The sequence below is a fragment of the Pipistrellus hanaki genome (assembly GCF_964339955.1).
Source record: "Pipistrellus hanaki genome assembly, chromosome: 1".
In the NCBI taxonomy this organism is placed as follows: domain Eukaryota; kingdom Metazoa; phylum Chordata; class Mammalia; order Chiroptera; family Vespertilionidae; genus Pipistrellus; species Pipistrellus hanaki.
Window position 1 is genome coordinate 142,128,531 of NC_140503.1, and position 111,655 is coordinate 142,240,185.

At 43.3% G+C, this 111,655-nt stretch overlaps 2 protein-coding genes and 1 long non-coding RNA gene across 3 annotated transcripts; 1 reads left to right on the plus strand and 2 right to left on the minus strand.

The window, feature by feature from the left end:
* Positions 1-1,607: 1,607 nt before the first annotated feature.
* Positions 1,608-46,194, minus strand: HADH (hydroxyacyl-CoA dehydrogenase). Its single transcript, XM_084872893.1, has 8 exons — positions 45,951-46,194; positions 24,280-24,408; positions 20,840-20,997; positions 16,368-16,494; positions 13,349-13,438; positions 9,328-9,400; positions 3,363-3,479; positions 1,608-2,440 (listed from the first exon to the last, which is right to left on the minus strand). Exons 1-8 carry the CDS (start codon positions 46,080-46,082, stop codon positions 2,322-2,324), a joined length of 945 nt encoding a protein of 314 aa, XP_084729019.1. The 5' UTR covers positions 46,083-46,194; the 3' UTR covers positions 1,608-2,321.
* Positions 46,195-46,297: 103 nt separating this feature from the next.
* Positions 46,298-85,744, plus strand: LOC311617061. The gene is made up of 3 exons (XR_014794044.1): positions 46,298-46,458; positions 58,627-58,714; positions 84,099-85,744. It is a non-coding gene; the product is annotated as an uncharacterized lncRNA (long non-coding RNA).
* On the minus strand, positions 61,933-89,113 carry CYP2U1 (cytochrome P450 family 2 subfamily U member 1). The gene is made up of 5 exons (XM_084872668.1): positions 88,536-89,113; positions 72,807-73,442; positions 70,658-70,819; positions 64,994-65,161; positions 61,933-64,230 (listed from the first exon to the last, which is right to left on the minus strand). The coding sequence occupies exons 1-5, from the start codon at positions 89,017-89,019 to the stop codon at positions 64,052-64,054; spliced, it is 1,629 nt and encodes a 542-aa protein (XP_084728794.1). The 5' UTR covers positions 89,020-89,113; the 3' UTR covers positions 61,933-64,051.
* Between the last annotated feature and the right edge of the window lie 22,542 nt (positions 89,114-111,655).

The window sequence follows — 111,655 nt, forward strand, 5'->3', positions numbered from 1 at the left end:
GAACAGCAAAGGGCCACAGTTTTTATTTTACAAAGACATCTTCATAAGCATTAAAACGATTCTTCAGAGAACGCCATCTTGCTAAGCCTAACTTCAACTGGGTGATGGCTATGCCCAGAGGCTCCCAGAAATTTTTTCACAAGCCATGTCATCAATTGTGTGGTTCTTCCTAATATCGAGGTTTCATTCTATTACAGGAACATAATCACATAGAAGGGAGAACAGGGGACCCAGGAAGAGGGGCAGCAGGAGTACCCTCTTTCCAGACCTGACGGAAGAGCCTGGTGGCTGTTGGGAGGAGAGTTTGGGGAGGTGAGAAGCCGGGTGAAGTCAGACTCGCAGATCCGCCTGGACAAGCCGCTGAGTGCAGGGGAAGCCAGCCTGGCCCTCTATTCCTCCTCAGTCCAGTTTGCAGCGTGGACCTCAGCAAAAGGCAGCAGCTCTCGGTGGGACTGAGGACCCCACCATCAATGCCTCTTTGTACAAGAATGTTCGACATTCCTTCCTGGGCCCAAACATGAGGCATGAAAAATTTTTTGAAAATGATAAAAATGCTCAGAGGCCACCTTTTTGACTTGCTGAAAGTGCATATAAAAACCTCAGCCAGAAAAGGATCGCTGTGGCCCTACCCTCACATCTTGGCAGACGGATGGTCCAATTGCCGTCTTCTCTCTTCCCTGACTTGAGGGGTCAAGAAAGAGCCTGCCATTTTCAGGACAAAGGCCCACATCCTGTAGGCACTCCAGTCAGTGGGAGGAAATGAAGCCCCGCCGGAGGCCAGACGCCGGTCAAAGGCCAAGAGCCAGCCCAGAGCACAGGGCTCAGGCACCAGGGTGACCCTTAGAGATGGAAACGTGGTGGCACCACAGGTGCTTCCTTTTTCGCATTAGGAAATGTTTTATAAGAATAACCTAAAAGCTTCCTAAACCGGGGTCTCTGTGTGGTAGAAAGGCACGTACCTATTTATGTTCCTATGATGCTATTGTTAGATTCAAGAAAAAAAAAAATTACTAAGCCCCCTTTTGTCATGAAGTGGGGGGTGGGGTGGCAATCTCTCAACCATTAGACTTATGCCCCAGGACACTAAACAGGGATGCCCATTTTGGGGACAGTCCTGTTTGAAAGTCTGGATATGAAATTCCCAAATGTGCTAGTTTGTATTTATTTTATCATCAAAACTAGTTCTAATCCTGGCTCTGCTACAAAACTGCTGGTGACCTTGGGCACATGACTCAGGGTCTTTGTGAATGAGGTCAATGGACCTCAGGGTTTCTGATGTCCTTCAAGCCTCAAAATTCTGTCTTAGAAGACACTTTCTCAAGCCAATGATTAAAGAAGCTTATGTTACATTATTTCCCTTTGCTGGCAAAGCAGCAAATGTTCCTTAAAAATTTTTTTTTCTGTGCCCTTTGCATACTTAACCACCATAGTTTTATTGGCAAGAAACCTGGAGCGATGGCTACAGTCAGCACCCCACACACACTTCCACACGAACACCTCCTCCTTACCTCTGCCGCTTTAAAACAGCAATGGACCGAAAGAGGTGGGACACAGCTCTCGGCTCAATTACCAACCTTTGCTTTTGTAATCATTTAAGCATGTTACCATTTAAAGTTATACATGTTTATTTCAATTCGATTTTTTTACAGGTTACAAGACTGTATTTTATTAGATCAATTTGTAGGCAGTTTGCAGTAACGATTTTTCATGAAAAAGAGAGAGAGACTATACTCATCCAGATTTCAGATGTGAACGAAACATCTTCCTGCAAACCAAGAGCGTAGCGACGTTCCTGCCGGTCCAGCAGATGATGAGGGGGACGGACAGGACACTATGTCGTACCCAGGATGTGGGGAGAGGCTCACAGCTGCAGGCGGACCTCTGACAAAGGTGAGATGCAGCGCTGCTCCCTACAGCGCTTCACAGACACAGCGCGGTCGCACCAACGCCCAGGACCCCCCCGTGTGGCAGTGACGAGCCCTGCACGCTCTCAGGGGAAGTGCTTTCCCTCCATCAGGGCGTGAATTCAGGCGATGCTTTATCAAAGTGACGAGGTTCAAAAGAAATGTTTGCTCCAAGGCACCGAGGGTGTAAAGCTTTTTAGAAAATACACAGACATGAACAGACTAAAAAAGGGAATTCATTCTCAGTAGAGAACCCTGCTACAGGTAAATAATTATTTCAGACAGATTACAATCAATTGCACGCCGCAGAGACTGTGCTGGGTGGGAGCAGGTCGACCCCAGGGCACTCCCGCGGGCACTTGGGGCGGCTGCTAGTGGAGCTTGCAGGTCTCTTCCCGGAGCCGGAGCAGCTGCGCATCATTTGTATTTGTAGAACCCTTCTCCAGTCTTCTTGCCGAGCTTTTTCTCCGCTACCATCTTGTTCACGGACGGGCTGGGCTGAAACAGGGGGTTCTGTGTATCCATCTCATGCCACCCTATTGAGAGGAGGGGAGAGGGCTCAGATGAAGTGCTGGGTTTATTTTCACATCTCAGCATTCCCAGGCAAGACTGGAGGTCCCACTCTGATGTGGGAGAGCCCCTTGGGCGTGGTGCCCCCCAAGCCAACACGGCAGAGAAAGGCTGAGCGGGTGCAGCCCCGGGGCCCCAACGGAGGTGAGCTGCCTGCCTTCCCCCCACCCCTGGCTCCTGTTTATCCAAACCCTTCCTGAAATCACCGGTTCAACGGTGAACCCTTCACAGTCAAACAACTTTCAGAACATGTGAAAAATCCGAATTTGCTGCTGCTAGTATGTTACATCCTCTTAAAATTCCGGAATTCATGCTTCAAGTAGAACCTTCATCACTCAAACACCTACGTATTCTTTGTGAATGGTAGGAGCTGATAGTATGAGCTACATTCAACCTCAATAGTTTTAATAATGATTTTTGCCCCGTTTCAGAGCCTTCACAGGCAAGGGGACACATTACAGAAAATGGCTGGTATCTGATTGCAGTGCAGGCATACAAATCAGAGTGTGTGCGAGAAGGCACAGTGCGTCAGTGCTGGTTTCCTGGCTTCACACTGTGCTGTGGTTTGTGATGGAACTGAGGGGTGATGCTGGGAAAGGGGTGAAGAGGGCTGTCTGTCTTATATTTGAAACTTCCTGTGAATCTATAATTATCTCAAAGTGAAAAGTTAAAAATAAAAAAGGTGCCCTGTGCAGCAGAGATGCTAGGCAGCCGCATTTTTCCTTCCTCTACCACCTGGTAACTTGAGTTGTTAGGCTGTGTGGGCAGGACTTCGGGAAGTCTCCTAAGACCCCTTAGAATTTCAGTTTTAAACAGGCCTGTCAGGCACAATTGAGAGAGACTAGCTCCACTCAATGAAGAAAGACAACAGAGAATCCCAAGTCGTACCGTCCATGATGAACTTCGTTGTGTCCAGCCCAACGTAATCGAGAAGCTCAAACGGGCCCATGGGGTACCCAGCTCCCAGCTTCATGGCGACGTCGATGTCTTCCTTGGATGCGTCACCTAAGGAGAAGGGGAGCCCTGAGTTACTGTCTTCCCACAGTTCTCCTTGGCAGTTGCTAGTTCCGGAATTGCTATGGTTTTGCATATTTGCACATTCAAAAAATATCGGGAGTCAGGATTTCTAGCTTAAGATTTTGTGTCAAGAGGGACATGCCAAACAGGTCACAAGACTTTCAAAGCTGTTTTGTAGGTGAATTCTGCCCATGGAGAGAGAAAAGCCCCTGATTCCGACATTAGTTCCTTTCTAACGGGTTGGAAATTTCCAAATCTGGAATAATATATTAAAATATCATTTAGATATTTTAAAATCTAAAACAGATTTTTAAAAAATATATTTTATTGATTTTTTTACAGAAAGGATAGTCAGAAACATCGATGAGAGAGAAACATCAATCACCGCCTCATGCACATTCCCCGCTGGGGGTGTGCCTGCAACCAAGGTACATGCCCTTGATTGGAATTGAACCTAGGACCCTTCAGTCCATAGGCCGATGCTCTATCCACTGAGCCAAACTGGTTAGGGCTCTAAAGCAGATTTTTGATTGACTTTTTTATATTAAAAAAATGGGCTCTTTTATATAAAAAGAACTAAGTTTTCCCTGACGGGTTTGGCTCGGTGGATACAGTGTCGGCCTGCAGACTGAAGGGTCCCAGGTTCGATTCCAGTCAAGGGCATGTACTTTGGTTGTGGGCACATCCCCGGTGGGGGGTGTGCAGGAGGCAGCTGATCGATGTTTCTCTCTCATCGATGTTTCTAACTCTCTATCCTTCTCTCTTCCTCTCTGTAAAAAAACTAATAAAATATATTTTTTTAAAAAGAACTAAGTTTTATACTTTTGTATTTTTTATTTATTTATATATATATATATATATATATATATATATATATATATATATATATATCTTTTTCAGCTTTCTTGGTTTTGCAAGTAATGAGTAGAATCACAGTCACATAAACACTTCAGTCAAAATAACATTTGAAGAAAAGCCCAAACCTGCTTTAGAACTGCCATGAAACCTTGAAAATGTGCTGAGAAGACTAAGACAAGGGTCAATGTGCTTCTTCCTAGGAATTTCATCCTGAGCATACTATCCTTGGGCCACAGGACGCCTTTCCAGAGAACAGCCTGTCCCTTTCTCCGAAATCGGGAATGGGAAGTCTGTAGTAAGTGGCTATCTAAAATTTTGTTCCAAAGCATAAAGGGACAATTATACCAAAATGTTACAAATACTCAGAGAAGATTTCATACCTAAGTATTTTGGATTTTGGGGTATGAGAAACAGGAACTATTTAAAGATTTATAAAGGAAATTTTTAAAAGCAAATTAAGTACTGCCAAAGGATTTCAAGGCGATTAAAATATCAGCCAATTATCTCATAAGGGTGACATTATTAGTACTCCACTAATTAGTTAACCAGAGGGTCCTGAGAATCACGGTTTGAATTTCCAGTCATAAGAAAGCAAAGAGAGCAAAATGAGCATACACACTAGCCTTATCAGGCGTCCTCATTCACTCATTCAACCTGCATTCATATCTGCCAGGTACCAGGCACCCGGACTTAGAATGAGACAAAGAAAATCAAGAAGAACACTTAAGTGTGAGTACTCAAGATATAATGGGAGAAGTCGGATGTGTACACCAAAAATTTCACCATTAACAAGAGCTGAAGACTCATGCAGCTGTGTGGGCAAAGATGGAGAGGTTTACTCACTCCCATGACTTCACCAAAACCACCACCAGCCCCAGGTCCTAAGTATCCTGATGAGAACCCCAAAGGAAGAGCAGGCAGCGAAGGGCATTCCAGGCAGCGGGAACAGCATGTGCAAAGCCAGGAATGACAAAGAACATGGCAGCTGAAAGGCGGATTCTGCTCAAGGAATTCCATTAAACCCCAAGGCTTCTGTGCTGTCAGAGCCAGAATGCTGGAATGACAGCCTCGCACATTCCTCTGGCTCAGCACCTGCCGTTCCCCTGCCAGGTGCCCAGTGTCCTCAGACTTCTGACATCTGTGGGCCTCTGCTCACTGCCACCCCTCTCCATGCATGCAAACTAAGGGCTCGAGGCTGGCACTCCTGCCATCCTCTTTGTCTTTCTCAGAGGTTACCGGTCACAGCCTAGCATGTTGGTTATTTACTGAGGGCTCTCTCATCTCATAAGAATATAAGCTTCCTGGGGACAGAAATCTCCTGGCATAATGGTTTCAACTCACCTCATGCATTTAATCAAATCTATATTCAAGGACAGGCAATGAACCCTAGAGGCAAGACTGTGATTCCAGATTCAAAGACTCATTTAAAAAAGTAATATGAAGACAGAATATTACAAAACAAAACAAAACCCAAAGTTTTACAGCACAACTCTAAAAGTTCTATTCTGAGTTAATACAGAGCCAAAGAGGTAAAAAGAGAGAGAGAGAGAGAGAGAGAGAGAGAGAGAGAGAGAGAGAGAGAGGGAGAGAGAGCGCTAAATAAAACACACATATAGATTGGTGTGCCATGTGGGAGTTAAATGTGGTGGGGTGTTTCAGATTAATAATTCCTAACTTACTTTATAGCGGAGAAGCTGATGCCTCTACAAAGAAAATGTACATACATGCAAAATTCTGCATTAACCTTAGGAGGTTCTTGGAACCCTCCTCCCCAGATAAGAGTCCTCAACTCTAGACAAGGAAAAGCCTCCTCAGTGAACTCCCAGATCTCCTGTAGCCTGCGAACCTGGGATCGCCCCCACAGGGCTCTTGCTGGCTCATCAGCACCACCTACCAGCCACGCTTGGAATTAACAACACCCCGGGTCACAGCCACAAGGAGCAGAACCTCTGCGAGCCACCATTCCTTTATTCAGCAACAGGGATCTCAATGCCTGTCCTGTACCGCACACTGAGGCTATGAAGATAAGACCCAGATACCGCTACAAAAGAGTAGGGAAGGAGAAAGACACCTGTCCTGCCTCAGGAACTGAGTGGCAGCAGTCCCACGGACAGCCAGAGCGTAAAGACACTGGCAACACAGATCAGGTCCAGCCTGCAGTCCTGAGGACACATGGTGGCGTTGTGAGAAAGGTAGGGCAAGATATGTGATGACAAGACAGGGACAGAGGGTGAGGAAAAAGGCCCCTGGAACGGACACTGTCCTTGATGACGACAGGACTCTGCATATGTCCTGAGCAAGGAGTGACAGTGTGAGCAGGACATCACAGTGACTGGAGGCCAGGCTCATGGCACTCCCAGGTGTCACCTGTGGCCCCATGACCCTGCCAGAGCCTACCATGGCCTGTCAGAGGGCCACCTGTCTGCTCCTGGGCACCAGCCTGCTCAAAGGTGTGGAGAGTGACTCTGACCCACAGGGGTGAGGGTGACTGACTCTACCAATCAGGCCTTAACAGCAATGGGAATGAATTAGAGCGACAGAAAGAGGACAGAAGCTGAAGGACACAGAGACACCGAGGCTCAGAGGCAGAGAGAGCGGTGGAGTGCCCGGATACCATGGGGAGTTGGTACAAGCTCTGGTGCAGCCTGTGGCTTTCTGCAATGTGTTCAGGTGCCAGGAGGCCTGAGTGGATGATGACTGGCATGACCCCCTGCTGTAATGCCCAGCCCCCTCCTGCTGAGCCTGCACCTCAAAGTAGCAGTGTGCCAGCCCATGTGCGTGGAGCACTCACACCAAAGGTGTATCCCCAGTGTCTGTGTGGACTGAATGTTTGTGTCCCCCAATTCGTATGTTGAAACCCTCCCGCCAATGAAACGGTATAAAAAGGCGGGGCATGTGGGAAGTGATCAGGATCAGATGAGGTCATGAGGGTAGAGCCCCCATGAGTGGGATTAGAGCCCCTCGAAGAGCCTGTTTTCTCTCTGCAATCTCCACGTGAGGACACAGTGTGAGGACACAGCGAGAAGTCAGCAGCCTGCAGCAGGCCCTCACCAGAACGCAACCCTGCCATCACGTTGGCCTCGGACTTCCAGCCTCCAGAACTGTGAGATACAAACTTGTTACAGGCTACCCAGTCTGTGGTATTCTCGTTACAGCAGCCTGAGCTGCCCAAGGCAGTGTTGTACTGAGTTTTCTTCAAGAGTCCAGAAAAGGCCCGGCGAAAGAGTCAGTGTACATCTTCACTGTTCAACTCTGCTGCTGGGCCCTGGGCTGCCCCCCGCATGGGGCAGACACAGCACGCACTGTGTCCGCACCCCCAGGACAGCATGAGACCGTCTGCAAACATGGCAGAGACCAGTTAGGAAAAGATGCGAGGCGGCGACGTGTCTGCTGCCTGAAGGAGCCCCGCTGAGGCAGGCTGACTAGCACAGGGGAGCTGGGATGACGGGGAGGAATCGACAGTGACAAATGAACAGATGTGACAGGCAACAGAGGATCCAAATTGGGTTCAGGTTTCCAAATAGAATGGATGCAGGCAGGTGAGCACAGACAATGGAAACGGGTGGCAGGGTGCGTCTCGCACACCTCTGTGTTGGCTGAAGGAGGCAGCATCAGGGACGTGTAAGGAGCCTGAGGTGTGACATGAGGAGTCCAGGCCACAGTGGGCTTGCTGGGAGAAAGCCGCGCCCCCGACATGATCCCCAGCTGTTCTAGAAGAATGGGCTCCGGCCCCCAGGTCCTGGGAAGCAGCTGGTGGAGGCAAAGGGACAGCAATGACAGGTGCTGAGGGAAGCGTCACAGGCAAACTAAGGGCACCTCCCCCAGAGGTCAGCCCCCCCTTCCAGCTTCCCCTCACCAGCCCCTGGCGATGGTGAGGCTCAAAGGGAATGCATCTGTTCAGAAAGAGTCCACTGCCGGGGACTGGGGACAGAAGGCAGGAAAATGACTTTTGACTTACAATCACATACACAGTCCTTGTGCAAATATGTCAGTGACAGTACGTCGCAGTGAGAAAAACACCATCAGGAGGTGAATCACCCACATGCACTAGTCTAACAAAAACCAACCCTGTCTTGCAAGGCTGGGCAAAATATTTCGAGCTTCCTCTGAGGTGTAATTAGGCGTGTTTGTTGATAGATAAACACAGAAGTGTTGGTTTGATCTTGGAGCAAAAGTGAGACAAATGCTCTCCTGAAACACAGAGAAAAGTTTTAATATTTAAAGCAGATTTTGAGGAAGCAAATGTGCTTTCATCTCTCTGGAAGAGCTGGTAGAAACGTTTTGTTTCGAAATGACATACTCAGGAGCAAGCATTTGTGAAGTAATTGAAAACAATTACACTTGCTTTTTATCCATCCTATTAAGGCTCTTTGCCTTTGAAGCTGACATGATAGTTACCTTTCCAGAAATGTGGTGGGGAAGGCAGGCAGGAGGATACATGACATTTTATAATCTGGACCGGGTCCCAGGTCTTATATGTCTATCAACAAGTACTGAGGAGACATTTTAGACTATTCTTAAGGTTAAAAACCCAAGCTGCACCGTGGCATCATCAGCAAGGCCGGACAGGGCTGTCAGAGGTGCTCCTCAGCGCAGGCCAGCCTTGTTACTTACTTCCGATCACCGTCACAATTTAGAGCTTTAAGGAAAACTGACGGTTTCCTAGCCCAGTGATTTTCACATTACTACTATTTTAATCAATAACCCTTTAACCGAAAGCAGAGATCCAGGATAGTATAAAGCCGTGCTGGGCGTGCAATTGCTCTGGCCAGGACTAGGGAGGAAGGTCCCAGAGCCACCTCAGAGGCGTCACAGGGAACCCACTGGCAGAGGTCCAGGGCCCAGGGTGAGGCCAACTCCCCGGGCTAGAAATGGATGCTCCTTCCCTGCTCTGTAAGGCCAGCCCTCCTGCAGCCCCTGCCTGCCGACATCCAGCCTGCGGCTCCCACCTGGCCCAGGGCAGCTACCTCGTTCGTACCTCGCTCGTACAGCCGGACTGCCTCCATGAGGTAGGGCACCAGCAGGCGGTTCACAATAAACCCAGGCGTGTCCTGTTTTACGAGACAGAAAAAGAAAAGACGTGAATTTTCATTGAACTTTATCTTTTGTGAAGTCACCAGGCTGCCCCTTCTCACCCTTATGTTACCACATTTATGAAGCTATACATTTCCAAAACTTGTACTATAGTAGCAGCACAGCCTTACTTCCACTTTACATGACAATTTATCCAACAACTATGGTACTTAACAAAACCCCAGATGCCCCCACTGCATGATCCTGAAATAAAGGAAGGTTAAGGAAGGGGGCATCAGAAGGGCACAGTTTGGGGGCAGACAGGTTGGGCTCAAATTCTAACACTCTCTGACCTGCCTCATTCTGAAGTCCAGTTTTATAATCTGTGAAATGGAGTCATCGTTCCTATGTGACAAGTTGTGCAGAAAACAGTTTTGCTGTGCACACTGCCTGCGCTCAACGGCAGCCCCTCTGCTCCTCTCCTATGTGACTTTCAGGGATCTAGAAAAAGCAACACTCCAACTCAAACCCCCACAGGAGCACTTCTCCTGGGCTCCTCAGAGCCATTCCTGGGCCACTCGGGACTTTCTCCTGCCTTCCTGCTACAACAGCAGGATCCGAGCTGGGGACAGGTTCCAGAACAATCGACCCGAGGCCGACCGCTGGCCTTTCACACACACCACTTAGGACCCACCACTCTGGACAACTCCTTCCACTCTTTCCCTCGCATCGAAACTTTCGTCTGCCCTGGAGACCTCGTATGGGATGTGGGATCACCTACTGATCTCTTTTGGGGGCTAGCAGTGCAGTAATTTTTGGTGGTATTCATGTGAAGCTGATTCTGTTAATAGCCCCCTTCTTTAAAAAAAGGCTGTGATCTCCCTGCAGGCAGAATTCTCACCCTGCCTTGGGTTCCATTTCTAAGCAATCTGTACACACTGAATTAAAGATGACCCAGCTGCACTACTCTTACACCTGCCTGACTGCATGGTGCACACTGGGCAGCCAAGCCGCAGGGCTTATACCTCCTTCCAAACGTCCCATACCCCTAACTCCCAGGAATACAGACATGCACACGAGGTCTGTATCCATTTAACCAAAATTGTATTAATGAAATGATGATGACTTTATGATCAGGGAGAAAATGCTTTTCAAATTTAAAAGGTTTATTAAAGAAACTCAAATGAGGCACACCATATACAAGGTTAGAACTCAGAAAGCAACCGGGAAAAATATCTGCTCTACTTAGAATATACAGCGTTCTAAAGTAGATAGAGTTTACATCGTCTACATACAGAGCCTGAAAAGAGGCTAAAACTCACAAAATACTTAAACAAGCTACTAATAAAAAAACTTTTCATTGGAACAAAATTGGCATTTGCCAGTAAGATTACTGGGAACAGGTTTTTCCCCATTAAAATATTCAGTGTTGTTGAGGATACTGAGACAGATACTCTCATAATGTTAGTGGGAAGTAAAGAGACATTGTCCTTGAATAAAGCAATTTATTTTTATGAAATCGTACAACTTACATTGTTCATGCTTATCAATTTATTAAATATACTTGTGCCTGGTAGTGTTCTAAGTACTTTACAAACATTAATTTATGCCCTGGCCGGGTGGCTCAGTTAGATGAAGCACTGTCCCATACACCAAAAAAGGTTGTGGGTTCCATTCCTGATCAGAGCACATACCTAGATCATGAGTTTGATCATGACCTCTTTACTGTATAATACATTCTGGGCAGCCAAGCCAGTGTACAGGAGGCAGCCAATTGATGTTTCTCTCACACATCAATGTTTACCTCACCCCCCTTTCTGAAAATCAATAAAAACATATCCTCAGCCGAAGCCAGTTTGGCTCAATGGTAGAGCGTCAGTCTGTGGACTGAGAGGTCCCAGGTTCGATTCCGGTCAAGGGCATGTACATTGGTTGTAGGCACGTCCCCGGTGGGGGGTGTGCAGGAAGCAGCTGGTTGATGTTTCTCTCTCATCGACGTTTCTAGCTCTCTATCTCTTTCCCTTCCTTTCTGTAATAAAAAAATCAATATATTTTTTTTTAAATTGGGGAAAACAAACAAACAAAAAAAAGCACATATAATCAGTTGAGGATTACAAATATATGTATATAGATAGGTTATATATAACTTATTATATATAATTTATTCCTCATTTAACCTTGTGAGATAAGTATTATTACCTCTTTGTAAGGTAAATGACACTGAGGCACAGAAAGTTAAGTGACTTGCCCAAGGTTACACAGCTAATAAGTGCCAGAGGCAAGAGGTAAACCCAGTCTGGCTGGCTCCAGAGTTCATGGCCTTAACCTTTTTACCTCACTCTCTCCTGCCCTGTGAGGTCTCACTATGAAAAGACACACTGCAGGCACATGAACGCCACTCTTCTATGTCAGGTGCTGGCAATTACCAATACAATCCTGTAGTCCAAATCCAGCCCCCAGCCTGTTTTTAAAGTTTACTGCCACACGGCCACATGCATCTCAGCATATGCTGTCTCTGCTGCCTTCCCGCTACAACAGCAGGATTGAGAAGCTGCAGCAGAAACCACGTGCCCTAAAACACTCAGGCCCTTTCCAGGAGAGCGTGCAGATCCCTGTTCTATGTGGGGCCTGATATCGTCAGGATGCCTCTCCAAGAGCCTGAATAACTGACCCAGAAGGACTCCCAGGAAGCGCTATGGCCTAGTCTGGACAAAGTGTTCTGTATAATATCACAGGTACTTTTATGAGACCAAGAGTTCCCATCCCCCGTGGAAGAACAGACCCTTGCTCTCAGAAAGTATTGATGACGCTGTGAGCTTGACCACTGGCTCGGCCTGGCACCCCCACTTTTACGGCCAGCCTCTGATTTGCTACACCCTGTTCTTTCTAGCCTATTACTACTACCTGCCACTAACACAACATAAACTGGTAAGGAAGTCCAATCATAACATCTGGTTAGAAACGTGATTTTTAAGAAGCCCAGACAATTTAAAACCACAAAACTAAACAAATAAAGAATTAGTGTTAGCAAAGTGAGACTCCCTAATAGCCTCCATCCTGGGCTGGGGGGCTGGCACACACCGCTCTGCTCTCTCTGGTGCACAGGGTCCACAGTGAAAGGCGACTGACTCGGCTGATTCATGAACAACCTGAGTCTTCATGGGCTAATACAACACTGTGAGTTCAAACTCAAGAATCTTTTAGAAAGCAAAAATAGGCTATGAAAAGAACAACGATATAGAAAATTAAGGTTAAAAAAAAAAAAAGGTGAGATAGTTATTAGTTATAAAAATTCGTAACAGTGTTCTGTGACACAACAGCCCCTTTGAAAAGCTGCCACGTCATGCAGAAGTGTTGCCCTTAAATTTTGGGAGAACTAAGGAGTAACTAAACATATGGGGAGACTGGGGTAACCAACATGAGCCGTGGGGAGCCAGGGGTGACTTTACAGCTCATAACTGGGGATCCTAAGGGGAAAGGTCGAGGCATGCTTTCCATTTGACCACACTTCTCACTGAAAACAAAACACACAAACCACAACGCAGCACTCCACGGAGAAGCAGCTTTCCTAGCATGACCTGGGGCAGGGCGGGCTGCTCTCCTCTCATCACCTCCTGACCATGCGTGCTGCTCCTGCCAACAGCGACGCCCAGTGTTCTGTTTGGGATGCACGTGTCCATCAGGCTGTGCCGGACACACAGCGTGGTTCTGGCTCCTAAGACCCAGAAGCTAAAGCTGATGGTTAACAAAATCCATTTATGGAAACACAGCCACTCATCAACAGTCTGCTGGGCCCATCTGGATCTCAGACTCCCCATGATGGCCCTGGCGAGTTAAAAAGGAGGTGTGGCTCACTCTACCCAACCCGTGGACAGGCCGCAGTGTAAGTGCTCCATCTCCCGCATCACTCTCCTATGCAAGAATCCCACCTGGAGCAAGCCAGGTTCCCGGGAAAATCACCCCTTCCCATGCTACTCAGACTCCACCTTGCAAGTAACAGGATGCTTTCCCAGGGCTTTGCTGAAGTCCAGCAGAGATTCAAACGTCTTCTGGCTGGTCATTGGAGTTTTAATGACCTGGAAATGCAAAGTGGAAAAGAATTATGACCAAGAGTCAGCACATAATTTTAACAGAAAAGATCAAGAAACATTGGCCAAAAGCACTCATACAGGCAGCAAAAATAGCTTTTGTTTCAGAATAGAAGGATCCCAGCCAGAAACAAAATGTTTACCAAAATGCACACTTTAAGACCGTGAAGTACTGCAGAATACACAAAATCAAGGCCTAAAATGTAAAGGTGAGGGTTCGTGTAGGAGAGTTTTACAGACTTTGTTGTGAGACAGACCTGGGCTCAATCCCAATTGTACCACCTCCTGAGACTGAAAGGACACTGAAATCACTCTACCTGTCTTAAGGAATGGAGGCAAGACTGTGAGGTAAGGCAGGATCGCAGCCCCAGCAGACAGGAACTGCTCCCTCAGTGACGGCTTTGGCTGATGTTTTACCTGCTCCTGTTCACTATGTCAGGGAGGTAACTAGAGGAGCCTAAAGGCTCTCTTTGCTTCTGAAGAGGCCAATCACAGAGGAAGGCTTTCATTTCCTGCAAACTGGGGCCCAGGGCTGGGGCTGGCCTGCCAGGCACCTTGGGAAGGCCCCCCAGTCCTCGCATGAGGACTAGTGCAAGGGTCTGTGGGCCACTGGGATCCACAGGCAATGGCACAAGCACCACGCCTGGCAGGCAGCCCTAAGGAAACATTGACTGTACCTGTCAAGAGTTAGATTCTGGCAAATGGAGAGAGAGCCAACTGAATTCATACTGAAAAATAAAAAAACACACACAAAAGGACACACACACACACACACACACACACACACACACACAAAATGTATATTCCACTTAAGAAACTTCACTGAAAGTCAAAGCAAAGAGTCTGGTCTTCTCCATCAGACCCTGTCTATGAGCTTAGGCAGGCCAGACCAACCCTGTGAGCCCCTCTTGTGAAATGGGATGAGGACACCTGATACTTCAGCCCTACTTGAGAGTGCCATGAGCCTTAATGAGCTAGTACCTGTGCAAGATAAAAGGTGCATCTAAGTGAAGAGGTTCTCATTCGTGCTTTAATGTGAGCACAGCTTGGGGTGTGGTGGGGTGCCAGGACTCTGAGGGAAGTCAGTAAGTGGAAGCAGGAAGAAGTGCCAGGGAGATGGGGACGAGGCTGGGAAAAACCCAGCCAGACACCGCTCTGTAGCATCACTCCTCGAAGAGCAACCTGAGAGCTGATCTAAGAAGGTGCCGCATGTCCCACCAGAGCTGCAAAGATGGAGTAGGGCACAGGCTGCTCGGTATGGAGTCTTAAAAATAACGTGTTAAAGAAGTCAACGGTAAAGGCTTTTAATGGAGGGCTGCATATTCATTCACTCAACAAATAGCTACATGCTACAGATAACCTGCTTACAGCTCCAGCAGATCCGAAAAGAAAAAAAAAATATATATATATATATATTGTGTGTATCTATCTATCTATCTATCTATCTATATATATATATCTCCAGCTCCAAGTAAAAGGCAAGAGCCATTCAGACACATGTGAGAGCTAAAGAATAAATGGTGAATAGAGAAGAGCTCTTTATTAGAACACAGATTTTCTAGAGAATGGTAACATTTGCTAATAAGTATTAGCTGTTAACAACCAATGTGCAACTTTTTCAAAGACACAGATGGACACTATCTGAGAAATGCAATTGAAGACAACATTATTAGATTTTGAAGTAAATCTTAAAATATGTCTTTATCTCCAAAACACAGATGCACATGATATGCGTTTTACATAAGAAAGTAATTAGTTGCTAAGTACAGAAATGTTAAAAATTCCATTCCACTTCTTTTGCTCTTTTCTGCATAAAAGAGGGTAAATGTGGTTTTCTCTATCCCCTCTCCACTTAACTTCTTCAAAAACCGCCTTAGGGAATGGGGTAAATTAGAAGAAGCTGAGCAATGTTAGTAGAACAGACAGATTCCTATCGCAAGCTGGTCAGAGCTGTCACTCGACAGAAAACTACAGGAAAACACAGTCCTCCTTAACCTAACGCTCACGCTGCTGCGGGTGGGGTGGGGAGGGCAGGGATAAAGGAAGGAACGAGGCCTGGAGAAGGCAACAGTGGGGAAAACAGATCCCGAAACACTCTGGCTCCACGTCCCCCACACTTCGCACGGCAATAAATCTCCAACCTCACAGCAAATGCTACTTTAATAGCGGCTGCTCCTCACACCCCGTAATTAGTCCACTGTAAAAGGCAAGCTGCCACATTTCAGGTACCAACTGTCTAGTGTGGCTCCATCTTCCTCATCCCCACGTCTCCAAGCACATAGAAGCAGCAACCAGGAAGGCTGGGGCATCCACCCAGGCCACTCCCTTCCAGCTGTGGGTTTGTGGTCAGGAAGTTCAAGGTTATCAGGAGCTCTTTAAAGAGCTCTGATCACAGCACCCAAAAGATGTGCCTCAACCTGGGGACCATACTGAGGCCCTATTACATGAGGTCAAATTCGCCCCAGGAGCAGTGGTGATAGTGGCTCTTGTGTAAAACCAGGCTGTCTAATAAGAATTCCACCGACAGCCTGGAGCAAACTGGCCTCAACAAGACCAACTGAACACGTGTGGCTCTCCGCTGAGTTACATCAAGCCAGTGATCTTTAGTGCTGCCTCCCAGTCAGATGCCTCTCTCTGCACTGCCCACCAGCTAGGAACAAACAAGTAACTAACATTCCACGAAGTTAACTGCCCTCCTGGACATCACGGGTCAGAACACAGGGCTGTGGAGAAACGAAGCACAGGGGCCTCCCTTTGGCTCTGAAAGGATAGACTCTGGCCAAAAAAACACAGCACAAGGACAAGCTACCCCCCGCTAGAATCCTTCCAGTGCAATGCCCCATGGCAGCGCGGGTGCGATCGGAGAAGCAGGACGGAGCTGCAAAGCAAGCAGACGCGCACAGCAGGGGCCACTGACCTCCACGAGCTTCATCATGGGCACTGGGTTGAAGAAGTGGAGCCCGGCGAAGCGGTCCTGCCTGGTGGTGGCATTGGCTATGTCCGTGATCTGCAAAGAGGAAGTGTTGCTGGCAAAGATTGTGTGTCTGTGGAGAGAAAGTTGTAGATTATCGGAATGAATCCCATCTTTGGGAACAGTCAGGACTACTCTCAGATGCGATGCACGCCTGCCCAGATCTATCGTTCTGACCCCTACAGGAAGTCAGAGAAAAGACTTCTTCATATAAGAAGCTAAAATCAAGTGACCTGGTTCACTTAATTTTTTTAAAAATATATTTTATTGATTTTGTACAGAGAGGAAGGGAGAGAGAGAGAGAGTTAGAAACCTCGATGAGAGAGTCATCGATCAGCTGCCTCTTGCACACCCCCTACTGGGGATATGCCCGCAACCAAGGTACATGCCCTTGACCGGAATCGAACCCAGGACCTTTTAGTCCCCAAGCTGACGCTCTATCCATTGAGCCAAACCGGTTTCGGCTAATTTTAAAATTTTATATTAATTTAAAAATTATCTGTTCCAAAGGCGTAATCTTTGCCAATCGTTCCTTAATTTTAGGGAGCAAAATTTCTTCTCTCTACTTGTGTTAATTTTCATGGCATGAGGGGGGAAAAGGAAGCAGCTATTTAACCAACCTCAACCACAAAATAAAACTCTAAGTAATCAAAGACCAATGTGAGAAAGGATGCATCTAGACACTCAAACAAAAAATTATAAAGAAACACCTGGATTCTCAACTAGAACCATCAGCTAAGAAACATGACCGAAGACCTTTTCCCTCAGTGAAAAGCTCTGCTTCTCCACTGAACGGGAATTCACATGAAAAGAGAAGAAAAGCCCCTGGTCCAAAAGCAGTTTAAGGTTCCACATGGGAAAGAAGATACCCGGATATATATAAATGATAAATGCAGTTCAAGGTACTTTGTTCCTAAAAAGGCAGTACCATCTTCTTTTGTGCATATACAATATTGTTAAATTTAAAAAAAAATACCGACTTAAATTAAAAAAAAAAAATTAAGACCACAATAAAGTGTGGTGCCAAATGAACAACAGGCAAATCTTTAACTAGGCAAGCCTTCCAAGCTTTCCTATGGCACCACCTTGTGGATGAGTAGATACAAAACAGCCTAATGCTAACTAAACCACCAAGGCCTGGTCACAATACAACAGGAAGGACAGCAGCCCTTTACTGACCGGATCGGGGGTTCCTGCTTACCAAAAAATCAGGGGCAAGTGGGAGGAGGGGCAGAGGCCCAGAGGAGAAACAAGTGGGTCTAGAAAGGAGAGACGATGAGGTGAAAGGAGAAGCCAGTGTGGCTGGTGGCTGGTGAGGCGCCTCAGGGAAAATCCTCTGGGTCTTCTCAGGAGAGCGCTCCCTTTTAAAGAGCCACAGCACCCAGCTTTCTCAACAACTTCCAACTTAGCCAATTTAAAAGCCAGGTAGAGGGGCGTTTGACTTTTTTTTTTTTTTTTTTTTAAATTGTAGTTTTCAGCCGAACCGGTTTGGCTCAGTGGATAGAGCATCGGTCTGTGAACTGAAAGGTCTCGGGTTTGATTCCGGTGAAGGGCATGTACATTGGTTGCGGGCACACCCCCAGTAGGGGGTGTGCGAGAGGCAGCTGGTCGATATTTCTCTCTCATTGACATTTCTAGCTCTCTATCTCTCTCCTTTCCTCTCTGTGGAAAATCAATTAAAAAAAAAAATGTAGTTTTCAAAGCTGCTTGCTTTTTGATCAATGGAGGAAATAAGATGAACCTCTGTCCATTCTAGAAGGTAATGAGAAAAGATCCTCTGTAATAACCACAAGTGTGGTTGCCACAAACCACACACCCTGAGCCACAGCTGCAGGGGCATTTGAAGGGCATTTGCAGGGCATCTGAAGGGCAACCCACTTGCAAAAAGGGGAAATGACGGTGCGCTGATTGCAGGACACATTTTGTGAAAGGATGAAGTCACAACAGAGCCCAGGCCCAACTGTCCCTAACTTAGGGCACTCCCAGCACACGTTTTACCAGAAGGGGGAATGTCTCCTTCCACTGCTCCTACCAGCACCTCTCGTCTTCTTCCAACACAAACACAATGTGCTGCACAATAAATACATTCAGAGGGTTGTCTCATCTTCCACAAAAGTACGCCTTCACATGTTCCCTTTCTTGGACCATCTTTTGTTTTTCCCTTTCTGACAGCCAGGTAAAAAAAAAAAACAAAACTATTTTCCTCCTAAATGTAGTGAGAAAAATTCGACAGTGCCAGCCTAATGATCGGTGGCAATGTCTGCAGGCCAGAGTGTGGAGAAGACAAGAGGGGGCGGTGGGGACTGCGGTGGGTCAGAGTCCATGAGTGTCGACAGGGAGAGCCAGGACTCAGCTGACTAGGGGCCTTAGCCAAGCTTTCGTCTGCAGTTCTTACACACGGGAAGCCGTGTCCTCCTGCAGGGCTTCCATCTGGAATGCTATCACTGAAACATATTTTCATCTCCTGTTATAGGATCTAACTGTAAAGCACTGCAGTGCAGTATATCTCAATCAAGCTACTTAAAATGAAAACAAGTGTGTAGAGAAGGACACCTGATGGCCAGAAGCAAAGTCACATCTGCGGTAGGCACCACTTCCCCTATCTTACAGATTACTAAGTTAGTCTTAGAGTTGGAACTGGGATGGACTTGGAAATTATTTATCCTTAACCCAACTCAAATTACAGATGATACAACTGAGAGCCAGAAAGGTTTGCAGGCAGTCCACAACCAGAGGGAAGTGATGGGGCTGGCCCCAAAACCCCTCACTTTCCCTACCGTCCTCCCATTACTGGATGCTGACATAGAGGGCAGTCAGACCTATTACTGTCACTAGGGAATGACCAACATTGAAATACTAGAGTCCTGGTGCACAAAATTCGTTCACTCAGGGGGGTCCCTCGACCTGGCCTGCACCTTCTCAGGGGATGTCCAACTGACGGCTTAGGAGTGGGCCTAAGATGGCAGTCTGACATCCTTCCGCCACCGCTGCTGCACTTGCCAGCCGCGAGCCCAGCTTCTGGCTGAGTGGCACTTCCCCTGCGGGAGCACATTGATCACCGGGGTGTTGAGCTCCTGCCCCCTGGTGCTCAGTGTGTGTCATATCAACCATTCGTTTAGCCATTTGGTCAATTTGTATATTAACCTTTTATTATATAGGATAGGCCAAACTACTCGGTTACACTCCCTTTCCTGGGGCAAGTGCCTGCTTATCGTAGAGGGCTTCCTGCCCACTTTGGAGCCAACACCCTTACCAAGAGAGTCGTCGGTTTCTGCAGCCCCTACATGCCAGCGTACAGAGCATGAGCATGCAGACTGGCAGTGATAGACAGGTGACAGAAAAATAAGTCTCTTTTCTTTGCTGGGGCAGGGCCTCTCCTGACCCCAGGCCAAAGAGCTCTATGGCTGGTATGCAAGGGTCTCTCTGTAGCCACTGCTCCCTTGTGGCTAAGAATTACTTGTGTCAGATAATCTTATTCTGACCAAGACAAGTGAGTGCAGCCAACAAAACAAAAGGAAAGCATGAATGAGTCAGTCAGGTGTCACTGTCACCAAAGCCAGAGTCAAGCACAATAGAAGGCCCCAGGCTCTGAGAACATGAGCTGCACTTGCACAAGCGTGCTGACCGTGTGCAGCCCTGAGTCCCAGGCACCTGCATGCCTGACCTTCATGGGGCTGGCTGTCCTCTCCACCCTTTGCCAGAGCCTGGTCAGAACTTAATGCTCCTTTAATGCTCACAAGACTGTTATGATTTAATACAGATAAAGCTCAGAACAGGAGAGTCCTGGGAAAACATTATGTAGACAGAGGCACCGCTTTCTCTTACACCATCCTGTTAATTCCACCCAAATAAGGAAACATAAGAAACTGCTCTGAGAATTGCCGAAACCGGTTTGGCTCAGTGGATAGAGCGTCGGCCTGCGGACTAAAAGGCCCTGGGTTCAATTCCGGTCAAGGCATGTACCTTGGTTGCGGGCATATCCTCAGTGGGAGGTGTGCAAGAGGCAGCTAATCGATGTTTCTCTCTCATCGATGTTTCTAACTCTCTCTTCCTCTCTGTAAAAATTCAGTAAAATATATTAAAAAAGAAAGAAAGAAAGAAACTGCTCTGAAGGTCCTCAGCAGACATCGAAGGACATGCCCAAGCCTCCTCCGTCCTCTGGCCTGCGAGGGCCTATGACCCAGATGCTGCGAGAGGCAGCGGCCTGGCCCAGATGGTCCCTCCTGGGAAATTCCACCCTTGTTTGGGGACCAGGATCAGATCAGGGCAACTGGATCCTTAGGAAGCAAACTGGGAATAGTGAATGGAGAGCACGGGAACGAGCTGTGGGCTACAGAAGGGCAAGTGGGCTTACAGCCAGAAGCCACATTCCTGGGAGGAAGCCCTCAGACCCAATGAAGACGTCAGGGTCCACGTACTCGGAAGCAAACTTGTCCAGCCTCTTGAAGAGCTCGTTCTTCACCTTCAGGTTCTCCACGATGGCCTCCACCACCAGGTCCATGCTGTGGACTACAGACGCCGCGTCCGTGTTGGTCGATACGTTGCTCAGGGTCTTCTCCACAAACTCACTGCCTGCCTATTGCCAGGAAAGGAAGGAGACATTCACTGAGCTCACTGGAAAACGGGGTGTGATTGACTGCTAAGGAAGGAAAGAGGAGGGTGAGCCTAGACCCACACACCTGACACAACTTGAATGTACCCTGGGATTCTGAGAAATGAAACTCCCTATATTCCTGCTTAGGGACAGCGGCATCTCCATGTATGTTAGATACCAAGGCAAGAATTCGGCCTGTGAACAAGCCCTACTGCTGGTCAACTATCACTGTCAGCTAGAGGTTATAATCTTCCAAGCTCCTGGCCAGCTCTGCTCTGGTTACTAAACTGTCCATTTACAGCGCCTGTACTGGCCTGCTGATATCTGTTCCCAGAGTGACAGGCTGCCAGGTTCTCATCCTGGAAGCCTATAATTTGTCCTTCCAGGGAAGGGTGAAAGCTTAGCTCAGGACCATCCATCAGTGTGGGAGGTGGTGCTGACTATTGCCCTCTCACAGGAGGTAGGGAAGAGCTGAGTAAGGGCAACAGAGAGGGTAAGAAAGCCAAACTCAGCATTCACCAGATAATAATCGCCCAGCACAGGCCCGCAACTGGTGTTTCACAAACATGCCAGGCACGGCCTCTGCTCTCAAGAGCTTCAAGTCCCATCTTCCTCATCGTGACTCCAGGTCTCCACAAACAGACCTCAGGGCAGGAACAGACAGTTCCACCATTTGGTTTTCAAGATGGAATTTGTCCAGGGACATCAAAATGGTCAGAATTAGCCAAGGCTCCCAACTCATCACTGAACAGCCAACTATCAGAGCTGTTCTAAAGAAGCATGAAGTGAGAGGACAGGTCAATTTTAAATTTCTATTGGCTGCATGTTATAAAGTGAAAAGTTAAAATTTTTATTGAACCCAATAAATCAAAGATATCATTTCAAAATTAATCAATTTATTAATTTTGGATGCTTGATATTCTTTTCTTCTATTGAGTCTTTGAAATCTGGTATCTGTTTTACACTTCCAGCATAACTCAGCCACATGTCAATTGAGCTAGTGCTACTGTACGGGTCAGCACAGAGCTAGGTTAATACAGTACGTCAACCAGACAGGCTGAAGATGACCCGTCCCTCTCAGAGGATGTCTCTGGCAGAGGTGAGAAATGTCAGGAGAATGGATTCCTAAGGAGTGACTCTTTGGGAGCTCAGCTCCCTGGGCAAAGGGGCATTTATTTACACGCAGGACGGGGCTGAGTCTCTGCCCACTGGGGACAGTCTGCAGAGTAAACAAGTAAAAAATGCAGGTTATCTGGGTTCAAACTCACTCTGAAAACTAGATCCACCCTGCCCTTCTGATTTTTAAAGGGTGATTAGATATTAAGAAAATGCATGAGATACCCAAAACATGAGATACTACTTTCACACCTCCTATGATGGCTTTTATGAGGAAGGGAGGGAGGGAAATAACAAGTGTTGGCCAGAATATAGAATATCTGACATTTTTGTACATGGTTGGTGAGAATGTAAAAACAGTGCAGCCACTATGGAAACCAGATTGGTGATTCCTCAAAAAAAAAAAACAAAAAAACAAAAAAAAACAACAAGATTACCATATAACACAGCAATTCCATTTCTAGGTACATAACTGAAAGAACTAAAAGAGAAACTTGAACAGATGGTATACTGATGTTTAGTGTAGCATTATTCATAATAGCCAAAAGGTAAAAAAAAAAAAAAAAAACAATAAAGTGTCTACTCACAAGTGAATGGATAAACAAAATATGGTATACACACACAATGGAATATTATTCAGTCATAAAAAGGAATGAAATTCATGGAAGGGCCTTGAAGAATTATACTAAACAAAAAACAAATACAGTATGATTTCACTTATTGAAGTTTTTATAATAGGCAAATTCAGACAGACAGAAAGAATGGAGGTTAAGAGAGACTAGGGAAGAAGGGAATGGAGAATTATTGTTTAATGGGTACAGTTTGGAGAGATGAAAAAGTTTTACAAACTGTGGTAATGGTTGTATAACAGTGTGAATTAATTAAAGTCACTGAGTTAAAATGGCAAATTTTTTATATGTATTTTATCAAAATAATTTTTTTTCTTTTAATGCTCACCCAAAGATGTTTTTTTTATTGACTTGAGACAGAGAAAGAGAGAGAAAAAAATGGGCGTGAGACATAAACATTTATCAGTTGCCTCCCAACCAAGGATCGAGCCTGAAACGTAGGTATGTGCCCTGACTAGAAATCAAACTTAACCACCTCTTTTGGAGTATGTATGGGGTGACGCTCCAACCAACTGACCCACCTGGCCAGCGTGATAAAAAGACTTTTAAAGGGACCCATTCACATCCTCATGGATTCCTCAGATGAAAAAGAACAAAATCCCCACCTGCACTCTTCTCTGCCTGTATACGGAGAATTTTCATTCAAGCCTCAAGGAAATCGATCCTAAGCAAATTTAACAAAGTGACAAAGATAAGCAAAGATGCACCAGGATGACTTTTGTAGTACTTCTAATTATTTGTGAAGGAGTCAGTGAAACAGGGTCCCGGCCGTCCAGGCCTTTCTCAAGTTCCTGCACCTCTGGCCCTGCTGAAAGTGACAATGACTGTATTTTCCTCTCTCACAAGTATATCAATAACAGGCATACCTAAGCAACTGAAAGTTGCTATTGAAACACAGTATTTATAGTCTCGTTCTCTTGTTAACTTACAAGTACGAGAATTATCTTCCTGTTTTTCTCTCGTGCATCCTTATAACACAATAGGTGTCATTCAATCCTAAACTCTCAGTGGACAGAATGAGTTCACCACCTGCAGAACTTTCTCCTCAACCTCAGATCCCACCCAACAATGTGGTTATTTACTTCTCCTGTTTTTTAGTGATTATGTATATATTGGTCTAAAGTTATGTTTAGTGATTATGCTATTATATTGGTCTAAAGTTATGGAGAAATGTTTTACATAAACAAACTGAAAAAGTAAGCAAGGGCCAGCACTTTACCCTTCCTTCAAAAATGTGAAACGGCCGAGGCCGGTTTGGCTCAATGGATAGAGAGTCGGCTTGGGGACTGAAGGGTCCCGGGTTCGATTCCGGTCAAGGGCATGTACCTTGGTTGCGGGCATATCCCCAGTAGGGGGTGTGCAAGAGGCAGCTGATCGATGACTCTCTCTCATCGATGTTTCTAACTCTCTATCTCTCTCCCTTCCTCTCTGTACAAAATCAATAAAATATATATTTTTTTTTTTAAAAAGTGAAATGGTCAGAGAACTGATCTTGAAGATGCTGAGAACAAGAAATTACCTGGGGATTGTCTGCAAACTTCTTCTTGGCTATTTTCTTAAGGCTTTCCTCAATTCCCTTTTTGGATTTTGCCAGGATGTCATCTGCCTGGTCCACCAACACTACTGTGTGGCCAGTAGCTGCAGCAACCTAAAGCAAAAGAATAATAATAATTTTATTTAGAAAAGAAAATATAAAAGCTAAATAAAGAGTTTCATATTCCTCATGAACTCTACCACTATTCTAGTCAAAATACTAAGTCAGCATAATAAGGCCAACAATATCTTAGACACAGAGTTTTTGCTAAAAACACAGCTCTCACCAGGCACTGTTCTAAACCCTTTATGTCAGTGGTTCTCAACCTTTTTAATGCCACGACCCTTTAATACAGTTGCTCATGTTGTGGTGACCCCCAAACATAAAATTATTTTCTTTGCTACTTCAGTAATTTTGCTACTGTTAATGAATCGTAATATAAATATCTGTGTTTTCTGATGGTCTAAGGCGACCCTGCTAGGGGTACGCAACCCACGGGTTGAGAACCGCTGCTATAAAGCCTAATACCATCGGAAAACACAGATACTTACATTACAGTTCATTAACAGTAGCAAAATTACAGTTATGAAGTAGCAATAAAAATTATTTTATGGTTGGAGGTCACCACAACACGAGGAGCTGTATTAAAGGGTCGCGGCATTAAAAAGGTTGAGATCCACTGCTTTATGTGAATGATGACAAATTCTCAAAACCTGAGGTTTAAATTAAAGGCCCCATTACAATTACCTCCTGTACAACACCAAAGCCACAAGTGATGTGTAGCTACTGAAATTAATTGAAATTAAGTAAATTAAAAATATAATTCTTCTGTAAAGTATATGATTGTCCAACTACTATGCTATACATATGAAACTAATACAAAATAATGAATGTAAACTGTAATTGAAAAAAATGTATTTTAATTTCAGTTCCTCAGCTGCACTAGCCATATTCTAACGCTCCATGGTCCCCCACATCCGTCCTCAGAGCTGGCACGTCTGCATGGCTCTACGCCTCTGTTCTGCTCTTCCGCAGTCCTTACATCACCAAGAGGTAAGATTTAAACTCTAGTAATGGTACAAACAGACTCTTGTCCCCAAGGGTTATGTAGTAACAAGACTCCTATTTAGGAGGGCAATTCCCCTCCCTTCCCCATGCCCACTGCAGCCGAATCCCGAAGGTACTTTAGTGAAACTGCCACAACTTTGAAAGCAACAGTTTAGTTTAGCCACAGTCCCTATGTCATCACAGTTTGCCCATAGCTTTGGCCAAGGCTGTGGAATGGTTGATGTGACTAAAAATAGATCTGGTAACATTAGAGGCAGATGTTGTAAGTGAATGAGTTCAAGCCATAGGTAACTGGGCACATGCGACCTGATGCAAACATACATGACACAAGAGGCCAGACACTGAGATGCCTCTCTGGGTGTGAGAAGCCTTGCAGAGCCATTGCTTGGGAGTTTCTGAGGCGCCAAAGCTGCATAGGAGAGGGGCAGATCAGCGAGAATGAACCTGCCCGGAGATGACAGAAAAGAGAACAGTTGACTCTTGAACAACATGGGTTTAAAACTTCACTGGTCCACTTATGTGTGGATTTTGTCCCATAAATACTGCAAATGTATTTTCTCTTCCTTATGGTTTGCTTAATAACATTTTCTTTTCTCTATTTATTGCAAGACCACATATAACATACAAAATATGTGTTAAGCGACTGTTTACGTTATTGGTAAGGCTGCAGGTGGGCTATTAAGTTTAGTTAAGATTTGGGGAGTCAAAAGTTATATGTGTATCTTTGACTGCACTTCTAACCTCCACATTTACTAGGGTCAACTGTATATGATTCTAAACCACTGTCAGGAGATTTGTGAAACCAGGCAGCTAAAACTCAAAGAAAAAGGAAGGGGGGAAAAAAAAGAAAGAAAGGAAGGAAGGAAGGAAGGAAGGAAGGAAGGAAGGAAGGAAGGAAGGAAGGAAGGAAGGAAGGAAGGAAGGAAGGAAGGAAAAAAAGAAAGAAAGAAAGAGCGAGTGAGCAAACTCAAAGGCAAAGAGGTGCAAATCCCAAAGAAAGATTTCCAAAGAATAAATACTTTTAAAAATGGTAAGATAGGTTTCAAATGGAGGTTAATTACAATTTTCCCCCACCCACGCTTCTCCCCTGAAAGCTGCAAGTCTGTGCCTGTGGAGCCTGGAGACGGTATCCAAGCCCACCCAGGGACCAAGGAAAGGAAGTCTGCCAGGACCAGACAGTCTGATAAGCCCAGCAGGGCAAAGGGGTGAAGGAGGAATGAGTCATCTTGATAAAAGGGCACAGGCAGTCAGGCAACTTGCCCTCTGGGCAGAAGCCCAGGCTGCAAGCCAGCAGGCAGCACCGTCAAAGTAAAACCATGTCCAGAAAGCAAAACACCCACTGACCCAGACAAGAGTCCCCCCTAAGCAATGACAGACCAAGGCCCATCTAGCCAGCACCTCAATCACTGGACACAAATGTGGAAGTCCAATTCAATAAATTCAAAGAAAAAAGTAAGAGCAACTTTAGAAACTGTATAAAGACCATGTAGCAGGCCTGAGACTGTTTTCACCCTGGGCTGGCATCAGGGAACTCAGACTTGGGGAGGGCTCTCACCATTCCCTGGTAAGAATGGCTCGCTGCACCTGGACTCTGTGCACCATGGTTTATGATGAACACCGGCTTTCCTTCTGAGCTCGGAATTCTAGTACTTGCTAGGTAGAGGATGCCTGCGTGACCAGCCCCAATAAGAGCCCAGGGCTCTGGGTCTCTAATGAGTGTGCCTGGTAGACAGCACTTCATACGTGCTGTCACAGCTTGTTGCTGGAGGAATTAAGTATGTCCTGTGTGACTCCACTGGAAGAGGACTTTGGAAGCTTGGGAATGGTCACTCCAGACTTTACCACATTAGCCTTTCTCCTGGCTGATTTTGCTTTATATCCTCTTGCCCTAAAAAATTATAACCATGAGACTAAAGTCATACCTGGGTCTCCAGTATCCATGAGAGGATTCGTTCCAGGACCCGCTGTGGCTACCAAAATCCACAGATGCTCAAGTGCCTTATTAAAATGACATGGCATTTGCATAGAACCTATGCACACCCTTCAGTGTACTTTAAATCAGCGGTCACCAACCTTTCAGACTTCATGGATCATCTGTGGTCACTGGTTGGTGACTGCTGCGTTCATGATCTCTAGATTACTTATAAGGCTTAATGCATTGTAAATGCTATGTAAATAGTTGTTATAATGTATTGTTTAGGGATCAACTTTCTGGAATTTTTCTTTATGAGTATTTTAAATCCAAGGATACATAACCAGTAGATATGGAGGGCGGGCTGTGAGCCTTTTTAGTAAATAACCAAATCTGGAGGTGGGAGGGCAAAGGGGTTTGATGGTGGTGAACCCTGACATAGAAACTAAGAAAATAAATCTCAAATTCCAGATGGAGCTGCTGATGAAATCAACCTGCTTTGAGACAGGCACTCCCGGGGAGCAGCTGAAGGGGGGCGGGGTGACTGCCAAATGCACATCCTCTGCAAGGCTGTGGCAAGCAGGGTGCTGGCTGGCGAACCTCCTACTTTTGTTTTGGCTCCTGTGTTCTGACAGTCCCTCTGGAATGACACAAGTGACTTTCACTTCGTTCCTTTTAACCTCTAACTTAGCTAGACCAGACAATAGTTCCTTAGCTTCCCAGCTGCCTGGTCCAAGCCCCCTTTCCCCACCTCCCCTCCAGCAGGCATCACTCAGGCGTTTTTGCTCCTCAAGGTATTGGGGAATAGAGGGAATTCAAGCACATTTGGTACAAGATGAAGTCAATGCTGAAGGAAACAGAGGGGGGGAAAGAGGGCAAAGTCCTTTTATCTAGAGACATTGTGATTTCACTTAGAAAATATGAAAAACAAACTATATATGGTTCCATACATGGATTGTCAAATAAGATAAAAATTGCCATGGTGAGAATCCCATCAGGCAGCAGATGTCAGAGGCTGGCTAAGAGGAGTACACCGGGAACTGGCCAGCTCCATAAAGCACTAACCTTAAAGAGGGGGGCAGAACAAGCAAGAGAGGTGACATCGCACTGTTTTTCAAAGTCATCATCATCCTGTTTGACTGTGATAGTCACAGGGCATTTTTTTGTTGTTGCAGATGAGCCATAATGCTAGCCTTATAGTACACCTTGAAGGTGTAAGCAGAACCAAATCTGGAGAGGAAGTACCCTCAAATATTCAAGTAAACAAAGAGACGTTATAGAGACAATAACATTCAACCAGAAAAAACCATGGCCGAAAAACATTTCAGCCTAAATGCTAACTTTCCACTCCTGTCCTAAGTCCTCTGATAAACTGCCCCGCCTCCCCACGAGAAGACTGGACCATTCAGTCACTACCCGGCTTCACCCGGGGTCTGAATGAGCACACTTCAGACAACACACATAGGTAGACAGTGGCCAAAAAACAACTATTAATTCAAGGTGACCTTCAAGAGAGCCAAGTGCACATGTCAGATGACCATGTGAAAGTGACAGAGTATGTGAAACACTTGTTAATTTTCCCCTCTCACCCAGAAGAGGTGAAAGCAGGGGCCAAACCTAACAGAGAGGAGGCGGCAGGTGTTCTTTCCCCGTTTCCGCAAAACTTCCCGGAGCCGCACGCACAGTGGAAGAAGCTGCTCCCATGGAACTCGGCTCAATGCTTCTCCCTTTCTCAAATCACTGGAGCACTTTCTACAATTTTGGACTCTCCAAAATGTCTAAACTGGTATTTCTGGTCTAGTGAGAAAGCAACACTTGTATGCTCTAAATATTATCCCTGGAAGGTTTTTAAATTTTTTGTAAACCTTTCTACTTTAGCTTTTCTTTCCTTGGTTTAGGAAAATACAAAGGGAATCTTATGATGTAGTTATTCCAAGACACTGAGAAAAAGGATATCCCAGTTTCAACCCAAAGTGAATACGGATGGTCTGAATGAAGAAAATCAGGAGAAAAAGAGATATTTGGCAGGGGGAGGGGGGAAGGGGGGAAGAGAGGTATAAGAAGGTATCAGGGGATAAATGTTGATAATGTAAGGAGATGTGAATTGGGGTGATGATCAAACAATACAATATGCAGGTGATGTATTATAGAATTGCACATCTGAAACCTACATACTTTTATTAACCAATGTCACTCCAGTAAATTCAATAAAAAATAAAAAAAGAGGAAATTTAACTCTCCATCATTTTACGATAAAGCACTGTTATGCAGGCCACAATTTATTGCATAGCAATAAACTACCATAACAGCATAACGCAAAGTGATTTCAATTAGAGCAGTATTTTCATTCCATTATGGCTAATGCTCAAATCCCTTGTAATCATTTCTTGCAGTCATATCCTAGGGACACACGGTTGGCACACGGTTTGCAAGGCAACTTCGTCCTCTCAAACCCCAGTGCCAGCCCGCAGTGAGCACTCAATGCACAGTTGCTGAATGAATCAGTGATGAATGAAGCATATCTAGCTCACTGTTTGGTACACATTAGATGCTTAATAAAATATCCATAGGACTATGGGGTCCAATGTTGGGATTGGTATTCCTCTCCTACTGTGTGTCTAAATGGCCTATCACAGGATGTACTCAGGATGCAAGCAATCTGTCCCTTCCCCCCACAAGACCCATGTCAGCCCTGACAGCTGGGTGACTCTTATTTCAAACTGGCTCAAACAACTGAGGCAGCCTTAAGCATGGCTAGGCAGCCACAGGCCACTCAGAGGCCATCTCATTTCTGAAATTTTAATCAGTTTTGTTTCTCTCCAAGATCTGAGAGGGCTTATAGAGGCAATAGTCTCTACCTACCCTCAACTAGTCTTTAAAAAGAAAAAAAAAGCCAGCCCTGGCAGGCATTGCTCAGTAGTTAGATCATCGGTCCGTGCACTAAAGGGTCACAGGTTCAATCCCCAGCCTGCTGAGTATGAGAGGCAACTGACAGATGTCTCTCTCTCACAGATATTTCTCTCTCTTTCTTTCTCTCTTCCCCCAACCCTTCTGCTCTCTGAAAATCAATGGAAAAAAATATCCACAGGTGAAGATTAACACAACAAGAACAAGAAAAAAGAAAAAAAGCTAAATGAAACAAAAATAAGATGTCCTGTACTGAGGACCTACTGAGGGCTGAGCACATAGCTGTAGGTTCCAGGACAATTTCTGATCAATCCAACAACTCTGTTGAAGAAGATATCATCCTCATTTTGCAAAAGAAGAAAGAAAATTAGAGAGGTGGGGGGTCACTCGCCCAAGGTCACTCAGCTGTGAGGCTGTGTAGCCAGGTTCCAAGAACCAGGCTCCAGAACTTGTCTTCTTGTAACCTAGATTGGAGTACAAGGAATGCTGCCTGATTTGTTGAGACAACCAGATTTCAATAGACAATACTCAAATGCTATCTTATAGAAATGTCATGGAACTGATACTTGGTATTTTTCCCCCGCTTTACTTAGTAACTATGATAAACTCGATGAAATAACAATAAAATTCCTCCTAAATAACCACTTGTTAGCTCCTCCCCAAACTAAAGTCCAAACTAATACACCTTTGCAGTCCTTATGAAACTGGCATCATAGTCCATTTTATAGATGAGGAAACTGGGCCCTGAAGAGGTTAAATAACATTTCCAAAGTCCCACGGCTGGTAACACATACGCAGCCTTCGGTTCAATCAAATCACGGTCCTATCCACAGCAAAAATGACCTGACAAATAAGAACACCTATACAGACAAATGACAGTTTCCATGTGAGCATTAAAGACTCCAAAGTGCCCCTCAACACCCATGGCTCTAGGATAGGGGCACCCAGTGTGGGTCCGGGACCAGCTGCACCCCCACCTGGGAACTTATTAGAAATGCACATTCTTGCCCTGCAGGCCTGGCTCAGTGGTTGAGTGTCCACAAAGCCTTTGGGGGCGGGGGGAGGGAGGGCACTGTCACAGCAAACTGAGAGTCTGGACCTGAAGCCAGGGCTGCTTGCATCCTGAGCCCTCCCATGCGGGCTGTTCCTGGCCCCAAAAAGCAGGGCTGGGTCTAAGGGAACAGTCTGAGGCGCTTCCAAGCTGGAAAAGGGCTGGACTCGGACGGAGCCTATCTGCTGCCTGTGACAGGAAACACTCCTTAAGCTCTGTGGGCTGTCTTATCTGTAAAAATGAAGTGATAGAGCTGTTGGAGGATTAAATGAGTTAATGCATGTTAAATACCCAGAAAGGTGTTGGCTGTATCACAACAGCTGGTTATTTTTATTCTAGGCAGCCTCCTTCCTCCTGCAAGAATCTGAGGCCTAGCACTGGCTCCAGGTACAGCCTCCTAAAATAATTTATTTTGTTTTTGAGCTTACACCTTTCTGATCCCAAGACGTGTTCTCTTTCTGATTTCCACTTTCAGGTTTTCCCTTCTATGACCTTTCACTTTTACAAACAGGCTTGGCTCTCTCTTCAGTTAAAAAAGAAAGTAAGAAAAAAGGAGTGGGGGAAGCACAAACATCCTTAGCCACCTGAAGCTGGCCTCGCTTTCTGACCAAAGTCCTTCAATTCCTGAGTGGCACACAGTGTGGAGCACAAGTTCCAGAACCAGACTTCCCAGGCTTAACCAGGGGCTTAGCTACTCACTACATGACCTTGAGCAAATGATGCAGCCTCTCTATATACTACCGTATTTCCCCGAAAATAAGACATCCTCCGAAAATAAGACCTAGCGCATGGAAAGATAAGACATCCCCTGAAAATAAGACCTAGCGCAACTTTGGGAGAAAAAATTAATATAAGACACTGTCTTATTTTGGGGGAAACAGGGTAATAGAGTTTCCTGATCCCATCTTACAGGTTTGTTGTGAGGATTAAAGTGCTCAGACCAGTGCTGGGCACATGGAAGACGCACAATGCTTGTTAGCTGATGCTCTCCTCACTACATCAGGTGTTCCACTCTCTCCTGAGCCATGCAATTCACAAACTAGCAACATGGTTCCCCACCACCACCTCTGGATTGGATCACAGGTTCTTATCAATGATCTTCTGATTGCTAAAGCCAATGCCTGTTTTTGGCTCTGCCTTGTGCAGCCTGCACACTGCAACTAGGGCTTCTTTTCTGAAAAGCTCTTCAGTTTCTTATCTCTGTCTATTCATTTGAGATATATTAAGTGACTTTTCTTAATCTTCTCAGACTCTAAACAAAAGTATCTTTTAAGTTTCTGCTTTCAATATTCTTTTCATCTGGAATCATCCTCATAATTCCAACTGTGCTAAAACCAGCATTTCTGTCCTAAACTACAGTCATCATCTTGATCCTGAAACCAGTTCCTCTTGACCTTCATTAATGGTGCCACTTTTCTGAGGGGCATCATCTGACTGAACAAAAACGTTTCCTTTAATTTATCCTTACTGTCCAAAGAAACTCCATTCATTATTCAAGGCCCATTTCAAATGCTACATGCTCCATTGAAGCCTTTCTCCCCAATAAATGTACTCTTTCCTCTTTTTGAAACCTATTTTTATTGCTTTTATTATGCTACTTTATACCAAAGTAAACTGTGTCATTTGGATCTTTGTGTAACAATCTCTGCTCTTAGATTTAAAATCCTGCAATGGCAGAAATTGATTTGGTCTTTGTAGCACCTAATATGTATCACATGCCTTGCACATGATGGCTGTCTAATAAATAACTACTAACTACCTAACACTGCAGAGCAGTAACCTGAGCCTGTACTCTTCTCCAGCCATGGCAGCTCCCCTTTCCCTGCTAGTTCGTGGCTCCAGGCCCCTGCCTAAGTGACTCCCACCACCAGGAGCTGCCTGGGGGACTCCAACTCATCCTTCATAAGCCAACGCAAGCAATCTCTGCTTTAGGGAAACCTCTCTTAAACTCTAGGAGAGGCAGTCACTTCCTCTTGTGCTTCCCCTGATTTACATATATAGCAGGTCTTTCATACAAGACTTCAAATACTGAGAGAAAATAAATAACAGAGTATGAAGCTGGTGTGAGCCACTAAAGGCCACTCAGTTATGTAATAATGGTAGCCCACCACCCCCAGGACTTTAACACAAAAGCTATTTTATGAAAAATCTCACATAACTGCCCTGGCTGGTTTTCTCAGTGGTAGAGCACTGAGCCAGGGACCAAAAGGTCACAGATTCCCGGTCAAGGGCAAGTGCCTCGGTTGCAGGTTCAATCCCTGGCCCAGTCAGTGCAAGCAGAAGGCAACCAACTGATGTGTCTCTTTCACGTCAATGTTTCTCTCTCCCCCTCCTCCCTCCCTTCACTCTCTCTAGAAAGTCAATGGAAAAAAATACCCTCCGGTGAGGACTTAAAAAAATCTCACAAATCTCAGCAAAGAGGTCACTAACCAACCAGTATGTAGGAGAAATTCCAGGTATTAAAGAAGAAAGATGGAAAAGTTTACCAACATCAACTTTTGATGATGAACTCAAGATGTTACCTGGAAAGCTTTCTAAAACAGCTGCTGCATCATCCACTTCAGACTCTGAAGTTGATGTTGCCACAAACACCAAAGCAGTGTGGTTCTGGCACAACCCTACCTGCAGCCCACCAGAATTTCCAGTAATATAAATTATAAGTAATACTATTATACAATAAATGCTTTTGCCCATTTCTCTGTAAAAAAGATCAATAAATATATTTTTTAAAGAACGAATAAAATGCCTAGGAATAAACTTAACCAAGGAGGTAAAAGACCTGTACATTATAAAACATTTTATAAGAAAACTGTAAGACATTGATGAGAGAAACTGAAGAAGACACAAATAAGTGGAAAGATAGTCTCATGGACTGAAAGAATTAATACTGTTAAAATATCCATACCACCCAAAGTAATCTACAGGTTCAAGCAATCCCTATAAAAATTCCAATGGAATTTTTTACAGAAATAGAACAAACAATCCTAAAATTTGGATGGAACCATGAAAGACCTCAAAGAGCCAAATAAATCTTGAGAAAGAACAAAGCTGCAGACATCATGTGCCCTGATTTCAAACTATATTACAAAACTATAGTAATCAAAACAGTATGCTACTGGCAGAAAAACGGAGACAAAGGTCAATGGAACAGAGATAGAGCCCAAAAATAAACCCACACATACATGGTCACTTAATTTATGATAAAGCAGCCAAGAATATACAATGGGGAAAGAACAGTCTCTTCAACAAATGGTGTCCAGGAAACTAGACAGTCACATACAAAAGAATGCAACTAGACTGCTGTATTACACCGAATCCAAACGTTAACACTTGAAGTCACTAAACTCCTAGAAAAAAGACAGGAGACAAGCTCCTTGACATAGGTCTTATGATGATTTTTTGGATTTGACACCAAAAGCAAAGGTAACAAAAACTAAAACAAGTGGGACTATATCAAACTAAAACACTTCTGCACAGCCAAGGAAACCATCAACAAAATGAAAAGGTAACATACTGAATGGGAGTAAATATTTGCAAGTCATATATCTGATAAGAGGTTAATATTCAAGACATAAAAATCACTCATACAGCAAGAATAAGTAAATAAATAAATCTAATATAAAAATGGGCAGAGAAACTAAATGGTTATTTTTTCAAGTAAGACATACAGGTGGCTAAGAGGTACAAGAAAAGGTGCTCAATATCACTAATCATTAGGGAAATGCAAATCCAAACCACAATGAGATAGCACCTCACACCTGTTGAAATGGCTATTATCAAAGAGTCAAAAAGTAAGAGTCGAAGAGGATGTGGAGAAAAAGAGGACCCTTAATCACTGGTGAAAGGAATGCAGATTGGTGCAGCTACCATGAAAAACAGTTTGACAGTTTCTCAAAAAATTGAAAACAGAACTACTATATGTTCCAGCAATTCCACTTTTAAAAAAATGAGAGCACTAACTCACAAAGATACATGTATCTGTATGTTCATTGAAGCACTATTTACAATAGCCAAGATACGGAAGCTATGGAATCAACCTCAGTGTCCATTGATGGATGAGTGGATAAATGAAATGTGGTGTATATGTATGTGTACACACGAGAGAGAGAGAGAGAGAAAGATAGAGAGAGAGAAAGAGAGAGAGAGAGAGTGAGAGAGAGAGAGAGAGAGAGAGAGAGAGAGAGAGAGAGAGAGAGAAATGTTATTTAGACATTAAAGAGGAGTAAATCTTGCCATTATAACACTGATGGACCTTGACGGCTTCATTTATACTAAGTGAAATAAGTCAGATAAAGAAAGACAAAAACCATATGGTCTCCCTTATATGTGGAATCTAAAAACAAACTGAGCTTATGGATACAGAGAACAGATTGGTGGATGCCAGAGACAAGGGAGTGGGCAACGAAGAGGGTTAAAAAGTACAAACTCCCAGCTCTATAGTTAGCAATACTATATTGTATATTTGAAAGTTGCTAAGAGAGTGGATTTTGAAAGATTTCATCACAAGAAAAAGTTATAACTACGTATACATATGGTGACAGATATTAACTAGCCTTATTATGGTGATCACGTCTCAATATATACAAAAATGGAATCATTTATGTTGAACATCTATAACTAACATGCTATATTGGCAATTATATCTAAATTTTTAAAAAGGAAGGAAATTATTGACACATGCTACAACACAGATGAACCGTGAATATATATTAGGTGAAATATTTCAGTCAGAAAATACTGTATGATTCCACGTATGTGAAGTACCCAGAATAGACAAATTCAGAGACAGAGGGTGAAGCAGTTTCGCCAGGGACTGGGGAGAGGAGAGATAGGGAGTTGTTTAATGGGTATGGAGTTTTGGTTTTGCAAAATGAAGAGCGTTCTGGAGATGGATGATCATGATGGCTTTCCAAGAACGTGCATGTACTTAAATGCCACTAAACGGTATATTTTTAAGTGATTACAATGATAAATTTTATATGTATTTTTACCACAATCAAAAAACAAAGACCACTGATCTGATTTAACACAATACCTTCATTTTACTAAGGGGAAAAAACCATAAACTAAAGCAGAAAAATTATTAACCTAAGATCACATGCAGGCACTAGTGTGCCACCTAAATGTAATTCTGTAAAAGGTAGTTCTGTCTAGATTGCTTACTCCATCAAACTCTTCAAAGGATCCCTGTGTCACAGAATAAAACTCAAGTTCCTACACCTGGCATGCAAGGCCCTCCAGGATGGGGGTCCGCCTCCTCCCCAGATACAGTGTTCACTGTTGCCTGGCACTCCACCACCACGAGGCCTGTAGCTCCGTGCATCTGCTACACCTCTCACCTCCAGGCCTTTGCACTGTCCACACCTCCCCGACTTCACCTCATTAAATATGCCTGAGTATCACCCTATATACTAAGCTTCCTTACTCCAAGATCCTGTCAGGCCCAGGCTATGTGTGCCTCATGCTCCTATAATATCCCCACACCCCCTTACCACTGCACCCATCGTAATGTGTATGATCACTTGCGTAAGTGCCATCTCCCCTACTCTTTTACTGCAGGCTCCTGACTAAATGTCATTCATCTTGGTCTGCTGAGTACTTGGACCACACCTGGCGGTGATGGACCCTCAGGAAATGGAGACAACACTATATGTGGTGGAAAAGCCAAGGTGAGACTAGATCTTTTGATGGTCCAGAGCTGTTTTCATCAGGGTAACTGAGGGCCTCCCCTCACATTGTGAACATAATTATTTTCTTGAGGGTTCTTACTTAGGAATGAATTTCATGGGCCTTGGATACAAGTATTCCGTACTCATTCCTGAATTATGCAACAGTGCCACCCAATTTATTCCAACTTTCTGAGAATGAGATGGCAGTGGAAGAGAGGACCACAAAAAGTAACAGGACTCTTTTCCTGGTCCCATAAACATCTGTTATTTTTATAATAAGTAAGGAAGACTCTTGCTGGCACTTTGAGTGACCATAATTTAATCAATCCTTTGAGAACTCTTGTTCTCTATGACAGTGATCTACACACTGTAAGACTTTGAGGACAAGCAATCCTGCAATGGAAACATTTTATTTGAAGGTTATGTCCTCAGCTCCATGACTTCTCTAGCCTTGGTGGAAGACAGGCTTAGCCAGAGAGAAATATTTTTAGACAAGGGTGCTTCAGAGCTGTAAAAATAGGCCCAGTGAATAGGACACTTGTCAAAGCCAGAGTACTCTAGCCAGAGCGTCAAGTAAACATGCCCAGCAGAAGCAAACATATCACCAGATTGGAAGCATTTTCTCTAAAGCATAGCCTGAATGGTGAATTTTTATTTATTTATTTATTTATTTATTTATTTATTTATTTTTAATATATTTTATTGATTTTTTTACAGAGAGGAAGGGAGAGAGATAGAGAGTTAGAAACATCGATGAGAGAGAGTCCTTGATCAGCTGCCTCTTGCACACCTCCTACTGGGGATATGCCCGCAACCAAGGTACATGCCCTTGACCGGAATCGAACCCGGGACCCTTCAGTCCCCAAGCCGATGCTCTATCCATTGAGCCAAACCGGTTTCGGCCTGAATGGTGAATTTTTAAAAATATATATTTTTATTGATTTCAGAGAGTAAGGGAGAGGGAGAGAAAGACAGAAACATCAATGATGTCATAGAATCACTGATTAGTTGCCTCCTGCATGTCCCACACTGGGAATGGAGCCTGCAATCAAGGCATGTACCAACTAGGAATCAAACCATAACCTCCTGGGACATAGGTCAACGTTCAACCACTGAGCCACGCCGGCCAGGCTAAATGGTGAATTTGTAAGAACTATGTCCACTGTTCAGTGAGGTGTCCCATAGGCCCGAACACTATAGGAGTGCGTTTCATCAACATCACATTCTCTCGGAAAAATCGAAAATCTGCACAAACTATCTGCCACAGTGGAGTTCCAATTGCCTCCTGCTCCCCAGAATAAGTGCATGCAATCAGTGCTGCCCACGCTGACTGTGCCCGAGGCTCCCGTGCCTTGCCAACAAGGAGTGGCTTTGGGTCCTCATGATTTGATCTCAAAGAGAAGCCACAAATCAGTTATATCTCTCAGAGCTGGCAATTCTGGGTTTATAATTATCCCTGTCTGTGTAATACCATGAACTCTGCCATCATCAGGAGTTGTCTTCACCAACTTGAACAATCAGAAAAAGGCATTCCTTTGAGACTTTCAACCACCACTTACCACTAGAGTCAGCTAGCTTATTCTTAAAACAGTTGAATTCATTGGTTGGCCTATTTATAAAAACTTAGATTTTCCTATTTCACAAAGTATTTTTAAAAAGCCAAGATAATGCGCCCTGACTGACCAGGACTGGGGAATCTGCAACTCAGGAACATGTCCTTGACCAGGAATCAAACCTATGACCCTTCAATGCACAAGCTGATGCTCTAACCACTAAGCCAAACCGGCCTGGGCTAAATACATACTTTTTCAAAAAATTCAATAAGCATCTGGGTTTGGTAATGTAGAGAAAATAATTTCTCTTCCAGGACTCTCCTAAAAATTCTGGGAAAAAGGGATAACAGGACATATTGATGGCCATCAACCAAGTCTTAGTTATATTTAAGAATATCTGCCCTCAATGGATAGAGCGTCGGCTTGGGGACTGAAAGGCCCTGGGTTCGATTCCGGTCAAGGGCATGTACCTTGGTTGCGGGCATATCCCCAGTAGGGGGTGTGCAAGAGGCAGCTGATCGATGACTCTCTCTCATAGATGTTTCTAACTCTCTATCTCTCTCCCTTTCTCTCTGTACAAAATCAATAAATAAATAAATAAATAAATAAATAAATAAATAAATAAAAGAATATCTGCCAAAACCAGTTTGGCTCAGTGGATAGAGCGTCAGCCTGTGGACTGAAAGGTCCCAGGTTCGATTCCGGCCAAGGGCATGTACCTTGGTTGCGGGCACATCTCCAGTGGGGGGTGTGCAGGAGGCAGCTGATCGATGTTTCTCTCTCATCGATGTTTCTAACTCTCTATCCCTCTCTCTTCCTTTCTGTAAAAATATCAATAAAATATATTTAAAAAAATAAAAAAAGAATACTATCTGAAAGATGCTGCCATGATGGACACTTTCTGGGTAGAGAAGAGAGCTCTGAATACAAACTGCTCTCTAGGAATATTAGTATGCAATGTCTGTTAGTATGAGTGGCGTTTTAGTGGAAGGACTAATTAAGAGGCTCCCACAAGAATCCAGGTAACAATGCGTGGTTCAGGAATCACAGAGGAAAGCACAGGGGAGAACCCCTCATGGAGGAGAGACTCACAATCTTTTTCAGTGTGGGTTATAGGTCAACGCTCAACCCTATCTGACCATGACCCTACCTTCAGAGTGCATGTGGCTGGAAGAACAACAATGGTAATAATAAGAGGAGGAAACTCTCTGGAAAAGTTAGAGGGAACATGATGAATTGAATTTTGGTAACTGACTTGGAATCTATTGGCAGGAAGATGGTAGCAGAGCATCCAAATGGAGATGATCTAACTTTGAGTCTAGCTGGTATCTGTTGATTCCAAATAGCCACAAAGGACCCCCTTGTCTGTGGAGGCCACATCTCCCCAGAAGACAGCAGAGACCAGAGGTGCAGGCACAGCTATGGTTATCTCAGACTCGGGGATCTCTGGCCAGCTGAACAGGAGTTGAGAGAACAGAGTCCCAGCCCCAGCTCTGCCTCTGACCCTTGACCCCAATATCATCTCTGTAGGAGTAATTATTAAAATGGTCACATTACTTTGAATGGAATAAAATGTTACATTTGTAGAATTTTTAAAGTGCCAGGCTCTGTTGTAAATGCTTTTATGAATTCACTATAATACCCAAAAATGTCTATATGGAGCACTAAGATTTTTTTCCTCAACAATTCATATGGTCTTAAAAATCTTTAGAATTGTTTGATCTCCCCATATCTCCCTATTAAATATCTTCCAAGATAAAAGAATCTAAAATAAGAGAAGTCAACACCAGATTAGATCTGAGGGAGCTATATTGAAAGCATTAAATGAACAATTACCATTGAACACACGAGTATGACTCTAAGCACTTAGCTCATTTGCCTGTCATAACATTGTGATAGCATATATGGATTCCCAGGTAAGGGACAGAGGCAGAGAGGGTTAAATGACTTGCCCAAGGTGCCCACAGCCAGAAGAGGAAGGGCTGGGGTCCACACTCCAGCAGGCACCTCACAGCCTGCTCAGTTTCAAGCACTGAACCACCACTCACCAGAAACTATCCCACCGCATGGTTAGCATAACCCCGGGGAGACACAGAACAGAGCGCAGCAGCGTTATCTTCCAGGAGAGCTGGGCAGTGAGGGGGATGCCTAAGGCAGATATGGGGAGAGGAGAGAAGGGGGAGGAAAGATAATTAGAAACTCAAGTAGGGGACAAATAACAGTGAGGCTGTACCTACCACAGAGCAGAGAATTCCCCAAACCTGACTGAGGTGTCATTTCTGCTCTACAATGTCCAAAGGTATTCCATGGCATTCTTTTTATGCTGGTCAGCCCCTCCGAAAGTCCAAGAACTAATATGCTGACAGAAGCTGGTTTACTGTCACGAGGAGCGGAGAACCGCCCAATGAAGATGTGAGCAACAATACAGGAGGTGAGGAAGAATGTCATGACAAACATATCCCATACCCTTGAGGAGGAAGTTAACACCTGGGAATACAAAATTCCTTCCATAAGAACACTCACAAGAAGAGACTGTGTCAGTCTCCTACGATCCCCAAACCTCCCCCAGGCCACTGCACTGTTTTCAAGCAAATTTCAACAGAGGTGAACTCACTGCAAAACAGAGAGAATACAGAACAACTCTGAACCCTCTTCTATTTGGCATCAGGAAATTCAGAGCTGGGGGAGGGAAGAGAACGGTGAACAAATGCAGAGGCTGGGAGAAGCTTCTGGGTCCACCTGAGTCCTCATCAAGCATCACAAATGTCAGGAAAATGTTCCTCTGTAGGTGAGAATGTTGCCCCCTCCCTTCTTTTGTTTAACAGCCTAAGGAGTTCTCCTCAGAAGAAATGTGCACTTTTTGCTTTTTAAGAGGGACCAAAAATAAAAGCAAAGAAAAGTTTTGGGTGAGAAGAACCTGGATCCAACCCCCTTCAAGATGCAAACTTTCTCACTTCCTCCAAGAAGTGTAGAGCATTAAAAGGAAGTCTGTACTGGAGCCTTGAGAAATCCAGCCTCAGAAATTCCATGCCCAGGGAACTCACTGACTCCTCACCAGTACCTTAATGAAAGTTCTCTGGGCTGCTTGTATGAAAAAAGGCAATGCACAAGAAAACCTTATAAAGAACTCATTCTGTAAACTGCAGAAAAGCACAGCTAGTTCCTTTCTTCCCTTTTTTCCTCGTTTATACAACAAGAAACAACCTGATCCCCACTCAAGGGTCATTCGATGCTGTAAGCTTTGCCAGCCCAACTATCCAGCTGAAGACAAATTGGCAATCAGAACCAAGTCAGAAGTGTATAATGGGCAAACAAAAATAACAAGTTAACCTGACTTAAATATTAACCTGCGGCCTAAGCAAATTTTTAAAATTTAAAACAAACGAAACAAATGACAGGCAAAGTAGACATCCTTGGGGAATACATATGTACAAATGACCTGTGCACTGATCAATTGTAATTAAGCACAGACCTCACTTGTCTTAAATTGCTTAACTGTTCAAGAAATGTGTCAGGCTCCCACAAAATCTGTTTAATTTTTTCCATGCTACTCAGCATAAACTGGAATACAGCAAAAATGATAAATAAAAAAATATTATGGACACAGACAACAGTGTGGTGATTGCTGGAAGGAGGGGGATGGGGGAGGTGGAGGTTATAGAAGGGATAAATGGTGATGGAGACTTGACTTGGGGTGGTGAACACACAATACAGTGTACAGATGATCTGTTACAGAATTGTGCACCTAAAACCTGTATGATTTTGTTAACCAGTGTCACCCCAATAAATTCAATAAAAAGGAAGCAAAGATTGTAAACAGAACTACACCTTAAAATTAAAGCTACTTCAGAAAGAGTTCAGGAGAGTGAAGCTAGATGTGACTTAATAGCCTACCTTAAATGCTAGTTTGTGCTTGTGGGGGTTTTGTTTGTTTGTTTGTTTTATTAATTTTAGAGAGGAAGGGAGAGGAGAGATAGAAAGATCAATGATGAAAGAGAATCATTCAGTGTCATCCCATGCACCCAAAGGTTGCCGGTTGGAGGTCGGGGCACATATGTAAGGCAACTGATCATTGTTTTTCTCTCACACATTGGTGTGTGTCTCTCTCTCTCTTTCTCTCTCTCTCTCTCTCTCACTCTCTCTCTCTCTCTCCTTTCAACCCTTGCCCTTGCCCTTGCCCTCGCCCTCTCCCTCGCCTTCTCCCTAAGCATGTCCTCAGGTGAGAATTAGAAAGAAAAAAAAAGCTGTATGAGGATGAACAATACAACAGGGAGGACAAAAAGTGCCTTCACTCTTTTCAGAGGCCCCTGGACAACTGGCATTTACCAGTCAAGATTAAGTGAGATTCATGCCGAAACCGGTTTGGCTCAGTGGTAGAGCATCGGTCTGCGGACTGAAAGGTCCCAGGTTCGATTCCGGTCAAGGGCATGTACATTGGTTGCGTGCACATCCCCGGTAGGGGGTGTGCAAGAGGCAGCTGGTCGATGTTTCTCTCTCATCGACATTTCTAGCTCTCTATCCCTCTCTCCTCCTTTCTGTAAAAAAAAAAAAAAAATCAATAAAATATATTTTTTTAAAAAAAGAAAAGAAGAAGTTATAAAAGACTAAGTGAGATTCAAAACTCTGGGGAGGGAGGGCATGTATGGGGGGGATGGAGGGGAAGGGTATATGTACACGGATAATTTAATAAAAAATAAAATTAAAAAAAAGATTGAGATGCAACAGATTCACAACCAATATTCTCCACCTACACATTACAGACCTACCTTAGCAGCAACAATCTGAGATGGTATGAGGGGTTAAGGACAAGCAATGAAGATAATAATCATAAAGGCAGCTAACCCTTTGTGAGCTCTCACTAGGTGCCAGACACTGACTTGTGCTAATTCACTCAATCCTCTAGATTCTACTATGAGGCTAGTGCTGGTATGAGTCCTAGTTTAGAGATTAGTAGGCACAGAGGTGAAGTAACTTTCCCATGTTAAGACAGCCAACGTGAGGCAGAGCCAGCATATAGGCCATCCAATTCCCCATACTGAACTGGAGCCAATCTCCAGTCAAACACATCAACTTCTCTTTGTGGCACTTAATCGGCAGAACAGATTCACCCTCTACCAAAAGTGGTAGGTCAAGGAGCATGAAGAATGAAGCAATACTGCTTAGAACTACAAACCTGAAGGTGGAGTCCAAAATGGATCAGCTAAACTGCTGAAACCAACCAACCTACTGCTGAGAGTAGCACAGAGGTGTTCTGCAGGAAAGTGTGGTTCCCTCCACAGGATTAGAGCTTCCATCTAAACTTTAGATTCTAAAGTGACTGAGGCTCTTGTAAAACTTGTTCTGTAAGAATGGAACTACTTACCCTATGACTGTCCACTATTTCAACTTTTGGAATGGCAGTCCATTGTATTTCCAACCTGTGGATAAACAGCTCTCGCCCCCACCCCACCCTTAAATTTCAAAAGGCACTCACTCCCCTGGTCCAACTATTCACATCTGTGTTCCCATCGATGTCACCCTCCTCCCCCCTTTCTGAAATGAAAGCTCCAATACTATATCCATAATTTTAGGTGCTACCTGTGGGCATGGTTGTGCGGGATAACACCCCTTTCTGGGCAATAATGGATATAGAATTCTAAGAGCTGAACAACCTGAAACAATGCTTTCTACTTAGTTTCTAATCCGCTTCCACTGATGTCTTCAAGTCACCATTAACAAAGTTTTTTGGACCCGTTTTTTCCTATATTGGTACTAGAGGACGGGTACATGAATTTGTGCACAGGTGGAGTCCCTTGGTCTGGCCGGCGATAGGGGTGAATTGGGGGGTTTGGTTACCCAGGCCCCATTGGGGCCAATCAGGGCCAACCAGCGGTGGGGAGGGACTGCGGGAGGTTGGCTGGCTGCAGGAGATTAGCTGTGGGAGCGCACTGACCACCTGGGGGCAGTTCCTGGACTGAGTGTCTGCCCTCCGGTGGTCAATGTGTCATCATAGAGACCGGTCAACCTGTAGAGAGGTCAACAGGTCATAATGGTCACAGGCTTTTATATATATAAATGGTAGGCTTAAGGCCCTAATATTATCTTGTTTTTAAACAAATACATTATTTTATACCTTCCCACAACAAATCTCACTCTCACAGCTGTGGGAGGTTTTTGGTGGAGCAGGGGAATACAAGTGTGCTCAAGCTTGAATATCCTATGATATAGTATAATATTTGGAACGTTTAGGTTAAAGGGACTTACTCCTCACATCTCACGTAGAACGTAGATAAGGGGACACCATAACCTAGCAGCAAAGGCATCCACACAATAAAGAGGGAAATGTATGTCCAAACACATTATCTCGGAAGAGAGAAATGGAAAACTGTAAGAAGTTGGATAAAAAATTAATTAAATACATATTTTAGGAGACAATGCGATCAAATTAATATGTTGCAAAACGTGTGCAGGGAGAGGAAAATTAAGATATATAATAATAGTCAATGGTTTTTAAAAGAGCAAGCATGGAAATGTGGACTTGACTGGAAAGACACTGAAAAATAAACTCTTTCATGACTGTAGCCACTGCATTTGAATACTCCACTAAGAAAAATTGGATAATGGCCTCCACTTCAGCAATACAATGATAAATATAATCAACTAAGACACGGGAATCGAGGTTCTCCAATACCAGCAGGAATTTGCTGGGTGGAGGGGTGGAGAAGCAGCAAATATCACAGTATCCAGCTAATCAATTGCACAACTGACCTTGAGCCACAGTTAGGCTGAAACACGGCAGTCTTGAAGATGGACATTGAGACTGGAGGCCCTCGGCCCCTTTGTCTTCTCCCACCTTCTCCAAGCCCCTCAAACGTGCAGTTCTCAGCAAAGTGGGAACTAGGTCAAAGGTCAAAGTTGCCTTGCAAGGCCTCTGGCGGACTAACAGGGCCTCCCAAGCTCTTACTAGGTAACTTTTTACAAAGTGCTACAAAAGCGATGAATATTACTATTCTTTGTAACCCAGAAAGCAAAGGAAACACACGGGAGGTTGGAAAGAGATCCTTTTAGGAGAGCATTAAACTGCTCTTACAAAGACCGTATAATTCTAAAAAAGTTCCAGGTGTCTGGAAGCAATTCAGGTGTAAGCCAAGAAGCAAGCAAGCAAGTTATGTCTCAGCCTTGGACACGTACAATACTATCTTCTCTCAGCAGAACCCAGTTCCAAGTGCACTCGCTAGCACGCTCCACCCAGCCCCCCTGGGGCCCTGGGCCCGGCTGGAATTTAGAGATCAGGAAACTGAGGCTCGGCCCCAAGACACTGTATCTTTGGGGAATGACCACGCACAGGCCCAGAGGCAAGACGTTTCAACTACACGGGGGAGGAGCACGGTGAGAATTCCCGGGTGCCCCGTGCACCCCGGTCTCTCCGCGGATCACCCCGCCGAGCCGCGGGCCGCCAGCGCTCCCAGTTCCGGTGGCAGCAAAGCGAGCGGGTGCGCTGCCAGGGGGCGGCTCACCTGGGCAATGCCGGCGCCCATCAGCCCACCGCCGATGACCGCCACGTGCTTGATGACGATTTTCTTCGCCGTGGCTGAGGCTGTGGACGAAGAGGACACACTGCGCACAAACTGCCTGGTGACGAAAGCCATGGTGCTGCGGGCAAACGGAGGCGGCGGCGGCGGCGTTCGGACTGGGCTAAGAAAGCGCGACTGCAAGGCACTGACTGCCAACAGACCTCTGGGGGCGGAAACGAGGCGGCCCCGCCTCCCAGCGTTCCCCGGGCGTTCCCATGACGTCACCGGGGAAGGGGCGGGGACTCGCGGCCCGCTCACCTCATTGGCGGAGGCGGTGGGGACGGCCCTCTAGCGTCGGAGCGCGGCGCCTACGTGGGCTGGTGCGGGCCGCCGCCGCCTTCTGCCGCGGAGCTGGGGGCTCTCAGCGGCGGATCCTGGAGCTGGACCCCGGGTCGCAGCGGGGCAGGGCGGTTAGCGTGCAGGCCATTCCTCGGAAAGCCGCAGACACCTGGTAAGATGGAGGCAGACTGTGGACTAATTACATCATCGCCTCTGATGCTCCTGCAAACCTCAGCGCCGAGTTTATATGTGATCTTTGGCGGTGATGCTGAAGGGACCCAAAATGAGCAACCTTGATTCATGTCACCAAGTAACCAGCCCTAGGGGTTATTTTATTCCTGTGGATAACGAGTGTTTCCCGCTAAGTCAGAAATAAACCAGCTGCCCAACAATCGAAATAAATGTCTAACAGCCCATGATGAGTCTCAATGTAAAGATCACGCCCAGAGAGTTAGTTACTCATTTCAATGTTAGACATCTGATGGTTTAAGGTCAAAGGGAAACTTGTAGAGTAATTGATACCAACTAGGCTAATCTCCCTCGTGTAATTTTGAATTACAATAACTTAGTAATAGAGAACTTTATTCACTTATTTTTAAATATGTAATAAGAACTCACAAACTCACCATGGAATCAAAAGTAATCTCCTTCTATGGGACATATGTACCTAAGGAATTCTGTGTTCACCATTCCTTTGCTTTGATCTCATCTAATCCTGTAAAAATATGGGAGAAGCACTTTTGCTGAGGACTGTCGGTCTTGGGAGAAATACGGTCACATCCAAAGAGTAAAGTCCATTAAATGTTAGAATGTAGCAAATGCAAAAAGCCATGGGATCAGAAATGGAAAAGGAAAATTACACAGAGAAACCTGGTAATTTGAAGAATTAGTGTATTAGAAAAGAAAGGTTTCAAGCATGTTCAAAGGTAGAGACAAGAAAAATATTGCCACAGGAGAAGAGGAATTTGGTGTGAAGAGAGCAAAGATCATAAATTAGGAGGGTGCATGGATGATCCCTAGATGGATTTTAACCTTTCACTCTCAGTTACAAGTTATGTCTGATGCAAGGCCAAACATGTTCTAATGACAGTGTTGTCACTATATTTCTTAATTTCTTTTTTGTTAATCCTCACCCAAGGATATTTTTTTCATTGATTTTTAGAGAGAATGAAGTGGGGGTTGTGGGCGGGGGAGAAGGTGGGGGGGGGTGATGCGGGAGGAAGAGAAATATCAATGTGAGAGAGATACATTGATTGATTGTCTCCCACATGCGCCCTGACCTAGGAGCCTTGGATCAAGCCTGCAATCAAGGTACTCACCCTTGACCCTGAATCAAACCTGAGACCCTATGGTCCAAGGCTGACGCTATAACCAGCGAGCCAAACTGGCCAGGGCATCACAATATATATTCTCTAAATGTGTGTAGTGTCAAACAATGCCAAGAATTATGCATTTGCAGATCCATGGTTTGTTTTCCTCAGGAAAGAGAGAATGACCAGTGCTGTATTTTTGAGTGATTCTCAAGTCTGAGGCTATCTGTATTATGTAAATGTGATGTTGAGAAAGGACCACTGAGTGAGAGGAGCCCTGGCTTAGTCCCTGGTGGGCAGTATGACCATCTGCAGACACCTCCTGGGCTCCAGTGTCTTTGTCTATGAAAGAAAACATTTGGGCAGATAACTTTGCAGCTGTTTTCTACTGAGAGTCTAACTCCCATTTACAGTCTTCTGAAGCAAGGGCCACCCTGCCCCAACTCCCGCACAATCCTGGTCAGATGACAGTTAAAATAGATTCATTCTCCTTTTGCCAGGACTGCTAGTCTTTTCCCAAGTGTGGCCTTGGGCTTTCGGGTGCCCAGTAACGACTTCTATGGTCCTTGCCTTGCACAATCACCCAGTTCTTAGGGTCATGCTTCCTTTCTGCAGAATGGAGTGCTGGGAAGCATGACCTTGGTCACTGAGCCAACTCAGAGACAGCAAAGGGCTGGCTCAGAGAATGGAGTAAGTAATGACTACTTTGTTTTGTCCTATAAATGGCTAATTGTAATATTTTAAAAACTGACATCAAAAAGCATTTCATTTGTTAATATATTTTTATTGATATTTTACAGAGAGGAAGGGAGAGGGATAGAGAGAGAAACATTGATGAGAGAGAAACATTGAACAGCTGCCTCCTGTACTCCCCCTACTGGGGATGTGCCTGCAACCAAGGTACATGCCCTTGACCGGAATTGAACCTGGGACCTCTTGGTCCACCATCTGACACTTCATCCACTGAGCCAAATCGGTTAGGGCAAGAAGCATTATTTTAAAATATACATAGTGGTGGGCTCTCGGAATGGCAGAAGCAGGGAGTGCAATTGGCCCTTTCCTTCCAACAAATTAGCAGTCTATAAAAAATATCAAAGTCTTCCAGTCTTCCTGCTTTGTGAGGTAGGCAGGCAGAGTGGAGCTGACCCTGTCTTCATACTGTCGTGTGATAGATACCTAGGGACAGTGTGTTTTAATCAGGAACACTAATAGGGGAGGATTCACTGAGTATGTTGGAATTTTCCTTCTATTTGTGGGAAAGTAATGATTTCTGGCTTACTGGGGAAACAGTGTTTTGTTGAGTGCTTTTTAGATTTCTTATGGCAGAAAACCAAATTTCATGTGACTACTCAGAAAACCAAATTTCAAGAACAAAGCCCAGAAAGTTCAATCAAAAGCTAATCTACTGCAAAATTAATGAGGGTTGACATTGCCACATTTGTCAGAAGGGTTTTCAAGGAAGTTAGTCATATGATAAGCATAAAATACATATTTAGCTTGAGAAGGACGGTCATGTATTGCTGTATCCCACTGAAAGATATTCTCTTATAACACACTAAAGGCCCGGTGCACGAATTTGTGCCCCAGTGGAGTCCCTTGGCCTGGCCTGAGGGATCTGGCCGAAACTGGCTATCTATGACATCCCCTGAGGGGTCCTGGATTGCAAGAGGGTGCAAGCCAGGCCGAGGGACCCCACCAGTGCATGATCAGGGCTGGAGAGGGACAAGGGAGGTTGGCCAGCCGGGGAGGGACCGCAGGAGGGCTCCAGGGCATGTCTGGCCCATCTCTCTGAGCCACTATTGGCTGGACCCCATAGCAGTGGTTGAGCGGCCTTAGCATATCATTAGCATATTACACTTAGATTGGTTGAACAGAAGACCAGACAGCATATTAGGCTTTTATTATATAGGATAAGGCAAAATCTCTAATGACACTGAACAATTTTATAAATAAGGTTATCTTCTTTAGCTTTTAGAAAAAAAAAATTTATCCTGGCAAACTTTAAGCTTTGATTGTGTTAGCAACTGTTCTCTACTTTTTTTTCTCTACTGAGAAAATTCATTAAATCCTCACAATAACCCTATTTGATAGGTACTAAATGTACCCCTCTTTTACATGTAAGGAAACAGGTCCAGAGAGGTTCAGAAACTTGGCCAAGGTCACACAGCTAACCAATGGCACAGGCAGAATTCAAATTCAAAACAGTCTGTCTTCAGGACTTGTGTTCTTAACCGTTATGCTGTTTTGTCTCTCTTCATAACAACCCAAAGGCTACCACTTCTATTCTCCTCTGAAGGTGGAAGAATCAAGGTTCCAAAGAGTTAAATCATTTATTAGATGTAACCTAGTACCTAATATCTGGCCAGGCTCAGATTTTAACCCACTCTGACCTCAAAGCTCCCACTCATTTCATACTTTCATACTCATTAGAAAGTTGCTTGCTGTTAAGACAAAAAAAAAAAAAAATGGTGGGTGGTTTCCAGTAAATGTTATGTATGTCTGAATTTGGAACTTAATTGTTTTACTAATATTATAAAGGTGAAGCAGATTGATTTATTTAGGCATTCTTATTAAGAAACCCCAGAACTGCAACTTTCACAGAATGATTCCCAATGTTTACATCTATAGACTACAAGAGCCATGAGTGGGTTGTTGTTTTTTTAATTACAGTTGATATACAATATTAGTTTCAGGTGTACAACCCCATGGTTATACCTTTATATAACATACTAAGTAATTATGCCAATAAATCTAGCACCATATATAGTTATTATAATACTAGAGGCCCAGTACACAAAATTTGTGCACAGGTAGGGGGTTCCCTCAGCCTGGCCTGCACCCTCTCACAATCCGGGAACCCTCTGGAAGGCAGGCAGGCAGGTAGAGTGGTTAGGGACGATCAGGCAGGCAGGCAGGCTCCCTCCTCCCAATAGTGGATTCTGTGAGGAATGGGGCTCCCTCCTCCCTCTTGTCACAGTCCAGTTTGAAGGCCGGCCACACCCCCAAAAGCACGAGACCCAGAGTTCCACACACCCTGGTAGCCTGGGGCCCACAGACCCTTCTCACCTCCACGCCCCAGTGGCCCGGAGCCCACAGACCCTTCTCGCTTCCATGCCTCGATGGCCCGGGGTTAAAGACCCTTCTTGCCACCACTGCACCTTGGAGGCCCAGGGCTCACAGCATTCTTGTTGCGCCCATGCCCCAGCGGCCCAGAGCCCACAGATCTCTCCTGCCACCACACCTCAGATGCCCAGGGCTCACCCACCCTTCCCACCTGCATGCCTCGGTGGCCCAGGGCCCACAGATCTCTCCCGCCTGCCAGACCCCAGAGGCCCAAAGCCCACAGACCCTTCCCTCCTGCATGCCTCTGCAGCCCAGGGTTAAAGACCCTTTTGGCCGCTGCCACCACTGCGCCTCAGATGCCCAGGGCTCACAGACCCTTGTCGCCACCACCACGCCTTGGAGGCCCAGAGCCCACAGACCCTTCCTGCCTGCGTGCCTCAGTGGCCAGGGGCCAACTGTTTGGTCATCCGTCCTGGTCATGATGGCCCTAGGCTATTATAAGTATAGATTATTGACTATATTCCCTATTTTACGTTCTCATGAATATTCTGTAACTACTAATTTTATTTTGAAATGCCTTCATCTTTTCCACCCAACCTCCCAATCCCTCTCCCATCTGGCAACTGTCAAAATGTTATCTGAGTCTGTTTCTATTCTGCTTGTTTGTTTATTTTGTTTTTTAGATTCCACATATAAGTGAAATCATTATTGGCATTTGTCATTCTCTTATTTCACTTAACATAATACCATCTAGGTCCATCCATATTGTTGCAGATTTCTTATGGTTGAGCGATATTCCATTATATATATGCACAACTTCTTTATCGATTCATTTCTTGACAAATACAATACTTAGATTGCTTCCATATCTTAGCCATCTATATAAAGAGGCAATATGCTAATTGGCCATTATGGTATCCCAGTAACAAACGGACCAATTTGCATATTGACAGACCAGCAGGTGCGTGCGCAGCATGGGGACTTGCGTGAGGCCCCCAGCACCAGAGTCCTTTTTCTCCCAGGTGCATGCGCCTGACAAACACTCTTGCGACACTATCCAAGAGCACTCTGCCTGGGGATGCCACCAACCCTTCCCTGAAGTGGGGGGAACCGAGGGGTGACACCCGCATGGCAGACAGCCAGTTCTCAGGGCACGGTCAACAGATGCCAACTAGGGGGTGCACACACCGGCGGTGGCCCGAGGGAGGGGTCACACACGCAAATCAAGAGGGTGGGGACCCAACACCACGAAGGAAGAGCCCAGGCGTGACAACAGAGAGTGCACAGGCAACCCTCACACCACAGGGAAGCTTCCGTGGCTTTCTCCAGCCGTCCATTCATTCATCTGCCCGTCCAACTCGGAAGGAAGCTTGCATCCTGGACAGAAATCCCTCTGCCCCCAGGACAGCCGGGCCCCAACATGGCTGTGCGAGCATGCCCGTCGCCTGCAAATTCCGGAGGGGAGCAGGCACTTGAGGCGGAGGGGGGTGGGGCAAGGTGGGGGTGGCCGCGGGGAGAGTTGTGGGGGAGGCCTCTGCACACCCCACCTCCTCTTCAGCACTCAAGGGGAGAAAAGCCTCGTGCACGCACATGAATGCACACGCGCGCACATAATGCAGCAGTCCCCGTGATGGACACCTGCCTGGCCGGCTGGACCCTCCCCCAACTTGGAGGGGGGAGGCTCGGGCCATGGTAGGCAAGACACAACTGCATTGTCGCTGAGCCCCTCAAAGCCGGTGCGAGAGGGGCCCAAATGCCCAAAGAGAGGCAGCTACAGGTCCCAGAGAGGAAAGCCCATTGGTACTAAGACAGGAGGAAAAACAGAATTTTTAATTAGCCTGTAAAAAGAGTAAAAGAGTGAGGGAGGAGGGACAAGAATGGGAAAGAAGGGAAGGCTGTAGGGAATAACTTTATAAAGGAGTCAGTAGAGAACAGAGTTAAAGAAGGAAAGAGGATGTATGAATGAACTCTGGGAACTATAATGAAAATCAAGTATGGTTATGTACTGGGGACAGATTTAAAAGTAGAAGTCAGAAATGAATATAGATAAATGATAGTGAATAACTAGGCAGTTAGATATTATAGATAGATATTAAAACAGTGGAGTAAGTAGAAAAGAGTGTATGGGAAAGGCAGGATGAGAGAGAAAAGAAGGGAAGGAAAGTTTTAAAGGGGAGAAGGTAGAGCTTAAAAGGAGAATGGGAAGAAGGAAGAAATGGGGGAGGGAGCAAAGCAGGTTCAAGGGAGGAAGTGAAAAAAATTAAGGTGGGAAGGAAGGAAAGGGGAGGGAGGGAAGGGTAAAGATAAAGGAAAGAAGGAATGTGGGGAGGGAGGGAGGAGAGGAGAAAGATGGGAAGAAAAATAATGGAACAGAAGTAGGAAATAAGGAGGAAAAAAGTTTATAAATGATGAGTAAGTAGGAAACAGTTACATAAAGGAGAGATAAAAATTGTGTGAGAGGGAGAAGCCAATAAGGAAGTCAAATACAATTGTGTGTGAAAGGGATAAGATTTTTAAAAATCGCCAAAACTGCTGTGGTTCAGTGAATAGAGCGTCACCAGTAGGGAGTGTGCAAGAGGCAGCTGATTGATGATTCTCATCAATGTTTCTAACTCTCTCTATCCCTCTCCCTTCCTCTATGTAAAAAATCAATAAAATATATTGAATAAATAAATAAATAAATAAATATAAAAAATAGTTAATAGGGGTGACCAGGCCAGCAGGGGAGGGCAGATAAGGGGATCAAGCTGGCAGAGGAGAGTGGTTAGGGCAGGCAGGCAGGTGAACGGTTAGGAGCCAGAGATTCAGGATTGTGAGAGTGATGTCCAACTGCCAGTCTAAGCCCAATCCCCGTGGGCTCCCACATTGGAGAGGGTACAGGTTGGGCTGAGGTCCCCCCCCCCATGCATGAATTTTGTGCACTGGGCCTCTAGTCATATATAATAAAGGGCTAATATGCAAATTGTTCCCATGGGCAGGAGTTTAACTGACCAGGAGTTAGATGTGCACTAATTACTGGGGGGGTGGCACAGAACATGGTGGGTGTCAGCGATGCGGCACTGGCAGCGGGCAGTAGTGGAAGCACTGCCAGTCCCACTGGGGCCCCAATGAGAGCGGGACCGAGGTGGGATGGTGGAGCAGGTGAGCGGGTGGTGCCAGTTGCCCCACCGGTTACCCCACAGATTGGCCCAGATTCCCAGCCAGGCTAGGGACCCTACCTGTGCACGGATTACATGCACTGGGCCTCTAGTTGTAAATAATGCTGCAACAAACGTGGGTGTATATGTCTTTTCAATTTAATGTTCTAGGTTTCTTCAGAAGTGGCGTTACTGGGTCCTTCTTTGTCCCTTTGTTTTAAAGTCTATTTTACCTATTATGGGTATTGCTACCCTAGCTTTTTCACTTGTTTTATTTTTATTTTCATGAAATATCTTTTTCCACCCCTTTACCTTTAGTCTGTGTGTGTCTTTCAATTTGAATTGAGTTTCTTTTCTTTTTTAATATATTTTATTGAGTTTTTACAGAGAAAAAGGGAGAGGGATAGAGAGCTAGAAACGTCGATGAGAGAGAGACATTGACCAGCTGCCTCTTGCACACCCCCTGCCAGGGATGTGCCCGCAACCAATGTTCATGCCCTTGACCAGAATCGAACCTGGGACCCCTCAGTCCGCAGACCAACACTCTATCCACTGAGCCAAACCAGTTTCGGCTGAATTGAGTTTCTTATAGACAGCATATATAAAGATCTTGTTTTGTTATCCATTCAGCCACAGTATATCTCAAGTGGAGCATTTAACCCATTTGCATTTAAAGTAATTGTTGATAGATACGGATTTATTGCCAGTCTGTTTATTATTCATATTTTTTTTTATCTTTTTCTTCTCTCCTTTGTATTTTATTTATTTTTAAATATATTTTATTGATTTTTTACAGAGAGGAAGGGAGAAGGACAGAGAGCTAGAAACATCGATGAGAGAGAAATATCGATCAGCTGCCTCCTGCACACCCCCTACCAGGGATGTGCCTGCAACCCAGGTACATGCCCTTGACCAGAATCAAACCTGGGACCTTTCATTTCGCAGGCCGACGCTCTATCCACTGAGCCAAAAACGGTACCGGCTCTTCTCTCCTTTTTAAAAAAATATATGTTATTGATTTCAGAAAGGAAGGGAGAAGAAGAAAGAGACCAAAACATCAATGATGAGAGAGAATCATTTATTGATGCCTACTGCACACCCCCCTACTGGGGATTGAGCCCATGACCCTGGTTCATAGGTTGATGCTCAACTACTAAGTCTCACCAGCTGGGCTATTCTTCTTAAAGAAGACCTTTTAACATTTCTTATAATATTAAATGAACTCCTTTAGCTTTTTCTTGTCTGGAACGCTCTTTATATGTCTTTCAATTTTAAATGATGGCTTTGCTGGGTGGAGTAATTATGGTTGTATGTCCTTGCATTTCACCACTTTGAATATTTCTTGCCAATCCCTTCTGACCTGCAATATTTCTGTTGAGAAATCAGCTAACAGCCTTATGGGAGCTCCCTTGTAGATGTTTATCAGCTTTTCTTTTGCTATTTTTAAGATTATTTGTTTTTTACCTTTGGCATTTTATTTTTTTATTTTATTTATTTATTTTTTTAATAAACCTTTATTGTTCATATTATTACAAAAGTTCCTCATTTTTTTCCTCCTCCACCAAGTTCCTACCCTCTGCCCTTTCCCCACCCCCCCCATTGTCCTCATCCATAGATGCACAGTTTATGTTCAGTCTCTTCCTGCACTTACCTTTGGCATTTTAATTATGATGTGTCTTGATGTGGGCCTTTTGGGGTTCATCTTGTTTGGGACTCTGCTTCCTGGACTTGTATGTTTTTTCCCTTCACCAGGTTAAAATACTTTTCCATTGTTGATTTTGCAAATAGGTTTTCAATTTCTTGCTCTCTCACTTCTCCTTCTGACACCCCCATGAGCAAATGTTAGTTTGCATGAAGTTGTCCCAGAGGCTCCGTACAACTATCCTCATTGTTTTGGATGCTTTTTTTTTTTTTTTTTTTTTTTTCCTTTTGCTGTTCTGATTGTTTTCTGCTTATATTTTGAATTGCTGATTTGGTTCTCAACTTCATCTATTCCACTGTTGATTTCCCATCTATTCCATTTCAGTTAGTGGATCCCTTATTTCTGTCTGATTGGGTTTTTTTTGTTTGTTTGTTTGTTTGTTTGTTTGTTTTTTTAATGCTGTTGAAGTTCTCACTAAGTTTCTTGAGCATGTTTATAACCATTGTTTTCAACTCTGTATCTGGTAATTTGCTTGCTCTATTTCACTTAGTTCTTTTTTCTGTAGATTGATCTGGCTTTTATTTGAGACCTATTTCTTTGTCTCCTCATTTTGACTTCTTCTCTGTGCTTGTCTCTATGTATTAGGTAGAGCTACCACATCTCCCAGACTTGATAGAGTGGCCTTCTATAGTAGGCACAGCCTCTCTAATAACCTAAACTGGGCACTCCAGGTGCGCCTCTTTGTGAGCTGTGTGCATTGTCCTGTTGTAGTTGAGCCTTGATTGTTATTGGTATCATTAGGAAGTATTGATCCCTTGGCTGATTGGCTCCAATCAGCTGTGAGTAAAGTGGAGGAGCCTTTAGGGGACAACCTGATGGAGTAGGACTTGTGTCAGCAGGGCACTGGTGTCCACCAAATCTGCCCCTGAAGTTGTCCATTGGGTGCACTGGTTTTGGGGCCTTGCCTAGGACCATTGGCTGCTTTTGTGCCTGGCTTGGAGTTGCCTGGGAGAGGCCAAGCTGTGAATCAAGGCTGGCTGCCTCTACTGTCAGGTCTAGGGCCACTTAGCAAGAGGGATGAGGTACATAGAGACCAGATGCTGCTTGTTTGAGAGATTTTAGTAAAAGTATGAAGCATGTGCCAAGACAGTCTATTCTTATGGAAAATCCTCTAGAAACTGCTTGGGTAGGCTCTCGAATTTGGTGGGGTGGAGATCTCAGGGAATCACCAGGGCAGAGTAAACAGTGATAGATATGGCACCCTCCTGCCAGCTCTGTTGTAGGAGGGCTCATCAAAAGAACAATAGCTTCTGCCAGCACTTTTGTCTGAGAGAAAGCTGCCCCCTCTCCCCCCAGCTCTCATCCTGATTGCAGACAATTCAATTCCTCCACAAATGTCCCTGGTGCCTTTTCAGCTGCTACGCCAGTGCTGGAGCTCAGATGGAGTGAATCAAAGTAAGTCTGTGTGCAGGCCCTTCAAAAGAATTGCCTGGGACTCCAGCAGCCTCCATCTTACTCATCCTCAACCCCCACTGGTTTTTACAGCCAGCAATTACGATAACGTCTCTTTCCAGCACTGAAACTCTGGGACTGGGGGCCTGGTGTTGGGCTGATACCCCTCACTCCTCTGAAAACAAGTTATTCCTCCCAATTTTTAAAAAATATATTTTATTGATTTTTTTTTACAGAGAGGAAGGAAGAGAGATAGAGAGTTAGAAACATCGATGAGAGAGAAACATCGATCAGCTACCTCTTGCACATCCCCTACTGGAGATGTGCCCACAACCAAGGTACGTGCCCTTGACCGGAATTGAACCTGGGACCTTTTAGTCTGCAGGCTGATGCTCTATTCACTGAGCCCAACTGGTTTCAGCTCCCTTCCACTTCTTATCTGTCACACGTGGGTGTTCCCCATCTCTGCCTCTTCTACCAGTCTCGTTGTGGCTTTTTTAAATCCCTGGTTGTAGGACTTCCATTCAGCTAAATTTTAGGCAGTTTTGAATGATGGTTGTTCTGTGGTTTAGTTGTAATTTTGATATGGTTGTGAGAAGATGTGAGTGCCATGTTTATCTATGCCACCATCTTGATTGGAAGTCTCAACATTTCTTAGTAGTATAAGCAGGTCTTGTGGTGGTCAGTTCTCTCAATTTCTGTATATCTGGAAAAGTATTTCTCCCTCATATCTAAAGCATTACTTTACTGAATAGATTATTACTGGATGATGATTTCTCTCTTTCAATAATTCGAATATTTGATTCCATGGTCTCCTAGTTTGTAGGGTATCTGCTGGAAAATTTGATGATGATATAATGGGGTTTCCTTTATATGTTCTCATCTTCTATTCCTTGGCCTTAAGAATTCTTTCTTTGTTGTTAGTTTTGACAGTTTTAATATATTATGCCTTGGAGAAGGCCTTTATGGATTTAAATAATTAGGTGTTCTATTAGCTTTCTTTTGGATTTGAGGATCCAATTCTTTCCATAGATTTGGGAGGTTTCTGTTGATTATTTATTTGAATAGACTCTTTTATTCTTAGTATTTTGTTGAATTTATTTGGGATAAGATTGGTTAATAAAATTTAATAGGCTCTTAGTTCCCTTCTCCCACATTTTTCCTTCTGGTATATATTTTATTCTTATGTTGCTCTACCTAATGGAGTCAGATAGTTCTTGTAGAGTTCTTTCTTTTTATTTATTTTTTTTACTCTCAATTCTCTCTTATTCCACCTGGATCATTTCTAAATTTCTGTCTTCTATACCACTAATTCTTTCCTCCATCTAGTCTGCTCAATTTCATAAGGTCGCTAGTTCATTTTTTTGAGTTCTTTAGCTCCAGAATTTGTTTAGTTCTTTTTTTTATAGCTTTAGTCTCTTGGTGAAATACTTTTTTGTCCATTGATTTTATTTTAGAGCATGTTGAATCATTTTTCTGAGTTTTCTCGTACCTCATTGAGAGTGTTTAAAAACAAAACAAAACAAAACTTCAATCTTGAATTCTGTCACTTAAGTCACAGTATTCAATGCCTTTATTTCCTGGAGATATTTTTTTTTCTAAATTCCCTTGTTAACTTGGTTATTCATTGTGCTTTGTGGATTACTTCTCTGCCTGAGCATTTGTGGAAATGGAAACTTAAAAATTACTCACCACTTCAGTGTTTAGTAAGTAGAGGCTTTTCTTTTGTTTTCCAGTAGGTGGTGGTAAAGTACAAATTTTTATTCTGGAATCTCTGGAGTGGTGTACTTCAGCCATGAAAAATACCCCGTATTTTCTAAGGAGGTGAGCATCCCCTTTACATTGGGTTGCCTCTATCTCACTGTATCTGTCACCCCATAGATTTGGAAATGGCGGGGTATGGGTTTTCTGTATGTTCCTGATGCTGCCTTCCTGTAGCCAAAAGCCACCAGCCAGAGCTGCTCAGTCTGAGTGGACCCAGCTGTCTCTACCATGCTTTGCTGGGGAAAGGTAGGCAGGTTCACATATCTGGGACTCTGTTTCTCTTCAGTGGATTAGACACAAAGGATACAGACCATCACAGCGCCATGCTGTTCACTGACCACATAAGCTAAAAAGTTTTTTTCAGCCAACTAAGGATTTTACGGCCAGATTAGGCCACAGGTGGGTGGAGTGGGCTGGTGCCCAGCTCTGCTAAATCCTCTGTCTGGTGCTAGTGAGATAAGGAATGCTGGAACCCTTTATTCTGCTACTCTGCTTCTTGGCCCAGCCTCAATGTGTGCCAGCCACCCAGGCCCAATTACTGCCTCTGCCCCTCTAGTTTGCCTCATGGATGTTACAACCCAACTGATCACTGCTCTCTTGTCTGCTGAGGCAGAGTAGGCACCAGACTGCACATGGCTTCTGTCTCTATCTTCCCCTCACCCCGAGTCCTGTCTGTGCCACTTACTCAGATATGCCCACATTCAGGTGTCTCAATGAGTGTCAGCAGGTTATCCTTTGTAGATTTAGAGTCGTCCAATTTATAACTTCAGGAGGAGAGACCTGGAGGTCCTTCACATCACCATGCTGTTCACTATCCTACAATGATTTTTGACTTACAGAAAATATGCAGAGATGGTATAGAGAGTTCACATATCCCCCTCACCCAGCTTCCCTTGAGTTTGACATCTTACATAACCATGATACTTTTGCTAAAAAATAAGAAGTTAAAATGGTACAGTGCTATTAACTAAACTCCATACTTGATTGGGATTCACTATTGTTGTTTTTCCCCTTAATATAGTATTTTGTTCCAGGATCAAGTCTGGTATACCACTCATTTAGAAACAGATACTTTAAGAACCTTTGTGCTTATACTTAAGTGTTATCCAGAAATGTAGTTCCAGTCTATATTGCCAATATAGTATGTGAATACATCTCACTTATCAATTATTTTCCTCTGTAAAATTACCTTTAAATTCCAATGGGTAAAAAATAGTATCGTACTGTTTAGTTGCATTTTTGAATAATTTAAATATTATTTCATATATTGGTCATTTGTATTTTCAACTTTTTTTGTCTCTGCTGCTTATTTTTAAAAGTAGGATATTCTACTCATCAAATTATTAACACTTTGTACATTAAGGATATTAACGTTTTGCCAAAGATGATACAATAATTTTTTATGGTTTGCCAATTATTTTTTGGCAATAGTTTTATTTTTATATCATTATATCTATTCTGCTTTATTTTTATGATTGAGTCAAATACTTTTTTATGCTTAGGAAAGTAGCTCCTGTCTACAGCCATACCACCCTGAATGCGCCCAATCTCGTCTGATTTCGGAAGCTAAGCAGGGTTGGGCCTGGTTAGTACTTGGGAGGGAGAAAAGTAGCTCCCCATTTTTATATCAAAAGTTTCATACATATATATAGATGCATTATTATTACTTTTTAGACCTTTGGGTGTTAATTTTGATGTATGGGAAGTGGAAAAAAATGTTACTTTAATTTTATAAATAACCAGTTACTCTAGCACTGTTTTTTAAATATTGTTTTCTGTTCCTTCATAGTGTGCTGCCACATTTATACACTAGAATATATAGGTCTGTGCTTTCTATTTTATTTCATTTGTTCATTCTGCTGTTCGTACACAACAGTTTTATGATTCATTATTCTAAAAGGTAGTATTTAACAAGTTGCATGCTATATGGTAGCTCATTTTCAATAAATTACTAAGACCATTCAATGGGGAAAAGACAATCTTTTCAACAAATGGTGCTCGGAAAACTGAATCCACATGTAAAAGAATGAAGTTCGATCCTTACCTCCTGCCATGTGCAAAAATGAACTCAAAATGGATAAAATAAACTTTACATAAAAGCTAAAACTATAAATCTCTTAGAAGATAACAGATAGAAAGCTTCATGACATCACTAATCATCAAAGAAATGCAAATTAAAACTACAATGAGGTATCACCTTACACCTGTCAGAATGGCTATCGTCAATAAACAATAAACAGTGTTGGCGAGGATGTGGAGGAAAGGGAACTTTTCGTGCATTGTTGGCGTTGTACATTGGTGCAGTCACTATGAAAAACAGTATTGAAGTTCCTCTAAAAACCAAAAATATAACCACCATGTGACCCAGCAATTCTACTTCCTGATATTTATCTGAAGAAATCCAAAACACGAATTCAAAAAGATACATACAATCCTATGTTTATTGCAGCATTATTTACAGTAGCCAAGATCTAGAGGCAACTTAAGTGTCCATTGATAGATGAGTAGATAAAGAAGATGTGGTACATATATAGAATGGAATATCACTCAACTATAAAAAAGAATGAAATCTTGCCATTTGCAACTACATGGATGGACCTAAACCATATTATGCTGACTGAAATGGGTCAGACGAAGAAAGACTAATACCATGCAGTTTTATTTACATGTGAAATCTAAAGAGCAAAATAAATCAGAAACTAATTCATGAATAAAGATAAATTGATAGTCACCAGATGTGAGAGGGTTGGAGCAATTAGTGAAAAAGGTAAAAGGGTTTAAGAAGTACAATTTGCCACATAAAAATAGTCACAGGAACGTAAAATACAACTTAGGGAATGTAGTCAATAATACTGAAACTATACATAGTGTCACAGGGGTACTAGATTTATTAGAGTGATCACATTATAAGTTATATGAATGACTAAGCACTGTTGTATATCTGAAACTAGTATAATGTATATTCAACTATAATTGAAAAATAAATTAAAAAAATTTTTTTAAATACTTTGCCACAAGAGCTTGTTTAGGTTCATCCTTTCCTTAAATAATGCTGGACTTTGACTTTGAAAATAAGAAACTTGGGCTGTGATACAGTTGTGAGAATAAGTATATTACCCAACTGTCTAAATGTTTATATAATACTGTGGTTATCTCCTTCTTTTTGGAGGTTTACTCCCTCTTCCATTTCCTAACTTGACATCTGGTAAAACAGAATTTGGTTTAGCAGTTAAAAAAAAAAAAAAACAAGAAACAACAAGAAAAAACACATGAGACTATTAAAGTTAAACTGAAATGTTTAATAAAAGCATAAAAACTATGCTAAAGATGAAGACTAAAAATTAGATATTAGGCAAATTTATAAAACAAAGTGCTACAGTTTTTACATTTCAACAAATCATAAAGTATAAAATGTCAACATGAGCAAGGAAAGCATTAATAGCCTTTTTGGTGACTAGCCATATAAAGCTGTTTTTAAAGTGCTACACTGAGATATTATATTTAAGAGTTTAGTAAAGACCTGATTTCAACATAGTCACACATAAAACAGTTTTTTCCTCAAGTAAGCTATGAACTGTTTTGTTAGGAAAGTTGAAATTAAGCTTGTATAAAATTAAGGAGTAAGAAATTTGTTAATCCCAAATTACCAGTGCAATTCAAAAGCCTATGAAATTCCAGATCAGTAACAAACTGTCCTGTTCAAGGTGCACTTTAATCCACACATGTATCTTATCTAAAATCCATATCACAGCCTCTCCATTTACTTACAGTTTGTTTCAGGGCATTTAGTTTATTAGTTGTGTTTTCTTTATTAACAAAAATCCTCAAGGCACCTATAGATTAGCCTATGTTTCATTTGTCCATATTGAAAGTGCAGAGGGTAGGTAGACTGCTAGGGATCAAGTGGTGGCAGTATAGAGAAGTGGTTTAGAGAGAACTCTCCAGGCACAAAGACTGGTAAATTTGAAATGAGTCTTTTCACTAGGTACCTAAACATCTAAGTTTTAGCTTTATTGGCTACAAAATGGCATCCTCCTAATAATCTGTAAGGATTATGTATGCCTACAAGTAAAGCACTGAATATGGTACCAGCAGAAGGAAAGGCTAAAAAATCTAGTTGTTTATATTATTATCATGATTACTTCTATATAAGGAAGAAGTACTGTGGATGAATAAACGAAAAGGCTCATCTCTCTTTGGACTGTGTTCTCATTGGGAGCAATACTGCATACTGGGCAGGACAGTTCTTGTACAGAATTGCTCAGACATTTGGCATCGGGTCCTAAGGCATCAAAGGCCAGTAACACTCCCATCGTTGTGATAATCAAAAATACACCCATACATTTCCAAACACGCCCCCCTCCCCCCGAAAGAGATCGTTACCTTTATTGAGAACTGCTCTTCTAGAGGGGCCTTCTTTATTAAGAAACAATTTAGTTATTTTAATACGAATAATAATTTCTTACTGTCTTTGATTGTATTTAAGGATGCAATACATTAGGCCTGGTGGCAGGGAGAATAGGAAAGAATTCACTACAATCTGAATCCTAGTATAAAAATTCCCAGGCTCACTATTTAGGGCTCAAGCCAAAAGGTAGAGCTGTATCTTTGCAAGTAAACTCAGCAGAAAGGAATTCTGCCATGAAGCCACGTCTTCAGCTAGTCTGACTGTCATTTAGTTGAAATGGAAGGTAGACATATAAATTCATGACCTTTCCTCAACATTACTGGACCAGGGTCCACTTCCTCCCATGTCTACAAAAAGTAAAAACTAAAATTACAGAAAGATTAACAAGAACAACCCTCACACACACACACACACACCCCCCCAAACTGGCACAGGATTTGTGGCAAGGAAAGCTCTAATTCAGTCTAAACTCACATCCTTTTCTGACAAAGTATTTACGTCTGAGCACTTTAATGTTGCCACAGGTCTGAAATAGGTCGGTCTTCCTTCCATTCCTAAATGTGTTCTTCAGAACTTAACAGTGTTTTGATGATGTTAGGAAAGGTATAGGGCATTTGACCGTCTTAATGCTGAGAGAGAGAAGGCAAGTTTTGTTACCACATGAAATGACTAAGGCACTGAGATGAGAAGAAATGCTCATTGGTAGAAGCCACTGGGAATAAAATCCAGATCTCCTGCTTCCCAATCCAGTCCTCTAGCCCCATTCCCTAAACCACAGAGAGACGTTACTAAAATGGCTGAAGTAGCTCCTCCTGCTGAGGAGCCCGGAGATGAAATCTCCCATACGTTCTACCCTCTTTTTAGTGTCCAACCTGAGCCTAACCTGGATCCGCTAAGTTGCTGGATCCACTGTCAAGTGCAGAAAGAAGAATGTGTTTAGAAAGACATGTATTTACATCCTGTTCACCATCTCCTTTCAGAGATGTTCTTTATCTCTTTGAAATGATTATTTTAAATGGATTCGGGGCTAAAGTTAGACCATATTTTCCAGTCAGATTGGGCTTCTCAGAATCCTTAGGTAAAGCGAATGTGAAACTCTGCATCAGGCTCACAAACGTCAGGAACAGTTCCATCTTTGCCAGCTGCTCTCCCATACACACCCGCTTCCCTAAAATAAGAGCAGGAAAAAAATAAGCATTATAATATCATCTCTTTTCCTGTCTCTAAAAGGACACATTTATATGAAATATCTAAATTGTTCTAAATACAGATAAAGAGTTTTAAAATAAAATTGCCACATATGCCACATGACCTCCCACAATAATGCTGATTAAAATTTTTAAATAAAATTGCCACATATGCCACATGACTTCCCACAGTAATGCTGATTAGAATTTTTACATACGAAGCTCACATTTTAACTCCTCATAAAAATCTATTTTCATTCTAGACAGGAACTAGAGACAGATCTGATTCTTATCTCCTCCTAGTTATATACCTACTTATTTCTTTCCTGTGCTCTTACCTGGATGATTAGGGAAAAAATAAATCAGATTAAGACTCCAGAGTATTCCTTCTCTAGGAACCTAAAGGAGCAGCTGCTGAGAATAGAGAACTCCTCTCACCCACCAGCCATCAGACAGTCAAAAGCTGCTCTGAACTTCAGCAGTTCCTTGGCACACAATCAATCACTAGAACAGTTCAGAGATGACAATTCCTAGGCATATTTAAAGATTTAAAACCAAATTGCTTTCCCTTAGTTTTTAAAATCTGAAATGAACATAGTGGAGATCTATTATCTAAATGATTTATCTCTTATATTAGCTTGCCCGGAAAGAAACATTTTTAAAACAGTATTATGAAATAATAAAATATTCTTTTGGTTCTCATTCATTTTTAATTATGCCATTAAGAAAATAAAGTTAACTGACCTATCCCAAAAGGAATAAACGTTTCTCTTTTAATAAGTTGTCCTTGCTCATCCAGAAATCGAGTAGGGTTGAAATCATTAGGTTTCTCCCAAATGGCTGGGTCTCTGTGCACTGCCCACAGGTTGGGTAGTATCACTGTGCCTTTAGGAATAGTATAGCCTTGGAGCACTGAAACAAACAAACAAAAACAGGGTCATTCAGCATACTTTTTACTAATAGTTTTTTAAACATTGATATCTAAAAAATACCTAGTGACATACCAAGCTCTTAATTTGCTGAGACTAAACCTTGAGGTACTTGCAGGCAGGGGCAAGACCTTACCACTTGGCATCCCTTTCTCCATACTACCCCAGGATCCAGCTTGAGAGTTGTTTCAACGGATGTTGAATTAATGCATTAGATCAAACCATAACAACATAATAATGAAAAGAAAACACATAGAAATCACAGGGTATACCAGTTAAACTTTTCCCAAAGAATAGAAATTTCTAATCCTATATAATAAAAGGCTAATATGCAAATTGTCCCCTCCACCAGGAGTCTGACCTGGAGATCAGTGAGGGGGCAGAGCTGGCCCACTGACTGCCCTTAGCCCCTCCCCCCAAGCCATCCCCCCTCTAATTGCCTGCCCACCCCAATCGGGGGAGGGGTTGGCCTGCCAACCACCAGCGGCCCCTCCCCCTGCTGGGGCAGGCCAGATGGACTCCACCCATGCACGAATTCATGCACCAGACCTCTAGTACTTGTATAAAACTTTATATTTTACAGTCTTTTATGTCCACACAATAATGAGAAAGGTAACAATAATAATAAGGTAAAGGGATGTACAGGGAAGTCAGCATTGCCTCTTAATTGGCAGAAAAATTCATATGCACTTTAAGAGATGCCCCAAAGATACCGCACACACAGTAAATTTAATTTGTACCAAAGAAATTGTTAAATGCTCTAATGCCATTTATAAGTGATTGCCTCCTACAACAGTCTCATAATTAATTTAAGCTGCTACATCATGAGCTGTCTCCTGGGAAGTAAATTCCTTGTTACAAGTGAATTTGAGTGCCTATACAGGGTGGGCAAAAGCAGATTTACAGTTGAAGTTCGTGAAACACAGTTTATTCTTGTATTATTGTTTATTAATTGTATTATTTTTCATATGAGCAACTGTAAACCTACTTTTTCCCCACCGTGTATGTCAAGGGCATAACCAAAAGGACACATTTCACCATGAGAGGTTGAAACAGGTACCCTTAAAATCAAAAGGGCTCTTCCAACTCTTTAATATTTATTCTTCAGTTGCAGAATTGTAACAACTGAAGTGGGATAATTCCAAATTAACATCTTGCTGGCCATCTATTTGGAGCCAGAACTTGCTCTTGTGGCCAGCTACTTTTAGTAGTTTTGGCAACCCATGGCTCTCTCTTTTTGTTCCACAAACCAGTGTTTTGTTCTTCAATAATAGTTCAGCTAAAAACATGCTATTGTAGTACTTATCTTGGTAAATATGATGCCAAGAACCAAGAAAAGGCCATAAGACAGATAATCTGTTGTACTTTTTGCCTCCACCCATATATATCTTGAAGTTGCAAATATAGCCACTCTTACTTTCACAAAGCATCCTTACTAAAATTCCACATTTTATTTATTTTTGCTGGATAATACATCTTGAATCTGATGCATCCTCTCCATGGAATTGTTGCTTCATTGAGTGATAACTGCTGTTTTGGTACATATAAAGATTTAAGTTTCGAGATAAAGTGATGTGTAAAGATGGTCTATGTTACATGTTATTTGTAAATTATCATTCAGATGAGAGAATGTAAGTGTTTACTCAAACCTCTTTCTATAAATATAGTTTTTTGGAACTATGGGTGATTCAAGTAAAGGATTGGTTGAATAGTAATCTTTTCATTCTGGCTTTTTCGTTAGTCCCATCAATATAATTAAACCAAGAAGAATCAAGATAGCGGCATAGATAAACACCTATACTTGCTACTTCTTACCACCACATCAAAATTAGAACTAAAAGGCAGAACAACTACCACCCAGAACCGTGGGAAAGCTAGCTAAGTGGAAGTTCCACAACTAGAGAGGTGAAGAAGGTGCATTGAGACTGGTAAGAGGTGCAGAGGCACAGAAAATGCTGGCACCCGGTGTGCTGCTTTTCGAATTGGGAGGGAGATACAAGCTCTTGCCTGCTCTGAATTCCAGTTCTGTGTGACTCTGGGAGACCCAGATACATACGGGGAGAAACTGGACTGTCTGGCATTGTGACAGGAACGCAAGGGCCACTTTCTCTCAGAGGTGCTCACAGCAATCATTGTTCTTGCATGGGTTCATGGGAGGTAGAGACTCGGGGAACTCTCCAGTGCAGGGCTGACTGGAAGCCATTGCTGTTTGCTCCACCCTGGTGATTCCCAGAGACCCCACCCCTCCCAATTTACAACCCCACCCAAGCTGTGTGCAGCAGCTTTTGCACATGAATTGCATGTCCTTTCTCTGCCTAAAACCTGTCAAACTGTAGCTGGGTCAGAGAGCCCCAGAGCTTCTAAAAGAAGGCCCAAGACCCAGCAGCAGCCTGCCTTGCTTCAGAGTTGGGCCTCATCTGGGCACTTCCAAACCCCATATAAAGGAGAGGAATTTGCAGATGTCTCTGTAGCTCCTGCTAGGTGGCCCCAGACAGTGGCTGACCTTGCACCTCCTTGGAGATCCGAGAGCCAGTGTACCCAGCGGTCAGAATGAGACCATACTGGATTATAACTGTTTATATCTATAAGAGACACACTCAAGGGGCAGACTCAGCACCAAAGCCCCAAATGAAGCAAGTCCTGCCCCATAAAGGTGTCTCCTGCACAACAGATCTTCTAGTGTAGAAACAGCTGGTCATCACAGCCAGTTGGCCTAGAGGTCAATTCCTCCCAGTGATACTAACATCAATTAAAAGTTAACTACAACAAGACTGTGCACACAGCCCACAAAGGGGTGTACCAAGAGCATCCACCTCAGGTGACAGGAGGCTGAGCCACTAGGCCTAAAGGACACCTACCACACAAGGCCACTTTATCAACTCAAGGAGACTTAGCAGCTACCCAGTACATAGAAACAAACACAGGGAAGCAGCCAAAATGTGGAGACAAAGAAACATGTCACAAATGAAAGAAATGGATGAGAGCAAAATACTGGATATAGAGTTCAAAACCATGGTAATAAGGTTACTCAAGAATCTTCTAGATGCCCAAACTGGTTTGGCTAGAGTGTTGGCCTGTGGACTGAAAGGTCCCAGGTTCGATTCCAGTCAAGGGCATGTACCTTGGTTTTAGGCACATCCCTAGTAGGGGGTGTGCAGGAGGCAGCTGACCAATGTTTCTCTCTCATCGATGTTTCTAACTCTCTCTCCCTCTCCCTTCCTCTCTGTAAAAAATAATATATATATATATATATATATATATATATATATATATATATATATTTTTTTTTTTTTTTTTTTAAGTATCTTCTAGAAACCTCTGAGAAATTTAGTGAGACCCTCAAGGATATGAAAAAGGACCAATCAGAAATTAAGCATACACTGACTGAAATAAAGAATAATATACAGAGATTCAACAACAGACTAGAGGATCCCAAGAATCAAGTCAAAGATTTAAAATACAAAGTAGCAAAAAACACCCAACTAGAAAATCAAAAAGAAAAAATAATCCAAAAATATGAAGATAGTGTAAGGAACCTCTGGAAAAACTTCAAATGTACCAACATCCAAATTATGGTGGTGCCAGAAGAAGAGAGAAAGCAAGATACTGAAAACCTATTTGAAGAAATAATAACAAAAAACTTCCCTTACCTGTTAAAAGAACTAGACTTACAAGTCCAGGAAGCACAGAGAACCCCAAACAAGAGGAAATTCAAAGAGGATCACACCAAGACACATCATAATGACAAAGAGAAAATCTTAAAAGCAGCAAGAGAAAACAGTTAGTTACCCATATGACTGTCAGCTGATTTCTCAACAGAAACTATGCAGGCCAGAAGGGAGTGGCAAGAAATATCCAAAGTGATGAATAGCAAGAACCTACAAACAAGATTACTCAACCTAGCAAAGCTATCATTTAGTATTGAAGGTCAGATAGAGAGCTTCACAGACAAGAAAAAGCTAAAGGAGTTCATCCCCACCAAACCAGTATTGTATGAAATGCTGAAGGTATTCTCAAAGAAGAGGAAGAAGAAGAAAAAAGTAAAGATAAAAAATTATGAACAACAAAGTGACAACAAATACATATCTATCAACAAGTAAACCTAAAAATCAAATGAATAAAAAACCTGATGAACAGAACAGACTGGTGAATGTAATAGAATCAGGGCCATGAAAATGGAGCAGATTGACAGTTCTTGGGGGGAAGGAGTTATGGGGGCTTCCGGAAGAGATTGGACAAAGAGCTTACACCTATGAATGAGGTCAGTGGGTGGGGGAAGATGGGGGGAGGCCTGGAGTAGGGTGGGAACCGAGTGGAGGGGAGCTATGGGGGGGAGGGGGGTAGGAACATCTTTTTAAAATAAAGATTTAAAAAAATATATAATTAAACCAAGAAACTTCTTTATATCCATATAAGTAACTTTCATCTATGGTGAAGTTTTAGCAAAGGTTTTGTGGTATTTTTCCACGTGCTAATGTATAAATTGGTTTGAGAAGTAATGAGATTGAAAAAATTCTTATCAAAAAATAAATTTGTTACTTCACTTATACTTTATGGGTCTTCAGGTTGAACAGTTATGCCTGAAATGTTTGTACAATCCTCAAGGTAAAATGTCTTTTTCTGCCCATTCTTCTTCAGAATCACTTTCACTGTTGGATACTTTCCATTGCTTTTGCTTTCGTGATAGTCTAATGTCAAACTCATTACTATCTTCTGACGAGGTACTATCTTCCAGCTGACTACCAAAGTCACTCGGCCAATCAGACGCGGTGTCTGCATATAATTCACTCTAACATTCTTTTCTGCCGTGACACGTCTGTTTTAAAAACTTATGCCATAATCAAAAATGGATAGAAAGAATAGATGTATTTCTTGTCACGACTGAGGAGTTGAGAAAAAGGCAGGCATAGGAAAGAGGAAAACTAGGGACGGCTGAAATAAGTACCCAGCAGTGAAGTGGCTTGCATCTTGCAACTCTTATAATCTGAGCCTAATCAGACATAACTAAGAAAACAGTCTAGAGTGTTCTTTTAAAATTCTACATTGCTTTCAGACCTTAAAATTACTTAATGTGAGTGGAAACACCAGTTGACTCCTGACCAGTAAAAAAGGTGTTAAAGGCCTTAATTCCATATTTTGACTAGCTCTTCTGGCCCCTAAGAAGAGGATGGAGAGGTGGGTGCCTTTGTCAATACTAGAGTTTCTTCTGTCAAGGCAGCCACCGCAGATGGCAGCTTAACTTGTTTGACCATTGTGAGCATCTGTGCTCTGAAGAGCAAGCCATTTACAAAACAAGCTGTGTGGAATGCCAGTACAACAAATAATGGACAACTATCTGCTGAAGCATCCCCTGGACACCTGATTATCTATGATACAGTGCTAAAGTGTTGGAAGGATCAAGGTGGGTGATGGACACCATACCCTCACCTCAACTTCCCTGGGCTGGGCTTCCCATCAAAGGTGGAAGTTCTAGACTTGCCTGTTTTCGCCGAGGTCATATGTGGAATGGAAAGCGGCACTACCATCGTCATCCTCTGCACCTCCATGATGGTGGCTTCTGTGAAGGGCATCTGGGCCTTGTCAGTGAAGGAAGGGACTCGGTCAGCACCAATGACCCTTTCAATTTCTTCGTGAACCTTTACTATACAAAGAGAGAATAAACCAGAAGATCAGTCACTAGTAAGTTGAGACTTCCCTCCTATGCCACTTACCATTACCTTGTATGTACAACCAGCAATGTGGCAGTACAGGCCTGATTCAGCCTGAGTGAAGTGAAGCATTGATCAGATATTCCAAGTGGAGCAAGCTAGCCCCTGTATTTAGGAGTACTCTGAATTATTCTGTCGTGTGAATAATGGATGGACTATCTAAGCCAGGGGTCCTCAAACTTTTTAAAGTGGGGGCCAGATCACGGTCCCTCAGAGAGCTGGAGGGCCGGACTATATGAACTACTAATTCCTACTGTAACACCTCGGCTGCGCTCACTGCCCAAAAAACCTGGCGGGCTGGATCAGACTCCTCTGTGGGCCGCATGTGGCCCACGGGCCGTAGTTTGAAGACCCCTGATCTAAGCTTTACTGGTATATGAGATAATATATGGTAGCCCAACAAGGCTCCCAGTGATCTTCATGCCTCTTAGTTTACACATTCAATTTTAATTGATTTTTAGAGAGAGAGAAACATTGATGTGAGAGCAAAACATCTATTGGATGCCTCTTGCACATCCCCTACCGAGGATGGAGTCCACAACCTGGGCTTGTACCCTGACCTGGAATCAAACCAGCAGCCTTTTGGTGCATGGGACAATGCCCAACTAACTGAGCCACACTGGCCAAAGCTTGGTTTACACATTGTTACGCAGTCCCCTCCCACATTATACTAAGTTGGTCTGAGTGACTAACAGAGTAAGGGAGGAGTTGGCATGTCAGTTCTGAACTTAGCTTATAAAAGACACTGTGGCTCCTGTCTTGGCCATTCACTCTCTCTAGGGTCAAGTCAAGCAGCCCTACGGCAAGGTCCAAGTGGTAAGGTCTGCAACCAATAGTCAAGTGGGTGAGCCATCTTGGAAGTGGATTCCCCAGCCAGATTTGACTACTACATCATGAGAAATCTTAAGTCAGACCATCCATTCTAAGCCACTCCTGGATTCCTGATTCTCAGAAACTTTGTGAGATATTATTTTAAGATGCTAAATTTTGGGATAATGTGTTACTCAGCAATAGATTAACCATTACAGATAAGCACAATCCCATCTGTAGTAGGGAGAAAAAAAAAAAAAAAGCCCCTCAAAGATGTCCACAAGCTAATCCCCTGAAACCTGTGAACATTCTGCCTTACCTGGCAAAAGAGACTGCAGATGTGATTAAACTAAGGAGCTTATAGTGGGGAGATTATCCTGGATTTTCTGAGAATGCTCCATCTAATTACTTGAGTTTTTAATTGGAGAACTTTTCCCAGTTGAATTTAGAGGCAGAGGAAATGGGACTACAGATGAGTGGTCAGAGAGAGGCAATATTTCTGGCTTTGAAGATGGAGAAAGAGGGCCGTGAGCCAAGGAACCCAGAAATGGATTCTCCTCTAAAGCCTCCAAGAAGGAACGCAGCCCTGTCAACCTCTTGAGTTTAGCCCAGTGAGACATGTGTCAAACTTCTAACGTGCAGAACTAGAAGAGAGTTACTAAGTAGGTAGTTATTCGTTATAGGAACAACAGAAACGAATACACTTATCTTCCTGGTTCATCCACTATGCACTGCCACTGGCATCCACTGCCTATTGGGATTGATGCAGTGGAACTAGCTGTGTGAGTTTGTGAAAGTCACAGAACTTCTCTGGACCTCTGTTCTCCATTTTAAAAACAAGATGAATGGGTTTGGATGATCATTATGATTCCCACCAGCTCTAAATTGTTATTCCTCTCTCAAGTTCTTTCTTAGTCACAGTTTCTACACAGAATCAGCCCTGTACAGATTTAAAGCAGGGGCAAGTAAGTATGACACGGTCTAGAAACGTGGAGTTTCAATAGTACCTCTCCATTGCTTAGTGCCAGGAGCCACAGGATCACCAAAGTTGCTGATCCTAATTTATATAACCCAACTTTGCCATGAATAAAGGAAACACCTATTAATTACCTTGTATGTCAGGGTACAGTGACATATACAGAAGGCACCAAAGCAAAGAGTTAGTCGTGGTATCAGTCCCAGCAATGAAGAGATCACTGATGATATAAAGTAAGTAATCTTCATTAAAACTACTATCACTGTTGTTTTTCTTCTCTTCATCCACATGGAGAAGGTACATGTCTATGAAGTCCCTTGGGTTCTCAGCGTCCAGAGATTCTCGATGTTCTTTGATCATTCTTCTAAGGAAACCGAGAATATCATTTTCAATTTGCCTGAATTCCTTAAATGGTCCGAAGGGAAGATAATAAAGCCAGGAACATATGTTGACCAGTTGGAGCTGGCTGTTCAGACAGATTTCTAACCCTCGTGACATAAAAGTAAGCATTTTCATAAACTCACTATTGTTGTAATCAAAGCGCCGGCCAAAACACATAAGGCAAATGATGTTAGAGACAGCATTGTGGACAATGGGGAAAGGATTGAAGGGGTCTCCTCCATGTTTTTGCATTTCCTCCTTCACATATTTGAACTCCTTAATAATCTTGGGCTCCAAGTTAAGCTTTCCTAAGCCAAAATGACGAAGAGTTGAATGAGAGAACTTCCTCTGTTGTCTCCAGACTGGACCATAACGTGCGAAAACAACTCCTGCAAACGGACACATGAGGAAAGACGTTGAGAGATGGCAATACTTGACAATACTCACCAGGACATACCAGGAATATATTCCGTATTTCTCAAGTCACTTGTGCAAAGTTCATATACATATAAAGATTACCATCCAAGACAAATGATTAGCAAAATGTAATTAAAAAGATAGTATATGTTTCTAATAACAAAAATCATATGCAGTTTGATTAGGGAAAAAAATTTGGTATACAGCTTATCATTATAGATTCTAACTCCTGGTAAAATGAAAAGCAGTGATTTTCAATTTCTAGAGTTAGTGTGCATTTTAAGATCTTATTTTCATAAGAGTGAATCCGGGCTTTGAAAATATTTCACGCTGGATACAGCCTTTTCTAAACATTCTGAACGGAACAATTAGCATGGTAGCAGACTGCAGATGAGGGCAGGGATGGTATCTGATTGTGCTCACCATTAAAATCCCAGCTCTTGGTATAGTGCTGAGTACAAAGGAGGAGCTTGTTAAACATGAGCTGAATAAATCAATAGCACAGCTGAATTAGAACATTGGCCATTATAGTTTGAAGTCAAGTAACTGGCAAGTAATCTAAAATGTCTATTGTTGGCAACTTCCCTAATTTAAAAACATCTGAATTCAAGGTCACTCACAACTATATCTTACTTGACCTCACTTATGTTACACATCTTCCACCACCAGAGCCAACAGAATTGCTCTCAGATATTCCTTGTTTCCCGTCATCTTTTTCATCCTCCTACTTTCCATGGTGTGTTTTACTGTTTCAGCCAGTTCTCTTCCTTTCCCACTTTTAATCTATGTATTTCTGCTGCCTTCAAAGCATGCTTCATTTGCTTATCAGATAGTTCTGAATGCCTACTAGGTGCCAGGAACTGGGATGTAGAACAGTAAAAATAACTACTGTTACTTTATAATGAAGTATTAGAAACTTTATAGTTAATCTAATATCTAATGGAGAAGTTTCCCTCTCCCCCACCACCATCTTGTTTTTTGAAAATTGTTTTTCATTATGCTTGGCTCTTTACTCGTTCATAAAACTTAGTTCTATTTTTTTTTAATTGCCTTTGGGATTTTGATTGGATTTAATTTATAGATTAATTTGAACATTGACTTCTTTTTGATCACTGGACTTGCTTGCAGTCCAAGAATAAATACAACTTCAGTTATGTTTTATGCTTTTTTCAAAACAATGTTAGACTTGGTTTTCTTAATTAAAAAAAAAAAATTCTTTATTTTTGAAAGTATTATATTATGTCCCCTTTTTCCATTGACCCCCCCTCAGTTCCCATCCCCTAGCCCCAGCCTTCAGCACGCTATTGTCTGTGTCCATGGGTTATACATATATGTATACAAGTTGGTCTTGATTTTCTAATTTTTTAATTCATATTCATAAATGAAAATACCTGTAAATTTTATTTTTTTATAATGTACTTGTCTGGATATACTGGCCTCCTAAAATTAACCATCATTCTGCTACACCCACAAGCCATGCCCACCAGCCACGCCCATCAGCCAGTCAGAGCGAGTATGCAAATAAATCCAACCAAGATGGCTACAGCCAGAGAGGGCAGGAGAGAGGCTTCCGTTTCCCAGGCAACAGAGGAAGCCAAGCTTTCTACCTGCCCTAGCCGGCCTAAGCCTCCACTCAAGGCTACAAAGTTTTAATTATAGAAGGTAAACAAATCCAAACAGAAATAGTGGCAGCCACGGAACTGGAAAGAGCAGGAGGCCAGGGTTGTCCCTGGCAATGGAAGAAGCAAAGCTTTCCACACACCCTGGATGGCCTAGGCCTCCGCTCCAGGCTACAAAGTTTCAATTGTAGAAGGTAAATAAATTCCAGATACCAGGACCTCTGCTTGGGTTGCCAAGGCGTGGCCTGCCTGCAAATTACCACAGGCCCCTTGCTCAGGCCACCCCATGCCCCAAGGGAAGTGTGTCCAGGACACGCTTCAGGACAAACCAGCTGGCCCCCACCCATGCTCCAGGCCTCTATCCTATTTAATAAAAGAGTAATATGCAGATTGACCATCACTCCAACACACAATATGGTTGCCCCCATGTCAAAAATCCTGCCCCCATGTGGACACAAGATGGCCACCACAAGATGGCCAGCAGGAGAGGGAAGTTGGGAGGGACCAGGCCTGCAAGGGAGGGAAGTTGGGGGCAAACAGGCTGGCAGGGGAGCAGTTAGACATCAATCAGATTAGCAGGGGAGTGGTTAGGGATGATCAGGCTGGCAGGCAGAAGTGGTTAGGGGCAATCAGGAAGGCAGGCCGGTGAGCAGTTGGGAGCCAGCAGTCCTGGGTTGTGAGAAGACTGCCTGTTTAGGCCCAATCCCACTGGGATTGGGTTTAAATGGGCAGTTGGAGAGAGTGCAGGCTGGGCTGAGGGACACTGCCCCCCCACCCCCCCCGCCCACGAACCATGCACAAATTTCGTGCACTGGGCCTCTAGTTCTTAATAATTAAGTCTGACAAGGTATACATCAGCTTTCTTTCAGATATTTTCTTAGTATAATTGTGTCCTTTCTTTTACTTTGAATTTGAATGAACTCTTATGTTTGGGGTATGTTTCTTTTTTTGGGAGAGGATATAACTCTTTTAAACAACATTTATTTGGATGAAAAAAAAATACATTCTGGCCATCATTTAGCCTGTAAACTTAGTCCATTTACATACATTTAAATACTATTCCTGACATTATTTTGCACTTTCTACTTGTCCTACTATGTCTATCCTCCCCCTGCCCACCCTTCCTTTCTTGCCTTTTGAGTTGAGAGGACACAGGTGAGTGATCACCCTCCAGTTTTTAAAAAGCTTATTAATGTCTAGTTTAATGGCCAGCAAACTACAAACCAAAGGCCAGATCCAGCCTGCTACTTCTTTTTGTATTGCAAGAGAGCTAAGACTAGCTTTTACATTTTTACATGGTTGAAAAAAAGTGCAAATAATATTTTGTGTTATTGACCATCTATATGTCCACTTTGGTAAGTATCTATTTAGGTCCTTTGTGGAAATCATATGAAACTGAAATTTTAGGGTTTATTACTAAAGTTTAAGTAGAACACAGTCAGTTATTGAGTCACTGTAATTATTTACACAGTCCATAGCTGCTTTTGCACTAAGTTGCAGAACAGTCACAACAGAGATTGGTGGTGGGGGAGGAGATTTTCTCTGCCAGGGTCCAGGCCAAGAAAGGCAGTTTTCCTTGTTTTGCTCCTGGCCAGGTTTGTTGAGTGTGCTTTGCCTAATACACTCCGAGTTAAGCTCTTTAAGAGTTTTCTCTATCTAGAGGTAACTTTTCATCCAGTGTGGTACAAGGCCATCTCTCTCTGCCCTTGCTTCTCCAACACTGCATTCCTGATGGACCAGGAGCTCAGTAAAACCCAGTGTTCTCCAGAACATGTGTTTTCTATTTTCTGCAGGGGTGGAGCGATGGTAAGGAACTGGCCTAACAGTAATACCTTATAGGCATTTCAAGCAATCGCTCTTTTTAGCTCAGTTTCACCCCTGTACCTCCAATTCCTGAGCCCAGTTCTACAGAGTAAACTGTCTCACAGTACTCTCCTCTGTAGATACATAAAAAGGTTGTCATCCTTCACTCTATGAACTCATTTACTAATCCTGTGTCCATTTTTTGTCTTCAGACAAAGCTTTTTATTTTGATGTAGTCCAGGGCACCTGTCAGGCAGCCAGGTTGTGATGGCAGGCCCAACTGTCTGGGGGTGAGGGGGTGGGTGATGTGTCACAATGGCAGGGCCAGGTGCGTTAAGTCAAGGTGACAGGGCAGGCAGGCCAGGCAGGTCAACGTGGCAGGGCGGTTGTCCAGGGCACAGTTGTGGTGCAGGACTGTACATACATTGCATCACAGGTGGAGTGTAAGCTTCTGTTAAAAGTCCCTCTGGTTTAGAATGTGATTGTCAAGACAAGGATGGAATGGGAATGTTTCAATTATTCCCCCAAACAGAACACTGCCTTTGTTCTGTTTAATAAAGTTCCATAAACTACTTCCTAGACAAACACAGCTTAGTCACTCTTCCTGTCTTTAACCAGGGCCAAGTTTTTTGCTCAGTCAGCATTTGCTAAGTATTGTTGGGCCTCCTTTCCTTTCCTTGGAAAAATATGGTCTCTCACGCCATTTCAGGATTTGATACTATAATAATTCCAACTATCATCTCATCACGTAAGACATATGAGATTTCTACTTTGTTCTTTTACTCAAGGAATTTTATTCTTCCTTTGTTAGGTCTTCAGTCTGTATCATCTACTTACCATCTTTTAAATTACACGCCTGCCTGTTTCAGAAATACTTTATCCAGCAAAATGCCCTTTTTCTATCAGTTTTCCCATATTTATTTAGAATCTCCTAAATAAATGAGGTCCTGCATGCTTGATACTAAGAGCACAAAGATTTAGAAGATACAGTCCCTGCTCTCAAGATGCCTATAGTCCTGTGAGGAACTGGGTAACCCAACAATCCTAATATACCGTTATATGTTGGATTGTATTGAAGTTGCATCTTGTACTGAATGTTGAACACCGTATCAGCTAGGAGAAGGCAGTGCTTCTCAGAAGAAAGGTCATCTGAGCTGATATTTGTTAATAAGGATGTGCATGAAGGAACCGCTTAGAAAAATAAATAACTTTAGCAGTGTCAAAAAAAGTATTTCAGGAAGAGTTTTTGATGATGAGCTAACAGGAATGAGGTGCAAGACAGAAGTGACACCAAAGTGACAGTGCCCAAGAATGCCAGAGATGAGAGACATTGACAGAATTGATGGCCTCAGGGTTCCAAACTTTACAAAATACCCATGATGTGGAGCCAGAATGACTTAGGGTCTTAGAAGTATTTGGAAGAGATCTGGCATAGCCTATCATCTTCATTATTAGCCCTGAAAAACAATGCTGGTCATGAATCTATTGGTTGGGAATGACAAAACAAAACAACAACAAAAATACCCTCAAGCTAGTTTAACAAAAAGATCAATTAGGATGTGGAACCAAAAAACAGGAAGGGCCGAGTGTCACCACCTCATGATACAAAATGTTCCAGAACTTTTTTTTACTGCACCCAGATTACTGCACTTCCTTCTGTCTGACTGACTTTTTCCTACTGCAGACCAGCTTTTACAAGAAAATTGGTTATCTTAAGATGTCTAGTCCCCCATTTTCACCGCCAGAGAGAGAAAAGCCCTCCATTCCCCAGGTCCAACCTCAAAATTGCTGGGGAAGGATTTAAATGCTTCACGTATGCCATAGTGATACCAATTTGGGACACCTTAAGTTCATTTTGTGGCTTGAGGTTTCCAAACTATGCCACAAGTATAAATTCTTACCCCAAAACCATTTGAGGATAGGCCTCTAGTTATGAATTCTTGAGTTCTGTGCCCAGCCCAGAACTCAAGTAACCAGTCTTACAAAGAACTGAGATAATCTCATCAATCCACCTTTGATCAGGGGTCTATCCCTCAACTAGTCTTTGAGACCAGGGAAGAGAGTTCTTATAAAGATAAGTCATCACTTGGCCCAGCCACAGTTAATGTCTACAAAAGAATGGTGGGGACAGAGTTCCCCAGACAAAGGGGGTGCTCTTGTCAAAGGAATAGATTCTAGATAGTTGAAACAAAAATCCACCTCAAACCAAACAAAGGTCAGGCTAAACTGACTATAATGCATCCTCACAAAGGAATACTGTACACCACTTAAGAACTTTGCAGAAGAACATATTTTTTTAATTTCCCCTTTTTATTGAATTTATTGGGGTGACACTGATTAACAAAACTATACAGACTTCAGGTGCACAATTCTATAACAGATCATCTGTACACTGTACTGTGTGTTCACCACCCAAGTTTAGTTTCCATTCATCACCATTTACTAGTATCCCCTCTATATCTTCCTCCACCTCCCTGCAGCAATCACCGTACTACTAACTGTCCATGTCCATGAGTACTTTCTCTCTCTTTTTTTTTTTTTGCTCAATCCCTCCACCACCTTCCTATCCAGCCCTCCTCCCAACAGGTGTCAGCCTGCTCTCTGTCTATGAGTCCGTCACTACTTTGCTCATTAGTTCATTAGATTCCATATGTGAGTGAAATCATAAGGTACTTATCTCTGACTGGCTTATTTCACTTAGCATAATGCTCTCAAGGTCCATCCATGCTGGCGTGAGGATAAGATTTTCTTATTTTTTACAGCTGAGAAGTATTCCATTGTGTAAATGTACCACAGCTTTTTTATCCACTTATCTACTATCCACTTATTATAGAAGTCCACAGGGTCATAGAAGTGTTCCTCTTAGTAGGAATTCATGCTCTCTTACATAACTATTTTAAATAACTATTCTACTGCATTTACCATAAGAGTCAAGTTATCTTGTTTTTCTCACTCATTTTCAAATTCCCCAGATGAACTTTCATTTCTATCTTCAGTTCTGAACTTCCTTTTGAGTCTTCTTCCCCTTCTAGGCAGCCAATGCTGATAATGTATCCCATACTTTTAAACTTCTTCATAAATTTCTTTGCCTTTCATTTGTATGGCTTTGGCATTTGCCTAGACTCTTGCTCCAAGTCTCTAGCAATGCTTCACAATTAGAAATGATCTAATTTCTATCAACAGGGAAATAAATAACAAAAGCTAGAAGTAAAATTATACTTTAAATATATGATATGTAAGTTTTAAATATATATACCAAATAAAGTTATGTACTGTTTATGAATCTGAAGCAAATCTGGGTGGTGGATAAATGTGTTTATATTGCTCTCTGAATCTTCAATTTGAACTATTTTATAATAAAAATAGAGTGCAAAAACATTTCAGAAGAAATGGGCCACACTTAAGAGTAAACCACTTCTTTGGTAGCTTTGCTTCTGAGTTTGTAGCTTTATTTTCTGTTCCTGCTCAGGAAAAAAATCATATGAATTAATGAGTGTGATGGGTACAGCTGACGTAGTACATTTAATAGCCTATCTAGCTTATTGTAGTGTTTATGGGCTTAAAAAGAGCACCAATCAAAGTATATTTTAAAAAACTCAAATATAATGGTAACCTTCCCACATTCTAGATTGTTTTGGCAATGTGTTAACTATTTCCAGCCTTTCTATGCATATCATAGTTTATTAAACATTCCCTGTCTGCTAGTCTTTAGCAGCAAAATTATTTTCAAATATCTTGTGATAAATATTTAATAATGTTACTGGCCCCTAATTCACAATATCATTTCTTTCCCCTAAAATTATGCACATGTTGTATCTGAACAGTTTCACATATTACAATTTTGCCACTGGAAACCTATAGCCAAAGTTGGCTTGGGCACACCTCAAGTCTTGCTCGGCTGAGCCGCTCAGCCTTTTAGCTTTAGTGGCCTTGCTTCTTCATGTTGGTCACGCTGTCCATCTCTTGACCTGTGAAGTTTACTCAGAATTCATCTGCTCTTTCAATTCTTTGATAAGCATCTTGAAATAAACTCACATTCTCTCCTTTAATTCTACACTCTTGAAAAAGTTTCAACTGTAAAAATTTTCCTATCCAGATGGTCTATTCTCTATTCCAAGTTAAGTCCACAAGCATTTCCTTTGTGACATATGGTTCTTCCTCTACTTTTTTATAGTCAATTACCTTCACCAGCTACAGAAATTTTTCTCAATTCTTTCACATGCATCAGAATAAAAGGAGCACTGCCTAACACATCCTGTCTCTTGGAGCAGGGGTGGGGAACCTTTTTTCTGCCAAGGGCCATTTGGATATTTATAGCATCATTCACAGGCCATGAACAATTATCAACTTAAAAATTAGCCTGCTACATTTGGTCAAACCTTTAACTCACCCCTAATGCCTGGGCACGGTCAGACCAAATGATTTACGGGCCTTACACAGCCCTCTGACCGGATGTCCCCCACTCTGTCTTAGAGGAATGCATGCATTAGTTGAGATGTTTCCCCAGGCTCACAGTGCTTCTTAAATAAAGAGGGATTTCATAATAATCTGTGCTCCAACTAATACTTAGAAACTGACTCATTATAAATTCTTGCTGAAACCCGGTTTGGCTCAGTGGATAGAGCATCGGTCTGCGGACTGAAGGGTCCCAGATTCGATTCTGGTCAAGGGCATGTACATTGGTTGCGGGCACATCCCTGGTGGGGGTGTGCAGGAGGCAGCTGGTCAATGTTTCTCTCTCATCGATGTTTCCAGCTTTCTATCTCTCTCCCTTCTTCTCTGTAAAAAAAATCAATATATATATTTTTTAAAAATAATAATAAAAATAAATTCTTGACCAAACTATATATCCACCAAAAAGGACCTCAGAGAAGAAAACCTAATTCCTACCTTTAAAAATCTAGAAGAGCTGGGACCGGTTTGGCTCAATGGATAGAGCGTCGGCTTGGGGACTGAAGGGTCCCGGGTTCGATTCCGGTCAAGGGGATGTACCTTGGTTGCAGGCAGATCCCCAGTAGGGGGTGTGCAAGAGGCAGCTGATCGATGACTCTCTCTCATCGATGTTTCTAACTCTCTATCTCTCTCCCTTCCTCTCTGTACAAAATCAATAAAATATATTTTAAAAAAAAAAATCTAGAAGAAAAGACAGACATGCAACACAAAAAATACGATGTGATAAGTCCATCAACAAATGCCTGTATGCATGCATTCATTAATTTCTTGATTACCTCCTCTGTGCCAATTAGTGGGGACACTGGTTACCAAGATGAACAAAATCTTTGCCCTCACAGAGCTCACATTCCAGTAGTAGACGGAATAAGCATGTGATAAAGTGAGTTGTGGTACTGGAAAGTGTCTAAAATCAGACTAAAGGCAACATTTGGCCTGAGAGATGACAAGGAGTCAGTCAAGTGAAAAGTTATTCTGGGCCCACGACAAACCCAGTGGCCTGAGGCAGTCACACCCTTGGCAGGAATTGGCTTGGTGTGCCTGTTGAAATGTACAAATAAAAGGAGAGTGGGAAGAGATAAAATCAGAAAGGCAGGCAGGGGCCAGATTCTTCAGGCACAGTAGGTCAAGTATGGAGCTGGAGGCAACTGGTTTCAGCTAGGAAGTGACATGGTTAAGTACATGATTTTTAAAAATAAATCCCTTAGGCTGATAGAGAGATAAAAGGCTGGTGCAGAAGCAAGCGGGCTAGTTCTGAGGCTTCTGAGTATCAGAGAAGAAATGATGGCAGTTTGGAAGAGGATGCTAACAATAAAGATGGAAAGCCGTGGGTGGGTGTAGACACATAAATGCAGTAGGAACTGACAAGTGGTCAAGTGACTGGTAGGGGGTGGGGTGGGGGTTAGAATGAAACAGTGATACCAAATCATAGAGAAGAGGGTAGAGCACCTCTGCCTGGGAGTGGAGAGGTGTCTCAGGGACCACCTTCTCAAAGAGGTGACATTTAAGCAGGAATGGAAAAACAAAGTAAGTGTTGGTGAGAATGTGGAGAAATTGAACCTGTCATCACTGATGGGAATGTAAAATGGTGCAAGCACTATGGAAAGCCATTAGGGCACCTACTCAAAAAATGTAAACAGATTTAAACTCGGATCAGGCAATTCCACTTTTGGGAATATACCCAAAAAATTAATAGCAGGGACTTGAACAAATATCTATTTTTTCAACTGAGTAATTATTTATTGAGGGTCTGCTTAGTGTCTCTTCAGCAAAAAGAAGCATTGGAAACACAATTTCGGTCATCAAATGCCCATTTCATGAAAGATACTGTAGAAAGGTGGGTAAACAAAGACGGTTAGGAGAAATCACCAGGCCGATGATCCTGGTCTGATGAAGGAGACTGGACGAGGGGGCTGGCCTCACGGTGGGCCCGGCTGTGCACGGAGAAGCCCCAAGCACTCTGTTCACATTTGGTTACTTGGGAATGGGTGTGGTGTGCCCCAGGGACGGTATAGAGTAAGGCTTCGAAACAAGAACGTCCGCTGCGACTCTGGAAGACCTGTGACTAGTTTGGCACAGCTATAAGACTAATCACCAGGATAGTGTGGATTTGAGCTGATAATAAAGACCTTTTGCAGTTTTGAGCAGAGGAGACATACTGATTGACAGCATATATTTTGACACCACACAATCAGGAAGTGGCTGATAATACATTTATAATTGTAATTTTGAGGGTGAGATCCCATTATTTCTGGTTTACATAAAAATTTAAGAAGCTTGCCCAAGTTCACGCAGCTAAAGAGTGACAAAGGCAGGATCTGAAACCCAGTTCTAACTCCAAACCCAGAGATTTTGAGCATTTTACTGTGGTCTCAGAATCCTAGGCAGTCCACCATCTGGTTATTTATTTATTTATTTAAACAGGTTTGACATCCTGCACCAGCTCATTTCTATACTTTAAGCTATTTAAAAATGAAAAACTGTTAAACAATGGTGGTTTTTGCAGTGACATCGGTGAAAGAAGGCTTAAAAAGGGAGTTTTTCAATAGATAATACATACAGTAAAATTCAAAGGACACAAGCAAAGAGGGAAGTTTCCCCCAAACTCTTATTCCCTTATACAAAGGCAAACACTATCAACCATTTATTGTGTACAATAAGGATTTTCTATAAATACATAAGCATTTTGTGTGTGTGTGCTTGTGAGTTAAAGATGGCCACAAATTCTTATCTCCTGTCCACTCTTCTCATGGACAGTGGACTCTCTCTCCCCTCTCCCTGCATCGGGAAGAGCTTTTAACCTACAGACTGCAGAAGTGACGTTCAATATTTGCTTCCATCCACCTGAGACCCAGCTGCCATGCCGTGAGAACCCCAACCCGTATGAGAAGACCACATGAAAAGAGCCAACGTGCTTCACAACAGCCCCAGCAGAGCGCCCGTGACACAGCGCCAACCGCCAGGCAGAGGAAAGCCCCAGGTGGCTGTGGCCCCGTCCAAGCCACGTGGCACCAAAGCACAAGCTGAGCCCAACCAACCACAGCCGTTAGCACTTGTTTGAACTAAAGTTTTGTGTTTTGTTTTGTTTTTTTTAAAATATATTTTATTGATTTTACACAGAGAGGAATTGAGAGGGATAGAGAGCTAGAAACGTGGATGAGAGAGAAACATCGACCAGCTGCCTCTTGTACACCTCCCCACTGGGGATGTGCCCGCAACCAACGTACATGCCCTTGACCAAAATCGAACCCGGGACCTTTCAGTCCGCAGGCCGACGCTCTATCCACTGAGCCAAACCGGTTTTGGCATGTTTGAACTAAGTTTTAAGGCCATTAGCTACATAGTGGTACACTAAGTTATTTAAAAAAAAAAAAAAAAAAAAAAGATTATCCGTTGTTCTTATTTTACTTATTTCCTTGGATATCTTCCAATAAGGCCATTACATGGATGGTACAAAATTTATTCAATGTCTTTCAATGAAATGTTGGTATTTGCCTATTTTCTACTTGTCTAAGTTCATGCAGCTAAAGAGTGACAAAGGCAGGATACAAAAAAATTCATGGATGTATTGTTCCATACATGTGAAAGTATATGTTTAGTTTAAAATTCGCCTCTTGTTTTCTAGAGCTACACTGTCTGCTAATAGCCATAAGATGCACTCACTTTCTCAATCTTACTATCTACCTTTAGCTAGTGAACAGCATAGAGAATATTTCTGTCATTACAGAAATATTTATTATATTATACATAAAAGTGCAGGGGTCAGGCGAAATTCCTGAAGAAGACTAAATGATATTTTAGGTTTCTGGGCTATATAATCTCTGAGAGAAATACTCTGCAATTATAATGCAAAAGCAGTCACAGACAAATGGTTGGTAAATGATCATGATTGTATTCCAGTTAACATTAAAATTGGAATTTTATTTAATTTCCATGTCACAAAATATTATTTTGATTGCATTGAAATTGCTTAGAGTATGTGCGTTTTTAAGTTTAAAACCAGGAGGTCTCAGTTTAGTCCCCAGTAGTGGGTGTGCAGGAGGAAGTCTCTCATCATTGATGTTTATACCTCTCTCCATCTCCCTTCCTCCCTGAAATCAATAAAAATAAATTTTTAAAAAAATAAACAAAATTAGATTGCCCTCTTAAGAGCATTTTGAAATACTACTTCCTGGAATGTCATTAGTTATCGCAAATAAACTCCAATAAACTTTCAAATTTCTACAGGTTTGAACCTTACATTTTACACCAAGCATGTAAGCAGATTACATGAAATAAATCTCTCTGTGTATATGTGTGTGTGTGTGTGTGTGTGTGTGTATTATATATATATAATAAATTTGTTTCTCTGAAGGAAAAAATTAAAATTAAACACTAGATTGCCCTCTTGAGAGTATTTTGAAATCTTGCTTCCTGGAAGTCAGCAGTTAGCTCAAATAAACTCTAATAAACTTTCATAAGAATTTTCTACAGGCTTGAACCTTCTTATATCAACAGCAGCTTCCACAAGCATGTAAGCTGATTATATAAAATAAATCTGTATGTTTGTGTGTGTGTGTGTGTGTGTATATATATATATATATATGTATATGTATATGGTGTGTGTATACACACACACACACACACACACACACTCACTGAGTGGCCAGATTATTATGATCTCTGAAAACATAATAAGCATAAGTTGGCTACTCAGTGTGTGTGTGGGGGGGGAGGAGGGGGGAGGGGTGTATTTTAGAGGCCCATTGCATGAATTCGTGCATGGGTGGAGTCTGGCCAGCCTGGCCAGGGGAAGGGGACATGGGCGGTTGGCCAGACTGTCTGCTGTCAAACTCCTGGTCGAGGGGACAATTTGCCTATTAGCCTTTTATTATATAGGTTATACAATAATGGTGGCCAGATTATTATGTGTTCAAATATCATAAAAATCTGGCCACGCAGTGTGTGTGTGTGTGTGTGTGTGTGTGTGTGTGTGTGTAGTGAATTCATCTGTTTCTCTGGAGGAAAAAAAATAAAAACTAGAATTGCCCTCTATCAAGATTATATTATTCTGGACATATAAATGCCTGTTTCCCCATTCCTTTAATAACTGCTAGAAAATGAAATCTCAACTATGAGTTTTATTTGCACTAACCTAGGTTAAATCATCATCTTTTAATTTTGTATGAAGATTTATCATCTTTTTAACTATTCATATTGGGTTATTGGGCTTTTATGCTTTGATTTATTGGAACTGTAGTAGATAGAAAAATTAACGTTGGCCAACATCTTTTACCAGTTTTGTTGGGGTTTTTCCTTAACAGATATTTGTACCATGTTCATAGCAGCATTTTTTCCACAGGAGCCAAAAGGAGGAAGCACGCAACTGTCAGGGGATGAACGGATAAACAAAATGTAATCCATACATACAATGGAATATTAGTCTCAAAAAGGAAGGCTGTTCTCACACATGCTACACCATGGATAGACCTTAAGACATTATGCTAAGTGAAATATGTTAATCACTGAAAGACAAATACTGTATGATTACTAAATTCATAGAAGAGGGAAGAAAAAAAAAAGGAGGTTGCCAGGGACTGAAAAAAAGAGAACTGAGGTTAATATTTGTTTAATGCTCACAAGACTTCAGTTTGGCAAGCCAAAGGGTTTTTACAACAATGTCAATAACCTAATGTCAGTGAACTGTAAGATTGAAAATTATTGAGTTGGCAAATTTTATGTGTATTTCATCACAATCTAAAAAAAAAGAAAAGCAGGCAGCCATGAGATTGGGAGAGAAATTCCAGGTAGAGGCAGTAGCCTGTGTAAGGCATGGAGAGGGTGAGGTATGAACTGTGACTTCAGTTTTTCAGTGAGATGTTTAGAATTTTATGATCATCACCAGGGTCCCAGTACATGAAATTCATGCACTTGGCAGGGGAGGGGAGGTCCCTCAGCATGGCCTGCACCCTCTCGCAGTCCGGGAGCCCTGTGGGGGGGGGGGGGGGGGATGGGGGAGAGGGATGGAGGCAGCTCCTGCGTTGAGTGTCTTCCCCCTGGTGGTCAGTGCACATCATAGTGAAGGGTTGTTCTGCTGTCCAGTCAATTTGCATATTAGCCTTTTATTACATAGGATTATATAAGATTACTACTATTCATTTAGAATCCTGATGCAAAACTCTGGCTTACTCAGATTCTAAAAAGCCTGAGTCTCTTTATGCCACATTCCAGAGACAGTAAGTAGCGGTTCACTTACTTAATAAATAGTTATTGAGATTTTCTACGTGCCAGACACACAGGAATTACCCTAAGCTCCTGGATGTCAGTCTACTGGTGAAGGCCCACATCCTGGCCCCAGGGTACAAAATTATGTAGCCTCAGTTTTGGTAAGTGCAGTGAAGGAAAAAATCTTGAACAATGAAATTGTTCTAATAACAGAGCTTAATTTTTGGAGAAGCGGGGGGGGGGGGGGGGGGGGGAGGGGGGGGGGGCCTCCCTGAGGCAGACATTTAATATCTGCAAAGGAGTGACTCAGAAAAACAAAACAAAACGTCTGGGACCTATGTTAGCCAATAGGACAAAGGAGGGGAAGGCTGACGAAGGGCAATAGATAAAGCAGGGAAATAAATAAATAAATAGGTGGATGGGTGGAGTCAGAGGAAAAGTAAATGTGATATTTTATTGAAGCAATGTGTTTCGTTTCCTAACCCAGAAAAACTGCCCAAGTTAGACTCCAGCAGGCAGGAATCACTGCGGCTACAAACTCAGTGCATTAAGTTTGCCAATGAAGGCTCCTAAAGTGTTTTCCTGGACTTTCTATTTTATGGGGAAATAAGATATCTTAAACTCTTGCATGCAAAGCTCAGAAGGTGAAAAGAATCCAAGTTTCCTCCTGGGACAGGGCCTAAGGGGAGTGAGGCTTGGTTCTGGGAAGGAGAGAACACCCCTGCGGAGATGCAGCCAGGCTTCACACTTTGCTGTCACCCCTTCCCCTCCCATTTCCCTTCCTCCTGATCTTGAAATATGAACGAGTAAATCCATCAGCTGCAGTGGAATGGCATCTTAAAGGCCATGGAAAAGGAAAGCACCGCCGCTAACCTCCTCCCCTCTCTGGACTGGGACGCAGGAGTGCCTCTGCGGCGGCGGGGTGCGTGCGGCTGGAGGCGGCGCAGGTCCGCAGCCTCGCGGGTTCCCCAGCCCCCGGGCCCCGCTCACCCTTCTCCTTGGTCACTCGGGAGACCAGCGGCAAGCGCGGGCGGTCGCTGAAGGCCTCGGCCTGCTGCACCAGCGCCTCGCGCACGCTGTGGAAGTCATTGAGCACCACCACCAGGAAGGGGCCCATGAAGAAGCTGTAGATGTTGCCGTAGACCTTGGCCAGGTTGGTCAGCAGCACCTGCGAGGCCGGCATGGATGGGTCCAGGTTTGACATTTTCATCCCTAAATTCACCCAGGACCTCGCGCGGAGGAAGGGCGGCAACAGCACGAAGCCGAAGTTGCCCACCACGGGCCAGGGCGTGGGCCCGGGGGGGATGCCCGGCGGCCGGCAGCGCCGCACCCAGCTCCAGCCGAGCAGCGCGGTCAGGCCGAGCAGCAGCAGCGCGCCGCCCGTGGGGTCCAGCCGCAGCAGCCCCAGGGGCGCGGGCAGGAGGCTCAGGGGCCAGGGCAAGCCCTCGGGGGGCGGCGGCGCGGGGGTGGCCATGGCCGGTGCAGGGACGGCCTCGGGGTTCGCCCTGCGGCCCCAAGGAGAGCGCTCCCCTGGCCGCTGCGCGCTGGGAGCGCGGCCTTAACCGCGAGCGGGGAGGGCGGGGCGGCGGGGCGCGCCGGGATTGGCCGGCCCGGGCTCTCTCCCGCCTCCTAAAGAGGCCGCGCCCGCCCCGCTGCAGGAAAGGTCTGCAGGACGAGGTGGGGTGCTCAGGCTGCAAGTCTGGGCTCAAATGGCCGAAGCACTCCCTCCTTTGGGTCCAGCTTGGCTGTGGCAGGTCCTAAAAACAAAGATGCTAGCTGTGCGTTCTTGCGCTCTGGTTGGCTGCTGGGCTTCCTAAATCATTCGTTTGGATGCTGAGTGTATACATCTTGCGGGGGGGGGGGGGGGGGGGGGGGAGACACACACATACAATAGGTCCCCGATGTGGCACAGCCTCCACCCCAGCAGCTCCACCCCGAGCTGCAAGGGGGAGTTTCCGCTGCCCCAGGCCTGGTAGCCAAAGGGCTGGGCTGCTGCTCTTTATCTGGGATTTGCAGTCAAAAAGGCCCTTTCCTCTTCCCATAGCCTGGAGGGTGACGATGACGTAATAAATGCAATGTGTGAAATGTGTAGGTGTCGATGGCCAAGCTGCGGGAAAGATGGGGAGTGGGAGGCGGGGGGAGGGGGATGTGATGGAGTCAAGTTCTTGGAACTGGCCAGGGTCCCAGGGTCGGGCAACCTCTGTATGCGGAGAGCGAACGCACAGAGCTCGTTTTAACCGCTGGCCTGGGTAAAGCAGACGCCCTGTTTGAGGAACTTGCTGCGAGGATATAAGAAGCTGATGATATAAAGAGAACATGAATAGGGTAAGGAAGGGTGACGATATTATTATTGATACGGGGTTGAGACATTACAATTGTGTAATGATTTTAAGACAAAAGTCTATCTAATCTTTCATCATCATGGCCCTCTTTTACCTCTTCTACAGGCTAAATCCTCCGGTTTTATTTTATCTATTGAAAGGTCAGTTTCATGTGAATCACCTTAGTTGATCATCATGAACAAATGTTTCCCTATTTCTGGTTATTGTGTGTGCTGCACACACTCAAACGCCGCACACCATGCTGTACTTACAAAAGTGGGACCAAAGCATCGTGAGCCTTCTTATGTGTTCTGTGATCCTTTCTGTTTTCTGGAAATAAGTGATGCCAGGAAGCTATGCTAACTTTCAAGTCTACTCTGTCCTAATGTTATTTTTGCCATGTTCTTCACAAGTCATTTTAAACTTAATTAAACACACTCCTCATATCTTCTATAATTAACCTTTAATTTTATATTACTTTTCTCTTTTTTAATTTAGAAAATATTTAACATTTAAACTACTGTACTTGTTTGCAGATATGAACTTCAACATGTCATCTGAGTCTCTTCATGGCCTTGCTCTCTGAAATAGTAGCTAATAATGTCTTCCCTCACAAGCATCTTAAATTCACAAATGATTTTAAAATAGTTGGAGATATGACTAATTTTCATCCCTAACAGACACCTCTTGTTATAATTGCATTGATAGCTTTTTCCTAAATATTCTCTTAATTTGTTAGATCTGTCATGCAGTTAGGAAGTGTTATAGGCTGAATTATGTGCCCCCCAAAATTTATATGTGTAAGTCCCAAACCCCAAGGACCTCAGAATGAGACTGTGTTTGGAGACAGGGTCCTTAGAGAGCTAATTAAGGTAAAATGAAGTCATATGAGTGGGCCTTAATTCAATATAACTGCTGTTCCTAAACAGGGGATTAGGACACGTGTTCACCGAAGGAAGGCCATTTGCAAGCCAAGAAGAGGCCTCCGAAGAGACCAATCCTGCCAGCACCTTGATCTTCAGTCTCCAGACAGTGCAGACATTAGTTTCTGTTTAAGCCACCAAGTCTATAATATTTTGTCATGGCAGCCCTAGCAAACTATAAAAAGCTATATTATTCATAATGCTATTTTACACGTGAAGCCACAAGGCTCATACAGTACTCCTTAAGGATGAATTTCTCCAAATTGTATTCAAAGCTTTCTTATCAGAAAAAAAAGAATACTTTCTTCTCCATTATTCCTGTTTATCTGTTTATTTGTTTGTTTGTTTATTGTTAATCCTCACACGATATTTTTTCCATTAAGTTTTTTAAAAAGTGGAAGGGTGGAAGGGAGGGAGGGAGAGAGAGAGAGAGAGAGAGAGAGAGAGAGAGAGAGAGAGAGAGAAACATTGATGTGAGAGAGACACATCAATGAGTTACCTCCCAAACATGTTCCAACAAGCCAAAGATCGAATCTGCAACACAGGTACATGATCTTAACCAGGAATTAAACCTGAGACTCTTCAGTGTGCAGGCTGGCACTCTAACCACTGTGCAACACCAGCAGGGCCATCCTTCCTATTTTAAATAGGGCAATAGCATAATAATCAGTAGCAGTAAAGGAAAAGAATACTAAACAATCTTTGGGATGGATAGAGAGGGGAAGGAAGAAAGGAAAGCATTAAGAAGAAGAAAATAATTTTTTATTAAATTCCCAAAGATCATTTTTTAAACCACTCACTTTTCCACTGAAATTCTTTCTTGGTGTACATGGATTTTGGCCAGAATTTTTGGTAACAGTATATCCACAATATCAAAGTACTTATTATTTTGTCGTGATGAGTGGTGTTAAATTACTCCATTTGTAAAACTACCATTGTCCAGCTGGTTTATAGTTTCCTGGGAGGTAAATGTCACACACTACACCCACCCAGAGTCAGTGAGCATGAACAGAAAGGGCTTATGGCTTAAGAAGAGTTTTCAAAATGAAAAGAGAAAGTAAAAATGCTATTTATACTATTTAGTTGTGCCACTAGCCATTTAAAAACTAACCCCTTCAATTCCTTTAAATCCCTATGATTTATGCTCCTTTGAATGTCCTCTATATATAATGTTTATGTACTTTTTTATGTACCCTTTGAATGTCCATATGCTCTACCTGAAGTTGGATAATAAATGTGTCACATCTAGCATAAGGATTAAATGAAATCGTTAGCACAATGTCTAATGTTAAAGTCAATAAGAACAAGTGTAATTATAATTATCATTGGGGCCCTGATAATAGCCTAAGCCCTGCCCCCTTTTTTTCACCCCTTGCAGCTTTGCCTGCCCTTTCCAAAATTAGATTGTGAGACTGGCCCAGATATTAACTTGTTTTCTGAATTCAGCCTTTATGCTTGTGTGATGAACATGAATATATAAACGTGTCCATCTTCAATATTACCCACCTGAATTCCTCTGCAGTTGCATGCATATACTATGATTTTCCTGGAGAAAAGAGCAAGGGAGGGAGGCCTCTGGGGGAAAAAAATCTAAATATTAGTGGGAGGCAGACTGAAAAGTAACAAAATGCAAATTCCAAAATTTCTTTTTATTTGGACAAAATGACGCCAGAATTGGGACCAACTTTTTGTTTAATGCCCAGACTGGAAACAGTCCAGGTCTCCTTCAACAAAAGGGGGTGGGGAATGAAACTGCAGTGTATTTGTAAGATAGACTACTGCTCAGCAATTAAAAAAAAAAAAAAAGGAGGGGGAGGAGTATGCTGTACTACCCTCTCCCCTACACACACACTGCACTGTGATTCTTAAAAAATGTACTGAGAAAGACACACACACAAAATTATATGCTGGATAACAGCAGTTATAAGTGCTAGAAAGGGACAACCAACTTATGGTGATAGAAATCAAGATAGAGGGTGAGATTGACTGGGAAGGGACATAAGACATTTTTCAGAGGTGGTGGAAATGTTCTATATGCTGATCAAAGTGTTGGTTACCTGGGTATATGCAACTGTCAAAAACTGTGCATTTCAGCTAGGTAAATTATATCTCAGTAGAACAAATTGTTTAAAATATATTTTTAATGATTTCAGAGAGGAAGGGAGAGGAAGAGGAAAAGAGAGATAGAAACATCAATGGTGAGAGAGAATCATTGATTGGCTGTTTCTTGCATTTCCTCCACTAGGGACTGAGCCCACAACCTGGGCACGTGTCCTGTCCGGGAATCAAACGTGGAATCCTGGTTCATAGGTTGACAGTCCATCACTGAACCACCATGGCTGGGCTCAGTAGAACAAAATTTTAAAATTAACAAAATCCAATAGTTTGAAAGAAAAAGACACGGTGAAGTAAAAAGACTTACCTGTTATAAGTGAAGCCTGAAGGGGAGGGCAGTTGTGGGTGATCGGGCCAACAGGGAGGGCAGTTAAGGGTGACTGGGCAAGCAGAGGACAGCAATTGGGAGAGACCAGGCCTGCAGGGGAGGGCAGTTCGGGGTGACTGGGCAAACAGAGGAGGGCAGTTAGGGGCAATTGGGCTGGACAGGGAGCAGTTAGATGTCAATCAGGCTGGCAAGGAGTTGTTAGGGGTGATCAGGATGGCAGGCAGAAGTGAATAGGGGCAATCAGGCAGAGGCAGGCAAGCGGTTGGTAGCCAGCAGTCCTGGATTGTGACCGCCCATTTAGGCCCAATCCCAATGGGTCAGACATCTCTCAAGGGGTCCCAGATTGGAGCTGAGATGAGGGAGACACACCCCTCCTATGCACAAATTTTGTGCACTGGGCTTCTAGTCCTATATAATAAAAGGCTAATATGTAAATGGAACAAATAAACAACCGGTGGCTATAACATGTGCTGACCACCAGGGGTTGTGAGTGGAACATGGTAGGCGTTTGCCATGCAGGATGGTGGAGCAGTTGAGCGGTGGCACCAGACCAAGGCAGGTCACCGTCATTGGAGCGAGCCTCTGGTGGTTATTGAAAAATCTTTACTCCTGTGCACTGCAGTCCCACCTGGCACTCACACCCACTGCCAGTGTCCCCAGTGCTGGCCCCCATCACTCAGCACTGGCAACCAGCGGCCCCAATCACCCCTCAGGGCATCTCCACCTCCCCCTGCTCCTGATGGGAGATCGGGGCCAGCAACTGCCTCTCACATTCACTGCAGGCAACTGCCCTGCTTACACCCACTGCCAGAGCTGACCCCTGTAGCACCTCCAGCTGGTGTCAGAGCTGTCACTTGCACCCACTACCAGTGCCCAGCGCCAGTCCTGATCGCTTGACACCATCAGCAGGTGTGAGCAGCGACTGCTGGCCCTGATTGCCCATGAGCACTTCTCCAACTCCCTCTGCTCCTGAGGGGAGATCGGGGCAGCAGCAGCCACTGGCACCTGCTACTGGCACTGCACTGGTCCCAGTCACTCCACACCTTGAGCGGGTGCAAGTGGGGCAGGCGCCATCAGTGCATGGGAGCACTGGAGGTGGGAGACAGGGTACCAGGGGCCAAAGGGGAGGAGCCAGACGGGGGCGCAGAGGATGGGCTGAGACCTAACCCTGTGCCTACCGCAGCCTCACAGCCCACAGTTTCTTTCAAGGTACACAAATTCGTGCACTGGGCCCCTTGTTGTTATAATAACAACAATGACTAGTAGTCCAATATGTAAGTAAAGAGAATCAGAAGATAAAATAAAAAGTAACATTCCTCTTAAAAGTAAACTTACTCTTACTTTAGTTAGCCTTCCCATAATTGTTGCTGACCCCTAACCTTTGATCTTTATGTGAGCTAAATAAAGCCTTTCTGAAATCCCTGTTCCTCTCTTCTGCCTCATTGGCTCCATTTATTATGAAGAAGTCAGCATGAAAACCACACAAGAGCTCTGCCCAAATCTACCTGGGTTGCCTTGGGCAAGCTGTAAACCTTCTTTTTCTAAAAAATGTTTTTTTTTTTAATTAATTAAAAATTTTTCTCTTTTAAAATTAAATTTACTGGGGTGACATTGATAAGACCATATATGTTTCAAGTGTACATTATTGCATTGTGTGCCCTCCACCCGAAGTCAGATCATCTTCGATCACCATGTACTTGGCCCCCTTCATTCTTTACTATTCCCCCACCTTCCCTCTGGTAACTACCATACTGTTTGTGTCTGAGTTTTGGTTTCATATCCTACACTAGAGGCCCAGTGCTAGAAATTTGTGCATGGCAGGGGGTGGTGGTGTCCCTCAGCCCAGCCTGCACCCTCTCCAATCTGGGACCCCTCAATGGGATTGGGCCTAAATGGGCAGTCAGATATCCCTCTCACAATCCAAGTCTTCTGGCTCCCAATTGTTCGCCTGCCTTGCCTTCCTGATTGCCCCTAACCACTTCTGCCTGCCAGCCTAATCACCCCCTAACCACTCCCATGCCAGCCTGATTGATGTCTAACTGCTCCCCTGCCAGCCTGTTTGCCCCCAACTTCCCTCCTCTGCCGGCCTGGTCACTCCTAACTGCCCTCCCCTGCAGGATTGATCACTCCAACTGCCCTCGCTTGCAGGCCTGGTCCCTCCCAACTGTCCTCCCCTGCTGGCCATCTTGTGTCCACATGGGGGCAGGATCTTTGACCACATGGGGACAGCTATCTTGATCTTGTGTATTGGAGTGATAGTCAATTTGCATATTACTCTTTTATTAGATAGGATAGAGGCCTGGTACATGGGTGGGGGCCAGCTGGTTTGCCCTGAAGGGTGTCCTGGATCAGGGTGGGGACTTCCTTGGGACATGGGGCGGCCTGAGCAAGGGGCCTATGGTGGTTTGCAGGCCAGCCATGCCCCCTGGCAACCCAAGCTGGAGGCCCTGGTATCTTGAATTTATTTACCTTCTACAATTGAAACTTTGTAGCCTGGAGTGGAGCCAAGCTTTCTGCTTTTTCCATGGCTGCCACTTTCGGTTTGGATTCATTTACCTTCTATAATTGAAACTTTGTAGCCTGGAGTGGAGGCTTAGGCAGGCTAGGGCAGGTGGAAAGCTTGGCTTCTTCCATTGCCAGGGGCATCTCTAGCCCCCTTCCTAATCTCGGTGGCAGCAGCCATCTTGGCTGGGGGTAATTTGCATACTTGCTCTGATTGGCTGGTGGGCGTGCTGGTGGGCATGGCTGGTGGGTGTATCAGAGGAATGGTCAATTTGCATATTACTCTTTTATTAGATAAGATATGAGTGAAATCCTATGGTTCTTAGCTTTTTCTGATTGACATTTCACAACATAATATTCTCAAGGTCCATCCATGTTATTGCAAATGCCAGTATTTCATCCATTCTTATGGCTGAGTAATATTCTATTGTGTATGTGTACCACATCTACTTTATTCAATCCTCTATCGAAGGACATTAGGTGCCTCCATGTCTTGGCTGCTATGAATAATACTGCAGTGAACATAGGGGTGTGCGTATACCTTTGTGAATAAATGTGTTGCTGTTTTTTTTTTTTTTTTTTTTTAATTTTGGGGGTATATACCCAGGAGAGGGATTACTGGGTTATATGGTAACTTTATTCTTAATTTATTGAGGAATCACTAAATTGCTTTCCATAATAGTTGTACCAATCTACATTCCCACCATCAGTGAGTGAGGGTTCCCTTTACTCCACAACCTCTCCAATGCTTGTTATTGCTTGTCTTGTTGATAGCCATTTTAACAAGTGTGAGGTGGTCTCTCATTATAGCTTTTTAAATTTTTTTCTTTATTGATTAAGGTATTACATATGGGAGCTTATACCCCCAGTGTCTCCCCCCACACACTCATGCCCTCACCCCCCTGTTGTCTGTGTCCATTGGTTAGGCTTATATGCATGCATACAAGTCCTTTGGTTGATCTCTCCCCTTTACCCCACCCTCCCCTACTTTCCCTCTGAGGTTTGACGGTTGATAGCATTTCCCTAATATCTAGAGAAGTTGAATATCTTTTTTTTGTATCTGTTAGTGTTTGTATGTCTTCTTGGAAGTGGTCATCTGCCTGTTGTTTTTAATGCTTTTATTGATTTTTTAGAGAGAGGAAGGGAGAGGGATATAGAGATAGAAACACTGATGAGAGAGAAACAACACCTATTAATTGCCTCCTGCACACCAAACCCCCTCCTGGGGATTGAGCTGGAAACTCAGGCATGTGCCCAGACCTGGAATGCAACTATGACCTCTTGGTTCCTGGATTGATGCTCAAACACTGAGACATAAAAATGAGCCTCTGCTTGTGTTTTTATTGGATTGCTTGGTTGGTGTTGAGTTGTGTGAGTTCTTTATATATTTTATATATTAAATCTTTGTTGGAGTGTAGTTTGTAACTATCATCTCCCATTTGGTTGGGTTACCTTTTGTTTTGTTGGCAGTTTCTTTTGCTGTGCAGAAGCTTTTCAGTTTGATTTAATTTCATTCATTTATTTTTGCCTTTACTTTCCTTGTATTTTGGGTTAAATTCACAAAATGTTCTCTATGACCAAGATCCATAAGTACCTATGTTTTTTTTCGATGTACTTTAATGTTTCAGATCTTATATTTAGGTCTTTGATTAACTTTGAATTAACTTTTGTACATGGGGACAAACTGTACTCTAGTTTCATTCTTTTGCTTGTGACTTTCCAATTCTCCCAGGACCATTATTGAGGCTTTCTGTTCTTCACTGAGTGTTTTTGGCTCTTTTGTCGAAAATTATTTGCCCATATGCAGATGGTTTCATTTTTGGGCTCTTAATTTATCTTACCAATATCCTGTTGTTGACACATAGGCTAATTTCTTCCTTCCTGTCTTTTTCTCTTTCTTTCTATCTTTTTTTTTTTTCCTTTTCTTTTCTATTATGAACACTGCTGTGAACAGGTCTTTGTGTCTGTTTTTCTGTCAGTGCCATGCTGTTTATTGTGGCTCTGTAGTTTAACTTGAAGTCAGGTTAGTATGATACCCCCAGCTTCATTCTCTCCCCTCAGGATTGCTTTGGCTATTCGTGGTCTTTTGTGGTTTCATAGAAATCTGATTTTTGTTTGTTTCTTTAAAATATTTCTTTTTGGGATTTTTATGGGGATTGCACTAAATCTGTATATTACTTTGTTGCCATTTTAATTTTGTTGATTCTTCTAATCCACAAACATGGAATATCTTTCATTTCATTGTGCTTTTTTTCAATCTTTTAAAATAACACTTTGTAGTTTTCAGAACCTATAGGTCCTTCACATCCTTTGTTAAGATTATTCCTGGGAATTTTATTCTTTTTGTTGCAATTGCAAAAGGTATTGTTTTTTACTTTTTTTCTGAAGTTTCATTGTTAGGATATAGGAAAGCAGTGTGTTTTTGTACAGTGATTTTGTATCATGCAACTATACTATCTTTATAGTTTTATGGTGGAGTTTTTAGGGTTTTCTATATACAGAATCATATCATTTGCAAAAAGTGACACTTTTACTTTTCATTCCCAATTTGGATGCCTTTTATTTATTTGTCTTGCCTGATTGCTCTAGCTGAGACTTCCAAAACTATATTGAATGAGGGTGTTGAGAGTGGGCATCATTGTCTTATTCCTTATTTTAGGGGAAAAGCTTTTAGTTTTTCACCATTGAGTATAATGTTGGCTGCGAGCTTATATATATGTATATTTGGCCTTTATCATATTGAGGTACTTTCCTTCTATACCCATTTTACTTTTTTATTAAAAAATAGTCTAAGGATCTTTATATTTCCTTTTTATTAAATTTTTACTGATTTCAGAGGGGAAGGGAGAGGGAGAGAGAGATAGAAAAATCAATGATGAGACACACTGGGAATTGAGCCTGCAACCCAGGCATATGCCATTACTGTGAATTGAGCTGTGACTTCCTGGTTCATAGGTTGATGCTCAATCACTGAGCTACACTGGCATTTTATTGAGTGTTTTAATCATAAATGGATGTTGTATCTTATCAAATGCTTTTTCTACATATATTGATATGGTCACATGATTTTTATCTTTTGTTAATGTGGTGTTTACATTGTTCTATTTGCACATGCTGAACCATCCTTGTACCCCTGGAATGAACCTCACTTGACTGTGATTTATGATTATTTTTTTCTGTATTGTTTTATTCAATTTGCTAGTCTTTTGTTTAGGATTTTTGTATCTGTATTCATTGGAGATATTGGTTTGTAGTTTTTTGTTTGTTTGTTTGTTTTTCTGTGTGCTTTATACAGTCAATTTTGGTACCAGGGTTATATTGGCCTTATAAAATGTGTTTAGACAGTATTGCCTCTTCTTCAATTTTTAAGAAAAGTTTGAGGAGGATGAGTATCAAATATTCTTTGAATGCTTGGTAGAACTTACTAGTGAAGCCATCTGGTCCTAGACTTTTATTTTTGGGGGAGGTTTGTTTAAATTCCCTCACTGCTGATCAATCTATTTAGATTTTCCAGTTCTTCATAACCCAGTCTAGGAAGGTTATATATTTCTAGGGACCAATTCATTTATTCTAGGTTATTGAATTTGGTGGCATATAGTCTTTCATAGTATTCTCATATGATCCTTTGTATATCTGTGATGTCTATGGTAATTTCTCTTTAATTTCTGACTTTGCTTATGTGAGTCTTTTCTCTTTTTCCTTAGTGAGTCTAGTCAGGAGTTTGTCAATTTTATTAAATCTTTTAAAAGAACCAGCTATTCGTTGTATTAATTTTTTGTATAGTCTTTCTGGTTTTTATTTCATTCAGTTATGTTCTAACTTTTTATTTTTTATTTTTTTTTTACATATTTTATTGATTTTTTTAGTTATGGTCTAACTTTTATTATTTTCTTTCTTCTGTTGACTTAGGGTTGCTTTGTGTTTTTTTTCTCATTCTTTAAGATGTAATGTTAGGTTGTTTACTTGGGGTTTCTCTTGGGAAGAGCAGTCTAGGAAACCCTTCTGCCTCTTGTTTTCTTCAGATGGTAAAATGAGGGAGTTGTAACACAAGGACTGTAATATTCCTCTAATCCTTTATACTCACCCTCTTAAGTGGATTGTGAGGACTTTGAACTTGTCCCTGACTAATAACATTCTTAGTCAATAGAATATGAAAAAAAGGGTACTTTTACAAAGTAAAGCATAAGCCAGAAGATGGCTGACAGGTAAATACCTAGCCGCAGCCGCACACAACAATTTCAATAAAGTACAACTAAAATATAAAATGGACATTACCCAGAACTACAGGAAAGTCGACTGACTGGAAATTCTACAACGAGAAGCAAGGAGAAAACCAGAAGGAAGCGCGGAGGAGCTGTAAAAGCCTAAGGTACTGAGACATGCGGAGCACAGAGAGGATGGAGCCGGAGAGGAGGGCGGCTGAACGCATGGCTGGCGTTCCCTAGCAGGAAGGAGATAAACGCTCCGACTGTGCTGGGCCCCAGTTCCGACTCCTCTGAACCCCAGTTCTAGGCCAGACCCCGGGGACCCAGGCTCATCCATAGGGAGCTGGGCTGCGAGGGGGAACCCCGGGAGAGCGGCGAAAGGAGGTCCCGGCGGCGCGCAGAGAAGGGACTGTTGGCTGTGCCGTGGGATTGCCCTGGCCGGAAGGAGACAGGGGCTCCAGACTGCTCTGAAGGCCACCTCCAACCCCACTGCCAACTGAACTGAACCCCAATACCGGGCTCATTGGGGGAGAGCATAGACTGTTTGGCAGCAGGTGAAAATCGAGGGCACCTTTCTCTCAGAGGCACTTGCAAGGAGTACTGAAGGACCCACATAGGGAGGGGCTGACGGAAGCCAAAGCTGTAGGCTCCACCCTGAAACCCCGCCCCATCCAAGCAGAACACAGAGACTTTTAAGGCTACCAACTCAGGAAAGCTGCAAAAATGCTGAGACGAAATAGATCACAAACGAAAGAAATAGAAGACAAAAAGCGACTGGATATAGAGTTCAAATCTACGCTTATAAGGTTTTTCAAGAATTTCCTAGAAAAGATGGATAAGACCTATGAGGATATGAAAAGGGATCAACTAGAATTAATAGGAATCAACAAGAAATGATAAGGGATCAACAAGAAATAAAGAATACATTGACTGAAATAAAAATATTATACAGAGTCCTAAAAACAGAATGGAAGATCGCAAGAATCAAGTCAAAGAGTTGGAACATAAAGAGCCAGAAGACACTCCTCCACAGAAGCTAGAAGGCAAGAGAATCCAGAAAATTGAAGATGATGTAAGAAACCTCTGGGACAACTTCAAACGATCCAACATCAGAATTATGGGGGTCCCAGAAGATGAGAGAGAGCAAGATATCGAAAACATACTGAAAGAAATAGTGACAGAAAACTTCCCCCACCTGGTGAAAGAATTAGACTTACAAGTCCAGGAAGCACACAGAACTCCAAACAAAAGGAATCCAAAGGGGACCACACCAAGACAAATCATAATTAAATTCCAAGAGCAAAAGACAAAGAGAGAATATTAAAAGCAGCAAGAGCAAAGAAGGTAGTTACCTAGAAAGGAGCACCTATACGATTGTCAGCTGATTTCTCAACAGAAACCATGCAGGCCAGACGGGAATGGCAAGAAATATTCAAGGTGATGAATAGTAAGAACCTGCAGCCAAAGATAATCTATCCATCAAAGCTATCACTCAGAATCAAAGGTCAGATAATGAGCTTCACTAATAAAAAAAAAAACAAAAAAAACTAAAGGAGTTCATCAACACCAAACCAGAATTATATGAATTGCTGAGGGGGTTCTTTCAGAAGAGAAAGTAAATAAAGATAAAAATTATGAACAACAAATACATAACTATGAACAAGTGAATCTAAAAACCAAGGAAATTAAAAAAAAAATCTGATGAACAATATTAACTGTTGAATATAATAAAATCAGAGGTATGGAAGGGGAGTGAACTGACGATTCTTGGGGAAAAGGGGAGAGGGGGATGTGGGAAGAGACTGAACATAAACTGTGCACCTATGGATGAGGACAATGGGGAGTGGGGAAAGGGCAGAGGGAGGGGTGGGAACCTGGTGGAGGAGAGCAATGGGGGGGGGGGGCGGGGAGGAACATTTGTAATAATATGAACAATAAAAATTTATTAAAAAAAAAAAAAAAGTAAAGCATAAGCCAGTTACCTAAACAAAACTAATAGGATTGTTGCTTCTGGTTCAAGTAGGAATGCTTGGCCCTTTGCCTAATAAGGAAGTCTCATTTCTAAGTCTCAGAAAAATCACATTATAGGAAGGCCATTGAAAGCTTATCTATTCTTTCTTTTAAGCAAGAACAGACAAGCAAACCAGGCATTAAGAAGTCAAATTTTCACTTAGATTTTAAAGATAGTAAGTAATACATAGTGTTTATAGAAAATTTGAAAATGCAGGAAATTGTAAAGGAGGGAATAATCAACATTTTACTCTTTCCACTCAGAGGTAATTTGTAACATTGCCGAATGTATCATTCCACTCTTTTTTTTTAAACTATATAAGTAATATTCTAAGTGTTATATTTCTATTTATAACATTCACATCTATATATATAAAAGCCTAAGTGACCATCGCAACCAAACAGATGATTGAACAGGCTGCTTGGGGCAACCAGGCCAGGAGGGGGTTAGTGAGGGGTGACCAAACGACTGAACAGCAGGCTGCATGGGATGACCAGGCCGGCAAGGGGGCAGTTAGGGGCAATCATGTCAGCGGGGTGTGGGGGAGGGCAGTTAGGGGTGACTAGGCTGGCGGAGGGGACAGGTGGGTGTGACCAGGCCAGCAGGAGGGCAGTTAGGGACAGGCAGGCAGGTGAGCAGTTAGGAGCCATTGGTCCAGGATTATGAGAGGGATGTCCAACTGCCAGTTTAGGCCTGATCCTGAGATCCCCTGAGGGGTGCCAGATTAGAGAGGGTGCAGGCTGGGCTGAGGGAACCTCCCCCATGCACGAATTTTATGCACTAGTATTTAGTAAGTATGTGAATCTATACTAATAAAAGAGTAATATGCTAATTAGACTGGGAGACCTTCCAGACATCCTTCTGGACAAAGCTGGGGGCAAACCACCCCCAGATGGCCCTTAGCCCCTCACCCAGGATGGCCACGCCCTCTAGCAGGGACTCTCACCCCAATGGGGGCATGGAGCCTGCAAACAGCCCTCAGCCCCTCACCCAGGCCAGCACTGTTCCCAGTGGGTACCCCCACCCCAATGGTCACGTGGCTGCCCTACAAACTGCCCCAGGCCCCTCGCCCAGGCCAGTCCCACCCCCTAGAGGAACCCCACCCTGATCCAGGACCCCCTTCAGGGAAGACCAGCCAGCCCCAACTGTGCACCAGGCCTCTATCTATACTAATAAAAGGGTAATATGCTAATTAGACTGGGAGACCGGACAAAGCCATGGAGGCAGGGATGAGGCAGAGGCAGTTAAGGATGATCAGGCTGGTGGGAGAGGGGACAGCTGGGGGCAAGAAGGCCAGTAGTGGGGGCAGTTAGGGGCAAGCAGGCCAGCAGGAAGGTGAATGGTTGGAGCCAGTGATCCAGGATTGTGAGAGGGATGTCCCAGATTGGAAAAGGTAAAGGCGGGGCTGAGGGACGCCCACTTCCCCCATGTACAAATTTCATGTATCAGACCACTAGTAAATATATAATTAACATTTTCCATATTTTTCTCTATAAGTCATTTTTAATTACTTTATTCTAGTCCAGGGGTTCAATAACCTTTTCTGTAAAGAGTCAAATAGTAAGTATTTCAGACTTTGCAGACCACTTGGTCTTTATCACAACTATACAGCTCTGCCACAGGAGTTGGAAAGGAGCCATATACAATGTATCTAAATGGGCATGGCTATATCCGATTTAATAAAGAGGGAATATGCTAATTGACCATCACTGCATCACAAAGATGGCTGCACCACAGCTGAGCCTTAATGAGCAAAAAGTTTCCATAAGAAGCCTTAACAAGCAATCAACAGGGACCTGAACCTATGCCATCCCCTGGCCCCATGGAGCTTGACAGGGGATCTCAGGCTGTGCCCCACACCTGGCAGGGCTTGACAAGGGATCTCAAGGTGTGCTTCCCGTTCTGGTGCTGGGCTAGGGGACCTCAGGCTATGCCCCCTGCCTGGCAGGGTTTGACAAGGGTGAAACTGGCCTGATCTGGATCTACCCCAATGGGGAGGTGGGCAGCCAGGTCTAGGTCTCATGCTATTTTGAGGTGCATGTGGGTGGGTACAGACTTAACTCTGGGTCCCATGATGACCCCCAAACTCTGATAGGAGGAAGGTTTTCATATACATTTTACTAATTTTCTTTCATCTCTGACACTTCTATTATAGAGAAAGGGCAAATATCAATATTATTGATAAATTATTTTCTCTAATTAATCCCCTTTTTAATGTGCACAAATTTCATGCACTGGGTCACTAGTATTTAAATAAAACTTTATTTATGAAAAGAACACAGCAGCAATTAGACTTAGCATGCAGGCCATTATTTGCTGACTTCAGGATTTTAAAAAATCTTTATTCTTTAGAAATATTTCTAATTTTATCTAACCAATATCCTGTTGTTGACACATAGGCTAATTTCTTCCTTTCTTTTTTCTTTCTATCTTTTTTTTCATCGTTTCTTTTCTATTATAAATAATGCTGTGATATATATGTTTTGATAATTCTAGCAGAATACATTAAAACATAGAATTTTGGTATTAAGGCTATTACTACATCAAACAAAGTACACAGACATACTCACCCACTCAAACAGGCATGCACCTGCTTTTATACCTCAGAGATAGCCTCTATTTAAAAGTATGATATAGCTCTGGCTGGTGTTGCTCAGAGGTTAGTGTTGGCTCACACACTAAAGAGTTGTGGGTACGATTCCCAGTCAAGGGCACGTACCTGGGTTGCAGATTCGTTCCCTGGTCCTTATTGGGACACATCCATGTTTCTTTCTCTCTCTCTCTATCCCCCTCTCTCCTTCTACTCTCTCTAAAAATCAATGGGAAATATCCTCAGGTGAGGATTAAAAACCTAAAAGTGTGGTATCTATCCTCTCAGATTTCTTAATGCTGACATAGATTCCCTCCCTCCCCCATTTGGCCCTCATTCCCTCCAATGGCATCATGCTTTTAGTTCATTAACCTGCTCTTTTCACTAACTGGTGTTTTTTTTTTTTTCTTAGAATCTCGCCTTGTGACTAAGTATTGATCTGCTTCCCTCATCCTGTTTAAACATTTGTCTCGTGTTTCATTAAAATCGATGGTCTGAAATCATCTAATAAATATTTACTGAGTGTCATGCATTGTTCCTGGCACTAAGAATATTATGTGAACACCAGAGGCCCAGTGCATGAAATTTGTGCACGGTGTGTGTGTGTGTGTGTGTGTGTGGGGGGGGGGGGGGCGGATGGGGGAGGAGGGATGGTCCCTCAGCCCAGGCTGCACCCTCTCCAATCTGGGACCCCTTGAGGGATGTCCTACTAAATGGGCAGTTGGATATCCCTCTCACAATCCAAGACTGCTGGTTCCCAACTGTTCACCTGCCTGCCTTCCTGATTGCCCCTAACCACTTTTGCCTGCCAGCCTGATCACCCCCTAACCACTCCCCTGCCAGCCTATTTTCCCCTAACTGCCCTTCCCTGCAGGCCTGGTCCCCCCCAGTTGCTATCTCCTGCAGGCCAGGTCCCTCCCAACTGCCCTTCCCTACACGCCTGGTCGCCTCCAATTTCCCTCCTCTGCCAGCTTAGTCATCCCTAACTGCCCTCCCCTGCTGGCTTGATCACCCCCACTGTCCTTCCTTGCAGGTCTGGTCCCTCCCAACTGCCCTCCCCGCTGGCCATCTTGTGATGGCCAACTTGTGTCCACATGGGGGCAGGATCTTTGACCACATGGGGGCAGCCATCTTGTGTGTAGGAGAGATGGTCAATCTGCATATTACTCTTCTATTAGATAGGATAGAGGCCTGGTGCACAGGTGGGGGCTGGCTGGTTTGCCCTGAAGGGTGTCCCAGATCATGGTGGGGGTTCCCTTGGGGCATGGGGCAGCCTGGGTGAGGGATCTCTGGTGGTTTTCAGGCTGGCCATGCCCCCTGGTGACCCAAGTGGAGGCCCTGGTATCTGAGGTTCATTTATCTTCTACAACTGAAACTTTGTAGCCTTAAGCGGAGGCTAGAGTGTGTGGAAAGCCTGGCTTCCTTCATTGCTGGGAAAACCCAAACCTCCCTCCTGCTCTGTGTGGCTGTAGCCATCTTAGTTGGATTTGCATATTCATTCCTGATTGGCTTGTGGGTGTGGCTTGTGGGCATGGCGGAATGATGGTTAATTTGCATATTACTCTTTTATTAGATAGGATAATAACCCTTCTTGAAGTGCATAACAAAGTACTAGTACTTCAAGGAGCTTAATCTCTAGTGAGAGAAGACAGATACCAGATGAACAAATGTATACTATAGTGATATAGTGATAAGTACTAGGAAGGAAATGAGGCACATCAAGAGGGCAGCAGAGATTGCTGTGTATGTGTGTGTGTGTGAGTGTGTGTGTGTGTGTGTGTGTGTGTGGTGGGGTGTGCTGTCTTATATAAGGTATTCAGGGAATGCTTGTCTTGGCTAGGTGGATGATCACTAATGGAATGCTTACAAATACGGGGTGGTGGAGGGAGGGCGGGGGGCAGTCTAGACAGAGGAAACGGCAAGTGCTGAGTCATGCTGAGTTCTCCAGGAACAAGGCTTGAGTGAAGAAGGTAAGGTGAGGGGAGGAAAGATAGTACTTACGATTGGGATAATATGATCACTTTTAATCCCATGGTCATAGATGGCAGGGCCAGGGTTTACCTTATTAAATGAACTGTCCTTTTTTTTTTTTTTTTTTTTTGAAAAAATATTTCCACACTAGTAATTTTATTACTCACTTTTCTGGATATTTTTGGAGAAATACAATAAAATAATGTACCTAGTTAGCATGAAAAATTTGTGGGGAAGATATTCAGGGGGAGGTATGTGGGGGTATTTGGAAACATAAGCTTAAACACTTAACATTGTTATCAACTGATACCCAGAAATTTGTACAACAGGACAAATATTTGTATCTTGTATTTTTTTTTTTTTTAAAAGCTTCATTTAAAAAAAAACTTTTAGCCGAAACTGGTATGGCTCAGTGGATAGAGTGTCAGCCTGCGAACTGGAAGGTCCCAGGTTCGATTCCGGTCAAGGGCATGTACATTGGTTGCGGTCACAGCCCCAGTAGGCAGCTAATCGATGATTCTCTCTCATCGATGTTTCTAACTCTCTATCCCTCTCCCTCTCTGTAAAAAATCAATAATAATAATAATAATAAAAACACTTAAATTCTTACAATTTAAAAACTCTTTAAATTGCTTAAAAGGCAGATTAGACTTTATTATTATTGAGTCAGCAAGTACCCACTTATTTCCTATACATTATCTCTGATCATCATCATGACATTAGGAGTTGGTTTCTTCACTCTCACTTTATAGACTCAGATAAGTAAAGTAACCTGCCAAAGGCTGGATGTCTGGGAAACAACTGCTTAGGAATTAAACCTTGGGGCTAAGTTCACAGTCTTTGAATTTTCCATTTCAGACTTTTTCAATATATATATTTCAGACTTTTTCAATATATATATTATTATTATTATTATTATTATTATTTATTTTTACCAATACACATATATGTGGTAGCTACTGAAAAATTTTCAAGTTATAAACGTACGATGGTTTGATAAATGCTTCAATTATTTTAAAGCAAAGTATTTGGTGGCATAGTGGACAATTTCCTTTCCATTGAATCTTCATAAATTCTATTAATAACCCAAATACACAAGTCATTTTAAAACATTCATTCAGTAAATATTTACTGAGTAACCTTATGTGATAAGAATTTTTAAAAAATTTTCTTTATTGATTAAAGCATTACATATGTGTCCTTATCCCCTTTTACTCCTCCAACTCCCCTTCCCCCCCCCCCCCCCCCCACTCATGCTCTCACCCCCCTGTTGTCTGTGTCCATTGGTTAGGCATATATGCATGCATACAAGTCCTTTGGTTGATAAGAACTTTATTAGACACTGAAATGAACATTAAGACAACCCTCTTTAAAGGAATTTTAATTTGATATGGAAACAGGATATATATTTTAAATCTTAAAGTAGTGATTACATCTCACCTTTTGGCAATTGTATATGTTTTTTAGGGAGGAATTCAGAAAAGGTAAAGCTTTCAGGAGATAAGACTTTAGCTGAACTCCCAGGACAGGCAAGATTTGGATGTTAATAATTTCAGGGCTAGAGCCATGATACTCAAGTTTTTGTTAACTGAACTTGGCCAACACTTATTCAATGAGTGTCTTGTAACAACATCTTTCATTTAGTTCTTCTAACAACTCTATGGGATGCAGACTATTATTCTTTCTATCTTCCAGATAAAGAAGCTCAGGCACAGAGAAGTTAGGCAACTTTTTAAGGTCTTCTTTAAAAAGTAGAAGAACTGGAAGAACTGAGATTTGAACCCAGAGAGCACAGGGCCCCCGTGTTGTCTCTTGGGGAGACAGGTGACATTCTGGATGGGGAAGCACATCGCAGAAGAGGACGGATCACTGCAGAACAGAGGACAGAGACAGAGCAGCCTGTCCCGGGCAGAGGGTGCTTAGTGGTTGAGAGCAGTGGGAAGTGCCTTGCATAGGTAGGGCTCTAATTAGGAAGAACCATGAAACCCAAGCACTTGAGACTGCACTATAAGCAGTACTTTAAAAAGACGTGCTTATATAAAACTTAAAAACCCAGGTGTTTGTGTGCCCCCAAAACCCATATGAATCCGCATGTGAAACCCTAACTGCGGGGAGCCATCCATTGTCAGCACTACTTTGCAAGTGCAACAAGGAACTCAGAAGGCTGATGAACCTCCAGCTGTAGCAGAGCGAAAAACTATGCACCGATCGTTCTGTCGAGATAGTGGTGGCTTGGAGCAATTTCCTGACCTAATAACCTCAAAGTTAATCTTTACTGATCTTTTGAGACAGTCTGTCTGCTGCTGGACTACCATGCCTAACTGAGGGCAAGATGTGTATCTAAAACTGAATAAAAGCCGACAGGTCCAGGGTTTCAGAGAGCTTCTCCACGAGAGGGAAGATTCTGCCTGGCCCCCCTAAATTCATATTTCTTGTTTTCATTTGTGCGCGGCCCCTTCTTCAGATCCTGAACCCTTGCTGCAAATGGATGCGGCACCTAACCCCTACTAGGATGGTATAAGATGATGTGATCTTTGGGATGTAATTAATTTTAGGTGAGGTTGTGAGGATAGAGGTCCACGATGAGATGATGAGATTTGTGTCCTTTATAAGAGACTAGAGATCTACCCCCCACCCCCCACCCCCGGTGTGAGGAAGTCTGGAAGGGAGCCCTCCGCAGAGCCTGGCCGTGCTGGCACCCTGGTCTCAGGCTTCCCTGCCACCAGGACTGAGAGAAATAAATGTTCATTGTTTAAGAACTTGCCATTTCGCTAACACATCAGGGGATGTGTGTATGTGTCCCCGTGCCAGATAGAAACATTGTCTTCAAACCATGAACTAGGAAACTGACCAGATAAAAAATAGGTTCACAAGGGCCATCTCCCAGCAAAGATCTCCTTCCTGGAGACGTTGGGCGTGGGCTCTGGGAGTTTAGTCGCCCCTGGGCCCAGCGTCCCTCTGCCACCCTCAGCCATGGCCTCAGGCAGGTATGTGATGAAGGGAACAACAGTTTTGCCCACTCATCACGCATCAATTACAAGGCATGAGAATATAAAGAGGAAAAGCACATATTTATGGGTGATAGGACTGGCGTTCACGTGGAAACAGGAATTCTGCTACGTGCGGGCCACAGGATCTCAGAGGGCTCAGTGGCCAGCACCCCTTGGCCTTGCTCTCAACACAAAACCTGGTCAAGACTTCCAGAGGCGGTACGTCTTCTTTGTTTGCATTCCTTGCACGTGGGTGACTCTTCTGTCGCACTGCGCAGAGAGCGAAGGACGGGCCTGGGCGTTCTTGGGGTCCGCATCTGTGTGGCCCCTGCCCAGCACAGGGAACTCTGTTGGAGTTCCCTCACCTGTGGATGGAGCGTATGAGCCTCCGCTGGCAGGGCTGCTGTGCATGTCAAGTCAGGGGAAACCTATCAGCAGTGCCTTGGGTACAGCAGCTTCTTTTCCTTTTACCCACATAAATACATCGTTTAAGGAGCTTAGAAAGAAAAGGAGATTAGTGCTTGGATCTGGCAACTGAAGTCAAGTGTGCCTGTGCCCTGAAACTTGGCCAGAAGCAAGCACGCATATGGGTTTGGCTAGAGTTTTTTAGAACAGAAAACTCAGCAGTTCATGCCAGGATCAAACAATCCTGCGGTGTCACTGTGGTCCTTTGGGGAGCCCAGAATGGATCAGGACTACACTGACCCCCAATTCCATGCCATTCCATCGGGGCTGTGCTGCTCTTTGAAAGCAGGGCATCCATCTCTCCTTTATGACTTCCCCTTGGGAGGAAGTCCTGAGGGTCACTTAGAGATAGAGCCTATGCACTTGGATGCTCCCCCTTTAGCCTGTGCCAGGCCGAGCGCACGACTGGGTCTATGCTACACGTGATACTTGCAACTGGAACAAACTTGTGAGTCCAACACTGGGGGTCCCTTTGCCTTCAATGCTGTTTTGCACCAGAAACAGTGACTTTCCTCCCCTCTGGAATGTAAACTCTATTTAAATGTAAACTGCAACTGTAAGAAAAATCGGTAGCATTTGACAAAAGAACTTGTTCCAAGGATCAGTCTCCCTTTTAAACAAACTAACTGGCTGAAAGGGAATCAACTCCCCTAACAAACAAACAAACAAACAAACAAACAAACAAACAACAGCACCTTTAACAAACGGGGGTGGCAACCCCAGTAATTATGACAGGGAGGCCGCCAAACAGAGAAAACGGAACTCAGGCTCCAAGCTCTGACACTAGGAACACTTTCATCTCACAGAATGGGGTCACCACTTCTTCTGTGCTGCCTCGCAGGGCTCCGTGAAGATGAGAGAATGTAGGTGGAGCCCAAAAACTGTAAACCGCCCTGTCTCATCACACGGGTGATGTACGGAGTAACGTGTGCATCCTGTGGACACGGGGCATAAGCCGTGCTTGTATCAGTGAATGATCTGGTGTCACGTTTTTGATATTCTCATGTATTTTACCAGAAGAAAATGAAATGTTAGCTGTCAAGGTCTGTGCAGCAGCACATCAGCTCCTTGTATAATGCACTCTGGATAAGGACGCTCTTGGGGCTGTAGCCAGCAAAACTGGTGTGCTAAAGTCTCAAAAGGGAAGATGGGACCAGCTTTTCACCTGAGGCCTGGGTATAGGTGGCAAAAGACTCTTCTGATCTCTACTCTTATCGTTTCCAGATAATCCAAATTAACCCGGACCATATTCAACAACTTAGCCTTTGAACTCTAATTATCTCATCCTAGTTCCTTGGTTCAACTCAATTTATCTTTGGTCATCAGGTCTTCATCTTTCATCAGAGGGTCCAAAAACAAGTCCCCAGTCCGCTGTTGCAATGACGATCCCGTCCTGTGGGGTTCAGCTGAGGACATTACCCCGGCGCCCCCTCCGTGAGGGGAGGAGGGTGACATTTCTTTCTGACAGACCTGATTTTGTCTCTTTGTGAACGAGAATCAGAATCATAGAGCAGGGAACTGACTTTTCTTCTCCACGAATGACCTCATGTTGTTATGAATTATTATTTTTTAATCCTCACCCGATGATAAGTTTATTGATTTTTAGACAAAGGACAGGGGGTGGGGGAGCACCAACCAGCTGCCTCCCGTCCACACCCCGACCAGAGATCAAACCCACAACCTTTTGGT

Coding starts and splice junctions, on each gene's coding strand:
- CYP2U1 (XM_084872668.1), bottom strand. CDS start 89,019: ATGGCCACCCCCGCGCCGCCGCCCCCCGAGGGCTTGCCCTGGCCCCTG. Junction 70,820..72,806: donor ACTGTACCCTGACATACAAG/GTAATTAATAGG, acceptor CTCTTTGTATAG/TAAAGGTTCACGAAGAAATT. Junction 65,162..70,657: donor TATGACCTCGGCGAAAACAG/GCAAGTCTAGAA, acceptor TGTTTGTTTCAG/TGCTCCAAGGCTATACTATT.
- HADH (XM_084872893.1), bottom strand. CDS start 46,082: ATGGCTTTCGTCACCAGGCAGTTTGTGCGCAGTGTGTCCTCTTCGTCC. Junction 13,439..16,367: donor CCATGATGAAGCTCGTGGAG/GTCAGTGGCCCC, acceptor TTGCATTTCCAG/GTCATTAAAACTCCAATGAC. Junction 3,480..9,327: donor AGTCCGGCTGTACGAGCGAG/GTACGAACGAGG, acceptor CCTTCTCCTTAG/GTGACGCATCCAAGGAAGAC.